We start from the raw sequence: 144,179 nt of genomic DNA, 5'->3' as shown, positions 1-144,179 counted from the left end.
CGACGTCTGAGGCAGAGCGGGAGCTGGATGACGACGAGGCTGCCTTCTCCTATATGCAGTTTTCTGACGGGTTCTAGCGAGCCTCGGTCAGTTGTGCGGGACCTATGGGATTACTATTTTGGGATCTAAAATGATGTAACTTGTACTTATAATTTTGATAAATAATACTTTTACACGATCTGGTTGTATATGTAATTCGAAGGACTTACACTTGTACACATATTTTACTATAAGTCTTCCGCTTGCTTTATTCACTTATCCTGAATCATATCTGCGTTTTGGCTTAATCTATCCCATGTTTATGTGCTAATACGTCAACATACATCATTCATTAATTATGTTGCATAAGTGATGTTTTGGAACTCGGGAGTCGAGTTATGCTCGACCCCGAATTTCGGGCGTTACAAGTTGGTATCGAGCATGATCTGGATTAAACCGGACATAGGTTATGGTCACACACCGCACGTTGTCACCACTATAGTGTAATTGGGTGCGGGTCTATCATCGCTTTGTGTTTGTGCTCCGTAGTTTCTATCGGCGAAAGTTTCCTGAAAACCTTTGCCGAGATTACCTGATCACACACAGCGACCCGAAACCTGTTCTAGACCCTCTATTAATGAGTGTAGATGGTCTACCCTCCCATTATTCATTTTTAAACCTTCCAGAAATCGCTGTTTGTCTGTCAGAATGACCCGATAAACTTCAAATTACACAAGGGGCCAATCGGGGCATTTTCCGTGGGACCCGTGGGGAACCACATCATTTGGACCAAGGAGGACCAGAGGACCTCGCCAAATCGGCGAGGCATCGCCGATATGTCCAGAGACCGCGATGCCATCGCCGGTTCGGCGAGAGATCGCCGATCGGCGGGCCAGGCGGCCGACGCGGGCCGATCGTCCATGAGGCTTGTGTGGCCCACCCTCCACGGGTTTCACTTTAAATCCACTCATTTTACCTCTTTCCTTTACAAAACCCTCTTCCAAGCTCTCCTTTTCTGCAACAACGTCTCCAAACTCTCGCAAGTCTCTCCCAAATCTTCATCTTCCTTCCATTTTCGTGCAAACCCATCACCCCATTCTCAAATCTTCTATTCCATTGCTGATTTCTCCATTTTTCCCTCTCATTTGAGCCCTTTCATTCCCTTTTTGGCTCATAGTTGTGTGGAAGCTTCACCATCTTCCTATTTCTCTCTTTCTCTCATTTCTCATGGCCCTCTTTGAGATTGTGACGGCCATCTTTTCCATTTCTTCCCTTCTTTCCTTGATGGGGAAGAAGAGAGCGCCCGTGGATGAAGCCGGGCCGAGCCGCCCAACCCGTGCACGGAGGCCGAGAGGTGCCGCCGCTAGCACGTCCGCCACGCGCGAGTTCCAGACGAAGCGGGACCTCGATCCTCGAGCTCCTGTCAGTAGGACCTTGTTGGCGGAATTGTCGCATGGAGTCTATGAGGGGCATAGAGTCCTTTTTGAGGCTCATGTTGATCCGCGGCTCTTTGGTGAGTTCTTTTTGTTGGAGCGCCTAGAAGGGGCTGGTTGGGGTCCCTTGTTCGAAGGCGAGTATCGCGCGAATGCTAGCACTGTTCGGGCCTTCTATGCCAACATTCGGGAGCCTTCGCTGGATTCTGCAGTTCAAGATTTCCTGTGGTAGCGGTCGAGTTGGAATTGTCAATGTTGCTTTGATATCCCGACTCTTGAAGGTGCCACTTGGGGAAGTGCATGCCCGCGAGAAGAATGTGGACAGTGTGCGCGAGAGGGATCGTCGCCGTGGTCGTCTGGTCGAATGGCAGCCGAATAGGAGTCTTTTGGCTTCTCACATGACGGACGACTTCCGTTTGCTTCACCACATCTTTACGTTCAATGTGTATCCCAGGTGGAGCAACCGCAGCGAGTGTACGCGCCTGATGGTAGATTTTCTATATCAGGTGGCAGGATGCGAAGTTGTGTGCGCCGACGTACATCCTGCGTCAGATTATTCTCATCGCTCGTTCGAGTAGACGGACCGAGTCTCTTCCCTTTGGCCGCCTCATTTGCAAGATCGCACATGAGTTTGGCTATAGGCTTGGAGCTGAGAAGCCGGTCCCTGTTCGCTATATCAACTTGAGGACCCTTAAGCTGATGAAGGTTGGTTCTGGTCGGCTTGCCTCTGAGGGTGAGGCCGGGTCTGAGAGTGATGATGAGAGTTATGCTGAAGGTGGTGCGGAGTCTGAGGAAGAAGCAGAGCAAGACGAGGAAGAGATTGGGGCACAGGATTCGAGTGATCGCTCTCCTCCTGTGGTGCCAGAGGCGCAGAGCAGATTGCGAGAGATGCCCGTCTTACACGGCTTGAAGAAGGGCAAGCGGCTTTCGCCAAGAGATGGTGGATCTTCGAGGCTTGGTTAAGCACAAGTTCAAGAAGATGTCCGGACTTTGAAGTCTATCCTGTGTTGCTTGGAGGATAAGGGTGCTCCGCCTCCGTCTCCGTCTGACGAGTAGCATCGTCGTGGCCGTCTTTGCTTTGTTTGGTGTTTCTTTCTCGTGTGTAGCCGTTGTTGGCTTGTAGTTGGAGTTGTTGTAGTGTGGTAGTGTTAGTGGTTGTAGTAGTTGTGGTTGTTTGTAGTGTTAGATGTTGTTGTTTTCATGCTTTCCTAGTCGTGATTCATGTATTGTTGCACTACTTGTATTGCGACGATTTTGGTTAATGGAATGCATGTGGTTTGTTTTGGTGTTGTGCTGTTGTGTTGTTGTTGTGTGGATGGATTATGTGACTTAGAATCGGACAGGTTGCATCCTTTGATTTAATGTAGGGATGCCTCCTAAGGGTTCGAAGACTTGGCCCGTCTTTCTCTGATTGAGTCGCTTGAGGGGGTTCCTCCCTTGAGCGATAGCCATTCAGATCCGCAGGCGGTCCATCTCGTGTTGGTGTTGGGTCGACACCTATGGCTCCTCCGGTCACACCCTCGGTTTCTGAGCCGAGCCATGCACCTTCTTCTACTTCACTGTTGATAGGTTTGAGGCAGATGATGTTGTTGATCGGCGGATTAGCCAGCAGCGGCGGCCGCAGCGCAGCGGGAGTTCCCTCTCCTCCATGGTGGCATCTTTGCTCAGTCGATAGGGCGACTCCAACTGTTTCACCTATGCCTCCATCCGGGAGTGCCAGTGCGTGTTAGCGGCACATTCGAGCGATTCAGCGCTTGAGACCTCCTACTTTGCGGGTTCTCACGACCCGAGGAGGCCGAGTATTGGATTGACCGCATCTCTAAGATCTTGAGGCCGCTACACTGCTCTGAGGTCGAGCAGTTGAGCTTGCCACCTTCATGTTTGAGAAGGAGGCCGGTTTGTGGTGGGACAGTGTCTTCGCACTGTCGAAGAGGACTTCGTGTGGTCGTGGCGGCGTTTGAGGCGCGCTTCCACGAGAAGTATTTCCGGTTAGTAACGACATGAGAAGGAGAGTGAGTTCCTTCGCCTCCGCCGGGAGGGTTGTCGGTTACGGAGTATGAGAACCGGTTTCCTGAGTTGGGGCGGTATGTTCCTTTGATCCTGGGTGATCAGCCGATGAGGATGCGGCGTTTTTCCGAGGGGCTGCGACCTGAGATCCGATCGAAGATTTGCTGTGCTGGCATTTCTTCATATGCGGAGCTAGTGAGCATGTCCTTGCGAGCAGAGTAGGACGGAGATAGAGCGTCCCGCATGCGAGCACCGATGCCTCCTAGGCCGAGACCGGATTTCCAGGGTGCACCTTTCCTTGGCAAGAGGCCGCGTGTTGATTCTCCTCCTAGGCGTTCAGCGCCGCCCGCTCAGCAGATGAGAGCTGATCTGAGATGTTCTTATTGTGGAAAGGTTGGGCACTTGGACCGTTTCTGCTTTTCCCGTATGCGAGCAGGTGGTTTTACTCCACCGCAGAGGGTTAGCCGTCCGATGCCTCCGGTTATTTCTCCTCCTCCTCTTCGATCAGCGCCAGCTCATCCATCCTTCAGACCTGCAGTTCCTGGTTTCAGGCCACCTCAGCGGCCCATGGTTCCTCCGCCGAATCGTCAGCAGCAGGCTCGTGTTCATGCGCTTTCAGCAGAAGCGCCTATGTCTGACTTGGTGCCGAGGTCCTTTGAGGTGACAGCGCATATAGAAGGTATTCCCGTTTCTGTGCTAGTGGCTACAGGGTCCACTACTGCTCTTATTTCTTATGCGGTTAGGCGTTTGGGTTTGAGATCTGTTCCTATACCGGAGTGACGCTTACTACCGCTACGGGGATGTCCTCCGCCTTGGGCAAGCGTTGTATGGATTGTTTGGTCGATCCGGGAAGTGGATCGATCCGTGTTGATTTGCTAGTCGCACCGCTTATCACTACGATGTTATTATGGGTATGGATTGGCTCACGAGGATGCGGTGAGATTGATTGTGAAGCGAGATCGGTGACGATCCATGGACTGAGGGCGAGATTGTTACTTTCCCGGTTCAGCAATTACCCTATTCGTATTGATTTTTATTCTTCTCTGTTGGAGAGTTCGGCCGAGTCTGCGTTGGTTAGTACACCGGTGGTTCAGGAGTTTGAAGATGTGTTTGAGTCGATTCCTGGATTACCTCCTCAGCGTGAGATTGATTTTGCTATCGATCTTATGCCTGGTGCGGCACCCATTTCTTTACCCACCTATCGGATGCCTCCGAGTGAAATGGAGGAGTTGAGGAAGCGAGATAGATGGTTTGCTAGAATTGGGTTTTATTCGGCCCAGTGTGTCTCCTTGGGGAGCACTTTTTTTGTGAAGAAGAAGGATGGTTCCTTGCGATTGTGTATTGATTATCGCAGGTTGAATTTGGTAAGTGTGAAGAATAAGTACCCCTTGCCCGAGGATTGATGATCTGTTTGATCGATTGAAGGGGGCACGGTACTTTTCGAAGGTTGATCTGCGATCGAGGTATCATCAGTTGAGAGTCAGAGAAGAAGACGGAAGACCGCTTTCAGGACTAGCTCCGGTCATTATGAGTTCCTTGTGATGTCGTTGGACTACGAACGCACCGGCCGTGTTCTTGGATCGATGAACAGGGTATTTCGGCCTTTCTGTTTCGATTCGTCATTGTATTTATTGATGACATCTTGATTTATTCGGCGAGCCGGCGAGCACGAGGAGCACTTAAGAGCGGTTTTGGGTACTCTTAGGAGCATCAGCTTTTCGCACAGTCAAGAAGTGTGATTTCCGGAAAGAGGAAGTCAAGTTCTGGGACATGTGGTGTCCAAGGAAGGTATAGCGTCGACCTTGCCAAGGTAGGTGCAGTGCAGGAAGCCTGGTTCGATTTTCGAGGTGAGGAGTTTTCTTGGCCTTGAGGATATTATCGACGCTTTATTCGGGACTTCTCGAAGATTGCCGGACCGTTGTCGTAGGTGACACGGAAGGATTTGAAGTTTGCTTGGAGTGAGCGGGCGGAGTTATTCAGGAGCGGAAGGACAAGTTGACGTCCGCCCTGTGCTAATATTGCGAGCAAGGGGTTAAGTATATTATATATACCGACGCCTCTCGCGTTGGTCTAGGTTGTGTCCTTATGCAGAAGGACGGGGTGATTGCTTATGCTTCGCGTCGATTAAGAAAACACGAAGAGAATTACCCTACGCACGACCGAGAGAGCCGTCATCTTCGCATTAAAGCTTTGGAGACATTACCTTTATGGTGAGGAGTTCGAGCTCTTTTGCGACCACAAGAGCCTTAAGTATATTTTCACGCAGCGTGATTTGAATATGAGGCCGCGCAGATGGATGGAAACATTGAAGGACTTCAAGTTCGATGTTTCTTACCATCCTGGTAAGGCAAACCTTGTGGCGAATGCGTTGAGTCGCAAGAAGGCTTTGAGTTTGCGGCTCCGATGATGAGCCGAGTGGGAGATGTTGGAGTTCGTGCGCGATTTTGAGCGAAGCTTACGGTGGTTGAGCCGTATGAGGTTATCGCACACATTCGTGTAGAGCCTTATCGACGAGAGGATCGTTGCGGCTCAGGCGGATGATGAGCTTTTGGTGAAGATGAGGCCGCGGGTGGTACAGATGGGAACTCCGATTGGAGTGTTAGTTCTGATGGGGGCCTACGATTTCGTGGCGGTTATGTGTTCCCGACATCCCGACTTGAGACGTGAGGTTCTCGAGTTAGCCCATAGTTCTAAGCTTGCGATGCATCCAGGTAGCACGACGATGTATCAGGATATGAAGAGGTCTTATTGGTGGGACAATAGGAAGGTCCAGTTTGCTGAATTTGTTTCTCGGTGTCTCTCGTGCCAGCAGGTCAAGGCAGAGCATCACCGACCTCCTAGGTGGTTGCAGCCCATGCCCATAGTTGAATGGAAATAGGATTTCATCTCTATGGATTTTATTTCTGGGTTGGCGAGGACGAGAAAGGGATTTGACTCTATTTGGGTGATCGTCGATCGATTAACGAAGTCGGCGCATTTCTTACCGATCGAGTCACTTACTCTGCAGACGAGTTGGCTAGGTTGTATATCAAGGAGATAGTGCGTCGACATGGAGTTCCCCTGGAGATTGTTCTGATAGAGACACGCGTTTTACATCTATCTTCCGGACTCGTATCCAGGAAGCGATGGATTTGCTAGTCGCACCGCGTTTCATCCGCAACAGATGGGCGGACGGAGCGCGTGAATCAAGTCTGGAGGATATGTTGCGAGCTTGTGTTTTGGATTTCAAAGACGGTTGGGATGATTCTTCAGTATGCCGAGTTCGCGTATAATAATAGTTTCAGGCGAGTATCGGCATGGCTCCCTTCGAGGCGTTGTATGGTCGCCGTGCGAGCACCACATTGTTGGGCGAAATTGGTGAGCGTAGTTTGCTTGGCCCGAAGTTGGTGCGGTGACTTTAGAGAAGGTTGACATCATTCGACGTCGACTTTAGCGCAGAGCAGGAGAAGAGTTATGCCTTCGAGGCGTCGACCGCTTGAGTTCGTAGTGGGAGATCATGTTTTTTCGAAGGTCTCTCCTATGAAGGGAGTTCTGCGGTTCGGTAAGAAGGGGAAGCTGACGCCGAGATTTATTGGTCCATTTCAAGTTTTGGATCGAGTGGGAGCGGTAGCTTACCGCCTTGCTTTGCCCACACCTCTTGCGGGCGTGCATAACGTATTTCATGTTTCTATGCTGAAGAAGTACGTTCCTGATCCTTCGCATATTATTAGTTGGGAGCAAGTGCAGTTAAGTGAGGATGCCACTTATGTACTGCAACCAACGCGTATTCTGGATAGAAAGGAGCAGGTGCTGCGTAGCAAGGTTATCCCTCTCGTGAAGGTGTTATGGTCGCATCATGGCGTAGGAGAGGCTACTTGGGAATCTGACGAGGTCAGGAAGACCTACCCTCCGATCCTCGAGGATTATATGAAGGTATGAATTTCGAGGACGAAATTTTCTTTAGGGGGTAGATTGTAACGACCTTGGAATTTTTGTGCTAATCTTTCCTTAAGTAGTTGTTTTTGGGGTAATTAGCGCTTTACTTGATTGCTTGTGAAATTCGCATCAATCACTTTAAATCGTATCTGCATGGATCTAAACGTGCAGATTAGTGAGCTCTACGTTATGAAATCTGGGATCCATCGCTAAATCCGGTTGTTTTGGGGAATTTTTGGAAGTCTGGATCAGACTGGACCGCGTCGAAAGTCCGATGGCGATGATCTTAGGTTATTGGTCACTAAGTTGGGCTTGGTCTTCACCTCAAAAATCAAGTCGATCCGATGTTGGTCGATTTGGTTGAGTTCGGAGTGAAGAGTGTGAGAACGGTTGGAATTTAATAAGCTTTTTATGAAATTGAGTCGTTTTCGCGACGATTTTAAGCATTCGACCGTTGGATTCGACCCAATTTCACCCTCCGATCAGGATGGTTGGCCCGGGCATATCCTAGTGCTTGTGGACTTGATAGATTTTGTGACCGTTGAATTGAGTGTGGTCCGCCACCGCTGATCTGTAGATCCGAAACTCGCGACCTAGATCCATGGTCGGTGAGCTTAAGTCCGACCTTTCGTGGTTATAGGCCCACCAAGTGCTTCGTTGGATCGAGAAAGGCGTACTTTGGTTATAACCTAAGTATACCTTGACCCGGGTTATTTCCATCATTTTAAGGCCTATATATAGTCCTTAAACCCTAGTTCTCATTTCCATACGAATTTTCTCTAACCCTAGCTTGGAAAGAGAGTGGAAAAGAGAGAGTTAGTGAGAGAGATTGGTTGGTGAATCATCTTGATTCTTCCTTGTTCTGCTTCACCTTTGAGCCTTTACTTGGAATCGTTCCTCTGACGGTTCTGAGTTCTTTTGGGGTAAGTTAAACTAACCCTAATTTGTGTTAGAGCTTAGATTAGACTTGGTGTTGTTGTATCTCATTTCTATCCTTATTTTAGGGTATTCTTGCGCCGTTGACGAAGACAACTCGTCTAAATCAGTTCGGCTATTCTTTCCTCGCTTAAGGTGCGGACTTTAAGTGTATAGGTTATGGTTTTCAAGGCTTTCAATCCCGATAGTGATTTATTCTTGTTATGGATGAGATTTCACATGTCAAATGTTATGTTTACATTGCTTTCTTGATATGCATGTGCTTATGTTGAGATTTGTGTATTCTAAGTGTATTTATAAAGTACCGTATACGTATAAAATACGCACCTATGTTTGCCATGATTTTTGGTCATGTATGTATGCTAGATGCATGTATGACAACTCCTTGGAAGAAGGAATTGTCTAAGTGCATGTATTTCAACATGCGTCATGTATGTTGTTCCATGGATGCTAAGTGTTTGTAGAGATGCATGAATGACCTACGTGTAACTGATTACACTAAATGCAGGCGTTGAGAAGTGATTCTCAATACTTCTATGGATGCGCATGATTTCCTTATGCATTTACATTCCAAGTTATTTAAATTCAAGCATTCCTATGCTTACATTTATGTTAAATTGATATTCTTCAGATGTGTATGCACCATGATTTGAGTGGTTGTTCCATTACTGTTTTACATTCCATATGAATATTTGTCGTAGTGTAGGATGTTTGGGACTATGCCTTAGTCCAGGAAATCGGTAATTGACCCTTTGGTCGTGGTTGAGATTGCTTTCGCCACGTGAGACGCATTAGACGAACCCGAGTCGTATTGAGTTGGCGGCAGTGGTTTGGCCACGCGGAGTGTTTGCGCACTCTATGTCGTTCAATTCAACGTGCGCTCGTGCTAGTCGAGTTCGTCAACTAACCCGATTGTCCGATGTATGTTAACCATGTATGGACGCTACTCTGCTTGAATCTAGGGTACCGAACTTACCAGTGAAATCCTAATAACCATGGTACCGATCCGCTAAGACTCATGAGCCGGACATGGTGGTATGGGACACCGTGGTCGAGCCGTCGGCCTACGCTGGGGTGACGAGCCTCCCCGTAGTGACCAGTGAGCAACTAAACTCGTGAGCCGATTATGGTGGTATGGGACACTATATTCGTGCTGTCGGCCTACATTGATTGGTGACGAGCCCTTTGTAGTGACCTCGAGCATACCTGGATACCGCAAGGAGGTGACGAGCCGATCTGTGGTAGTAAGGGCATGAAAGGCGTGCATTGATTGGTGACGAGCCCTTTGCTACGACCTCAACTATATGATCGTATGAGATGTCTAGGATTGACGACCCTAGTATGGATCACTGTTTGGATGGTGATATGAGGAAGGTATCTTAGCTTCCCAATCTGCCTGTATGAATTGGACTAATAACAACTTGGTAATCATATCCATGCACCGCATTTGCATGTGCTTTGTAGATGTGGCGCACTTTGAGGCGATGTCATGCGTAACGTAAGATGAAGACGCGAGGGTGTACGCGTGAGGGCACGCATCATATTGCATTCATACCTGCATTAACAAGAGTACTTAGGATTTATTTAATTGTCCTGCTTTATCATTATTGTTTGATTGAACTGATAGCATGTTAACCAGTGCCTTATTGTTCCACTGAGTTGATCACTCACTCCCACGTTTCTGGGGCGGTGTTTCACACCCACCAGACTCTGTCTTAGGCCCTGATGTTGCAGATGTGGATGCGACGTCTGAGGCAGAGCGGGAGCTGGATGACGACGAGGCTGCCTTCTCCTATATGCAGTTTTCTGACGGGTTCTAGCGAGCCTCGGTCAGTTGCGCGGGACCTATGGGATTACTATTTTGGGATCTAAAATGATGTAACTTGTACTTATAATTTTGATAAATAACACTTTTACACGATCTGGTTGTATATGTAATTCAGGGACTTACACTTGTACACATATTTTACTATAAGTCTTCCGCTTGCTTTATTCACTTATCCCTGAATCATATCTGCGTTTTGGCTTAATCTATCCCATGTTTATGTGCTAATACAGTCAACATACATCATTCATTAATTATGTTGCATAAGTGATGTTTTGGAACTCGGGAGCTGAGTTATGCTCGACCCCCGAATTTCAGGGCGTTACAACTAGAGTCACTACTGGTTGGAGAATGTGCATTGACTAAAGGAAGTTAAATACCGTCACGAGGAAAGACCACTTTCCTTTACCATTCATTGATCAGATCCTGGAAAGGTTAGCTGGTCATTCCTATTACAGTTTCCTTGACGAGTATTCGGGCTATAACTAGATAGAGATAGCCCCTGAAGACCAGGAAAAGACCACATTTACATGTCCCTACGGCACCTTTGCCTACCGAAAGATGCCATTCGGACTATGTAATGCCCCTGCTACCTTTCAGCGATGTATGCATAGTATCTTTTCTGATATGATGGGGTAATATGTAGAGGTCTTCATGGACGATTTCTCTGTTTACGGTCCATCTTTCAGCAAGTGCTTGGAAAGTCTTAAATGTGTGCTGAAAAGATGTGAAGAAAAGAACTTGGTACTTAATTGAGAGAAGTGTCATTTCATGGTTCAGAAGGAAATTGTCCTTGAGCATATCATCTCGTCCAAGGGAATCGAGGTAGATAAGGCAAAAAATCGATCTTATCTCTAACCTACATCCACCTAAGAACATCAGAGACGTGCAATCCTTCTTAGGACACGCAGGATTTTACAGGCGATTCATAAAGGACTTTAGTCTCCTCTCTCATTCTTTATGTAATCTTCTTCAAAAGGATGCTCCGTACGAGTGGACTGAGCAATGCCAGGAAGCTTTCACCAAGCTTAAGGGCACGTTAACCACTGCACCTATCATGCAGCCACCTAACTGGAGCCTTCCTTTTGAGCTTATATGCGACGCTTCTGATTATGCTCTTAGGGCGGTCCTAGGCCAGAGAAAAGATAAGAGGCCCTATGTCATTCATTACGCAAGTAGAACTTTAAATTCTGCCCAGGTGAACTACTCGACTACGGAAAAGGAACTCTTAGCTGTAGTGTTCGCCTTGAACAAATTTAGGTCCTACTTGATCGGATCCAAGATTATTATCTACACAAATCATGCGGCACTTAAGTATCTTCTTTCTAAGAATGATTCTAAGCCCCGTTTGATACGATGGATCTTTCTACTCCAAGAATTTGATTTGAAAATTAAAGATAAAAAGGGAGTAGAGAACGTAGTAGCCGATCACCTTCCTCGCCTTAATACCTCTAATTCTCTTGAGGTGACCCATATCAATGATATGTTCCCTGATGAACAACTGTTCAGAGTCTCCCATTCTCCTTGGTTCGCTGATATTGCTAATTATATCTTAACACAGGTTCCATACCGACACAGTGGACTACGCAAGATAAGAAGAAATTCTTCACCGAGGAGCGTAACTTTTTCTGAGATGATCCTTATTTATTTAAATATTGCCCAGACTAAATCCTAAGGAGATGTGTACCAGACAATGAGCATCAAAGCGTCATCTCCTTCTGTCATTCACAGGCCTGTGATGGTCACTTTTCTGCTAAAAAGACCACGGCCAAGATTCTGCAGTGTGGCTTTTACTAGCCCACTATGTTTAGGAACACTCATGAGTTTTGCAAAGCTTGTGAGCGTTATCAGAAATTGGGAGCATTGTCCCGTCGAAATATGATGCCTTTCAATCCCATCCTTATCATTGAAGCATTTGATTGCTGGGGCATCGATTTCATGGGACCATTCCCCCAATCGTTTGAAAATCTGTATATTTTGCTCGCTGTGGATTATGTCACTAAATGGGTCGAAGCGATTCCGTGTCGAACTAATGACCATCGCACGGTTATTAAATTCCTAAAAGAAAACATCCTTTCTCGATTCGGAACGCCTCGAGTCATCATTAGTGATGGGGGCTCACACTTTTGTAATAAACCATTTGAGAGCTTAATGAAGAAATACGGTATCTCTCATAAGGTGAGGACCCCGTATCACCCACAGACAAGTGGGTAAGCTGAGATTTCTAATAGAAAAATTAAACACATTTTGGAGAAAATGGTTAATCCTAATCGTAAGGATTGGTCAATCCGATTGACCGATGCCTTATGGGCATACCGTACTGCCTTTAAAACCCCTATTGGAATGTCTCCCTTTAGACTTGTCTATGGGAAAGCTTGTCACTTGCCTGTGGAGCTGGAACATAAAGCGTACTGGGCGATCAAAAATCTTAATTTCAATCTGGACAACGCTGGCTCGCTATGCAAACTTCAATTGAATGAACTTGAGGAAATCCAGAATGATGTGTACGATAATTCGAGAATTTACAAGGACAAGATGAAAGCATTTCATGACCAACACATTTTGTGAAAATCATTCACGCCTGGTCAGAAGGTCCTTTTGTACAATTATCGATTACATCTCTTTCCGGGTAAGCTTCAATCTCGTTGGACCGGCCCTTACATTATTGTTACTGTTTTTCCTCATGGGGCCGCTGAGATAAGAGATCCCGATAATGGCAAGGAGTTTAAAGTCAATGGACATCGATTGAAACTATTTGTCGAGAAATTTGATTCAGAGGACATGTCCATGCCCCTGACTGCTCCTGTTTACCAGGATTGATCTCCTAGTCTGATTGAGGTATAGGTAGGTTTATCGCTTTCATAGGACTAGGGTAGTTGCTTTATTTGTCTGGCTGAAGATGGTAAACTTAGCGCTCCTAGGAGGCAACCCAGCTCTTCATTTCATTTTGTTTTTATCATTAGTTAGTTCAATGTTTGTGGGTAACATTACTGCAAACCCTCACGAGACTACAACTCGTCCACTAGGGGCAACCTAAGGGTTTAAAGGCTTGTTGCATACGCTAAATGCAATCGAGAGCACCTACGAAAGTGGTATAGGTAGGATTTTATTTTTATTTTTGTGTTGCCTTCTCTCTCGTGCTGACCGACGCCCATGCTGCGATCTCTTAGAAAATGTCTCTCGATTCATCATCCAGGTACTATCTCCCCATCACTTCATATTTACTTTTTGTTGTCTCAAGTGCACTGCATGCTCATATCATTTACATTGAGGACAATGTAGATTTTAGGTTCGGGGTAGGAGATTAGGTTTCCTAATCAGTGTTTTCTTGGTCTTGAGCGAAAATTGTGAAAATTTTCAATTTTTCTGGAATTTTGTATGAATTCAAAGTGATTTTGATGGCCATCTGGGACACTGGGAATTGCAAAAATACATGATGTTAGTAATCTACGACTCTTAGATTCGGTCATCTGTTAAATTTCACAGCTAAGTTTAAATTGTTAATCCATTATTAGAATTTGTAAACATTGATTGAGTCATGAATTCGCAGGACACATCTCGCTTGCATATTAAGGTTTCAGTTCGATATTGAAGGATTAACTTGGTAATCACTAAACATGAAAGGAACCAACTTGGGAAATTGAATCGATTGGGCGAACAGTCTTTACCATAGGTTTGCTCCCTATAGGTGAGGATTCGATTCCCCATGGATGATATGTGAAAAAGAGTTGGGTGAACAGTCTTTACCTTAGGTTTACTCCCTATAGGTGAGGATTTGATCCCTCTTCTTGGCGTTACTTTTAATGAAAAAAAAACAAAAATTAAAAAGAAAAGAAAAAGATAATGGGAGAGGCAAGTTTGGGTTATCGTGAATTCTTTTATTGATTAATAATGACATCCTTAAATAGATAGGTGAATCTTAATGTTGATAAGTCGAGATTAGACTATACATCCATGGAATTCAATGTTTAGAATTGTTCTAATTGACAGGTTAATATTTTGAACTTAATTATGAAGTTACCATGTGCTTGAGTCTAGGAGAGAATTATATCCAACATTCATGAATCTTAGAATTTTCACATCTCGACTATGTGTTCACAAGTCACTCGGGTTTACAGGAATTGTCTTTTAGTTCTGAAAGTAATTTTTCGCATATTTTGCTCAGGACTAGCAAAATGCTGGTTGGGGATTGTGTTGAGGGTCAAATATTGCATATTAGACCCTAGTTATTACCTGGATCTACAGGCATAATACTGTTTAATGGCTGATTTAATCGTGTTTGTGATGCAGAGTGTACTTACGAGCATGGACTGAAAAGGAAGGTTAAAGCATGGATTTAACGCTCTGATGACACTAAAGGCAAGGGACGGACTCCAGAGGACCAAGATCGATGGAATTACACACCAGGGATCCACGAAAATCGAGAAACTAAAGCTCAAGCGGGCTGAAAATCAGCCAGAATGCAAGATCCCGAGGTTCCCACCATCTGTTCAGCTCAAAACTTCATACATGGCCAAGGGCCCACAAATTAACAGTACATGTCGAATTTTAACCCTCAGATCCCTCCGGAAGTGGCCCAACGGACAGATCAGCCCCTAAAATCTTGATTTGGGGCCCGCCTGATATCTAGATATACTTAAATTTCATTATCAACGCCTTAAAGTGGATGAGGAAAAGATGGACGGAACGGATTTCTCACAAAAATCTCAGTGGACCCCACTCAAGAGAGTGCATGTGCACAATGTGCACGCACTCACCGTGCAACGCAATTGTCCAAATCGGTCAGCGTTATGCTGACCGATAACTTCTCAAATTTTCAAAAAAAAAGCTCTAGCGTCTTCACTACGCAACTGCGGTTTTGGCCAGTGGGCCCCACTAGACGCCCGGAGTGATGATCAGAGCCGTCCATTTGATTTGTAGGATGGCCAAGACCAGCTCCTAGGTGTCCGTCTGGTCCCATGCATAAACATATGCGTAGATCTCTGTTTAAACGCAGGATGGACGGCTGGGCTACAATCTCATGAGACACCACAGTTTGGATCGAAAACTAAGCAATTCCAGACGATTTTTCATCCTGAAAACAATGGACGGAGTGGATTTTCCACTTGACTTCAAGAAAGATGCTAACGCGATTCACAGAGTCGAATGGCGGTGACTCTGTTTCGCAGCAGGGAGTTGCCGTTGATCTTTGTGGGCCACCATCAGGGCCCATCAAGCTAATCAGGACAGTCCTTCAGGAACCCACGGGCCCTACCTCCCTCGCCTAGGTGGTGGAATTGCAGAAGATAACTTAAATTGGATTTCGACCGTCCAATCGGAAGACTGACGGTGAATTGAACTAATTCGTGGTTCACCACGAATCTAATCCAAAACCAATCAGGTTTCACTAGTTTTTCGAGGGGAAACTAATGGACGGGTCGGATTTCTCGTCTGACATCAATCCTAGGCCCACAAATCATCACAGATGCATAAGGCTTTGTTTTTTTTTCTGCGTAAACAGGGAGTCCGGCTCCGTTGCAAACGGACTGCGAAAGAGAAGTCAGTGCTCGACTTAGCCACCACTTCCGAAATTCTATAAAGGAGAGAAAGGGAGAGAGAGCCAGGGCGAGGGTTTTGGTTGGAGGTGAGCACGGCTTGAGGAGGCAGACGCGGATGCATTACAAGGGAGAGAAAGAGAATAAGTCAGTTGTTTTCATTAACGTTTTATGATGTTTTTGAGATTTAGCCTAATCAGATTTATGTGTGGCTAAACCTCTTAGCTAGGGCTAAGTGGTGAAGCTTGTAGTGAGATGGGAGACTCTATTTTTATGCCTATGATTTAATTTGTTGAACTACTTTGAGTACGGTTCAGTCAGGGGAATGCTTTTAGTTTTTAATGGTTTGTTGTGACTGAAATTACAATAGATCTGCGATGGCTTTGAGTTTTTCTTTCTCCTTTTCATGTTTATGAAGTCAGGAAGCCCTGTTGTTCATCATTGTTCCATGGGCATGGTCGGATGATAACACCCTCCCTAATCTTCATACATTGATTGATTGGTTGGTAATTAGTTTAATTCTGTTGATTGCTTTATCTCCTGGGCATGGTTTGGTGATGGAATCCATTCTAATCCATATACCTTTCATCTCGTGAAAACTAATTCAAGTAAGTTCAGTTTGATTTCCATGATTCTTGATGCAAGCATAAGATCTCCCTGATCTCTACAAGTGGATACTCTGAATCCCTAGTTTCCTTCCTCTGAATTCCTTAAAGTTCTACATTAATCTCTCACCATTATTCATCAATTTATCTTTGATTTAGATTTCATCTTAGGCTAGTTCTATTTCTACCTACTTTCAGATTACGTACAGGTTTCAGTCCCTTGGGATTCGACCTCGGTCTCACCGAGTTTATTACTACATCACAACCCTATACTTGGGGAGTGAACAGAAATCATCTCATTTGGATACTATTTAATTTGTCAAATGTAAGCCTAAACTCCATTATGGTGTTCACAAACCGTTCGGTCTCATTTCCAGCATTGCTTGATTTCACAAAAACAGTCATAACTCATATGTTGCAGGTTAAATCTAGGCAATCTTGAACTTGTCAAAATATTTCAATGAGCTTTCAAGTGGGTTGGAATCATCTCATTTGGACACCATTTGACTTTTCAAACCTTGTCCCAAAGTCCATACTGGCATTTACGTTTGTTTGTAGCATCGCGTGATTCCACAAAAAATTGTCATAACTTCCTCGTTATAGGTTGGATCGAAGTGATTTTGGGATCATTAGAAAGATAATTTAACAAGTTTTTAAATTAGACTAGGATTATCTACTGTTTGACTTTTCAAACGTTGTCCCAAAGTCCATATTGGCATTTGCATTTGTTTCTAGCATCACGTGATTCCACAAAAATGGTCATAACTTCCTTGTTGTAGGTCGGATTGAAGTGATTTTGGGCTCATTAGAAAGATAATTTAATGAGTTTTTAAATTATACTAGGATCATCTCATTTAGACACCAGATAAATTTTTAAAACTGAACATAAATTCCAAGTCATGAACAAATTTTTAAATAAGAAAATAATCCATTTTCTAAAAGTAAAATTTTTACAATATTTTTTTCATCTTCTTTCCTTTTTTTTTTCCAAACAAGCTTAAAACCCATATTTTAAGATGGTAGTCTTTGCTAGAGAGAATAGTTGAGAAGTACAAAACTGCTCAACTATTTCGTGTAGTCACAAATATCATCTTGATACAAAACTTCTATATCCCCCACGAAGTTTCCAATGGTGGTTGTTCATTGTTTTGTGTCATACGGCAGTTTTGGATGCCTAATTTTTAGATTGTTGTCTTATCGTAGTCTTGCGAAATTGATATACGCAGTGGATTTGTGATGGGCATCTCTGTGGGCCCTATAACTTTCGATAACAGTGGTCAGATGTAATCTTCGTATGTTTTCATCTCAGCACTCATTTTGACCATGCCGTAATCCAACATGGATGGAAATATAGTGACTACTCTACATTCAACATTCTCATGGTGCACCTAATGATGAGCGATCCTGATTGATTTAATGGAGTGTGGATTGAGTACTACTCCTAACCTAGCTAGAAACAGACCATCATGCTAGGTCCTCTATAAGGCCCCATCATTTATTCTATTTATTTTGACTTATCATTTTAGGGCATAAGCCTAAAAAGGAAAAAGGAGACAGATTGAAGGTAGGCTACACCACATGAAGCTAGGGGATCTAAAGCTTACTATTGACAGCTTCTTAGGGCCCATGGAAGTTTTGGATTAAGCTAATATTTATGTTTGGGATTTTGACCATACTAGCATTAAGGTATGGTAAAAATCTCTAAATGGATGGAAAGTTTCAAATACTCCGAGGGTAATCATCTACAGGGGTGCACATGGTTTGGTTCAGTCCAGTTCTGGGGTGAAACCGAAACTGAACCGTTCCTTACGGTTCCAGTATTTTCGGAGCCGGAACCAGACCGTTAGCACCCTAGAACCGAATCGGAACCAGACCGTGAAAACCGGTTCGGTTCCACGGTTCTGGGCTTTTTATAATCTGGCCCAATTGCATGTTCTATTTTATAATTTAGCCCATGTCCATTTGTGTTGTGATCCACTTGATGAATGGTTTAAATATTGTATATGATGTCAAAAATACATTTATGAAAACAAGCAAAGGTTGCATTGTAAACCATAAATCATAAGTCAAATATACAACTAAAATATATTGTAAGCTCACGGTTCCAAGTTCGGTTCCACGGTTCGGTTCCAAGTTTAGTTCCATGGATCGGATCCACGGTTCGGATTCAGGGTTTAGATCATGGTTCGGTTCGGTTCTACATACCCCCAAACCGGAACCGAACCGAACTAAACAGTTCTTTAATTTTTGGAATCGGAACCGGTGCACTCTAGAACCGGACCAAACCAGACCATTTGGTCGGTTCCGGTCTGGATCCATGGTTCTACCGGTTCGATGTGCACCCCGAATCATCTGACATGTTTTTGAAAAAAAAAGGACTAAATTACCCATGTCCTTGTAACTTGGTCTGTATGGAGCTTCTTTTTTTTCTTTCTTTCTAGCTTTTTTAAGGCTTCTTCTTCCTTTTCAAAAATATTTTCCAACCCACCACAACTCCTTTCAACTACGTTTTCTGGCGTATGTTCACCGCCATTAACTTCTCCAACATATGGGCAAACCATTGATAGGTGGAAGATATTTTAAATGATTTTTTTTAGAATACCATTTTCTTACCAAGTGAAGCCACTTTTGATTGTGGATAGAGAGGGATGGCGGTGGTTGTTGTTGTCATAGGGAGAAGTGATTGTCAGAAGGGATTTGAGGTAAATAAGGATGGTTGTGGTTATCATGTGGAAGGCAATGAAGGAGATAAAATTTGAATTTTGTAATATATTATCTTAAAAGACAATGAACATATATCATTTTTAAGGGGTTGAAGTTTTGTGTTAAAGGTTTGAGTCGTTGTCACGCCCCAAACCCGAGGACGGACAGCTTCCGTAATGCCCCAAATCTGACACTCGACTTCCATACACCAAGTTCCGAGTTCGGTGCATCACAAGGAAGATTTTTTTACTGTATTTTATTATTATTATTATTATTATTATACATATATAATAATACCTGAGCATAAAGGTCCATGATCAAATTACTAAGCAACACTCTCCAATAAAAATCTTGATATTTACAAGTACAATGCTTTCCAAAAGGCACACAACGTCAACATTGCCAAACCGAAAAACAGTTGCAATGCATCGAGAAAGTAAAGTCTTCCAAGCTACTCCAGCCCTGAAAAATATGGGAGATAGGAAGCTTAGGCAAAAAGCCTAGTGAGTACACATGTGTGTGCAGTGTGTCTTACATGCAAGTAAGATAAATATATTATAAGGAAATCATATATGTGAAAGGCATGTAGCATATAAAGTATGATGTCAATGTCAATGCCAATGCAATGCATATGCATCATAGTAATACTCTAAGTCAATGTTACCAGCATCACCAAGTCATATTTTTATTTCTCCTATACCACAGCCATAACTGTATTACACGCATCCGTAATCACATCATCATCATTATATTGTCATGCCATAATTATACAATATCAGAAATACCGATAAGTCCATGAGTTAAACAATATCAGAATACACAATACAGATCAAGTATATAAATGAGGAATCAGAATACGTAATACAGATCAACTATACAAATGAGTCATAAAGAGTCAAATATCAGATGCCGTATCTAAACCATATAAATGCAGAAACACAGGTAACCCAAAATGTCATATGCTGCGGATGTAATACAATATGCGGTGCGAATGGAATCACTATGCTGGAGTGTGAAGTCGGGATGATAGTACGTAGTATCGCAGGCTATGGGGTCCATCACAAGTGACTTTTATCCAAACCAGTCTCATACCTAAATTTGGATAGTCAGACTCAATGTGGTAAACTCCTGATCTCAGGTTAGTCACGCGCCCCAACCGAAATCCTGGCCATTGCGAAGGTACACATAACAAATAGTTGTGCACCACCAGCCCAAGTGGATAGTGAATGAATGAATGAATGAGTATGCAACTCCTGCTCAAGAAGTCCACATATCAGTATTGTTCATCTCTGAGATCATCACCAGTGTTTAGTACACTCCAAATGGCATTGCCCCTCTCTCAGCAGCACAGTCCAAGTGAGCGTAAGAAACCTCAATATCCGCCTGGCCAATAGTCTGCCAATGTCTATCCAGCACATCGATAGTGGACCCATTTACGTGCCGGTCAAACTCAGCTTAATAATGCCCCTACCCTCGGGCGAGTAAGGCCACACCCCTTTCCAACCGACCACGACATAGTGGGAGACGCAGCCTCCTGGTATTCGACCCTCGTGCGCTCATATATCCACTCGGTCTCAACATTGGAGTCATCCTCTGGTACTAAGAGGGTTTAGGGATTTTCACCTAGGACCATCTATGGCAACCCGATGCTAGAACAAATTTTCAGTGTCCTGTCTGGCCATCTACAATATGTCTGTGGAGGCTACGGCCCTAATGTCGCTAGGGTGCACAGTAATCATAATGCAAGACGCATGAATTATACAATTCAATCATGAAGCAATCCAACGCATACCGTGTACTCATGTGAGACAATCTCTGCCTATTAGGAAGTCTCATAATCGTCATGCCCAATGGCATATGCAATGGTCAACCACCTCTCATAATAAACATGTAGATGATGCGTATGGGCATGTATCATGATGCTAAGCTGTCACACTCATAATCGGCATCAATAATAGGCCTCGACAATCGGAATCGGCCTCAATGATCGGAATCGGTGAGAATGGGCCTAACAAGGCCTAAGGGAAGGTCACAATGTGGACATTCAACCATCATTGCCTGTTAATGTGGACATTTAACAAACATTACTCCCAAGGAGTGACCACATAAACATCAATACATACATCATGGCGAAATCACACACATCACATCGGTCCTCATGTACATCGCTTTGGGTCTCACACAAGGGCCACACATTCATCGCATTGGGCCTCACCCATGAGCCACATATACATCACATTGGGCTGTATCATATGGGCCTTACACATCGCAATGGGCCTCGGCACATGGGCCATGAATACACCACATCAGGCTTCACAACCCATGCACTTCAAATACACATTAGGTGGGCCCTACACATGGGCCTCAAATACATCACAATGAGCCACAACCCATGGGCCTAAAATACATCTCAATGAGCGACACCTATGGGTTTCAAATACATCACATTGGGCCTTGCCCATGGGCCTCGAATACATTACAAGTGGCTTCAAATCTATTTCACAGGTAGGTCACATACCTGTGCCTAATACACATCACTAAGGGCCACATCACATGGGCTGAAAATACATCACAATGAGCCCCATCATATGGGCCAGAAATATATCTCAATGGGCCTTGCCCAGAGGCCACGAATACATGGCTACACCAATTATGATAAATCTTATACTACAACCACTTCACACATCACATAGTTAATGGCTCATATTCGATGTCGCATGGTTAAGGGCCAAGAGCCACATTTCATCGTACCATTTATGGTTTAGAGGTCACAGTGTATAGAATTTTGGACCTTGATAGCATTAGCTTGGGTAACATAACCCTACATCACATTCGGTTTAGTGTACAACTTGGTTTTATGTAATTCAAGTGGTGGTATCTATATCGATAAGCACAGACTTATGTTGTTGAATTACCATCAATGTCACTTGATTTTATACAATTAAGTGGCCTTGTACGTATTTCACATTCATACAAATAGATGACTACATATACTACATATACTCCACCATTACCTATGATTAGGTGGCTATATATACATTAAATACCTACATGATTAATGGACCAAACAGTCACACCCTCACACCACTAGAGTCTACATATTTGTTATAATTAAACATGTTTTAGAGTTTAAACATAAGTCACATGATCCTATTACTTAGGGTCGCACTCTAACCAAAGTGCCAAGTGATCAAGGGTTGTCCACAATCAGCCTATTTAAGGGATTAATCATCATTACTTCAAAAATTACAATACCAGTTCGTCATATGTTCAACACATGGAGATTACAAACTCTTGTCAAAGAGGCCTAATGGTTGGCATAAATAAGGCTACCACTGATAGGCCCATATGGAGTTCACTCAAAATGAGCCTTAACATTCTTGGGCCCACACATCAATGGAATTTACAATGAGTTTTATGTGATGGAGCTCATAGGGCTTTCCCATGAGGTTAAGTTGTGTGTGACTCACTTAAGACTCAGGTATGCTTTGATTTTAGTCCAAATCCTAAAATGATATGAGGAAGTGGATGGTCCGCATGGATTAAATAGATACACTATGGTGGCCTTAGGTTGGATTCAATAGTTAAGTCTTTATTCTCACAGCCTTATATTGTATGGTCCAATTCAGGTTAGATTGACTGATCTTTGGGACAATGCCTTAAAGGGGACCCGGTACATGGGCTAGATGGGTTGAATATCTAATACATCATCAGGATGACCCATAATAAATTTTTAGTGATGAGAGTTCAATTTACATTATTTCATAATGTACGGCTATCTAATCATTAGATGGGCCTGGTTCATGGTAACATAATGTCAAAAGGGTTGATAAAATAGATAAACGGTGAGGATCTTATATATATATATATATATATATCATGTCATAGTCATGGTGAATTAAGTGGCCTAACACTTACATCAAAGTGGGTCATACCACACACAAGTTGAGAGGGTTACCCTCCAATAAATATTCATAATCATTTGTTGGGCCCATAGAGATGTGGTTCATAAATCTGGCCCATCCATATGTGTATCCCACTTGGTTGAGGGGTCAGACCAAGTTATAGATACATCCAAATTTCAGGTGGACCTAACAAGTGATTTTACATGCTTGAGCTTCGAGTTGTACGAACGGTTCAAGGAGATCAAAGTTACATGGATCCTAAAGTGATGTATTTATTATACCTACACCGTTCATCTATTTTTTTAGAGATCATTTTAGAAAATTATCCAAAAAAGATGATTCATAACCAAAGATTATCTGGACCTCACCTCAATTAGCAGTGAGGATAATGATTTCACCGTTAAACCATTCACAGGACCCACCATAATGTTTATTTTCCATTCAATCTATTCATAAGGTCACAAAGATCTGAATAAAGGGGAAAAACAAATTTCATATTGGTCCAAAACTACTGACCCAAAAAGGGTTCTAATGTTAGATGTTCAATCCTTGTTCCTTTTGTAGTGTGGCACACTTGATAGTTAGACCTATCTTATTTTTCTTCTCAAGCCTTAAGACAAGCTCACCAAATGGATGGATGGTTTAGATATAACATATACCACATGATTAGACCCATGAAAACTACTGATTTATTCAGCTTCCTAAATTTATTATTTTTTTATGGTGTGGGCCACCTGAATTTCGTGTACGGCTGAAATTTAGGGGTGACTCATTTTTAAACGAGACCCATCAAATGCACGGTGCTGATGTTCGACATACATCAAGGTGGGGCCTATGATGAGGCCCACTTTCCTCCAGCGTCAGCAGCAAAAGCTGCTTGCTACAGCGTCAGACGCTGACAGCAACAGCGTCAATGCTGTTTAATTTTTTTTTGTGTTTTTCAATGGTTTTTCATAGTTGGGGCCCATATCATGGCGATCTACTCCATCTGTTGGATTTTACCGCCCGAGATAGATCTAAGAAGCCCAATATTTAGTATTTTTTGATATATGGAAACATCACAGTGGGCCCTAATAGATTATTACTATTAAAACCATATTTTTGATGGTGTGGCCTACTAGAGATTTAGATTGGCTTCATTTTTTGGCTCAATGCCTAAAATGAGTTGGGAAATTGAATGGAAGGTGTGGATCAAATACATACACTATGGGTGAGGCCTAGTGTGGGACCACAGCCCCTACCCCTTAAATCAAATAGCTGGGATGCTACTGCCAGCAAGCAGCATCTCTTTCTTCTTTCTTTTTTTTTTCTTTTTTTTTTATATACGTGCACATGTGTGCATGGGTGTGTATGAGTTTGGCCATCCCAATGGGCCAATGGTTGGATGATTTGGATGTCATACAAACATTTTAGTGGGGCCCACTATCAATAGGTCCCACATGGACTCTATAATAAATTGATTTTATATGTTTTCTTCTATGCATCCACACCGTTAATAGCATCATCATCATTATTGCAATTATCTTCACCATCAATCATACTATCTTCATCATCCACACCATTGATCACATCAATCGTCACCACTAATAATCATACAAATAATAAAAAAGAAAACAAACCAAGAGTGGAGTGGGTATACTCAGCTTGATGAATTAGATGGACGGTTTAGATGAAATTGATGGTTGAGATGGATGGAAGGGATGGGATTGATGGAGTTGATGGCCCACTAAGATCACTCATCTCTCTCTCTCTCTCGCTCTCTCTCTCTCTCTCTCTCTCTCATGGAAAATGGTGAAATGCTAATGGATGGAGGGGTATTTATAAAGAAATGGATAAATTTTTGGTTAAGTTAGGCTAATGAGATTAATATTAGCTTAGATTAGGATTATCGTAATTAATTCATGCTTTGTAATTAATATTGAATTAAAAGAGCATGGGATGGCATGGTGTGATGATGTCATGTATAGTGTATGGAATGCAGAGGTGTTGACTTGAGGTGTTCATGAGAGTGGGAGGGGTTTGGGTGTGTGACATCACACATGGGTAGAGATTCTCTCACCCATGTGTGGCATGTACATGTGTGCATGGTATGTGATATGCACATGTGTGGAATGGAATATATGACACTATGCACACATGATACACTTATTATTCTTCACGGCATATCTCACTAACGAAGTATCGTATAGACGCACGAGTGGTACCTCCACGATCGCGGCGACGGGGCGGTCGATATGAGATAGGTTTTAAGGTCTTAGGGTTCCAGTTAGTCGGGTATGTACTATGAACGGCCAGTGTAGGTTTAGTTAAGGGCGTAGATCATCATGTACATAAGCATAGAAAGTCGTACGGAATAGACAGGGTCTTACAGTCGTAGTTCTCATGTGTTAAGAGTTGAGATTGTCATGTGTTAAGGTTTTGAATCATGGTTGTCATGTGTTAAGGGTCGAGGTTGTCATGTGTTAAGTGTTTGGGTCATGGTTATAATGTGGTAAGGGTCGAGGTCGTCATGTTAAAAAATTCAAGGTCATAGTTGTCATGTTATAAGGGTCGGCGTCGTGGTTGTAATGTGGTAAGGGTCGAGGTTGCAACGTGGTAAGGTTTGAGGTTGTCATGTGAAGAGTAGATATTGTTATGTGTTGGGTCGGGGTCATGGTTATAACATGGCAAGGGACGAGGTGGTAATGTGGTAAGGGTTGAGGTCGTCATGTGAAGGGTAGATATTGTTATGTGCTAAGAGTCGAGGTTGTTATGTTATAAGGGTCAAGGTCGTTGTTGTAATGTGTTAAGGGTCGAGGTTGTTATGTTATAACGGTTAGAGTCGTGGTTGTAATGTGGTAAGGGTCGAGGTTGTAACGTAATGAGGGTCGAGGTTATCATGTGAAAGGTAAGATATTCTTATGCGCTAAGGGTTGAGGTTGTCATGTTATAAGGGTCGAGGTCGTGGTTGTAATTTGATAAGGGTAAAGGTCGAGGTCGTGGTTGTAATGTGTTAAAGGTCGAGGTCTTAGTTTTAATGTGCTAAGAGTCGAGGTCTTGGTTGTAATGTGTTAAAGGTCGAGGTTGTCATGTTATAAATGTCGGGGTCGTAGTTGTAATGTCATAAGGGTCGAGATTATCATGTGTTAAGGGTTAAGGTTTGTCATGTTATAAGAGTCGACGTTGTGGTTGCAATGTGGTTAAGGTCGAGGTTGTAATGTTATAAGGGTCGAGGTCGTAGTTGTAATATGTTAAGGTTCGAACTTGTTGTGTTATAAGGGTCAGGGTCGTGGTTGTAATGTGATATGGGTCAATGTTGTAACGTGGTAAGGGTCAATGTTATAATGTGTTAAGAGTTGTGGGTGCTGCCATGGGTTATATATCGAATCCACTCCATCCATTGGATTTAGAATTTAATTTAACGTCATAGGCCGAAAAATGAGTTACATCCAAAAATTATATGGCCCCTATAAGGTTTTCAATCTCACTGATTTCAATGGCATGGTCCACATGAGCCTTTGATATCCCTTAATTTTAGGCTCATGCCCTAAAATAATTTTCAAAATGGATGGACGAAGTGGATAAAATATATACATCATAGTGGGCCTCATAAAACCATCCATCTCTAAATAGGTCCCCTTACCCGATCCGTGTTATGTCACACGGATTTCCATAAAAAAAGCTTTTTGGAGGCAATTTCTATTGCTGTAAGCTATGTTGGGCCCACCATGATGTTTGTGTGAAATCCACTCCATTCATTCATTTTGGAATATCATGTCAAGACTTGAGACAAAAAAATTGGACAGATTTGAAACTCAAGTGGACCACATGACTAGAAAATAGTGAAAAGGAATTGTTTACCATTCAAACTTTTCTGGGCTCCCCTATAATGTTTATATGCAATCTAAATTGTTCATAAAGTGGCACAAATGCTCATAAACTCCTTACCATTGGGATGGACTGAAAGAATAAAAATATTAGTTTAATCCAAAGCTTCTACAGCTTCATGAATGTTTCAACAATAGGCATATGATCTCCAATATTTTCTATTGTGTGGCCCACTTGAGATTTAGATTTACTTATTTTTGAGCTCATGTCATAAAATGATTTGACAAAGCATGTGAACAGTGTGGATTTCTCACAAACAATATAGTAGGTCTTACAGTGTTTACCCCGTCCGAACCCCTCCTGCAACTCTCGCTAGCTCAACACAACCAGGGGTAATTTTCATCCCAACTCTTTTTTAAAAGGTGTCAGGTGACTAAGTAGGACATTTGTTTAATCCTTCTAATATTCGGGGGCATTTCGGTATACCACAATGATTTTTTGGTCAAAATCCCTTCATGTTTTTCCTTCATACAAGGTTTACAGGACCTTATAAAAAGATTGGATGGCAAATAAACATCACGGTTGGCCCCAGGAAGTTTTCGAGGATTAGAGTTCTAACTCTCACTCCTTCATGTGGTGTGGTCCACTTGAGCTTTCGATCGACCTCCTTTTTGAGCTCATGTCCTAAAATGACTTGTAAAAATAAATGGACGGCATGGATGGAAAAAAAAAAAGAAAAAGATCACGGTGGGCCTCATGGAGCCCATGAAATGGCCATCCCACTCTAGTTAAGTCCTTGGGAGGCAGTACACAATCCATGCCCTCGAGGATCCAACAAAAGTGTCACGTGAAGATCTTGAAAATCTTGGGTCATTTGGATGTTTATAAAGTTTTTAGTTGTAAATAATTTACGCTAGAAAAGAGTTTCAATTGTAAACATATTACATGCTATATTATTTGGCTCTGCTATTTTATTTTGCTTTTAAGTAGTAATCTGTTTTCAAGTAAGTATATTATGCATTGGATAACTTATAAAGTGTTTATAATATATAAATAGATATTCATACCATAGAGCTTGGGAAGTAACACATTCCAAAACCTGAAAATTACATTAGGACTTGATTTTATTTATTTATTTAAGCTCTAAGAGAACATTAAAACATGAACACATTAAATGAATTGGATGTTCACCACCCATCACAGCAGCCCAAATACAATTTGAAAGTTTTTAATGATGGACATCCCATGCTTCCCCCATGTGATCCATTTGATAATCAATAAGTTATATATATATATATATATATATAGAGAGAGAGAGAGAGAGCCATGCTCCCCTGCGCACCTACGCACATGCGCACCTTTGCACACGTGTCATGGGTGTCTAATCTGAACGGTCCATGTGATGCGGAATCCCATGAAACCTCACATGAGAAATTTTCACCCTAATCTAAAATTCTAGTGGGCCATAGCAAAGAAAAATGCAAATCAAGGGAGAAAACTGTTTTAATTTTTCATGGCCCATCAAAGTTCTAGATCAAAGTAAAACTTAGTCCTGGGGGGTTTCACGAGGTGCTTCTTCACATGAACGGTTCAAATTTTGGATCTACATCAACATATGATGGGTTCTCAAAAAAGTTCGTAAGTAACAGGTACGAACTGGTTCGCAGGTGAGCGTTTCCGTGTATATATATATATATATATATATATATATATATATATATATATATATATATATATATGTGTGTGTGTGTGTGCGCGCGCGGGCAGGCGCACCATAATAAAGCATCAAGGGAAGCACATGACAGACATATTGAGTATACCATGCACACTACAGCAGGCCCTACATATCTTCACCTATAACCCAAAACATGGCCTTTTACTAGTTTCATGGTACAGCTAAAATCTATAATGTGTATAACCTGTAGAGTTTTTACAGACAAATACAGGTATTTAAACAGCCTTGTAATTGGATGACATCTAATCCCCTTACAGCTTGAGGATTTTCAGGCATCCAAACGACCCCAGCGAGCGAGTACCCCTGGCCTTCACAGAGTAATCCTCTTCAGTCTTCCCACTGCAGATTTCTTCCGCCCGTCGTCCCCGCTGCTCAAAAGTTATTTACTACTCCCGCGGGACACCAGATCATAAGTGGACCGTGGTCAACCGTCAACTCCACTCGCACCTGGAAACTTGACACACGTGTTCCACATCTGATCCGCTGCAAATTCCTGATTTTCAAACGGGAAGGGGTTGGTGAGGTAGCGAGAGCCCGCTGAAAGATACAGAGGAGTAGGTGGGGGAAGACCTGTCTTTATATACCCATTTCCACCAAATCTCTCATTTCCATTTCCCATCTCCTCCATTTCAGACGTTCCGAAAGCAGAGATCAACTCTCCATGGCGACGTCTTTGTCGTCAAAACCCTTTCTCACAGCCACGAGAACCGACGGAATCTATGGCCTGGGATTCCAAGCTTCAGATCTCAGGAGATTATCCGCTCCGTCCGTACAGATCTCGATCCGACGCACTCCTGCTGCACGAAAGCTCGGTAAATTCATTCCCGTCTTCTATCGATTCCGATCTTCTTTTAGACATCCTCAACTGAATTCCTGATCTGGATTGTGGAATCTGTCTTTAGTTTGCCGTTTTGGACTTATTTTGGTCCTGATCTCTGCAAATTTCTAGGTTTTTGCTTGGAATTAGGATGTTGAATTCAATAGGCTTTGTAGAATTGCTTTAAATTCTGATTCGGTTGAACTCGGATCCATCTGAGATTTAAATCTAGGCCGCTGAATTCTCTGTTTTGATGTTAGAACTTGTTTTGTCCTGAAGTAGTTACATGACGAACTGATTTCTGAGGGATCTGATCCATTAGGAATTGCCTATGTGGAAGTTTTTGATCTGTTCTCAGTGTTGCTGCCAATTCAATCAAATAAGGCCACACGTGTGAACGAGGGCCTGTATTCCATTTTCATGTGTGGGTATGATGCGCGGGCCTGCCAAAGTCTACTTGACTTAATTTTTTATTGAACTACTGGTGTTCCCCCGCATTGAAACGGACAGATTGGAGACTGGACATTGGATCTAGTTACCCTCTCGACCGCCGGTTGCACTCAACATTTAGGCATTTTGTGAAAGGGTAGGGGTTAGCCCTTCCAAATGAATTATTTTTGCCTTGCGACAATAGACGTGCTTCTGCCGATTTAAGGACTTGTTCTTTCACCAGTACTTTAGCTCAATATTTCTTAAAGGAATAAAAAAATACATATAAATAAAAGAAGGCTAAGCAATGCCAATTTTATTAATATTTGAATGTATGGCCCATTACAATTGACAAAGTACTAAATATCTAAAGAAATAAATGAAAAGATAAATATCTAATACATCTATCAGAACAGACGATCGAGGCGGGTGGTCAGCAGGATGTGACTGGATTAGTATGAACAGTTAAATCAGAACTCAGTTGATCATGATCCTACGACTTAAGGTTGCGGATATTTAATCCACTCCTAAGGTACTGTAGTGGAAGCCACTAGGCAATAACAATCTATGCTAGAACTAGGCTATGTTATGTTAAGATAAATTGGACAAGTAAATTGTAAAGTAGATAGATGTGTTTGGCGTAGGGTTACGAGCTCTTCTTCGTATGTTCCTTTTTTAACTTGTTGAGGCGGCAAAACCCTTGCTGGGCTCTTCATTCAGGAGTTTCACGATCGGGGGAGATTGTTGAAGGGGCTTAGAGTGTCGTTTATCTCCCTCATCCCTAAGGTGGCGGGTGCTAGCTCCTTCTCCGATTTCAGACCCATTAGCCTGATAGGGAGTCCCTACAAAATTCTAACTAAAGTCCTTGCCTCTCGGCTTGCTAAGGTTATCAGCAACCTCATTTCGCCTTCTGAAAATGCCTTCATAAAGGGTAGACAAATCACGGATGCTGCGCTGATAGCAAATGAAGTCCTTCACTCCTACCATAGGTCCAATCTAAAAGGCATTTTCTGCAAATTGGATATAGCCAAGGCCTACGATCACGTTGCCTGGGACTTCCTTCTAGGTCGGATGGGCTTTGGGGCTAAGTGGAGAATGTGGATCGCTGCTTGCATTGGCTCAGCCCACTTCTCCATTATTCTTAATGGATCCCCCAAAGGTTTTTTCAAAAGCTCGAGAGGCCTGAGCCAGGGTGACACCCTCTCTCCTCTCCTTTTTCTGATTGTGGCAGAGGCGTTGTCTGTTATGCTAACCAGAGGCCAGCAACAGGGGCTTCTTTGCGGAATTGCGATGCGTGGTCTTCCCAACCCGATCACTCACATCCAATTTGCGGACAACACTTTGATCTTTTCGGAAGAGTCGGCGAAATGTATCGACAATCTCCTTATTTCCCTTCGTTGCTTTGAAGCGGTCTCCGGCCTCAGGATCAACATGTCCAAATCTAAGATAATGGGTATCAACGTTACCTCTCCCTCCCTTCAGACCTATGCAGACACTCTTGGTTGTCAGTTCGCCACCTTCCCAACGTACTTCGTTGGCCTTCATCTCTCTGTGGGCCGGCCGCTGAAAACCATGTGGGAAAAAATCATCAGCAAGTTTCAAAAGCTTCTCGCTACCTGGAAATGCCGTTATTTATCTATGGGTGGTCATCTCACTCTTATCAAAGCTGCTCTGTCTAGCCTTCCCCTCTATTTCATGCCCCTTTTCAGGTGTCCAGGTCAGGTGCTTAAGGTCATTGATAAAATCAGAAGAGATTTTCTGTGGTTTGGTAAAGAAAATCAGAGGAAGTTTCACTTGCTGGACTGGAATGACGTCTGCAAGGTCTTTAAGGAAGGTAGGGCAAATGTGAAAAATCTGAAATTGATGAATTCTGCGTTACTTGGGAAATGGGTCTGGAGATTCGCTACTGAGAAGGACGCTTTGTGGGCGCTAATAGTCAAAGGTAAGTATGGCTCATCTCAAGGGGACTGGTGGCCTAAAGACGCCCCGATTTACAACGTTTCCCATATCTGAAAATGTGTCATCAAAGAGAAATCCTCTGTCATCCAGCATACCATGTTCGAGTTGGGCGATGGATCTTCTATTCGTCTTTGGGAAGATCGTTGGCTCAGGGATCAGCCCCTCAAATTTCAATTTTTGCAAACATATCGGTCGTACCCTTCAAAAGACTCCCTTATCATTAACTGCTACTCTATCTCGTTTGGTCACATTGTGTGGGACATCAAAACCTTCAGAAATCTAAACGATACCGAGGCTTCGAAGTTTGCAGCTCTCATGGAGTGCCTAATTCGTTCGGCTCCCCTCAGTAATCAGCACGATAGCCTTCTCTGGCAGTTGGAGAAGTCGGGCCATTTTTCAGTCAAATCATTGTACGCTGCCTCCAGCCCTGCGAATCATCACGTTCAAGAAGCGTCCCCTTTCATCTGGAAGTATCCGACCCCTCTTAAGTTTATCTGTTTTGCTTGGCTAGCTGGTCGTAACAAAATTCTCACTGTTGATAATCTCCTCAAGAGAGGAATGCAGATAGTTAACATCTGTCTTTGCTGCATGCGTCCCCTTCATGTCTACAATTCTGATCGACTTCTGTCAGCATTTTTCTGTTTCCTAGTGTACTCCTGACTCGGCGGGAGGCTTGCTTTCTACTTGGAATGGGCAGAAAGTTGGGAAGATCAAATCCATCATTTGGTGTTTGTCAATTATCGCTATTTGGTGGGCTGTTTGGGAGGAAAGAAACAATCGCTGTTTCAACAATGTTTCCTCGTCCGCCTTGGTGGTTGGAACGAGGGCTAAAAAGTTGGTGATCGAATGAGCTTGTAATGTTAAGGACTTAAGGGCTTTTGAATTGTCTTTCCTAGGTTGTTAGGGTTGGTTTGCCATCTCGGTAGCGTTGCCCTTTTCCCTATTTTTGTTTTTTCTCTTTTTCTTTCTTTTCTCCTCCCGCTGTTTTCTCCTTCCCTCTTTTAATGATAGTTGATGTTGCTTTTTTAAAAAAAAAAAACCCTCGCTGGGTTTCCCTTAATGATCTTGGATCCTTTGCATTTATGGCGTGTGTTCTAGATAGGGAAATCTCCTGGACGGATTCGAAACTACAAGCTTCTCGGATCTTCTTCTCATAGTTGATCTTGCTATGGATATCTTCATCGCCCACTAAATGGATTCAAGATCAGGCCTGGGAACGTTAAAATCCCTCTAATGAGGACAACCAGGCCGAGGCCAGGGAACCTCAAGGGCTGATCCCGAACCTCAAACAAATCATGGCCAATCAACATCTCTTTAGACTCCCTGTCTCTTCCGCTTCGAGGTGTTGGACGGTCCAAATTGAACCACCTTTTGCATTTAATCTTAGGCATTTGTTCCTTGATGGTTTGGAATGCTGGAGAGATTAGATGGACAAGATCTATCACATCTTGATCTCCCAAGCTCTTGATCCCAATTGAACCACGCCCACAGGATTGGGTCCTCGAGCTCTCCCATTCTCTTTTTTTTTTTTTTCTAATCAATGTACGGCTTGGGACTTGATCTGGCTAATGCGTCTATCTCTCCTAATTTGGTTCTAAACCATAGCCGGGTTCACTTGGATATCAGTTTGATCTCCTAATATTCAAAACCTTCTGGAACGCTTCAGACTCTCCAAACGTCTCTGGGAAGATCTCCCATTTTGGAAGGATTGTAAGAGATGGCATCACTGAGTGTATCATAACCAGATATATGATAAGAACCGTTCTCTCGATGGAACTCTTATAAACGTGTTGGGCACGCTGCCTCATTAATTGCCATGATAAACATAGCCACGTGGTATCCGTCGATACGTCCTCTTAAAGGCAAGCATAAGGGTCTATGCCTCTGCATTAATAATAGAATGCGTAACGCCAAAGGAAGATCAAATGAAGATCTCGGGCGAGAGTAGGATTTCTACCAATTCTAGCCTCGTAGTGTCAACACGTGGCAACCTTTGATCGGTCGACGTTAGGGCACCAAAAATGGGTGTAAACACTCAGTCTCTATTGTTTTGAACTGTTTTGCATTGTGATTTTCTTACTTAACTATGCTATTTGCAAAGTTCCAATCTACTCTTTCTGAGCTACAAGATAAAGAAAGACTGGCTTCAACTGCCAAATGCATGTGCGTGCGCGTTTTACCTTACGGTCTGTTTGGTTAACCATTTACCACAGTAAATGCTGGTAAATGGGTAATAATTATTTACCATTTTAAGTTCATTTAAGCCACTTAGATGATGTGGACAAATACACTAAAATCAAATAGGAGAAAACGATACAACATTTTTGGGGCCCACTTTAATGTATGTCTGATCCACACAGTCCATTTGTTTTATCGGCTCAAGTTAGGGAATGAGGCAAATTCAAAGCACATGTGGACCACACCACAAACTACAATGGGAATGGAACACCTACTGTTGGAAACTTTTTGTGGGCTGACCTTATGAACAGGTTGGATGACAGATACACACCATTGTGGGTCCTGCACAAATTTCAGTTTTTAATTGTGGATGTCATTATCCCCCTTGTTTCCTATGTTGTGGTCCACTTGGGCATACAATATGCCTCATTTTTGGGCTCATTTCCTAGAATGAGCTACTAAAACGGATGGATGGTATGGATTGGAAACATACATCACGGTGGGGCCCACAGATTTTACAAAGGCAATCATATCTAATGAAATTTCGGTTTTCAAGACAGAATTACCTTCCTAATTTCCCTCCAATCCAAATGGATGTTAAAAGTAATCATTATGATATTCCTAGCATTTACTATGGTAAATGGTTAACCAAACAGGCCCTTAGTAATAAGCTTTGAAGCCATGCTGAAAAAGAAACGTATGAGCGAGCTAGCATATTTTACCTTAGTAATAAGCTTTGAAGCAGCCATCAATCTTAGGCTTGAAAGTTGTTTTTCATTGCAATTTTGTTACTTAACCATGCTATTTGCAAACTTCAGGTCATTGTTTCAGTCTTTTCATCTGAAATTTTCGGTATTGGCTGTTGAATCATTCTTGGTTTCGGTACTTAATACTGTTTGAGATCGTAACTTGGTTTGGTGGCACTTTCTGCTTCAAGATCTATGTCTTTGTTGCATTTCTCATCTAAATTCTTCTATTGCAGTTCTTGAATGTTCATTGTTTTGTTACAAACTTACACCAGTTTCAGTTCTGGTTTACTTGGGTGATTAATGCGGCTAGATCAAGAAGAAACTAATTGCAATGAAATTCAAGTAGAGAAATGCAACTTATTGATGTTCAAAACCCACACAAGTGTGGGAAGGTCCGCATATAGCAAGTCGAGAAAATAAGCAATTACAGTGAGCAAGTGTAACAGCCCTCTCGTCTTGTACTAGAGATCACAACTCTCTCCCAACACTATTGTAGAGAAACAAAGAAATTTTTCCCAAAGAGAAGTATAATTTATCTCTGTTATTTCATTGGGCCTGCCCCTTATTTATAAGGAGAGGTTTACAAGGTCTCATTCTTGAGATAAATTCCTAGCACAACCTAAAGGATCTAAAAATAGAATTCTTTTCTAGCAAAGATCTCTAAAATAAGAAATCTAAAAACATATTTCCTAACACAAGAATATATATATATATATATATATATATATATATATATAGAGAGAGAGAGAGAGAGAGAGAGAGAGAGAGAGAGAGAGAGAGAGAGACTCACGTGCCATGGTCCCAAAATCCGAACAGTCCATGTGATGCGGCACCCCATGAAACCTCTAGGGATCAATTTTCACCCTGATCCAAAACTCTGGTGGTCCATAGAAAAGAGAGATGAAAATCAAGGAAGGATACTATTTTCTTTTGCCATGGCCCACCAAAGTTTTGGATTAGGGTAAAAGCTAGGCCTTGAGGGTTTCATGGGGTGCTGCATCACGTGGACCGTTTAGATTTTGGGCTCACATCACGTGTGATGAGTTCTCACGAGAACTGGTGTGCAGCTGAGCATTGGGGGCTGTGTGTGTGCGCGCGCGCGCCCATGTGCGTGTGCGTGTGGAAATTGAGTGTTTTCTTTCTTCTGTTTTTCTTTATCTAGAATGCTGATTTTAATTCATTTCATAATTTTAATTTTCATCCATAGTTCTTGAACTAGCTGATACAATTGCTTTTGGTTGCAACTGTTTATGGATATGGGTGTTTTGGAGGGCTTCCTAATATCATGCATCCTCTCCATTGCATTCATGCAGGGTCTGTTTGGTTGTTGTGGAATTCATTACCTGGTTTCTATGCTTTCTAGGGAATTGTTTGGTTTGCACACTGGGTTTTTTGGGGGAAGCCTGGGAAAAGTATTCTGTTGTAATTCCCAGGTTTTCCATTCCCTATCTAAATGATTGGGCAAGATTTTTTTAGAAACCTGAGGAATGGAATTCCTGGGGAATGTAAAAACCAACAAAAAAGTGCAAACCAAACTTGTTTTTCCATTTAAAAAAGAAAAAAAGAAACTAGGGAATTGTTAGGTGAGAAAAAAACAACAACCAAACACCCCTGTGGTGTGTTATTTTTTTCTTCAGACTTTCTTGTTGTAAAATTTCATACTTTTACTAACCATGGGGAGGGTATTGGATATCATTTACATCATGCATCAAATTTTATTTTTTTTCCTTAGACTTTCTTGTCTTAAAATTTCATTCTTTTACTAACCATGGGGAGTGGGGATTGGATATCATTTATGTCATGCTGTTATTTGCTGGTCTCTTTCTCCACTTATTTAGCCATGTACCATGCTTGATATCTAATTGGGACTAGACATAGGTGCTTTATTTGTTTTCCACCTTTATCTGTTCATGATTTGAAATGTGTAAAATCTTACATGCTGTACTTAAAATGCCAGAGGTGCAGGCTAGCACTGGAAATTCATTTGGGACCTTGTTCCGCATTACAACATATGGAGAATCTCATGGAGGAGGTGTCGGGTGTGTTATTGATGGATGCCCTCCTCGGGTTCCCCTTTCAGAAGCTGATATGCAAGTAGAACTTGATAGAAGGTATTCCTTTTAACATGTCAGATTCTTCGTCACAAGTACACTGTTATATTGGTGCAACTAGATCTAGTATCAAGTTATTAGCAGTTCATTTGCTTCCTTGGTGGCGAACACGTGCATCGAGAATGGACACTACTTGCAGGGCTGTTAAATGTCAATGGACGGGGTTTGCCCGTCAAGCTTCCTGGCCAAGCCCACCACTGGTCAGGCATGGGTTTATTTGTTAGGCCTATGGGCTGACTCAAGCAATATTTTTGGTCCTGAAAATAGATCTACTTGGCCTGGGATTATATTTAACAACCTTCCCGTTTTCAAGGCTCGGTCTGAGCCCAAATCTAGGCTTATTTTCATAACCAATCTTGAAAAGTTTCGGGCCAACGAGCCAGGTTACGGACTAAATGTAAATGGGCTGGACCCTGGCTGACTTCTCCCTGGCCCAGCCCAGCCTGTGGACAGTCCTGGCTGCTTGCAGCTATACCTTTGTGTGGTAGATTCACTGTATCTATATTGGTGTCCATTTTACTTATGGAAACTTTTGGTTTTAGCAATATCTATTGATATTTTCTCTCATTTGTTCTTTTGTCAAACCAGTACTCTCTTTCCTCTTCTTTAACCAGGACCCTCTGTCCTCTCTAACAAATTACATCCATTTCTCTTTTGTTATTATTCTTCTTTCATCTCATGCAAATAGCAATAAAAATGGGGCAAAACTAATTCGAAAGGGGTTTCTTCTAACTCAACAGCAACACATTTTTATCATCCCTGGACTACTGACTTCTTTTTCACTCTCCTACTCATTTGCTATTTGACTAGATCTTCAATTTAAATTTTATGATAAATTATTAATGCACTTCATTTCCAATTTTGTACCTTAATTCTGTATCCATTTTTATCGTCCCTGGACTACTGATTTCCTTTTCCCTGTAAAACTCAATGCTCTATGCTATCATTCTATCAATGGTCTCATATAGAGATATGGGCCACCATTTTTTTCTCATCTTACCTTTCTGCAGAAACTTGGGGTCGTCTTTTAAATGGTAAAACTTCTACTATGAGCTGCCCCACCAGACATCAACCTTCCCATTTTCCCAGGCTCTTGAAAATAGGCCATGGCAGAGGCCCAAATTGACACTATCCCACCCAGTATAAACCTCCAATCGAATTGTTACATACACCCACGCCTCGAAGGATGAGCAAGCAGAATCATGGAGGGGCAGTGGCAAGACAAACCATAAGTACAGAGCACCCACACGCATGAGGGGTCATGCCTGAGTAGTTGGCTGAAAAATATCAAGAAGCCCATTACTAATGTTTACCAACACTGTTCACATGCCAACATGGTCATGACTCACATTATGCCTTAGCACAAGTATTACATGTTACCTGCAAAGGGGAATTTTCAACAACGGATGTTTATTGCATGCAATGAGAGACAAGCCTCCGAGGATGAACTTAAAGCTTCATCAGCAGGAAAGAAGGAAAGAAAGAAAAACAATATCATTCCAAAATCTGATCAAAACCTGTAGTTGTCCTGGACAGGGACTTCTACTGGCTGGATCTGGCCAGACTGGAAAGTACAAGGACTGGTCAATGTACATGTATGACATGTACAGTGGATATGGACGCACTGCTGATTTTACTAACCAGTTTAGCAAATTCATACTGTAGTTTAGCCCATGCAACTCGAGAGATGCCAAGGTGATTTGTGCAAACCAAATCGAAGAGGTGACTTGCTGTCCATGTGCCAACTTGGCAGCCGTCTGTGAGATTCAGGCCATCATTTTTATTTTGTAATGTATCTAAATATGCTGCTGGTGTCTCCTTATTTCATCGAGATATCTTCATTTTTTCTCAGTTATTGTGGTTTTTTATAAATGAGAAAAATGGGAGTTCTGCATCACATATTGCTGATAAATCCCTATTTAACATAGCGTCTGTCTGGTTAATGATAAATTTTATTTGGCCAATGTTTTTATCTATGGATAGGGCTTCCAAGTGCCCAAAATACTATTCATTTTCTAATAACTGGGATGAAATTAAAAATACGAATATTGGGCTTTTCAATAAGCGAAAAAGAAGAAGAAGATGATGATGATGAATATGTTCAAGTTTTAACTCCAAAATTAATGTCTCCAGGAGGCCAGGGCAGAGCCGAATAACTACTCCAAGAAAAGAGACTGATACATGTCAGATTCTTTCAGGCGTTTCTGAAGGTCGTTGTTGCTGCTTCTTTTTTTTGTTTTTTCAGTCACTGCTTTCTTGCATGCTATGTGGTGTATTTGCCATTCCTCTCAGAGTAATCTGTTGACTGATGCAGAATATGTACTGCAGGAATGACTACAGGAACCCCAATCCATGTCTATGTACCAAATACCGATCAAAGAAGTCATGTGAGTGTCTCTTGGAACTGGGGGCTTCCTTAATATGAGGTCTCAAGTTTCATAAGTTCCAAAGCAAAACCCCTCATGATCACCATCTATTGTCTTGCATCTTCATGCTTTCTGAATTTTCAAATCATTCCCATCCGCCAACTTTTGCAGGATTACAGTGAAATGTCAATAGCATATAGGCCTTCTCATGCTGATGCCACGTATGATTTTAAATATGGTGTGAGATCAGTACAGGTAACCTCATGTTCCCACCTGTTATGATGGCTCATTGGAACCAAATTCTTTAGATGATTGGGTGTATAAACATCATTGTAAAACTTGTTCCAAATGGAATTGTAGGGGGGTGGCAGATCTTCAGCTAGAGAAACCATTGGGAGAGTTATACCTGGAGCTGTTGCAAAGAAGATTCTCAAGATGGTGTCAGGAACTGAGGTGCATTTATTAAGTTGCTAAGTGCAACTATCTTTTATTGATATGATTTCAGCTGGGTCCCTTTTCCATAAGTTGTTGTACCCTATCTTCGCCCCAAATCCCGAATTAATATGCAATTCAACGCATAGTGAATGTCTTATGCATGCATGTAGGTGTAGTGCATATCATCTTTAGCAGCTTGTCCATATGTTTTAATACTATTGATTTATTGTTTTTGTTTGAACTTGTCTACTTGCGCATGAGGCAATTTTATATTTTCTCGTTTAGGGTACTAATGTTCTGGTCTGATCTTTTTGTTTATTTTGTGTAATTAAACATGTTTTTGTATTATATCTTGCTACTAATTGATGAGGACATCACTACATGTACACCTTTGTGTACATATCAGAGGAGGCGGGTCGCACCAATTTCCCTGTGGCTAGGCGAGTACCCGTGACCGTGTTGATGACCCTTTGTGCATGTGCAAGCACCTGGAAGACCCCATACTGGGAAAATGCACATGGGCTGTTTTATAGAGTGATCCAGACCATTGGATTGGATGGACGTGATGATCGGGCCGTTGGATCACATGATCGGGCTGTTGATCGTGGATTGTCCACACTAATTTTTCTTAGATTTTATCAACTTATAGGATTTAGTTTTGCTGATATTATATTTGGACACCATTATGAGTGTTTTTAGTTGATTTAGTTAGACTGGATATTTTTGTGAAAATTTACAAAATAGGGTGTTTATTGTAATTTTTGAACTTTCTTGAAGCTATAAAAGAGGGTGGGCATGTGAACCTCTCCCTCATTGGATTTTGTGCTTAAAAAAAAAAAAAAAAGCTCTTGCTTTCTTCTTCTTCCATCTTCATGCGATTTGAAGATACTTTCATGCAATTTGGAAGGAAGATTGGTGCGAGGCTAATCTTCATCAACGGAGGTGCGAGGTCTCCATCTATCCCGACACCATCTCTTTTTCCCTCCATTAGGTATTTTCTTCAAGTTCTTCGATTTTCTCATCATAAGCCCTCATCTTTTCCTAAACCCATCTTTCATTTACATATCTACAATCCCAAACCCTAACCGACCTAAACCCGTCCATCTCATGCCACACTTGTGACCATATGGCCACACGTGTGAATCCTTCGACCTAAAACCATTTTCTTCCATTCCTGAAACCCTTACCCTAAAAATCATAACTTTTCTCCTTTTCCAAATTACCCAAACCCTAATTTTTACCCTACGTTGTATTAGGTTTTTTACTTTGAAATAGATTATATCCTATGTTAATTGGACATCCCTATATCTATTAGATCCTAGTTGCTTTTTTTTTAATGATCTTGTGTGACGATGTTGGTAACTTAGGCTATGATTATGCATGATGTTCTTTTGGTTTTTATGGGATTCGTGATTATTATGGCAATGCTTGTGTTTTATTGTTAATTGTCATAATTCTACTACTTGATCTCACATGTTATTTGGTTCATGCATCAGTCCTACATCACTAATGCATCCACAAGATTACATGCATGGATAGGTACTGATTGACTACTTGTCATGCATTGCATCCATCCCTGCTTAAATATTCTTGATGATTTTCAGGTTTTGGCATATGTATCTCAAGTGCATAAAGTTGTACTTCCAGAGGGTGTGGTTGACAATGAGGTTGTAACACTCGAACAGGTTAGAAACAGTTTTTTCTTTTTCTTTCTCTCTCTCTCTTTTTTTTTTTTTTCTCTCTTCTCTCTTGATGAGGTTTAGCTAATACTGCTATTGTTGCAATTTCCTAAGAATCTTCCTATATGAATTTCTCCCAGGTAGAAAGTAATATTGTTAGATGTCCAGATCCTGAATATGCTGAGAAGATGATTAATGCCATCGATGCCATCCGAGTGAGAGGGGACTCTGTTGGTGGTGTTGTGACATGCATTGTGAGGAATGTCCCACGTGTAAGTATTCAGTTCAATTCCTTCTCTCCTGAGTAGACTCACAAAGCCTCCTTTCAAGCATATATACATTTCTCATCATGTTTGGAAATAATCCAAGTCAGCAGTTGTCTAATAAAGATGACCCCTTTGGTTATAGGGGCTTGGTTCACCTGCCTTCGATAAACTTGAAGCTGAGCTTGCTAAAGCTGTCATGTCATTGCCAGCAACCAAGGCATTTGAAATTGGTAGTGGATTTGTAGGTACAGAAACATGTCTTTGAGCATTGATTGGTTGTGAATAGAAAAGCAGAAACAGACTGTTTATAATTTAGTCGTTATCTTCCAACAACCATTTCAACTTCTATCTTCAAGAGATCATTGGCTATTATGGGTTCATGATTTTATTCATGGTGTAACTAATTTGTCTGTGGCAATCTATGCAGGTACTTTTATGACAGGAAGTGAGCATAACGATGAGTTCTATACTGATGAGGATGGAAAAATCCGAACAAGAACAAATCGTTCGGGTGGGATACAGGTATTTTCTGTTCCCATTCTTTCTTTTTTCCTTTTCTTTCTCACTATTCCATTAAGATTCAAACTTCTAAAGTGCTACCTGGGTTTCCATGCATTTTTTTCTAATTCTTGCAGGGTGGAATATCAAATGGTGAAACAATAACCATGAGGATAGCTTTCAAGCCTACTTCTACAATTGCAGTGAGTTGGACTCCCTGATAGAACACTTGTATATTCCGCATGGATTGAAAAAAGGAACTCTATTTCAGTCTGACAGCTAAATCTTTGAGTTTGCTTATGGGACTCATTATGCGACACTTGCAGAGAAAACAACACACAGTGACCAGAGACCGACATGAGACTGAACTTATTGCACGAGGACGCCACGATCCTTGTGTGGTCCCTCGAGGTCTGTTCAGGAAACTTCCTTCATAGGGAAACTCCCCTCTGTCATTTGCTTTCTTGGTCTGCATTTAAACTAATTAAATATCATGGAAGAAGATTCATGCTAATGATTGCTTTCTGGTGTTGCAGCTGTGCCAATGGTGGAAGCCATGGTCGCTTTGGTTATTTTGGATCAACTGATGGTGCAGTATGCACAATGCCAGCTACTACCCATCAACCCTTGCCTCCAAGAACCTGTGGAGTCAACAAAGCCTGACGCGTCTGGCCTTCCGCTTTGAAGGGTGAGTTGTGAGCTTTCTCTGATTTTAGTTAAAGTTTTTCCAAGAAATCCCTGTAATCCGTACACAAGTAGCAGAGGACTATGATTTCAAGGACTGAGTTGTCTGCCTTTGCTTAGCAGCCACAAACAAAGGTGTGGGATTGCAATGATATGTTGTAGGTAAGGTGTCCCAGATCGGTTACCTATCAGCCGATACGTAACAGTAACGGCAGTTACCGTTACACAATACCAGGCTAAAACGGGGAGGTCCAGAAAAAACAAACCAAAACGACTGCTACGGTGTTGTAACGGCCGTTACGGTCCCACAACAGTCATTATGTACAATAACCCTAAAAAAAAAAAATAAAAAATAAAAAAAAAAAAAAAAAAAAGAAGAAAAAGAAAAGGAAAAAACCCGATTCTTCTTCTTCCGCACCGCTACTGCGGCAGCCCACCCCTCTCTCTCTTGTTTTCTCCTTCTCTCCTTTTCACTTTCTTTCCCTCTCATTCTCGTTGAACTTTGTATTGCTTTATGTGATGTTGTCTAAGTTCTTGAGTTCGGTTTCATTATCATAAGCACCATGTTGAATAAAGCTGCTCACACGGGACAATCAATTGTCGATTTGAGTTGTCCATTCATTCATCCAACTAGGGGCAAGCATGGGGCAAAAATCACACCAATCGGAGGTTCCCAAACATCTGATTAATAGCATGGAAAATGGAAGGTCCAGATTGAGTGGAAAAACAAAATAGGTCTAATCATGATCTCGAAACATCTATCCGATAGATCACCCTTTGTATTGCTTATGCTTCCAAAGTAGCACTTTAATTTGATGATCCTAACCATGCGATCGATGGCTCATAAAAAACGAACAATTCTAACAAATGGGCCTCATTCAGAGGGTTATGATCATCTGGCCAACGCGGTTCTTGCATTGTGGCTTGGTCTAATGGTACTATTGAATGGATAGTCTAGTGATGTAGGACCGATGTATGACGCTAAACCAAAAGTAGAGATCAATCAGCAAATTAAGTTAATTATTTAAAAGTCATAAGCATGCTAAAGCCATCACACATCTCATGATCCTAAGAAGAAAATATGAAGACTTCAAGCCTAAATTAGCAAGCAACGTCCCGCATGAACAATAAATACAAGAAACAAGGATCTAATAGATGCAAGGACATCCAAATTGCATGGGGATATAAGTCTATTTTAAGAGGGAAAACCTAATACTACCTAGGGCTTGCTAGATTTAGATACAGGTAAGGCTAGGGTTAGGGAAATTTTGGGAAAAGATGAAATTGGGGCTAAATTGGTTAAGGGAATTGATGGATTTAGGTATTGGTAAAGGGGGAATTAGGGTTTGGATGAGAGGAAATTAGGGATTTGGGTCAATTAGGTAAATTAGAGATCTATGGTTTGGGAATTTGGGGAAATTGGAGGATTTGAGAATCTAGGGTTTAGGGTGAAGGCTGATAGGGTTTTGATGGGGAATCCAAGGGATGTAAGGGTGAAGAGAAGATGGGTCGTACGGCTAGCCCTACGAGTTCACACGTGCGGCCGTACAGTCACAAGTTTGGGCTAAATGGGGCTGGCCATACAGCCCATCTTCTCTTCCCCCTTACCACCCCCCCCCCCCCCAAAAAAAAGCCAATTTGGGGATTTTAGGGCATTGCAGAATGGGGAATTTTAGGGCTTTTGAATCTTCCACATTCAAATGAGGTCTTCCCATATGCGAAATTGGAATTTTAGAGCTTTGGGATTTCCCCTCGTCTGTGGCGTTTCTTACTTTGATTAGGCTATTGAATCTTCCAGATTCGAATGTGGAATTTCCAAATTCGAAATGGGGATTTTAGGCCGGAATGGAGGATTATCTAATTAGGGTATTGGAATTTTCTAGATTTGAATGTTGACCTTTAAATGGGGATTTTAGGGTGTTAGAATTTTTCAGATTCAAATGTGGCCTTTCGAGATTTGAAATGGGGATTTTAGGGCTGTTTTGGTGGTGAATGATTTATTTGTATACGCACCATCCTCTAATGGCGGGCAGTACCCATGGCCCGATTTTGGGATTTTTTTTTTTGGGTGTGCACTGGCCTTTTTTTGTTTCAAATTTTTCTCACGGTTTGATGTAGTTTTTCCGTTCAGTCTTGGTGGAACACAACTTTATTGTCTTTCGCGGCTGTCAGCTTGATTATGGTGGAACCCGATTTTGGGGCTTTCAATAGAAATTGAGCATCATTCGGGAATGCTCCATGCTTTAATTGGAAATCCTGTAATTTTTTTGTGTGGGAAACTCCAAACTAGTGAATCTAATAAAATTCTTCTTTTTACTGATGAACGAATAATATACACTATGGATTACAAATTGGCTAATCAAGTTAAGCCAATAGATTATATAGGCAATCAAGCAAGTTGTTTGGTCCTAAAATCCAAGACATCACGAAATATAGTCTCTTCTACAAATGTCCCATGAATGTGATATTGTTGAAGCCTTTAAGAGTTTCACTAATTTGAAATTAATTATATTGCTTTTACACTAACTGTTGAAACTTGTGTTTAATATGATCACAGAATTGCAATTTCTTTTGTTGGTGCAACAAGTGTGAGCCAGGCCAAGTAGCACCTAAGTTGAGTCACGAAGATGTGAAGGAGCTTGAACTCTTGAAAAGAGAGCTTGAGGCTAAGGAGCATGATCTGTTGAAAAAAGAGCTAGAGATCGTGAAAAAAGACTTAAAAAGTGATTAAAAATAAATAAATAAATAAAGAACTGAATCTAATTTGGATGTCTGAAGACTTGGAGCATCGACTAAATAGCTTGTCAATTGCAACCGATTATGATGTTAACATTAACGTCAATGTCAACAAAAGATGCTTGTAATTCTCTATGCTAAAGCTCTTTTTCATTGTTTGGGCTAGTTTTGAAGAAATGTTTAGGATTAGAATGTTATTTATCTTGTTAAACAGTCCATTAGTTGGGCACTTATATCAATTTTGAGGCATCTATCTGGAGGATTTGATTTGATCCATTCTGTCTTCTATTGGTCCATTCTTCTTATTGATAACTGTAATTGGAGGATTTGATTTGATATATTGCGTCTGTCGTCCTGATTTTCGATTTCACCATGAACATATGGCCATAAACCTGATGGATGGGGTGGATTTCATGCCTTGTTTTCCATGTGACGCTCAGTCAGTAGCAGGGTGTGCAAATGACTTGAAACCAAAACTTGAATTTAGTGGTATATGCGGTTTGAAGCAGAGGAAGTGAAGATTGTGGCCCTTGGTACTGGGTTGGATAGTTGCCGTGTAACGTCTTAATTTTCTCTTCATCTTCACTGAGGGCAGTTTGTATGTTTGTTACAGAAATTGCATTAAGTTTCTGTTCCATGGCTGCGGACATCAATTGATTAGCAATTCAGTGAACAAATTCATGATTTTCACCCTTATTAGTACTTGTATTCTCATGTGAACTAATTTTCAATCAAAAGACTTTTAAATTAAATGATAAAATACAAATGGTAGATGCTTAGACTAAAGCTGCTTCTACCAAAATTCTATCTTAAGAAAACCCATTTCCCACATAGGTAATTTTTATTGTCTTGGTGATTGTCAGGATAATAGAACATACACTTTTTTTTTTCTTTTCTTTTCATGCAAAGGGTGTGGAACATGGGTATGAAATCTCTGAACTATTGTGCAACACAAATTCATCCATTCATTGCCTTAAATGGGCCATTTGGACTAAGAATGATTCTGGGAAGTTGATGTATAATAACAGTAAATTCATGAATATAACAACTGGATGTGAATTTGAAATTCATCGCAGACAACATGCCTGTTGCATATCTATGTCAATAGACTTGCACGTCTTGTAAGAAGATAAAAAGAGAACTCAGGACGGCTGTGATCATGAAATGAGCAGACCGGTAAGAAAGAAAGATTCAAATCCATATAATGAAAGAAAAATCAACAAAACAAGCTCAAGAACTCTTCTAATTTCTCCCCGCCACCACACACACACACACACACACACACACAAAAAGAAGAAGAAGAAATTAAAGAATCATTGATATAGAATTTGTTTAGCCAATCAAATGGCAATTCAAATGACAACTGTATATGACAATTCAATCTCGAAGTCTGGTTCAAATTACGTCAACTAAAGCTCTGCAAGCTTCTTTTTCTTCAATTCCTTCCTTTCTTACCTCTCGCTCAGTTGGTGCAGGAACCTCAGACCCTGGTTCATGCTCATCATTGACCACTGGCTCAGTAGGTGCAGAAACATCATTTAAATATGATTTCAGCCCAACATACAGTGCTTGTGGGATCCAACATACCAAAATAATGTCCTCTGCTATTTGTTTAAGATACAATGACCAAGCAACCACAACTGATTGGAACCCAAAATTAGCAGGCTACTCTGCAAGCTGAAGTTATGCAGGCTACTCTGCAAACTCCTTTTATCTAACTAAAGAAATGGTGCAGTGCTCTTGGAGTATTGTAGGTTACGGTGCTCCCAGTTGCATCAAGACACTTTGGACAGTCCAATCAACTAATCTGCTGATCAATAGCCTGTAAAATTGATAAAATGGATGGTGAAGATCATTAATTAATGGTAACAAATTGAGCCATTATCTGTCTGTCCCATCCTAGATTATTCATTACTCTAAAATATCACCACCACAGAGAATCCTAAACAACTCATCTGCACCTTTGAAAACTGCTGCTTGCATAAAAGAGGCTGATGAATGGACCACACCAACCCTACCCATCGATATTGGATTGGATCACTACGATCATGATGGACCATTGGACAGGACAGGTCTATCTTATATTGCTCATGGCCATTGATTATGAAGGGTCCATCTTGGTGGCTGGCTGTATTGTATTGTACTGTGGTTGCTGTTTGGGGAATGGGCTTGTGGTTGTTGATGGAAGTTGTAGTTTGTGTTTTTATAGGTGGTTGGTGACTCTTCAGCTGTACACGTGGCATTGTTGTATGGCACTCGGAGCCAACAGTGGATGTAGCAGAACTGAAAATTTTCACTTGGAAAAAGATGTTAACCATCTGATTTTCACCATTGAATTTGGACCACCCAGTATTTTACTTTTAACCGTTCACTGATGGATATTAATTAGATGGTTAGGATTTCTTGGTGAGGATGATTTTAGAGATACCATCAATCCACGAAGGGCCCACAGTTTTTATGGTACGGATTTCTCTGCATCAGTGCAAAACTTGAGAGGATTTAGTCGCCAACATTTTCAAATCGTCAATCCACCGAGAAGATTGCCGATGGAAAGAGGGGGACACGTGTCATAACCATAAAGCAATTGGATGTCCCCCTGTTCAAACGCGTGACGCGTGGGGAGCGAATTAGGTGCGGCTGCGGCCGTACCCAACATGGTACGATCCTTACCGTATGGCCCACGTTGATGAAGTTAATGTATATCCACTCCTTCCATATATTTTTCCAACTCAACATAGGATGTGAAACCCAAAAGTAAGAAGATCCAATTGTCAGATGAACCATATCAACGGAAACAGTGGTGTTGACCATTAAAAACTTCTTATGGACCACAAATGTTTTAGATCAAGATGATATTTGTTTTATTCCCTTCATCCAGTCTGTTTTTACATTATCAACAGGCTGGATGGAAAATAAACATTATTCAAACATTAAGGTAGGCCATAAGAAGATTTTAATGGTGGACGTTCAATCAACACTTTTTCTTATGTTATAGTCGGCTTGATACTTAGATCTGCTATATTTTTGGGTTCATGATGTAAAATAATATGAAAAAACGGATGAACAGAGTGGATATGAATTACATACATCAACGTGGACCAAACGCTTAAGGTCGAACCGTGTTAGATAAGGCCGTGTCGCACTTAATCCGCTCCCAAACGCGTGACGGAGTGTGGGAGTCGATTAGATGTTACCCGGGCAACACATTAGTAGGTATTACCCTGAGCGTAGGGCCCACGTTGATGAATGGTTTATATATCGACGCCGTCCATCCGTTATTTTATATCATTTTAGGACGTGGTCCTAAAAACTAAGAGGATCTAAACTCAGGTGGACCACTACACATAAACAAGTGATGATTGAATATCCTCCATTAAAAACTTATTAGGGCCCATCCATGGACCACCGTAATGTTTGTTTTCCATCCAACCTGTTGGTAAGATCAAACAGGTCCGGATGAAAGGAAAATAAAAATATCAGCTTGATCCAAAACTTTTATTGGCCATAGTAATTTTTTAATGGTCAATCATTACAGTTTTCAGTGGTGTGGTCCACATGAATTGTGGATCTTCTTAATGTTTGGAATAAAGTACTAAAATGAGATAGAAAATCGGATGGACAGCGTGGATATACAACACATTCATCAATGTAGGCTCCGTACAGTCAGACTAAGACCAACTAATGTGTTACCCGGGTAACTCCTAATCCGCTCCTAATAGTGGGCAAGTCTGCATGTACTTTAAACTTTGCAAGTGCCCGTTCTCATACAAGCGCACCTAAGGAGCCTATGTTTGCACGTGTTGAACATTGAATCCGACCATGAGGTGGGACAGACAGAGATGGAATTGTTTGGTATTCTGACTTCCTGACCAGATACGAGAGGTATATTGTATATAAAGATAGTCAAATCTCTTAATCTTCTCAATAACCTTAACAAACTTCTCCTCTGTATTTTAAATTTCAAATCAAATGTTTGTTAGGGTTGTTATTATGTTGTTATTTCCCTCTTTGTTTGTAAATTCAAACATCTTATAACCTACAATATCCTTAGTGTATATATATATATATATATATATATATATATATATATATATATATATATATATATATATATATATATATATATATACGCAATATACCTCTCGGATCTGGTCAGGAAGCCAGAATTCCAAACAATTCAATCTTTAATATGGTATCAGAGTAGAAGATCCTATGTTCGAATCTCGAGAGCAGCAAAAATATGCTTCTCTAAAATATTATTCTCCCACGGGGGACCAGGAAAATCAGGTCCAGCTCCGGGACCGGGTAACCAAGCCCGGCGTATTTATGGTGTGAGTGTCCCTCCACCCTCGTCAGTATGTTCTCGTGTTGAGTTCCATCCCGCACGTGCGGGGGGTGTTGAAGTGATAAAGTCCATTGATATACATTGATACACCATACTCTGACAACTTAAGCTTTTGGAGTAAATAGTTGTTTGACAAGGACAGTTGGTGTAGGTAAAATTGGGCTTATTAGTAAAAAATCGAACTAACCTATTGCATTGGACATATATGCATTATGAGTGGACCGGGGGCAATGATGTCAAAGAATTGTCGAACGAAACCACCAACGTATTGACCATATAGCCAAGCTGAACTCCGACAAGAAACCCCATAAATGAACTCCGAGGAGAGACTCATTTGTCGAGCTAAACTGTTTGAATTTAGAACTTGGTGATAAAACTAGCTGATCAAGCTGATCAGACCGATCTTGACATCGGACGAGGGATATTATAAAAAAAAAAAAAAAAACCTCTCATCGTACCGAGTAAGGATAGACTCAACGAGATCATAGCCGAAGAGCATGCTGATCAAGATTAGATTGGAAATATTCTCGAAAGCAAATCGCTACTCAAATTCAAACCCTTCGGTGTATCTGACAGATCCCGCTACGATATGCAAACTGCCTAAGCATCCTATAAATATACCTTATGTTTTGGGAGGAAGGTACACACAAAAATTTCTGAGTCAGGTCATATTCCTGTGATAAACTTACTCACCTAACTTAGGCATCGGAGGGTCCCTGGCCAAAACTGACTCCTTCGTAGTCCTTTATTACTGATACAGATATTCGAATGCATACAGGTGCAGTGGTAAGCTCATCCAGGTTTAGATGATAACAATTTGGCATCGTCCGTAGAACGACAACAAAGCATTCAACATCAGGTCGGCGCAGCCTACTATCCTCCCCCTCTCCTAGCTCAATGACAAAGAAGAAAGGGAGAGCATTGGTCGATGTTGAGCCTATGCAGGAAGAACAGCCTAAGAAACCTTAGGCCTCCCAATCAGGCTCCCGATCTTAGCCACCCTCGCCAGTAATCGCCAAAAGGTCTTGAAATAGAGGAAGTTGGCTCGTCTCCTTAGAGAACCAAGTAAGAGCTTTAACCAGCAACATCGACCTTATCATGAGGTTGCTGGAAATGCAGCATACCCTCCACGACGATCAAAACATAGAGATGGGGGCAGCAACTGCACAATCTCGTCCAGTACCCACGCCTCCTACACCATATGCCGTGAAGAACCTACCAGAAGGCAGTATGCATCTCCCAGCATAAACCCTAGGGACCATTGAGCTTGCTGAGTCAAACCTGTGGCATACGTTAGAAAAGAGGAGGAAGGCTTGAAGAAAGGCTCCAGAGGTTACCGCTGAGAATGAGGTTCCCTTGGGAGCAGAAATGAAAAAAAAATCTGAAATTAGCTTGGGAATATCCAATAGGCCTGCTGAGCTAAAGCCAGCATCCGTAGACGCCCTACTCGAGTAGATAGAACCTCCATTTACGGATGACATTATGCAAGCCTAGTTACTATCTAGATTCTGAATGCCCCGATAACTCCCTATTCAGGTTCGGGAGACCCGGCGGATCATATAGAGTCTTTTTTAGCATGGATGGAACTCTATGGTGCTTCATCCATTTTTACATATCATTTTAGATTATAATACTAAAATAGTGAAGATCCAAGGCTCAAATGGACCACAAAGTGAAGATTAAATTCCTACCGTTGAAAAAATCTTAAGGGTGTCAGAAGTTTTGGATGAAGTTGATATTTTTTTTGTTTTTGTTTTTGTTTTTTATTTTTTTTCACTTCGTCCATGTGTATACAACCGTATCAATAGGTTGGATGGCAAATAAACAACACATTGTACCCTAAAAAGGTTTCAATTGTGGGCATCCTTAGTGCCGCTGCTTCATGTGGTGTGGTCCACTTGAGCCTTAGATCCCTTATTTTTTGTCTAGTACCCTAAAATGATATGGAAAAATGGATATACATGGTGATAAAATTCATACATCACAGTGGCCCTTTGGTAGCCCTCGGAGCCTCTCCTTGTCCGGAGCTTAAAAGGGGTTCTACCATGCACGTAGTCTCAATGAGATTGGCTGGTGTACCACACTACCCACTGGCTGGTGTGCTGGTGTCATCAAGTCTCATCAAGAGGTATGTGTCATATCGACCCAATAGTCTCTTGTTTGGCGAGCTTGCCCTAATATTTGAGCCCAAAAATAAGACCAATCCAAAAATAAGTAACCTGCTTGACTGAGAAATAATACCTATTCAAAGATAAGTAGACCACCAACATTTTGTCTTTATTTTTTTTATTTAATTTTTTTCCACAGGCACACAAACACCCCACATACTCACGTTGTAGTGGGATTTCACCACCTATGAATACTTAAACCCTTGACCAGGTGTTGAAACTCTTAAGAGTCTACCAAGGGAGCAAGAGTAAGGATCCAAGTAGACCACCAACATAGTTGGCGTGGGTACGTGCCGTGCAAAGACAGACTGACGTTCCTCGAGCTCCTAGTTGTCTTCAAGGTTGAAAGGAGATCAAAGTTACATAAGCCCTATCATTTTAGACCTTATTCTCAAAAATAAATCATATTCAAAGTTCAAGTGAGCCACACCACAAATAGCCTATGTCAGTGCCACCATAACATATTGTACAGACACCGATGAAGAGTAAAAACAAATATCATATTGATCCAAAACGCCTATAACCCTCAGAAAGATTTCAATGGTAGATGTTCAATCCCCCGTTGCTTTTTGCAGTATGGTTCATTTGATCATTAGATGTCTTATGTTTTTGGCTCAAACCTTATGACGAGCTCGTTTTAAATGGACGGTCAGTTGGGATATAACAAATGGGACCCACATAACTTAGTGGCGTCAATACAAGAGTCAGGTCGGTGGTATATGGCACACCAGCCAATCAGCTTCCCTTGAAATGTGGTCTAAAGACCTATGAACAGTCCAGTTCAATAATAGATTGGACAACTAGGAGCACTATCACTCACTGTGCTGGATCATTTCTCTATAAAGAAAATCACCAACCATCTATTTTTAACCTACCACAATACAATGAGAGTAAACCAAAACCCAGGTGGGCCACACCACACGAAACAACGGTGATCTTATGTACAGAGTGGATTTGTTATAGGCATCTTGTGGCCCCACACAGCTTCCAAACACAAGAACTGTACGAACTTTTCAAATCCACTCCCATTCTTTCCCGCCAACGTGTAAGTGTCACGTGTGTAAGAAATCGGATCCATGCAAAATGCATGAATATAATTTCTATCGACTGTCCATTGATTATGGGCCATGTATCCCGCATGATTAGTGGATTTTACTATTTTTTCAACCATCTGATCATCATGGCATGGACCACCTTTTTCATGGCTTGGATATCCTAGCATGTGCTATTTTAGTAGCGGAAAAGAAAGTGCTGTATGTGATATATTCCACTCCACATGAAGGGGTTGTATCGTATGTGCTCATCTCTATTCAAAATTAGTTACTTAGTGGGAACCACTGCAGACAAGATCTAACCCTAAAATCAGGTTTGTGGGACGATTTTGATGAATGGATTTTCTTTCTTCGACTTTACTCCGTTGACTACTTCTCATCCTACCAGGATCGCTAGATGTCTACCAATCTACATGTTAGGAAAAATAATTTAAGTATAAATGTCTATTAATGTCCATCTAAAATGAATCCCAAAATTTGGACGGTTTAGATTGAGTTACACATTAACCAATTATGTTAGTAGTGACTGCTCACGTATGAAACACTACACACTGCCAGAGTAGTAAAGTTTTCTCTTTTCCTAGTATAACAGCTATCGAAGATGCTGTTATAGGACAGATGGAAATGCTACTTTTACTCTAGACTAATGTACAGTCACAAAGTTCAAACGTAAACAGCATCGGAGCCACACATATTCTCCAAAAACTCATCAAATCTCCAGAGAATCTCATCCAATCATTCCTCAATTTACTTTTTCTTCTTCAAATTCATAGAACCCACCTCTTGTTTTTTGCATTCTTCCAATAACCAAACTCTCTCTTTCCTTGATTCTGCTTGAATTTTACCAAAAAAAAAAAAAAAAAAGAAGCTCAAAATCCAGACACCCCATTTCATATTCTTGCACATCCCAAACACCCCACCATTTAAATTTTAGAAACAAGGCCTCAAATTAAGAAAACGCATTTGATTTTTTGCATTTCCATTTAAGAAAAAAAAAGTTTCTGTTTTTTTTTTATTATTTTTTTTTGCTTGAATTTTGGAGGAAGAAAATCCATGGCTTTGGTTGTTAGTAGTGCAACTTTCTTATCTCTTTCTCAACAGAAGAGAATTCAAAGAATAAGAGCTATTGCTTCTGAGGATTTTGCTACAGTGAAAAGTGAAGAAGAGAAATTGAAGTTGGGTGGATCTGATTTGAAGGTGACCAAGCTTGGGATTGGTGCTTGGTCTTGGGGAGACACCAGCTACTGGAATAATTTCCAATGGGATGGTATGTCTCAATCTCTCTTTCAATCTACTCTACATCCATACATACATACATACATGCTATCCATACATAGAGAGAAACGATATCTACACCCACAATATTTGATGGGTGCACCCTTTCTTTTCTACTTTTGGTGATACATAGCACAACTTTGTGCAGTTTTATAGTACTTATACTATTTTATTACAAAAAGTAAAAGAAAAGGGTGTATCTATCAAAAAGGGTGGGTGTCAATAGTAGCTGGTGAGTGGAGATGGTTGTAGTGTTTTTCTTTTTATTTATTTTTATTGGTTGTGTTTTCACATCTATAAGGATCTTTAAAAGAAGAAATATTAATAATTTTTCATTCTATTTCAGACAGTTGAATTTTTTATGTTTGGGTTGGTTTGGAGAAGAGAGTAGTTTTTATTTTAAATTTCAGACTAATCTAGAAAGTTTTCTAGCAAGTTGGTGATTTTGTTTGGTATTGATCCTATACTAATACAACTAGTTTGCAATGTATTATGATGCAATTACTTTTATTTTACATGTGCTTAATCTAGACCTCCCATTTGATCCAAACAACTCTCTGTGGGCTACTGAGCCGAAATCACCCTTATTGGTTAATCCTAATCATTGCATCAACGGCTTACAGAATGGATGGTCCTGAAATTGTACAAAGATGTACCAGACATCAAACATATACTGTCCATTCAGTGGATCTTCTGTGGATTGCTGTCTCCAGTGAATCAATTTGATCCGACAATCAAAACCATCTGAACAGTTTCTTGGAAATTGAACAAAAAGGGAGCCATTATCAGATGGTTAAGATCATCTAGTTGTTGTACTGGAATGGTGGCCCATGAAGGATAGGGAGGCTATATAAATGGTTCCGCCTCACACGGGCCGCCCACTCAAGCCCGGTGTGAAAATGCCCCTGCATTAAACACGAGACCTACCGCTCTGATACCAATTTTGATGTAGAACAATTAACCACTTGCTCTAAAATCTCCAACTGATAGAGCATGGCAAATTAGTCCCTTTATCTCATAGCCCAGGCCCCACATCTCATGGGTTAGGACCTCGGCCGAACCCCCCTCATGGGCCCCACATCACAAGGGTACCGCCTCACGCGAGCCACCTGCCTCACATGGGTGCGGCCCACCTCACATGGGCTGCCCACCTTGAGTGTGCCCCTGCATCCCACAGGCCACCCCACTCGAGCCCGGTGTGAAAATGCCCTTGCATTATCCATGTATTGGACTCTCCATTTGTCCAATACAATTTGTTTGTACCATATTATGGTGCAAACTAGTCATATTGGTTCATTCCCTTTCTTGTTTTTTACCTTCCATTTGATTGGGTTAGTGGTCGAATTGATTACTCTTTCATTATTAGTTCATAGTGTTTGGTTGGGGAATTGGAAGTATTTATTGAATTTTTATGACACCCATTTGTTTTCTACTTAGTTTTTCTTATATTGATTGGACTTAATTGAAATTTCAGATTCTACCACCAAAAAAAAAAAAAAAGAAACAAATTTATTTACTACCTGGGAACAGATTTTGTATTTGTTAATATGATAATGAGTTCGGAATTATTTTTTGAATGGTAATGTATTTTTCATGTTCCTTTTCTTTCCCTTCATGGTGGTGCTGTGTTTGTTGATTTTTTTATTTTGCGAAGGGTGTGTTTGGATGCACAGCTGAATGGAGTTGTGAAGATTCATGTTCAATCAAGAGAGAGGACCAAATTGTAGTAACACTTCCTAAAACTGCAGTCACATTCATTTCAAGTCCTACTAAAAGGGAATGTAATTTCATGTTGGAGCTTGCCCCTTCAAAAAAAAATGCCAAGGCATTGAAATTTATTCATTTGCACTCTGCTGAACTAATTATAAACATTCAGTTCAATGGTGTGCTTGCGAGTGTCTCATATAAAGATTAGACCAACTTCGATTCTTTTTGTTTTCATGCATTCTAATATTAATCTTCTAATCTTTTTGTGTCCTGATTCTTAATAGACTCTCAGTTATTATTTATTTGGTTATTGAATTATAATTAGCTTCAAATCATATTTGTGTAATTGGATTTTAACTTTGTGATGTCAGATAGGAAGCTGAAGTCAGCAAAAGCTGCTTTTAACACCAGTATTGATTGCGGCATAACCTTCTTCGATACCGCTGAGGTCTATGGCTCGAGGGTGAGAATGAATCTCCATTGTAAAGTACTTTGACTGTGTTTTGATATGCTGTTGAATTGAATTGCAATTGTTAGTTCTGGTGGAATGAAAAAAATATGGACTAGGCACCAAATTGCAATTTTGTTTCTTTCAAGTAGGACTTCAAAGAAACATGACTCAAATTTTAGGAGTACTTCCTCTCTATAAATCCTAAGGTGGTGTTTGGATGCATCATCTAATAGAACTGCAATTATTAATATAATAAAGTGGAATGGCCAATTTTTTGATTACCCTCTAGCATTAATGAAGAAGGATTGAGCTTCAAATTACAATTATGTTACTTTCAAGTTTGAGTCTGATCGGATGTAAATGCACTTTAGTGGGCTACTATGTCACTAGTAATATGAGAAAGAAAGTTATAACTTGGTCAATTCCTCTAGTTTAACAAACTGTTCTAAATTCAATTCGCTTGTCCATCCAAACCGAGCCTAAAGACGCTAATCCTTTGGTCATTTCCTGTCTAGTAAACAAGTTATTGAAATCCATTTCAATAGTGTTTCCGAGGCAGCCTTAGATTGGTGACTGAATACACTACTCTTTGTTTAGCAGGCGTCTTTTGGTGCGGTGAATTCCGAAACTCTAATTGGAAGGTATCTGACCTCTGGATCGATAATTCTATAGTTGCAGTTTTGTATATGGGAGTTTTCGATTGATTTTTTTTTTTGACGGACATAGATTTTCAGATTTTGCATTGACAGCTTATCTATTTCAATTGTAGGTTCATCAAAGAAAGGCAACAAAAGAATACAGCTGAACTAGCTATTGCGACCAAGTTTGCAGCTTTGCCATGGAGGCTGGGTCGGGGGAGCGTTATAGCTGCCCTTAAGGATTCGTTGTCTCGTCTTGATCTTTCTTCGGTCGAGCTGTACCAGCTTCACTGGTCTGCTCATGATCCTAGTTATACTTCAATATTGAAATCTGTCTAAATATTAAGCATGATAACTGATGAGGTGCTGTAACTCAGATCTGAGTTATTATGCACTCTTACTTCCACTATGTGGAATGACGTATCTGATCCAAACCGTTCATCTGTTGTTTCCTACTGTGGATGAGGCGTGTCCTCAAAACTCATACTGGCAAGGTGACTCTAGCCACTCATTGGAAGACTCTAGATGAATATATTTGGATAGTTTGAAAGAAGAGGTATTACACAATGCTCGATTTATATGTGCCGTTTTTTAAATATTGGTTTCTATACTATCAGCCTAGCATTGTATAATGCCTCTAGAAGAATGTCCAATAAATGGGCAATATTCAATGGATGCAATTCCTCCAGCTTATGGCTAGGATCATCTGATCAGTGTGATGTTTTTCATATGGCTCATCCACAATAGAGCCCCACTAATGAAAAGCTACGATTATGTATATGAATTCCATCTGCTCATCCACATCTAACTTAGATATTATCATTTAGCACCTGGACAATTTCCCAAATTTAATTAGTTACTAACAAAGATGGTTTGGCTAATTTTCAGGCCAGGTATATGGGGAAACAAAGGTTAATCTTTCTAACCTGCCATGTAATCATTCAGCTGAATTCAATCTATTTGAAGATTATTCAACCTATTAAAATCATTTTTCAGGGTACATTGATGGGCTTGGAGATGCTGTTGATATGGGCCTCGTAAAGGCTGTCGGTGTTTCGAATTACAGCGGTATTTTTCTCACCTTGTAAAAATTGATTTTGTGTACATTAGTGTAATTTATGTATCTAATCTAAATTATGCACCAGCAAAGCGTCTTAGAGATGCTTATGATCAGCTCAAGAAGCGGGGTATTCCATTGGCCTCAAATCAGGTGAATTACAGCCTCATATACCGGGTCCCAGAGGAGAATGGTGTGAAGGCTGCTTGTGATGAACTTGGAGTCACTCTCATTGCATACTCACCCATTGCTCAAGGTATGGTTGTATTCGAAATGTTTTGGTTGGGTTATCTACCTGATTGCTCATATTATTCACTTGCATATGTGTTTAGCATTGCGTAGAGATTTCCATATACAAATTCCTCTACAGATTTCAGCTTCAGTTCAATCTGTAAAATGCAAGCATGGTACGTGTTCAGGACGAGAGCGATTTGTCAGATGGGTCCCACCATGAACGTGTTCTGTACTAACAATTAGGATGGTCCATTTATCATGTCGGCCACACTTACATGATACTTGAACTGATTTTTTAATCCAGGTCACGTTCATGGTTGGACTGTACCTGATGGACGGCCCAGATCTCACACATCTGTGCCTCACTCGTCCTCTTCAACCTGCCATTGCTCAAATTTTGTGAAATGTTTTGTAAGTTACAAAACAAAATCGAAAATATAAGAATTTTCAGACTGGGTCTGGTCAAGGCCATCTGACATCTGCTAATTAAGTCCACTCTCTCGGAATAGGTACTGACATTTGTTCAATCGATTTTATCATTGTTCATGAACATAAAAGATCAACCATTTTGGTTATTTTAACATGCTCTTTTTTGGTGTTTTAAATACTTATTCACAAGATAATGCAGTCTTTGTTTAGATGCCTGAGTGAAATGAATTGCAAAGAGTCTGAGAATTTGATGAGAGTCAACTCAAAACTCACCTGAATCAACTCGATTCGGAAAGAAATTGCGCTCTCTCACTGAAACTCACTGCTGACCTTGACTGGATTCAGACTCAGCATTGACTCCTCGAGTCAGCTCGCGTACTCGAACGACTCGACATGACTCGAGCCAAGTCACTTGCCGAGCCAAATTCCTTTTTTTTTTTTTTTTGAAGAAAAAGAAAAAGAAAAATAAAAGATGATGGCAGGATTCAAACCCACACCCTCAACCACATGAAGCAACAACATCTACCACCTCTCCTCAGGCACACTTCTAAGTATCTATTGCTAGTGAAATACTATTCTGAATTTAGTCTGTAGATTGAGTCAAGTCGAGTTTTCAAGCTTTTAACTATGGTTTTCCCTGCATTCACAATGCCAGCATAGCCCTCAAATTGTAGTGACATTTATTTGTCCAACTTCAAAGGAACTTCGTGTCTTATTTGGAGCCAAGACCCTCAATATGAATAAATCATGATTTGATTATTAATTGCAACAATTTGATATTGCATCCAAACATGCTCTCAGGAACGCATTTCATAATATATCACGGATCATTTTACGTCATGTTCGATCACTAAAATGATTTTAGAATTCAGTTATCTTTGGCAAGAATTTGTAGTTCTTCAACAGTTGTCTGTTTTGGTGCCATGTTCAGGTGTTCTTACGGGAAAATACATGCCAGAAAATCCACCTAGTGGCCCTCGTGGTCGGATTTACACTCCCGAATTCCTCACAAAGGTAAATATAAAAATAAAATAAAACATCTGCACATTCTGTTTCTTCTTGATGATCGCATACATCGTTATCATGCAATGCTTGGCCTGAGATCTACAGTTTGCTCAGATTTTCAGTGTGTAAAACTGACGCCTGTGGGCCAACCCCAAATGAGGCTCTGATGATGTGGAAAGTGTGGCCCAGGGCTTAGAGTTCAAAACAGTTTTATGGCCCCACCCTAGATGCCCCAAATGGAAACAACACCAACCCTTCAATGTTAGAGACCAGTTAATACAGTTAAGAAGAAAAATTAACAATGGTCCACATTCAACCAAAAGGACCAAAGATTCACTTCCAACCTGGGAAATTTTTTGTTCATGGGTCATCCATTGTGGGTCCCATCATATGAATGATTTGGATCACCAAACCATGGCCCACGTTTTTGCAAATTGAAATTATAGCTCACTGTAGATATTCTCGAGTCAGTCAACATTGCATAATACCACCATCTGTAGACTTGATTATTAAAGATTTTTACACCATGCAGATGCAACCTCTGCTGAGCAGAATCAAAGAAATTGGACAGAATTATAGCAAAACCGCCACACAGGTTCTTTCTTTTCCCATTTTTCCTGGTTAAATGTCTGTTTGGATTTGTCAATTGCTATTGATATCAGTTGTGAAGGGTTATGATGTTTTTCGGTCTGTTTTTGCACACTAATCTCAGTAGTAAACCAAAGAGATCAATGCCTTCCTCCAAGACAGCAAAAATTTATAGGAGAGATTAGATTCTAAATGCTAGTATCTAACTTATTTATCAAGCATTCAATTTCGTCGCATGTATTTCATTTGTTTGAGCTCTCTACTTGGTAGGTGCACCAATCCCAGCTACTGGTTGGACTTTTGAGATAATCTGCAAAGAATTCCAACCAACGTTCCCATTTCATGGGAAAGTATTCCAGATTGCAGCTAGGATCATCTGACCATGTGATTTAAGTGTATGGCCCATCCAGGGTAGGGCCCAAGTCAGCACTTGTGCTGCATGTACTGTAACAGAACACTTGATGGCATAGATATCAGCATTTAACATCAGATCCCCTCTCTATTTGTAAACCATTAAGGCGGCGGGGAGGGGGATCAAAGGGCATTTGTCAAGAGAGGATCTTAGTTTGCTAGTTGTTATTTCTTAGATATCGAGGCTTAGCACATTCACAAGATCTGGACTGTTCATCTGATGACCCCAATAAACAGTTCAGTTCAATTATCCTAATTACAAATAGGACATTTAACAATTGAATGTACCTGTCCATACATGATCCTAATGACCGTGGAGCTTTGGAGTATAGACCGGATCTTAAACGTGTGCCATTTAGGTGGATCTGGGGTATCTGACATCGGACAAAAGTGCAACAAAGATGGAGTTCTTTCCCTTTATCGAATGCATTAGGAAGCCCTAAAGAGGGAACTTGAATAGCCTATATTTTAGCAAGAGAAAGCAAACTGCTGACAAAAGCAAGGTCTCCTGCAGGTGGTTCTCAACTGGCTTATAGCTCAGGAGAATGTGGTGCCCATCCCAGGTGCCAAAGATGCCGAACAGGCCCAAGAATTTGTAGGCGCGCTTGGATGGAGATTGACGGACCAAGAGATAGCCGAGCTCCGCTCATTGGCAACCGAAGTAAAACCAGTCATTGGATTCCCAGTCGAAAAGCTCTAATTCAACAGTCAATTTCCACACACACACACACAAAAAAAAGGGTGGGGGGGATTAAAAAATAGATGGAAAAAAAAAAAAGAAGCATTTTACAGAATCATAGAATACCCTGTATTATCAAACAAGCAGTATATAACATGATCTCTTCTTCTTTTTTCTTTTTTCTTTTTTACATGTCAAAAGCTTCTTGTGAATGAAATACAAGCCCGGAGTAATAGTGTTGGTTGTAAACTATAATGCTCTTCCATAAAATATCTTGCGTTTCATGGGTGGAGGAGATTCTGTTCTTGGCAGTGCTAATTGAGGGAGAGAAGCTAGGTGAGGTCGTTTTCATCAAGAGGCTCTTCTTCCTCAGCTCTTTCTATCTCAAGCGAACTCATATCACCTGTTGGTAGTTTCCTTGCAAGCCGAATGATCTGCAGCCATTTGCATGAAATGGAATTCAGCCATTTCATTAAGTGAAAAAACTTAAACAAGACTGTTTGGAGAAGATGTGCAAAGACCATGAATTTGGTAATAAAGATCTGGCAGGCCTGCTCCGATCAGGCAGTCAAATTAGGCCTTGCCTGTCTTCTGAGGTGAGCAACAGCACACAATCGAGAAGTCTGGAATCCCCAAAAAAGAGGGAAATTCAAACTTCTTGATTTTGTACTGTCCCCCTGTGCAACAACTGGGGCATGTGGTGTATAGATGAGTAGGATTTTATCTAAACAAGATTATGAACAAGATTGTATGTTGAAATTTGAGAACATAAATACAGCATAAGCATGGCTGGACTGAAAGACTGAACTACAAAAGGATGAATTTCAGCAAGAAAAATGGAGAAACCATGGCGCAGAGAAGCAGATAATCCATGGTCCTTTAAAGCATTATCAGGAAAATGGGGCTGCTTGGTAGGGTTCCAATTGGCTGGGTGGTCAGCCCAGGCTGGGATCTGCCAAGCTCGAAAATAAGATCTAGCCATCTCATAACAACTGTAAACATGGCTAGATTTTTTCCAAGGCTGAATCTCAATAGACAAGTCGCCAGAACTTCAGCTGGACCCAGGCTCTGTTTATTTGTTGAGCCTGAAAATCAGGCCCATCCACTGGGCTAACTGAACCAGAAGGCAGAAGGCACATGCCCACAGTGAACTGAAGTACAACCGCAGATATGCAATTTAGACTACAGCCCTAATATAGCAAATCATCTGTGAAAGCATGCTAAAAAAGCTTGAGCAGCATAGTACAAATATGAAAGTCAGACAATACAGTTGCTGCAAATATACAATAATCAATGACAACTTGATTAAGAACTGGGAAAAAAGGGAAGTTATTTGATACTCCGGCAGTGGAAGAGCTTGATATGCAAGCACTTAGAAATTGTACACCTCACATAAATTAACTGAAATTAAACTGATTAAATTCTGAAATCCACTGTAGCTAAGTTACATTCTAAAAATTAGATTGGTTGGACAATCCTAACCTCAGATTCATGGTAATTTTAGTTCACAATAAATCTAAACTTGTGCCCATATTTTTGGATGGTTTAGCCTGAATACCAGTATGCCACATTCAGTTTCTCAGAAACTGCTAACTGCCTGCGTATCATCCATCACATTCTGCCAGAGTATCAAAGTATCTCTCAAGAAAAATAATAATAATAAAATAAAAATAAAATCAGAGAAAACAACCATGATGCTATCTAAACTGAGGAACCAACATCTCAGGTGGAGACATCCTTGATTTAGCCTCCAGGATCCAAAACCATCCAACACGAAGCAAATCTCTTGCTCCATAAGAAGGTTGATACACAGTTTCTTGCAAAGCAAGAACCACAAAAAATAGATATATGCCAGAGTAAGATCTCATCATAGAATGAGGAAAAAGGTTGTAGTTACAAATTGTAGTCCTGTGAAGACTACAGTCCCTCATCAGCGAGAAGCCAATAGCCCAATAGGAGATTATAGTCCTCAAGGACAGCAATTTGTTAGAGCTGCAAAAATAAGAAATTCCATCCAGAAACTGGGAGCTGAAGTTCTTGAAGGAATTCCTCTCATAGATGCATTTGTCACAACTCACAATAGACGTGTCAATTAATAAACTGATTAACAAATCCTTTATTGACGGCCAGCCATTTTATGGCTAAGATAGATTGAGCCTAGAGCTGAAGTTCAGGTCAGAGTAATAAACGGGCAAGGACTCAGCCTCACATAAAGGCCCAATAGAAAGTGACCACCCATAGGGCCCAAATGCAACCTTACTATCCTGAAGAATATATCAGATTGTCAAAGCACCCAAACAACCATCCAGAGAATCCCAACTGTCCCACATTTTGTAGACAATGTAACTCCTAATGACATGATTAATGATAATAAGAACTTACCATGTGATCGAGATTTGAAATGGTGCTCGACTGAGCAACACGTTTAATATCTTCAATGTCTGCTTCTGCATAAGCAGATAGCAATTTGCTAGCAACGCGACCTTGGTCGCTGCTCGGAAAAGCATCTATCCTGCAAGGACATTCCAAAAACGATAAACTAAACTAATGTAGAGCTTTTGATTTGGTGTGAAATTAGGGGCTCATGAGACAACTAAATGTAGAAAAATGAGATCACAATAGAACACAAGAACTTTTTTCCTAGAACATATATGGAGTATGAGTATGAGTAATATATATATAACTACAAATGACAAGGTTTCCACTTCATCACACTTGAGGGTCCATCGCTTAAGCCAACCAAACTGTATGCCCATGTAGCAGCATGGTTGGATGATCTGGACTGTCCAATGTGACAATCCAAGTGACCTGATTTTCCCCCATTGACATCTTACCCTTCTTGTTTTTAACAGCATGTTTAAAGGCCTCTAATTGGGATGGATAGGATAGTCAAACTGATGTAACATTTATATAGTTTCCATCCACTGCTGGAGCAATCACATGGATGGTCCAGTCCATCCACTGATGCAGCAAAGCAGGAGCATACACAGATATGCCAAGTGACTAAACTACAAGCACAATAGACCAGAGTCGGTGGCATCATGAATATAATCAGATAAATTAAAATGGAAGCTGGTCCTAAACTTTTATATTACAGAAAAGTTGGAAACTCACTGAGAACAGTCATTGTAGCACTTTTGTGCTTGCTTGAAATCATGTGCATAAAGGTACACTATAATTGCACTCAGGTACGCCTGCATCCAACCCACCATAGTTAGAAGAGAAAATAAATGAGATTATGAGAAAGCATCAATAGGTTTCAATACTCAGGGTAGTAAGGTAGGAAAAAAAAAAAAAAAAAAACAGAACTGTTTCTGTACAACTTTAGATTAGCTAAGTAGCACTTAAATCTTCAAAATTTATTGAATATGCATAATGGTGTTTGCTAATCCCAATTGCACCTTTGCACACATGTGCACGTGCCAACTTGTGCAACCTCCAAGTCACTCATTAGGCTGGCCCACCTGACTTGGTTGTTTGACAACAATTGTCGGGACTCAAACCTAGTGACTTGGTGGGTCAACTGTTCTGTTGAAAAGTTATAAACACTGCTGAGACTCAAACCTACGACCTCCATGAAAACCAAAAATCACCACCACCACCACACTAGCCGCTGTTTTTTGCTTGTTCTATGTATTTTAAATGTTTTAATAGTCAGGAATATTTTGAATATTTTCATTTAATTATTACCAAGTCGAGTCAAGTGAAGAATTGGTAGCAACTTATAGTTGACTCAACCCATAATGCAGGGGCATTTTCACACCGGGCTCGAGTGGGGTGACCTGTGGGATGTGGGGGCACACTCGGGGTGGGTGGCCTGTGTGAAGCAGGCGACTCGTGGGAGGCGAGACCCATGTGATGTTGGGCCCAATAGGGAGGTTCGGCCAAGGACCTAACCCATGGTAAGTGGAGCCTAGGCTACGAGATAAAGGGATTGATTCACCGTGCTCTATCAGTTCAAGCTTTTAGAGCAAGTGGTTAGTTGTCTTGTGTCAACCCAGCTAGACATTGAGTCGAGCCAAGTTTTCGGGTTTTTTAACTGTGCTTTGAATATGGACTGTTGACTATTTTCTTTTAATGCCCATTTTTCATGCATAACCACTTTTCCCACTGCTGCATGACACTGCTAGAGTATTACTAGCGAATTTTGTAGGCGTACCGGCCGTTGCTGCCCAGCAACGGTTAGGGCATAACGGTCGCATAACAGCTAGTTTTTTTTCTTCTTTTTAAGGTCCGATTTTTCACTTTTTTTTATACTTCTTCCAAACTCTTCCTAAATCATTCTAATGCAATTTTCAACCACTCTTAGCTTGAAATTACAGATAAAAACAACTTATATTAAGGATTTTCTTGATTCGAAACTCTGTGGGCCATTTTCTAGAAATTCCTCAAAAATAGGTATTTATACTTTTTATTCAATGTGTTGTTGTTTTAATGGTAGAATATGATGCGTTAATCATAATAGAACATATTAATGTCCATTTAACAGATTGTTGTTGTGATTTTATATTTTTTTATAATTTTTTTCTATTTACACACTATTTTCGGCCTTTAAAAAAAAAAAAATCAAAAAATCAATTTTTATTCAATATGTTGCTATTTTAATGGTAGAATATGATGTGTTAATCATAATAGAACAAATTAATGCCCATTTTACAGATTCTTATTGTGATTTTATATATTTTTTAAATTTTTTTCTATTTACGCACTATTTTCGGCCTTTTTTAAAAAATTCGAAAAATCATTTTTTATTTAATGTGTTGTTGTTTTAATGGTAGAATATGATGTGTTAATCATAGTAGAACATATTAATGTCCATTTTACAGATTCTTATTGTGATTTTATAAATTTTTTCTATTTACGCACTATTTTCAGCCCTTTTTTTTTAAATTCGAAAAATCATTTTTTATTTAATGTGCTGTTGTTTTAATGGTAGAATATGATGTGTTAGTCATAGTAGAACATATTAATGTCTATTTTACAGATTATTATTGTGATTTTATATTTTTTTATAATTTTCTTATTTACGCACTATTTTCAGCCTTCTTTTAAAAAATTCGAAAAATCATTTTTTATTTAATGTATTGTTGTTTTAATGGTAGAATATGATGTGGTAATCATAGTAAAACATATTAATGTCCATTTTACAGATTCTTAATGTGATTTTATATTTTTTTATAAATTTTTTTATTTACGCACTATTTTCGACCCTTTTTTTTTAATTTAAAAAATCATTTTTTATTTAATGTGTTGTTGTTTTAATGGTAGAATATGATGTGTTAATCATAGTAGAATATATTAATGTCCATTTACAAATTATTATTTTGATTTTATATTTTTTTATAATTTTTTTCTATTTACACACTATTTTCGGCCCTTATTTTTAAAATTCGAAAAATCATTTTTTATTTAATGTGTTGCTGTTTTAATGGTAGAATATGATGTGGTAATCATAGTAGAACATATTAATGTCCATTTTACAGATTCTTATTATGATTTTATATTTTTTTTTATAATTTTTTCTATTTACGCAATATTTTCGGCCTCTTTTTTAAAAAATTCAAAAAATCATTTTTTATTTAATGTATAGCTATTTTAATGGTAGAATATGATGTGTTAATCATAGTAGAACATATTAATGTCCATTTACAGATTCTTGTTGTGATTTTATATTTTTTTATATTTTTGAATTAGTGACTTTATGTTTATATTTTCTTATATTGGACAGGTTTTGGATGCTTCTTAGGGGGTGTTTGGCACATGGCATTGGGAAGGATTAGGTGGGATGGGATTCGAAAAACGTAATTATTATACATGGCAGGGATTGTTCCCTGTTACCATGGGATAAGCTTAATTCCATGCTATGTTTGTAATACAGTGGTACATTGAATGGATATACCAACCATCATTTGAAACTATTGAAAATAACACATTTGTGTTATATCCAAACTGTTCATTTGTTTTGTAACCTCATTTTATGGCATGGGCCTAAAAATAAGGCAGATCCAAAACTTATGTGGCCCCAAATAAGTTTTCAACGGTAGGTATTCAATCCCCGCTGCTTTTATGGTGGGGTCCACTTGAGCTTTAGATCTACTTGATTTTTTGGCCCATGCTCTAAAATGATCTCCAAAAATGGGTGGACGGTGTGGATATAGCCCACACATCATGGGGACCTACACAACTTGCTAACATTGAGTGGAATTGGCACAGGACCCGATGCAATTCCATGTAATCTAATTCCAAGCTTTTCCATTCTTCCCAAACATTGAGTGGAATTGGCACGGGACCAAATGCAATTCCATCCCACCTAATCCCATCTAATACCCATGCGCCAAACGCTCCCTTAGGGTTTAGAACATAAAATCATCTTTATTGATTAGATTCTGAAAACTGTATATAAATTTAGAATAGCAAGTAGACTCACAATCCCACATAGACATAGGTCATATCTAATCTATATCTAGTATCGACCTAAGGAAATGTCTGGGTCTGGCCAACAGGTGAGGATATTGGATGGCAACATTGTCAGAGGGTGGTACTAGGCACCAAATGAAGTGCAACTATTGTGATAGACTAGTAACTGGTCGAATTACAAGTCTCAAACAACATTTGGCACATTAAAAGGGTTAAGTTGCGGGATGTACTAGAGTACCGAAAGAGATAATGATTTTAATGCAAGCCAGTCTAGATGAGTAGAAGGGTAAATGTGCTGCAGGACAAAAGAAGAAAGATGAGATTTTGGATGCGGTTCGACAAGAGGTGTTTGATCCTAAATATATGAGCGTTCGTAATGAAGATATTATTGATTCTGACGAAGATTCAGATCGGGAATTAACTATAGCTAGGAGAGAGCTTGCGTCTACCTCGTGAAGAGGAAGAACGTCGCCGCATGTTTGGCGCGAGTGGGTCAATACATGATACAGGGGGGGAGTGGGAGTGGGAGTGGGAGTGCGACTGCTTCTGCAGGTGGGGGTGGGGGTTAGGTTTGGTGGGTTACGACATATGTTTGGGAGCCGACGAGAGACATCTTCACGTGATGCCCCTATACATTTGGTTGAAGAAGTAAATAAGCCCAGGAGACCCTCTATTGATCCAATCCTATTTAGGGAAGAATCAACTAACCAAAAGAAGATAAAACAAATGTGGAGTAGAACTTCTGTTGAGAAGCTAGGTAGGGCAACAGCAAAGTTATTTATACATGCCAACATATCTCCTAACGCGGCCAACTCTCCATATTGGCAGGTGGTAATTGATGCAACAGCAAAAGCAGGTGAAGAAATTAAAGCTCCCACGGCTAGGGATATTAAGGGGAAATGGACAGATGCAGAGTATGCAGATGTGAAAGTATATGTGGCTACCTTTAAAACTGTATGGCAAGCCAGAGGATGCACGATCATGTGTGATCGTTGAACTGACCCAACCAAACGCAGTATGATCAACTTTATAGTGTACTGCCACTTAGGAACTATATACCACAAGTCAATTGATGCCTCAGACGTAATAAAATATTCTAATTATATTATTGGACTAATGGATAAAGTTGTGGATGAGATTGGAAAGAAGAATGTAGTGCAGATTGTGACAGATAATGAAGCATCATATAAGCTTGCAGGACATAAGTTGATGAAAAAGAGACCACATCTTTTTCTGTCACCATGTGCTGCCCATTGTATTGATCTTATATTGAAAGATATTGGGAAGAAGAAGAATGTTAAGAAAATGGTTGAAAGGGCAAGAGAAGTGATGACGTTTATTTACAACCATAATCAAGTAGTCGCAACAATGAGGAAGTTCACGAAAGGACAAAGTTGTTAAGACCTGCGGCGATTAGATTCGCAACAAACTTTATAGCATTAAAGAGTTTATACCAGCAAAGGAGAGAGTTGAGTGAGATGTTCGCTTCCCGAGATTGGCTCAACATAAAACATGGGCAGAAGACATTAGGGACACCGGTTGAAGTTGTGAACACCATACAGGACAATAAATATTGGAAGAGGGTCAAATCGATCCTAAAGGTGATGGAGCCACTAATGAGGGTACTCCGTCTTGTTGAAATTGACGAAGCACGTACCATGGGCTTCCTATACGATGTCATGGATAAGGCAAAGTTGGTAATTCAACGTGATTGTAGAAACTGTGAATCTTATTGGAGGATGATCGACAAGAGATGGACAAGACAACTCCATCACAATCTTCATGCAGCAGGTTACTGCCTAAATCCTAAGTACAGATATGCCCAATCATTTGTTACGGATAATGAAGTTCGTCTTAGGCTAAAGAATATGATAAAGAAATTAAAGCCTGACTTAGATATACAAATAAAGGCGTTGAATGAATTAGATACATTTGGAAATCGTCTGGGTAGCTTTAGAGATGCTCTTGCACAACATGCAGTATCTAGGTTGCAACCGGCCGAATGGTGGATGAATTTCGAAAAGAGTATAAAGGCTCTCCAAAAAATTATAGTAAAATTTTTGAGTCAGACAACATCTTATTCTACCTGCGAAAGGAATTGGAGTTGTTTTGCGCTTATTTATTCAAAGAATAGGAATAAATTGCAGACTAGGAGATTGGATAGAGTTGTCTTCATACACTACAATATGAAGCTAAGAATGCGACGACATCATACGACCATTACAGCCGCCGATGACACAGACTACTGTCCAATAAACTTAGACAATATTTATGATGAGGATGACCTGCTTCTACCTTAATTGGAAACAATGGAAAAACAAATTGAAGAGGATAGTGAAGAATTGAAAATTGATGGCCCACTAATACGCTTAGCGCAACAAGAGAGTCGTGCAGCTGTGTTGGACTCAATAAGAAGGGCAGCTTTTATACCAAGTATGGCTCAAGATTAACAAAAGAGTACGAGCAGTGATAGCGTGACCGTGTCAGATGATGGTGATGATGATGCCCCTGCCCCTGATGCTGACACTTCTAGTGTTGCTCAGCACACCATACAGTCGTCTACAGATCGCGATGCCGATGAACATCGACAAGGTAGTACACGAGGTCGGACTTATGAGTGTACTGAATCATGATACAGCCAGCAAGAGGAGGGTAGGTCTAGTGGTGCACTGGGTCCAGGAGGTCCGGAACATCAGCAGGCTCATGGTCCTGGTTATTATGATGGATATTCTTATGGCCAATTGCATTATGATTATAGTTATACTTAGCCTGTTCCATCACATTCATGTTGGAGTAGTCCTCCCGATCCATATCCATATGATATAGATATCCAGATCCAAATCTAAGTTACTCATCATAGACACACTTTCAATCTTAAGATTCTCAACATCCCGAGTACGGGCACCGATATGGTTATTCGACAAGCACTGGTGGATATCCTTACTCAGAGTCGGAGTCGTTGCCTAGTCAGGATCAGTCATCCTCTGGTTTCGTTGATCTAGTATTTCCTTCTGGCACTGGATATTATGGATATGCAGCACCTCTACCTATTGGACAACCTCAACCTAATGATGACGATGATAATGATGTGGAGATCGAGCAACCACAAAAAGGCAGATTTTCATTTTGGTGGTGACTTGTGATTGTAAGTATATATGTGTATTAAGGTAAGTATTTACAGCATACAACAGTATTATTGCAAGCAGCCAAGCACACACTTGACACTGCCGAACTTGTATTTAAAATAGCTCCCCTAACAACCAATCAAGTAATCCTTAATCAAGTTGCAAGGGAGTATATCGGACACTACTAATTTTATTTTTTTTAATATTCTTGACTTAAGAATGACAGGTCACAGGACAAGAATCACAGTCACAGCCACAAGTATGTTAAATTGTTAATAACTTAATATAGAATAAATTATGAAAAATAATTGCAAACACCTACACATGTAAGATACTTTCATATTACATTCATTCTAATATATCTATCATTGATAGTAAATAGTTAGAAAATTAAATATATGAGTTTTGCAGTCAAATCTAGGTTGTCTGGTTCATAAATTCATCAGACAGTCCAATACAACTTCTCACCAAAGAGTGGACCATTACACCACCATAAACATGTTCCAATTTATAAATGAATGCATATTTGGAATGCTGAGAATATTCCAGATTTAATCCATATTTTTTGGCAAAAAAATAAAAATGCACCGTTGCGGGCCGTTACGCCCCCGTATCGTCGTTACACCCCCATATCCATATAGGTAACGGTGGGCACCATTATGCCCACCGATACTGATATGGAATACCTTGGTCAAGACCCAACATTAGTTTGTTTTATTGCATTCATTTGTATAAGTTTGTTATGTATCATTGTTATTTATTTCTTTTATCAAGACATTCAACTTCAAGTGTTCAACAATCAACGCTAGATTTTAATACTTCAAAATTTCAAGATTCAAGATTTCAAGACTCTTCTCACATTCAAATCTCAAGTCTCACACCACAATACCCTCTCTCTCTCTCTCTCTCTCTCTCTCTCTCACCACACGCACACATACACAATTGTTGCAATTGTAACTCCACTGTAGTGAGACACTCTCCTAGAGTAGTAGTCTATAGAGTATAACCTATAGACTCTTCATATAGTAATAGTCTAATAGAATAATAGTAGACTACATCATTACATCTACATTAGAAATTTAGTATTTAGTAGTTAGTACTTAACTACTAGCTAGCCTATAGAGTATAACCTATAGTTATTTCTCAAATTCTTATTTGTTTGTCTAATACTCTTATAATCATACTCTAATTGTCTTACACTCTTACTCATAGACTATTTACTAGTTAGTAGTTAGTTACTCACACACTACTTGGTACTTAAGTTGACTCAACTCATCAAGTGTCATCATCACGTCTTCTTCCCAATCTTCTTCTTTGAAACTGAAGTCAAATGACCCAGGTTAAAAGTTCAAGCACTATCATAGTGCGGGTGAAAAGTTATTAATAGTATGTGATTTGTGCAGATTTGTAAGTTCTGGTGGTATTGGCCAGCATAAACAACACCTTGCATATACGCTGGAATCAAATGTAAGAGCATGTCTCAATGTTACTCCAAAGATCTGTAAGGAAATCATGGAGTACATGGACAAACATGTTTGAAAAAGACATGACACCGCGGTTATTCAAGAAGAATTTATGGAAAGAGAAGCTTATGAGGACATTGATGTTGTTGATTTGCATGCTTGTGCACCACCTACATCTATGGGGCGATATAGATCGGCACCCAAAAGAGCCTGTGGGCATGGGCCTATAGATAGGTGGTGTATACTAATGTTTGAAATATTGGTATCACATTACATATCGCATCCTTGGGATACAGATATGCATCTGTTATTGCACGGGATATATTGTTTGTATCGGATAATTTATGGCACTTTTTGGGAAACACGGGGAAACTTTGGTAAAATGGTTGAATTTGTCAATGAAACTGCAAGGATTGTTAAAAAAAGACCTTAATACACACTTTTAAATATAACATCTCAAAAAAGAAGTGCACGTAATAAGTTTCCTTTTTATAGAGTCCTAAGCTATGCGCTATCTGACTAAACTAATGCAACTATATTCAAATTGAATGCATAACATTTTGAGTGTGTGAGATGATCATTTTATCAAACACTACTAAATACTTCGAAATTAGTCTCAATTGACAATTGGTTGAAGGAAAATTTCGAAAAAAAAAGAAAATTTTGAAAATTGACAAGGACTTAACAAATCAGCCATCATACATGCTTAATTTCATGTTTGAAGAGCAGCATTGCAAGCAATTTGGGAGAAGTTTGGGAAATTTTGAATTTTCCCCAAATCAAACAACATGCATTCAAATTTCGAAATTGGAGTGTATGTGATGATCATTTCATCAAATATTCCAAAATACTTCAAAATTAGTCTCAATTGACAGCTGGTTGAAGGAAATTTTCGGGAAAAAAAAAAAAAAAACATGGAGAATATGAAGAACCAATAGATATCAAAATCAAATCTCCAACTTCATGATTTTTATGCAAACATAAAGAACCAATAGATTTGTAACCATTTGAAACTAATTTAACATAATTTCAAAAAAAAAAAAAATCAGAAATTGAAAATGCTCACCGGATCGAACATGTGGGATATATCGGCACTACCTGTTTTCATATGAATCATATCGCATAGGTGGGATACAAGATATATCATGGGATATATCGGTTAATACCGTCAATATTTAAAATATTGGTGTAAACCACATCCTGAAGACGTAGCTGACCAAAAGGGTAGGGGAAAAGCACCCACCCAAACCACTTTGAAAAATCGTTATAAGCAAAAAAAATAAAAAAACCATAATTCAGTATATTGTAAAGTAGTTGTATAAAGCCCAGTATAGCTTTCAACACAGTAAAGTTGAAGAGCTTCATAGTAATGGTTGACGTTATAGGTCAATTTGGACATGGCTTGAAAACCCTTTCTATCATGAAGTGAGGGAAAGTTGCCTTAAAAAGGAAGTTAAGTTCACTAAAAACTTTATCTCAGAATACAAAAGGAGTTAGAAAACATATGGTTGTATGCGAATGGCCGATAGATGGACTGATAGATGTGGTCAGACATTGATAAACTTTCTTGTTAATTGTACAATTGAGACAATGGTTTTAAAGTTCGTGAATGCATCGGCCCATTCCCACACAGCTTATTATTTATTTAAATTGTTAGATAGTGTAGTTGAAGAGGTAGGAGAGGAATATGTTTTCCAAGTTATCACCAACAAACGCAACCTCTTATATAGCCACAGGTCGCCTTCTTATAGAGAAGATGTGACGTTTATTTTAGACCCCATGCGATGCACATTGAATTGATCTAATGTTTGAATATATAGGTAGGTTGCACATTAAGATAATTGTTAGGGCTGTGAGAATCATGTTCTTTATGTATAAATATGCCCTTATTCTCCATCACATGAGAAGGCACCTTGGGTGCAATTTGCTCCGTCCAGTCGTGACCCTATTCACAACATCTTTCTTAACACTAGTTACACTACAAAGGTCACATTCAAGGAAAGCTAAACCATTTTTTTCGCAATCATTCTGGAATCAAGTGACAAAGGCATTAAAATCATTAGAACCCTTTGTAAGTGTGTTCAATTGGTGGACAGTGATGAAAAGCCACCCATAGGCAATATCTATGATGTATGGAGAGGACTGAAAACAAAATTATGGACTACTTCAACTATAAAGAGCGTGATTACCAGCCTATCCTATGTATTATAGATAATAGATGAGATAGCCAAATGTCATCCCCATTGTATTCGGTTGCTTATATCCTTAATCCGATCATATTCCTTGTGTCCACTGATCGGACTATGGCATCGGCAATGCATATGGTCGGATTTCTTGATGTTTTGGAAAGAATGATTCCAGATAAACAAGAACGGGATAGAATTTCTCAAGAGTTGGACTTCTATATGAAGAGCGCAAGGATCTTCTCAAGAGACAGTTATCAGGCATAGAAGTATGAAATTACCTAGTAAGTATGCACTTCTACGAAGTACGAATACGGTTGTTCACTTGTTCTTACTTCTTAGTTCTTATAAGTTATAAGCAGTGTTTTAAATAGCGGTAGCGTGATGCGTAGTGCTCAGCCCTCTATAGCCTGTAGCGTAAATACATATCGTGTAACGTAAGCTACATGATACTTCTATTTTTTAATTTAAAAATAGGACAAATATATTAAATAGTGAAAAAAAAAAGGAAAAAAAATATAAAAATGCCTAAAAGATGATTCATTTTATCAATTATAAGCATGTTCAAAAAAGTTAGTAGTTATCATTTATCAAAAGCCAATCCACGTATATAAGCCAAATCAAATAATTACCACATCAACAACTTTCTAAGCAAACCACTTTAATTAATAATGTCTAATTGAAACCACAAGTCACAATTATGAAAAGAAATAAAAATCCCATAGGTTAAAAGTATCAAGTATAATACAAGTGTCACATTGCTCAACATCAGAAACAAAGAAAATGTGAAAATAATAATAAAATAATAAAATAGTAAAAAAATACATTATAGCTTACGCTACGCGCTATGTAGTTGTAGCGTACGCTACAGGGGATTTACGCTATTTGGGACGTTACGAAGTGCTATGGCCACACTACGCTAGGGGCGCTATTTGAAACACTAGTTACAAGTTACAACTTATAATGAAGAAGTCTAAGTGAGAAAGTGTGTTACTTAAACTTATTTGCATAGCTGACTGGTGGTCAATGTATGAAGTTAACCCAAACAGGAGGGATCCGTTACTATAGAAGTTGGCCATGAAAATTCTTGGCCCTAAATGTTCTGCGAGCAGTTGCGAGCGCAATTAGAGTACATTCGAGTCGGTAAGTTGAAGACTTGAAGTTCTATAATTCATTTTCAGCTCTCGGCTCAATGCTAATTCACTTTTAATTGAAATTTCAAATGTTATACAAATTCACATGGAAAAAAAAAAAATCGTCTCGAACAAAAGAAACTCAATGACCTGGTCTTCGTCCAGTATAACCAAAAGCTGTAGGAAATATTCCAAGCTACATGAGAAAAGCCTAGATTTTATGATCATATCTGCCAAGATGATTTGGAGGTAAATAGTGAGTGGCTTATGGAGACAGAGGATCCAATCTTTGCTAGCAAAACCTTAACATGGGCCCAAGTCGAATACACCACTTATGGATTGACACCTGACAAAACTTCTCAAAAGTGGAGAAGAGGGGCGAGCAGTAGCAAGAGGCCTAGTATTAGTCAAGGACAAGAAGATGAGATTGAGATCGAATAAGTACAAGAAGAAGATGCTCGACCATTAGGCGTAGATGAACAACTTGTGCAGACAGATGATTAAGAAACAGAAAAAAAAAAAGATGAAGTGTACGTTGAAGAAGGAGATGACTTTGACAATTATGATAATGGTGATATGCCACAATGGGAGAGGGATCAATCTATATAGTAGTTTGTAGATTTTGTATAATTATATTGAAATTTTGTAATTTCTAAGTTATAACTTATAACTTGTAATTGTAATTTATAAGTATTATATATATAGTAGTCTTTAGCTCAATCTAATTCACCAACATTTCATCTATCAATAAAATTATTACATTTTTATTAATAAGTCGTTGACTTATTAATTTTTTTGTTTTTGACATGTTGGTTAATGGTTATTAACTTATTATAGCTTAGGTCGTACACAAATTAGATTGAAATAGATAAGAAAACCAGTTTGGAGTGGTTATAGTCTTTTCTACAAAATTTTCAGATTTTTCCCTTTTTTTTCAATTTTTTATTTTTTTAATTTTAAAAAAAAAAAACATGTGCGATCGCTTTTGCGATTATGCAATCACACATGGTGGACTGCACATAATCACTTCTGCGATTTGACAACGTTGAATGTATTAGCTTGGCTTTCTAGTTCATGGTAGGGGCTGCACCAACATTTACTCGGCCCATTGCTCATAATTTCATGTTCAGCTTCATCAGTAAGTTACAATGTTAAGAAATAAAATTTTGAAAAATATGATTAAATTTTTTTTATTAAGTGGATATATGATACAAATGACTGATGTTAAAGATGAATATGGGGCCTTAATGCATCATGACATGAACATTGTTTCCTGATGTACAAGTCCGTACAAATGGGCCCCATTGTTTGATGACCCTTAGTGCTAATCTGATTGGTACAATCTGGGACAGAATTGTGCAAAAATCTCCCAGATCGGAAGATCCAAACCCTCCAACCACTGGCCTAGAGATATACGGTAAAAAGAGAACAATCCAGAAAGAGGCCAAAGATTTGATGGTCAGGATCTACCGACTGGAAAATGTTTTGGGCATCCAACGCCCACATTGGGGCTCATCAGGTCAACAATCTGGATCACCACGTATCCTCAATCCCCAATCAATACAATCATATAGCTATCATTTCATGATACAAATCACCGCAGTCAGTGGACAGAATCCAGAACAGAACTAGGAAGCACCTTGCATTGACTGTGGACAGCCTTGCACTGGTCTGCAGATAAGCCCCATCTCAATAGAAAAGTAGCAGCGTCAGTATACCTGCAAGTGACCAGAGAAGCCAATTAAACCATTAAGTAAACGTTTTAAACAAAAAGAAGATTCCAGATTAATAGCAATTTGCCATAGCGATCCACTTATACTGCTTTGCGGAGCCTATCCAGCAATTGTGGAAGTTCTAATGATGATGACAGAAATATAATTTTCTAATGCATCACGACGTTTATTGTATCCTATTTTCTGTTGTGCAGATTCCATTGTTTTAATTTCCTGTTTTATTGATGTGTGTGTGTGTGTGTCAAGAGACAATTTCGGCCGATATGGATCCTATAGTCTGATACACCCAGTATTGTATCATTTTAGGGCCTGGCTGATACAGTCACAGCATTATTTAAAACCTTGCTCAGAAGTCAGAAATCCTTCTTTATCATTTGAAGCAGCAATCTCGTGATGTGCTAGCCTAGCACTCATGGAAACTTCATTGTCAACATTACCCAATTGGACCTCCATACTCCATAGAGTACTGATCAAGTGATCAAAAGGATGCTATTTCCTTCGGTCATAGGGTTGGCTGGTGGAATGTGGTTGGTTTTGGTTTAATGGAACTAACAGAGTTGAGTCAACTCAAGTGTCTCTCCATTGCCTGATCTCTAATAAACCCAACCAATCTCCATGGCTCTTACCTGCATTTATGCTTTAGCCACAATCCTTCCCTCCCATTCATCCATCATCACTTTCAAATTCCATGGCTATTAATGGGAGATTTTAACACTATCCTCAACCACTTCAAGAAATGCATTGGGAATCTACCCAGTAACAGATGAATGCTTCAGTGTCAAGAATTGGTAAACAACTGGTCTAATTGACAGTGCTTCATCACCTTGACCAATAAGCATCAGGGGCCTGCCAATTAAGGGTGTCAACAGGTCAGGTTCTGGTCAGGTCCTGGTGTACCAAGACCTACACTTGCCTAAGGAGTTCAGATTTGGGTATGGATACCACGGCATAGACACCAGACCTGACTCTGATCAGATGCAGGTACCACCAGCTGCTCATTGGGTCTTAGCATTCCTTTGATCACCCGCTTCACACATTGCAACATGGCACGCTTGTGCAAGATCCAAGCAACTCATCAAAAGGCCTACTGTATAAATGTTGTCTTATTGGGTTGATTTTGACCGTAAGTGTGGGCCACGCATTTACAAAAGTACCTCAGGGTTAACAGAAATTGTTCTAATAGTCATACTTCTATCATAAAGGTGACACCTACTAATGATCATGCCAACTTGATTCTTAACGAAGGGGACTAAAAGCAGGGTATGCCTAATGAGCGTCTTGGATCACCTCACATGTGTGTAACAACTCCATTTGGGAATCACCAATGACAAGAATGTACATTCACAAGAATGCAAGTAGCACTCTTCATTGCGAAACAGTGTTTGCAGGTTTCAAATTTGGAGTCCACTTTGTACTCTGGAAGAGTGTGCTGATCCATCAGCATGCACACAGTACATATACTTAAAGATGAACCCTCCACATCCTGGGCCACAAATAAATGGGTCAGAGTATAAACATCGCCCTAAATGGAAGATTGGAACTGGCTGATTGTTCAAAATCTGATGGATTGTTCAAATAGAATGATTTTATAATCAATCTAATGTTGGAGATATGCCTGATCTATTGTGGGCCCCACTATTTGGAAACTTCAGATTTATTTACATGTATGACATGTGTACCATGCCTAAGTGCATGTGTATGGTTTCATGGTCTACTGTATAAGTGTCTTTTCCTATTGGGTTGATTTTGACCATAGATGTGGGCCAGGCATTTACAAAGGTACCTCGGGATTAACAGAAATTGATCTAATAGTTGTACTTTTATAATCAAAGGTGGCGCCTACTAATGATCATACCAACTTGATTCTTGACGAAGGGGTCTAAAAGTGGGGTATGCCTAATGAGCATCTTGGATCACCTCAAATGTGTAACGACTCCACGTGGGAATCATGAATGCCAAGAATGTGAACGCACGAGAGTGCAAGTAGCACTCTTCATTTCAAAACAGTGTTTACAGGTTTCAAAATTGGAGTCAACTTTGTACTCTGGAAGAGTGTGCTGATCCATTAGCATGCACACAGTACATATACTTGAAGATAAGCCCTCCACATCCTGGGCCACATAAACGGGTCAGGGTATAAACATCCCACCAAATGGAAGATTGGAACTGGCTGATTGGTGGAAATCTGATGGATTGTTCAAATAGAATAATTGTATAATCAATCTAATGTTGGAGATATGCCCGATCTATTGTGGGCCTCACTAATTGGAAACTTCAGATTTATTTACATGTATTACGTGTTTACTATGCCTAAGTGCATTTGTATGGTTTCATGGTCTACTGTAAAAAATGTCTTGTCTTATTGGGTTGATTTTGACCATATGTGTAGGCCAAGCATATACAAAGGTACCTCAGGGTTAACAGAAATTGATCTAATAGTTGTACTTCTATCATAAAGGTGGCACCTACTAATGATCATACCAACTTGATTCCTGACGAAGGGGTCTAAAAGTGGTGTATGCCTAATGAGCAGCTTGGATCACCTCACATGTGTAACGAGTCTAATGACTCCACGTGGGAATCATGAATACACCCACGAGAGTGCAAGTAGCAGTCTTCATTGCAAAACAGTGTTTACAGGTTTCAAATTTTGAGTCAACTTTGTACTCTAGAAGAGTGTGCTGATCCATTAGCATGCAAACAGTACATATACTTGAAGATGAGCCCTCCACATCCTGCGCCACATATAAATGGGTCAGAGTATAACCATCCTACCAAATAGATGATTGGAATTGGCTGATTAGTGGAAATCTGATGGATTGTTCAAATAGCATGATTGTATAATCAATCTAATATTGGAGATATGTGATGGGGACATCGGAGGACCTACTCGGATGTACCGGAGACAAAGAAGACCACCCACATTAGCGCAACTTTCTTTATGGATGGGAAACGAGTTCCAGATGGGGCCCGTTGGGCCATTTTGAAGACCCTACATGCATTGGACATGCATCAGGAAGACCCTACCTTGGGATGATGCATGTGGGCTGCTTAGGAGATCATCATAGTCAGAGGATTGTTATTTCGTGTCGATCCGACCATTGGATCTTGTCGATCAGGCCATCGGGCCACCAGATCTTTTAGATTTGGGCTCCTTGGACTCTGATCTTGCTTTCTTTATGTTTTTTGTTATTTTTAGGATTTATTTGATGGTTAAGATTGATAATAAATGTTTTAGTTTTCTTATTTTGGACGATAGGCCACTTCACTTAAGTGAGTGGTATAGTTGTAATTATGCTGAATTTTTAATTCCGAATTTTTAATAATAAAAGCACATGGGGTGGGGATCCATTCCTCATTGAATTTTGTGAAGAAAAAAAAAAAGTACTTTCTTTCTTTCATCTTCATGCAATTTGAAGATACTTCCATGTAATTTGGAAGGTAGATTGGTGCGAGGCTAATCTTCATCAACGAAGGTACGACGTCTCCATCTATCCCCACACCATCTTCTTTTTTCTTTCCCATTCAGGTATTTTCTTCAGATTCTTAATTCTCCCATCCCAAATCTTCGTCTTCTCCCAAACTCAACTTTCTCATACCCATCCACAATCCAAACCCTAACCGACCTAAACCCATCCTCTCATGCCATAAACCCATCCTCTCATGCCACACGTGTGACCATACGACCACACGTGTGAATCCCACCTGCCCCTTTTGGTTTCCCATCATCATTATATCAAAACCCCTTTCTTCCATCCCCGAAACCCTAACCCTAAACCTAAAATTCCTAATTTTCCTACTTTCTCAAAATTACCCAAACCCTAATTTTCATCCTAGGTTGTATTAGGTTTCCTATTTTGAAATAGACTATACCTTATGCTAATTAGATGTCCCTACATCCATTAGATCCTAGTTTTTTTTATTTAATGATCTTGTTTTACGATGTTGGTAGCTTAGGTCAGGATTATGCATGATTTTCTTTTGATTTTCATGATATTTGTGATGAATATAGTGACGTTTGTGTTTTTTTGTTAAATATCTTAATTCGATTATTTGATCTCACATGTTACTTAGTTCATGCATCGGTCCTGCATCAATATGCCCAATCTATTTTGGGCCCCACTATTTGGAAACTTCATATTAATTTACATGTATTATGTATGTACTATGCCTAAGTGCATGTGCATGGTTTCATGGTCTACAAGTTTGCAACTCTTCGCTAGGGCTGGCAATGGATATCCATTTACCCGATTACCCAACATTTCCAACTTGAAAAAAAATCGGATATGTATATGAGCTTTTTACCCATTTCTAAATAAAAAAAACAAAAAACAAACAACAAAACTCAATTATCCAATTACCCGACTTCTAAGCAGGTCAATACCATATCAGTACCCGCTTACTCGAGGACATTTTCATAATTTACTCAACTCATAATATTTCTAACTAAAATAAAAGATATTAATATACGATATATTAAATTTTGTGGTGTTAACCTACAATAAACTTTCGTCGAATTTGGTAAGTTTTTGTTTACATGATTTAGGATTTGTAACTTGATTTTATTCTTTTTTTAACATTGACAATTTTATTTATGGAGTAATGCTCCCCTACGAACCGTAGCATAGGGCAGCTACGAGCGCTATGTTCTAGAGTCAGGGATAGAACCTATTGAATGCCTAATCTTGATTTTTGATGGGTCCAACTGTGATATGTATGTGAAATCCACTCCGACCATTATATGCCACCCTAAAATTTAGGCATGGGGCCCAAAAATCAGGTCCATCCCTTATTCACGTGGGCCGCACCAAGGGAAACATTTAGAGCGTGGGTGTCTTCCTGTACACTATTCTCAAATCATGTGGCCCACCTGAATCCTGGATTCAGTTAATTTTTTAATCCTACATCTAATATTTGGTTACACACATGATGGTCTGAGTGGAATTAGAAAATACATGATGGTGGGGCCACCCTATGCCCTTTACATACATAAGCTATTTACACATGGGACGTAAGATGTTTACACAAGGGACGAGGATTGTGTACTGAGCGTACTAAGAAAATCATGGGACCCATTGTCATGTATATTTTTATCCACGTCGTCCTTCCATTTTTCCAGCTCATTTTAGGGCATGAGCTAAAAATTGAAGCACATCCAAAGCTCAAGTGGAACATACCACAGGAAACAGTGGGAATTGAACGCCTACCATTGAAAACATTTTAGGGGCTACAAAAGTTTTGGATCTAGTGATATTTGTGATTTCCGCTCATCCATGTTTGTGTGACCTTATGAACGGATTGCATAACAAATAACCAATACTATGGGCCCTAGAGAGGTTTCAATGGTGGACATCATTATCCCCACATTTTTTTGTGGTGAGGTCCACTTGAACTTTAGATATGCTTCAATTTTGGGCTCATGCCCTAAAATGAGCTGAAAATAATGGATGGACGGCGTAGATAATGACACATACATCAAGGTGGGCCCAAAAGAGTTTACTCAACACGTTATACTAGTAGTTACTACACAAGCGGACGTTCATCCTTACACAACGTAAGGAATGCATTTACGTGTAGAAGAGAGAGAGAGGCATTGACGAGAAGAGGGGTATGCTGGTAGTGAGCCCCAACGTGAGGTTTTTCTGAGACCCACTTCAACCATCCAGTGCGTGACCCAATATCATATGTTAGGCTAAAAAATCAGCCCCATCCGTGATTCAGGTAGACCACACGATTTGAAAACAGTGTACAGCATGACGCCCTCGCACCAAACGGTTTCCCTTGGTGTGGCCCACCTAAATCAGGGATGGACCTAATTCGTAGGGGAGCATTTCTCTTTATTTATGCAAGGTCGCAACCAAAAGAATATAAGAGACCAAAAAAAAGAATAAGAAGAAGAAGAATGATGCAAGATAATTAACCACTTGCTCTAAAAGCTCAAACTATTTAGAGTATGGCAAATTAATCCATTTATCTCATAGCCCAGGCCCCACATCACATGGGTTAGGACCTCGGCCGAACCCCCTTCGTGGGCCCCAAATCACATGGGCTGCCCACCCCGAGTGTGTCCCCGCATCCAACGAGCTACCCCACTCGAGCCTGTTGTGAAATGTGCATTAATCACCCCCGGTGAGGAGTCTCGAACACAAGACCTCCTCCCTGGGCCACACCCACCCCAAGTGTGCCCCTGCATCCCACAAGCGACCCCACTCGAGCCCGATGTGAAAATGCCCTTGCATTAATCACCCCCAGTAAGGAGTCTTGAACACGAGACCTCTTGCTCTGATACCAATTTGATGCGGGACAATTAACCACTTGCTCTAAAAGCTCGAACTGTTTAGAGTATGGCGAATTAATCCATTTATCTTATAACCCAGGCCCCACATCGCATGGGTTAGGACCTCGGCCGAACCCCCTTCGTGGGCCCCAAATCACATAGGCCGCCCACCCCAAGTGTATCCCCGCATCCCACGGGCTACCCCACTCGAGCCTGGTGTGAAATGCGCATTAATCACCCCCGGTGAGGAGCCTCGAACACGAGACCTCCTCCGTGTGCCGCACCCACCCCGAGTGTGCCCCTGCATCCCACAAGTGACCCCACTCGAGCCTGGTGTGAAAATGCCCCTGTATTAAAGAAGAAGAAAGAAAGAAAAAGAAATATTACAACTCGAACCAACACCCCATGAACTAATAAAAAAAACCTTTGATACAATTGCCCATTCCATCACATATGATTTTTCCCTTTTATACACCTTCAATACTAATCCTTTTTGAGTCCTAAAGCAACGATCATTCCTTTCTAACAATAAGAACCAAATGTCTGCCAATAAACTTAAACGCCGGACTTTCTTCCCAACCTTTCCTATACCCCCACCGTGCCACACCAAGATGAAATTTTCTATCGAACTTGGTGACACCCATGCTATTCCAAACAAATTGAAGAAACTCTCCCATAGCCTACTTGCAAACAAGCAATGAATAATAAATGATCCACTGACTCCTCATCCTGACAGCACATCAAACATACATTTGGGAGAATCGACTGCCTTTTGCGGAGATTGTCAACTGTTAAGACCTTGATTCTTCCCACTAGCCACGCAAGCACCACAACCTTCGGTGGAGCACCATATCGTCATATAAACGTTATTGAGCTAACCTCTTCATTGTTGCTTTCTCTACTTAACAACATATAAAACGATTTCATTGAGAATTTTCTAGACTTATCTTTAACCATCTAATCGAATCCGATTATGATAGCACTGGCTTCACTTTAGACAGCATCTTGAGCAAACCTACAAGTTCTTCAGGCTCATTCTCTTCTAAGTTCCTTCTGCATGGCAACATCCACACCACCTCCTCTCCTTGAATGGAAAAGCATCTATCCACCCTCAAATATGGCTCTACTGCAATACCCGCCAGTCATAGGAAAGTTTCGCTTAATTTTTGATCCCCTAACCAAATATCCTCCCAAAACCTAATAGTCTTCCCAACTCCTAAATCGAAACCTATCCCATCCCAAACTTTACTATTTATCGACGCCACCACTTTCCAAAGATATGGCGCCCTATATAACGATGACAACCTAATCTACTTACCCTTCTCATCTATCCCAAACTTCCTACCTACCACTTTTTGCCATATAGAACCCTCTTCTTCCACGAACCTCCAAACCCATTTTACCTAAAAACGCTAGATTCATTATCTCCAAGCTTCTAAACCTAGCTCCCCATTGGTCTCATGGCCTATAAACTTCCTCCCACTTCATTAGATGAAACTTGTGCTTATCCTCTGCCCCCCTCCACAAGAAGTCCCATCTAATTTTTTCCAAACTATTCAATATTGATTTCGAACATTTAAATAGCAACCTATAATAAACCAGAAGATTAGACATCACCACCTTAATCAAAGTTATTCTACCACCCAAAGAAAGATGCCTATTTTTCCATTGCAACAACCTCCTTTCACAATCTCTATTACCATATCCCATAATTGTTTTGTCGGTTTTCCAATGCATAAAGAAAGACCCAAGAATGTGGTAGGAAATAAACCTCCCTTCATCAAATAAAATTAAAAAAAAAATTAAAATTAAAATATATTTGCAAAATTCCCCAACTCATCCTTCTCAATGCCCAAACCCAGTATCTATCTTTCACTAATATTTACCTTTAGCCCCAATGTCACTTCGAAACTTAATATTATCAATTGGAGATTGTCCACTTTTAGTTTGCCTGCTTCACATAGTAATAAATTGCCATTTGCATACTACAAATGAGTAGCCTGAAAATCCGAATTAACCACTCCAAATCCTTTCACCAAACCCACCCCAGCCCCTCTATTTATCATTATGCTTAAAGCCTCCGTACCACTATAAACAAATATGGAGAAAGAGGGTCCCTTGTCACAATCCTCTAGAAGCTAAGAAGACACCATTCAGAGATTCGTTAACCAAAACTGAGAATTTTGCCAAACTCACACACTCCCGAATCCATGACTGCTACTTTATCCCACAACCCATCCTTCTCAACATATAGTCTAGGAACTCCCAATCTGCATAATCATAAGCTTTTCCAATGTCCAATTCACATATCACCCTTTTCAATCAAGGTATTCAATTACGGTAACGGTGCTCGTAACAGGCACTACTGGGTAATGGCCCTTACGCCCCCCATAACGGTCAAATTTTTGTGTGCTCAAAAAATTCTGAAAAAAAAAAAAAAGAGAGAAAATCCCATTTAATTAGAGGAATGCAAATATGTATCCTTTTCTGATTTTTAACATGTTTGTGATAGCATAAAGGTCCACTCTTTGGTAAGAATGTTGTCTCAAGCCCGACAGTCTTTAATTAGCTGTAAAATTAATATATTTGGTTTTCTAAATATATTTTATCGATGATATTATATAAATAAGATAATAATAGTATTAATTAGGCAATTGATGGATTATATTCAATTCATGGATTTCTAACCTTAACATTCCATGCATTTCTAATCTTAACCCTTTGAAATCAGCAACAAAAAAAAAAACAATTTTTTCATATTTTTTCATAAATCACCAATAAATGTGCGAAAATACAAAAACAAAAATTTGAAAAAAGCATACAAATATCAGATCTATTATTGCATTTCTAACCATAACCCTTTTTAAAAAACGACTTTTTCTAATTTTTTTCATATTTTTCATAAATTACCAATAAATGGTGCGAAAAAAAAAAATCAAGAAATAAAATTGAAAAATGCATAAATTTCTGCAACACCATGTTGATTAGGTGTTTCATCAATTTTAGCAAGAAATCAGAAGAAAGAACAACTACAAACCTCTATTTCGAAAGTCCCCAAAATGGCCCACCACTCATTCAAGCTTTGATTCGTCAAAACTTATTTGATTTGAAGTTTTAATCTTCAAAAGTATGTTAAAGGCACCCAAAATCAATATTAAATCAACCTAGGAACCAAAAAAAAACAAAAATCAGAGAGAAGTGGGAAAAATCAGCAAATGTTGCCCCCTTTTTTTCAAGTCATTTTTTACCGTTACGGGTCCCATTTTCAGCCTTGCCCGTTTTTGACCCTGTAACGCGTAACGGCCCGTGTTGTTATCATTACGTAACAGCCGTTACACCCATAATGTAACCATTTTTTAATACCTTGCTTTCAATCCTCACCTATAACAAGAGTCAAGACACTCATGACCTACCAAAGCAGTATCTACTGTCTTCCTTCTACGAAGGCCCCTTGTGATGCTGAAATAACTTTACCAATGATTGCTTGAAATCTAGATGCTAACGCTTTTGCCAAGATCTTGTATGGACCTCCTAAAAGACTAACATGTCTAAAATCCCTAACACCGATATTACCCTACCTTTCTCATAGAATTCCTTAACAAAGCTAAACACATCCCTCTTAAGTAGTGCCCAAACTTCTAATAAAACACTATCAGAAAATCATCTGGCCCAAGAGCTTTGTCACTACCCAAATCTAAAACTGCTTTTTTGAACCCTTCTTCTAAAAACTTTGTTTCTAACGAATCTGTCACTTCTCTTGAAAAGGATTGAAATGAGAGATTGTTAAGAGTAGAGATCTATTCCAATCGTCCTTTGACAATAGACCCCTATAAAAATTAACTATTGAAGAACATATTTTTACTTTACTTTCCACTAATATCCCCTCCTCTTGTAGCGACTTGATCTTATTAACCCTCGCTCAAGCATTCTCCATAGCATGAAATTTTTTTTATATTTTTGTCATCTTCTTTCAACCAAAGACCCCTTTACAGTTGTCTCCATTTAATTTCATCCTTCCTTAATCGCATTATACTTTGAACTATAAACCTCCCGCCATGCTCTCTCCTCTTCCAATAACTCTCCTGTCTCTTCTTTAATATCTAAAGCCTGTACTTCTTGTAGAATTTTTCAAGTATCCTCTTCTCTTACCCCAAAAACCTCTTATTTCCTTTCAACATCATTAATTTCTAAAAAAAAAAAAACCTGATCCCCCCTGAATCATAAAAGAAGACCACCACTCGACCACCTTTTCTACAAAACCTTCAATCTGTAACCAAGCTTGCTCAAATCTAGAAGGACAATGACCCCAATCCTCTTCATCCGACTCTAGCATAATCGGACAATGATCAAATATAGGTCTTGGTAAACGGCTCTAATGCACTAGTGGATACTTCTCTACCCATTCTGGTGAAAGAAGGAACCAATCCAACTTGGACTTTATCACTTTAGCTTGCCTGTTTGACCATGTAAATTTTACTCATCCCATTGGTAAATCTACCATCTCATTTTTAAAAATCCAATCAGAAAAGTTCCCCATACTTCGGGTTATTCTTCCCCCATTGGACTTCTCGTACGAAAATCTTAGGACATTAAAGTACCTTCCCACACACCACAATCCTCCTCACCTATTCCGGCACACGTCTAGTTCAGCCCAAAATTTTGATCTTAAACTTGGCCGATTTGGCCCATAAACTGTCGAAAAATCCCACCTAAAGCCTGTCGAGATTTCTGAAAATAACAAAGACAGAAAATCACCCCTTCCAACTGTCCTCCTTCCATATATTTGAATTCCACACCACCAGAATGCCTCCTATTGCCCCTATAGCGTCTAAAGCTTTCCATTCTTTCAATTTCCCCCTCCACAATGAGTTAACTATTCTCTGATCTACACCTTGAATTTCAGTTTCTTGGAACGTTGTCATTTGTATTCTATGTATCTTGCACATGTCCTTAACCTACCCTCGCTTTTGCGGACATCCCAATCCCCTCACATTCCAACTAACTATCTTCATTGATCACCTTCTAATCCCTTTTCCCCTTTTCAGTATTTCCCTGTCTCCCACATCTCACTGACCCTAGTGTCCTCCAACCGTTGTAACTCTCTAGAGCTCATGGGGTTCTGAATGTGTATCTCTTGATGGATCAGCTGCCTGCCCCTTGACAAATGCAAACAAAGCCACATAATACTCTAGGCTATCGCCAAATGTTACCCTAACAAGGCGTGCAATCTCCACTATAAGCCCCCTAGCGCATCTCCCCTCCGCCATCGAAACTTTTCGATTATGAATATGTCGAACACAAATTCCATTTTTTACCTCATTTTCATGTACTGAAACTATTTCCTCAGCTTCAACATGAGCCAACTGACGATCAACTGCCAGCAAAGTAGGATCCAACACTTCATTTGAGCCTCTATGAACAATTTCCAAATGGTTTTCTTTTCAACTCACCACTATAGGAGCCTCCTCAAAGCTTTTGCACAACTCCCCCTCTTCAACATAAAGACTTAGACCACCGGCGATCATATTAGAAGCTTCTGTTACCTCTTTCGATCCTTCACAAATCCCTTCCATCTGATTTTATAAGCTATTGATCAGTGCCGAAGCCTTTTCCGAGCTTTCTTGATTCTGACTCACTTGAGTTCCACCCTTCGCAGAATAATCTCCTCTAAATGACTCTTTGTATGGTACTATTTGAAGTTCTACATCTTCTACTTGAGGATCCAGCCTCTCCGATTGAAGATTTTGATCCTCCCGTGTAATTGCAACTAACTTCTCTCAATCTTCAAAGTCAACGATAGAGGAATATATCGTGGAATCGGTCCCTGTTATATAAAGACGTTCCCACATGCGTTCTATTAAGTTTTTATTTATTTATTTTAGAAATAACCTATGCCTTCCATCTCTATAGTACAAAAGACAGGGTGAAGCATCAACAAAAGGCGTCAATATAATGATATCTCTGACAGATGGCCTATATTCAAGAAAAATCACACCTATTAGTTAGCCATCACTTTTGTTCACTTACTTTCAATGAATTTTGACAGTTTTTTTCTTTACTAGTGTTCCTTTAAAGTTTGAAGGACACCGAATAGATGACTAGGATCATCTGATGTGTGTATATTTTGAAGCATTTGGTATCCACAATGCAGTAAACTACATGGATGGTCTCAACTAACACGTCAACCTGCCACGTTTGCTAAGAGATGATTCTACCATACCCGGGTTATTCCAGCTTGCCACTATATCATTTTCACATGATCAATGTCATTTACAGCATCTATACAAATTCTTTCTCCATTTATGTCAACTAATAATTTGAAATTTCTTAACAGGTTCCTAATACCTTCTCCTCATGCAAAATGTTGCCTAGTGTAAGTTAATCAAGACCTTTGGATTTAATCACACAGCTAACATTAGAGATTCATACATATACACACACACGCACGCACTATTCCTATTAAAAATTAACCAGATACCCAATGAGTATGTAATCAATACCAGCCCACTCAATTTTCAAACCAGTTAAAGGAAATGGACTGGGCCTGTCCCGATTTTTAAATAGGTTCAAAAAAGGACCCATACCCTTTAAATCAAATCAGGTCAGGTACCAGTTGACAGCCCTGCTGCCAATATTAGAGGACAATTAGATTGGGGACCTGTTAACTTGGATTGGCAAACCATGTCCTTTGCATCTATATTCCGCCTTCCGCAGGATAGCCTCCAATCATAGCTCCATCATGCTAGATACTTCACCAACCAACCACTTCCAGAGAAGACCTTTCCTGTTTAACTTTTGAGGCTATGTGACTCAAACATCAAGGCTGATTCAGGAAATATGGCACTCCAATAAGTGGTTCCATCACTTACCAATTTTTTCACAAGCTGAAATCCTCCAAAGTTAGGCTGAAATTTTGTAACAAAACACATTTTGGAAATATTCACTCCCATCTCAAGACCTAAAACACCTCATCAACCTTTTCCAGACCCAACAATCCTTGAAGAGTGCCCATCGAGATCTTGCTTAAGAACAATACCAAATGCAACTTATCTCACAATCTCGCCAACACCTCAAATGCCAAGAGTCCATTACTTTTATAAATCCAGGACCATTTAGGTGAAATTTCTCTACCAGAATGGCAGATATTTCCATCTGTCAACCATTGAAAGAAGGGCAAAGAATTACATCCATCCTCTAAAAATTCCTAATTCAACAGAATATACTCAAGATCCAGCCCTCATTCACCAAATTATTACCGAATTTTTTACCAACATTAATCTACCCCTTAGTGACAATACCTCTAGGAAAACACATCACCACCCAATTTATTCCCCAGAATGTTATTTCAGAAGATAGTGGCAGCCTCCTTATAAGCCAAACTAATGAAGAAATTGTCAAGTCCACCAATGTTATCAAACCGCATATGTAGTTCTGTGCGATCGCACAATCGCATATGCGGTTGCTTTTTCTTTTTCTTTTTCCTTTTAAAAAAAAAAAAAAAATTTTAAATAATAATAAGGAGAAAATTGAAAAAACAAACGTAGAAAATTATAAGAACTTGGGGGAAACTTCCCTAAGTTAATAGATAACCAATATAGTAATTTTACATATATAAAATTAGTTCGTGAGAAATAAAATCAATTAAAAAATGAATGAACTACATCAAATTCAATATTCAACAATAGAGTTAAGTAACAAAACCATCAATAAGCTATTTATTGTACAAATACAATTTTGAAGTTACATCTTAATGTTTGTTATTTATATAGTATAACACTAACACTACTTACAAGTTACAACTTACAACTTAGGAGTTTCAAAATAAATAAATAATACTAATAGTCTAAAATCTAAATAAATAAATGTTGCTTAAAGCTTGAATCTTGATCTTCCAAGAGAGGGAAACTTCTCTTCTTGAATGATCTCCTTGCTTTAATCTTGTCGAGAAGTAGGAATTAGGAACTTGAATGTTGGAACTTGGTTGGAAGTAGGAAGTATGTAAGGAGGGATTATAATTGCACTTGAAGTAAGAATGTAAGAGTAAAAGAGAGTTTTGGAGTGATAATGTTGCAAATGGAGGAGGTTTAGATGCCTTTTTATAGGCAAAAGTTTGATTTTTTTGCAGAATAAATAAAATTAATGTGCCTACTGGTAGATATGCAGTCGCAAATGCTGTTTGCGAGATTGTATACAGCATACGTGATCACATATCCTCGCACATTTAGCATATGGGATCACATATGCACTGCGATTGCATATGCCATATGCATATGGGAATTCGCATATGCGAATATGCAGCCGCATTTAACAACACTGAAGTCCACCAACTTGTTACCTAGAAGGCCCCATAGACTAGACAGATTTCAAGCTGTGTTCTTCCAGTGCTAGGCCCGCTCAAAACTCGCATGGTAAAAATCTCCTTTACAGCGTGTTTAAAGCTCAAAACCAGTGTGTTTAAAGCACAAAACCACTAACTTCGTACTCATTCCTAAATGCCAAAACCAATAACATCTCCAATTTTGTCCTCTTAGCATTTGTAATGTTGGTTACAAATTTATCTCTAAAGCCTTAGACCAATTATTGATAAATTAATCCTGCCTGTCCAAGTGGCCTTTGCTCCTAGCATGTATTACAATGAAGCAGATGAAAGACTAACTTTTCCACATCCTCCATATTTTCAAAAGATAACATCCAAAATCAATGCGCCATCGGTCATATCTTCGGCATTTCTAACTCCATCAACAATTTAAACACTTGGGTATTCCTGTGTAGTTAGAGGCAATGTTTTAAATATCGTTATCACATAATGTATCGCACCCTTGGGATACGGATACATATCGGTTATCACATGGGATATATCAGTTGCATCGCATAATGCATCATTGTTGTTGGGACACATGGGAACATTGGGAAATTGGTCGAATTTTTCAATGAAACTTAAGGGATTGTTGAAAAATACATCAACACATACTTAGAAATCAAAACATTACCAAAAAAAAAAAAGTGCACATAATAAGGGTTTCCTTTATATGGGGTCCTAATATATGCGCTTTCCAATTGAATTGATGCAAGTATATTCAAAGTCCATTCATATAATTAATAAACGTAAGAAGACATGTATGAAAATACAAGCAATACATTCATAAGCAAAAATAATAATCACTAGATCAGGTTACATACATATTTAATTTTGTATTTGGATACAAATATTGCAACTGATTTGCAGGAAATTGAAAATTTTTTATTTTTCTCAATTTTCCGTAACCCAACCCATCTCCCCCAAATCTCGAAATCAAAGTTCTAAATCCATGATTTTTCATAAAAAACATAAAGATCATAGATTTGTAACCATTTGACACCGGTTTAACATGATTTACAACAAAAACATGTATCAAAAATCGAATATGCTCACTGGATCGAATAGGTGGGATATATCGGCACTACTTGTGCATTTCGTATAGCACAGGTGGGATACAAGATATATCATGGGATATATCGGCTGATATCGTCGATATTTAAAACACTGGTTAGAGGCAAGTTGGGCCAACTATGCATCACAACTATCCTAGGCCTGAGGTGACACTCTATCCTTAGGGATGCCAACGACAAATAGGCCCACTTGCATGCCAGCCACACAATTATGTACGCAACAAAAGGGTATATTGGGCATTGTGACACCATTAATAGAGCTATCAACAGGCCAGGTGGAAGATCTTTATTTTGAGTGAGGCCACTCAAAAGCCCCTTTTGAGCACGCACTCTTTATCCATTTCTTTTAGATCAAAGCTTTGATTTATGAAAAGATACCTTCCTCTAAAATTTCTTAGATTTTTCATACACACATGAGATCTTGATTTGTTTGTTCTATTAGTGTTTGAAGATCACCATATTGGACTTCTTGGGATGGAGTTGGGACTCAGATGGTTTTGATTAATGTTCACCGACACACGGGGAATGACACAAGCTGGCTAATCTGGAAAAAAATTTCCACTTTTGTACAACGAGGGTTTCTCCTAGGGTTTGCAAATGGTGATCAACTCGGGATTGGTTCGTGGAGTATTGTCCTCTCGGCCTCTGGCCATTTCCATTGCTTTGATTGTGCAAAATAATGCAAGCATTGCTGCGACCCCATTGGAACACAAGAAATCTAACCGAGCAGAATTTCTGGCCATCAAAGTTGGTGTGAAGATTTTTGCTAACCGCGTGATGCGAATGGTATTGGTGCAAGGGGATTCACATTGAGCAATTGCCTGAGCTTCAGGGTCATATTCCCCACCTTGGAAGAGCTCATGTTCTCAATGAGATAAATTGCTTGCTCATTTGATGGAAGTTATATTTAAGTTGAGAAACCATAAATCTCATTGCATAGCTAATTCTCTAGCTAAAGAAGGGGCCTTTAGAGCTTTATGCATGGGAGACTCCTCTCCATTGCCGTGATGAGTTTTTTTCCCTCTCCTTCAGGAATTCTTTTAAATTTTTTGTTGCCAATAGAAAATAAAAAAATAAAAATTCAAGATGCATTAGTATTCAAAGCAAGAGTTTGAATGACAGAATTTGGTGTTTAAAGGAAAGTTTTCTGAGGGTGTGTAATGCCTCATTTATTTTTTTTTTCATCTGTTGGCTGTTCCTAGGCCTGTGCTATATATATATATATATATATATATATATATATATATAGTACCTTGGTTTTATCCAGTCTTAAGGAATTCCTTTATTAAGAATGTGAAAAGAAATTCAACTCCATGGCCCTTATCAGAAATATATATATATATATATATATATATATATATATGAAAAGAGAATGTCAAAACTAGTACTGATGAAAAACGAATATATGGTCCTATGTAAATGGCAAATATCCCGACATGTTGGCAACCATAATTCAGTTAGCCAGACCATCTCCCAGATTGAAAGATCGGAACACTTAAATTTTTGGACTATTTTCCAGGCTATGTGGACCTTTGCTGTATTTTCTCCTGCACCATCCAAATGGACCACATCTAGGCCATTGACAGAAGGTTTAGGATCTTCCAATCTGGGAGCCCATCAGGTCAATGCTCTAGATCATGAAAACATGGACCCCATGTTTATGGAATCTGATGCCTCAGAAAACAGTACGTTTGCTGGTGCAGGACACCATATTATCTCCAGTGAAAATGCATCATAATGCTTCTGCAGAAAGATCTCGAATGGTTTCATTAAGGGAACAGGTAATCCAGTCTGCAGTGAGGAACTCTCAAAATTCAAAACAGAATGTAAACTAAATCTGAAGTGACAACTGATTTGATTTATCAGAAGTGGGTGCAATTGTGCCAAGGGCTAGTATGTCAGAGTGATGCATGCTGCCAAAACATTGCACAAAATTGCAAGGAATTCATGTTTATCTCAATCACATATGACCAAAGTAAATCTGAGTATCATAGGAGTTAGCGAGACGTAAACCAGATTTCCTTACCTCTCAAGTTTAAGGTAAACACTTGTGGCATCACGATATAAATCAAATGCCATTTGCTCCTTTCCATCCTCTTCTAGAGTGGCACAAGCATCGGTATACATCCGAATAGCTTCATCGGGGTTAGCTTCTTCCAGGGCACTAGAATATAAAACAAAATGTCCATAAACAAGTTTAATTCAATATTCTGACCTAGGTTTTAAGACTCACAGTAACCGAGTCAACTCATAAGGTCAGAGTCGTAATTGTTGCTTCCCTTGAACAAGTAGCCATCCAAAATCAAGTTTTGAACCTTGATTTTGACTAAATCTCAAAGATAGAAGTAGAGAACTGTAGGAACCCGTGTACATACCGAGCACCCTTTGCCAGAGCATCAGATGCAGGCTGTGATCTACCACACTCGTTGTACAACTCAGAGGCTTTTCTGTAAAGGTCAGCAACTTCACCCCAACTGCTAAGTTCTTTTGCTAGAGCAGCAGCAGACTCCATATGCTTTGCAGCATCCCAAGGTCTATTAAGCTTGTAAGGATACATCTAAATAAGTTATTTATAATACACAAACACCAATCCAATTATAAAACCACATAATTTGAGCAAAATAGGATACGATGAGAGCATCTCCTGCCCTTTTGAGGCCTTTTCAAATGCTATTTTCGCTTTCTCATAGTTCTTTGCAAACCTGAATGCAACAGCTTCAACAAGAAAAGAAGTATTTACAAGTAATGACACAGTCAAGCAGAATGCTATCCCAATTCAGGAAAATGTCTCTTGGTGAATCATAGCAATATCAAAGTATATAAATCACCAACCAGCTTGCTCATACAGTTCAGTGGCACTCCTCCAATCAGCACTCCACCTTGTGAGACTGAGTTTTGTTCTGAAAAGAAAAAGGAAAAAAAAAAAAAAATCTTCATAAGAAGGCCATTTGCTATATTCATATCCGCCAAATTTTCCTTTTACACATTACAAAGGATCTTAAGAAGCCCACTCATCCTTTTCTTTTTCATCTTACTTCAATGTCCAGAAAATTTAACTAGATCATTAAGCCATTGTACGTATGCTACTAACATTGACTGCTGCTACATAAGGATGTTTTATAGATCCAATGAGAAAATGCAAAGGTTTAGTCACCTACTACATAATGCTGCATACATGTAGAAATCAGAATGACTATGTTTTAGAGCTTTAAGTTGTTGTCAATATAATTACAAGTCATGGAAATGATGTGTGTAAAGCTTTGAAGCATAGTACAGAGGGATATTTGATACTGATAAACCTTGTTTGTTGCTTTAGGTTCAATCAAAGAAGTTACAGTTTAAAGGTATCTCCAGTTTTACGACAAGAAGGGTTTATTCCCAGGCAGTCCATGGCAAATCTTTAACAATTTTCTAAGAAGATCGCAACACGTTCCTCGCTAGAAAAAAAAAAATTAATTAATTTCAAATAGGCTATTAGTCTTCTTGGCTCTTTGTATGGGAATTCACTCTCTATCCTTTGATTACCTGCTCATTTAATAGAATTTTGTTCTGATTCAAAAATAAAAACATCCACTACAATGAAATTCCTGAGATTGAACAGGCACTGCAAGCAAATCAGGTGAGGCCAAATGCTATAATGCTACATGTGGATGTCCTCAGAAACTTTGGAATTGCTCACAAGAAAGGGAATGTCTAAAACATGATAGAATAGGGAGAGAACTCATGCTGATTCTTGAGAGCCAAGTTGCCCGTGTCTTTTATCCCCAGCTATGACACATTCACACTCAGTTCCCCCACCTGTAAGCAATCTCTGGCAAGCTTTTACCCATATCCAAGCTCCTAAAGACTCCATCGTTTGCCTCAGGCAAGGAATAAGGTATTATCATGATTGTTTTGCCTGTTATTTATCTGTCAAGTGACTTCTGCTTTTGCTATCACTCAAAATTTGAGGCCAGTTATATGCACTTGAATCTCTATGTACTCCTAAACTTTATAGAACTCAACCAAGCATTCTAAAAAATGGTTTTCAAAAAGCATACCTAAAACGAGGAACATCCTCTTATCAACATGTTCTGGTCCACGAATCTATTCTAGTAGTTCACTGGTTAAACCAACATCAACCTTATTCAATTCTTCTTTTTTTTTTCTTTCTTTGATCTGCAGACCCTGCTCAGTTCATTCCCCTCACAAACCCTAGAAATCCACAATGGCTAACAGCGGAAAGAGATAAATACAGTCAAACTTTTTTTTTTGAAAAATGAAAATTTAATATAGTTAAACTTCAATTTGAAAAAAAAATAAAAAATCAAAGGCACTCAAGAACCTAAAAGGCATCAAAGATTTCAAGTACCTAAAAGGCATCAAAGATTTCAAGTCGCATTTATATGGAGACGAGCTTAAAGTTAAGGCATACCTCATTGAGGACCTAATTGGAGATTTCCATCCCGAGATGTGTTCCACTTTTTAAGTGGGTGTCGACATGTCATTTCTTAGTTGAGCAAGAACAATGGTCAAGTTGCTGAGTACACTCAAAGGCAAAGTACATCACTTGTAGTATAATAGCCACATTTATCATTCAGATAAAATGCTTCATAGATGACTTGAAACTTGATATGGCTCAAGTACTACTTTACATATATATTCTTATAATACATGTGGAAACTTTCAAGTGGAGCTACTAGCTCCAGTTAACCATGAGTTATGGTTAGAAACTATGAACTACGATGGAAGATCACTTATTATAGGATGTCAATGCAGAACTATGCTTTCAGCACCTATACACTTGCTGAGACTCGGGACACCTAAGTCAATGAATTTGAGTGGCATATCTGCAAAAGGCAAGAAAACCCCCATAGTGGGTATATGAACATTAACGACAGATCCACAAATTAGTGGGAACAAACCTTATGATATATTAGTGAACTCGGCCATAAGTTCCAAATGGGAGATTTGGCACCTTTGATATGACACATGTATAGGGGCCAATATGGCCTCTCTTGGGTAGATCTCCATCATGTAATAATAATATCCTCTTCAAGATAATTTTCATAGCAGATATGTTTCCATTTTAAACCGGATTGTAAATTTCAAAGGACCCACTACAACCATTGTGATAATCGACGAATCCAAATTTCAGTGCGTCTATGAAGTTTAAAAACTGAAGAGCCAAAGTAGCTTCTGAGAAGTAGATCAACCTATTCATTTCGTGGAAATCCAATATTGGGGCATACGGCATACTTCATCAACATTGGCGATTCCACACCATATTGTCATTTTAATAGAATCATGAAATTAAGAAAATTCTGACAAAAGGAAGAGAAACTTCCATATTAGGGAATGCATTTGGATGCTCTATTGAACTGAATTGCAACTCATTAATCGATTACAGTGGAGAGAAAGTTGACAAACGCTTTTAATCCACGATGACAACCCAACTCCCAATCGCATTTCAAGTTGGAGTTGAAGCGATAGGGACTGCAATTGTGCGTGTCGTCCTTCACTGCGATGGTATTTAGGCTAGCATCATTTTAGTAATTTTCTCTTTTTTGAGCTAAACGATTGCAATTCGTTCCGATTGAACATCCAAACGCACCTTAAAAGACTATCAGAACATCTGAAATTTCAACATCATATTCTGGAATGAAAGGCAAAAAAAAAAAAAAGATTAGATCGTATATCAGAGAATCTGTACATACAAAATCAAAGATCCCAATCCTTACTGAATTCTTCTGAGACAGAGAAAGACTTACAATTTATCAGCTTTCGTCATCAATTTATCGGGATTGGAATTCGCCATGGCTGAGCTATGTTTTTTCGTCTTTCCTCCTACAGACCTTCGTCTACCCTTTTTTAAAAAGAAAAAAAGATTTATAGGATCCACGGCCCGAGGAAATGCATACTATCCTCGGGTTTGTATCTTCCGCTAGGCCCATGATCCAGCGATCCAAATGGTTGGTATACTTGGATCCACCGTGGATATAAAACGATCAGGAAATATTCCCAAATGGACGGTGGAAGTGTTATGATCCTTGTAATGAAGACATTCAAATGGACGGTTAAGGAAGAAATGTATGGATGGTCCACGTACATACAGCACAGCAGTATATGGACAAAGGTTGGAATGCTGTCATTTTAGAAAGACGAGGATTGAATGGGAGAATAACCAACTTCATGTTGTCATGTTTTTGGAAGGACGAGGGTTTGAGAGGGAGAATAACCAATTTCACCATCTTAGACACCTTCAGCCCACCTGACCTCAGTTTATATATAGATTTGGGCTTCTTCATTTTTTCTTAATTGAGTAATCTTTATCATAACGGATAATTTTTTAGTTTTCCAATCATATTCTTCAGTCTCAAAGGAAAATGATTTCATGCCTTGCCTAGTCAGGGGTGAGGCTATTCAGTATGGACAATCTCATGTGGTGGAGATCCACCCTGTCTATCAGGTGCACCACCTTGTGTTTTAAAAGGGCTTAAAAAGCAGGCTAATTCGAAACTCAAATGGGCCACACTATGGGAAATAATTAAGATAGGAAGTTGACCATTCAAATCGGGTGTGGGTCTACTGTGCTGTGGATATCTAATCAATCTCCGAAAATTAGGAATTTTTGTTTACACGTGGCCTCACACAATTTATATTGCTCAATGAGGTGCCCACATGTGTTGGCACTATTGTACGAACCATTGGGAGATAATCGTATTTGTGCCTTAAGAAATATTCAATTCACATATAGTGTGCCAAAAGCAGCATGGCTCGTAGGTGTACACATGTCTATAGTCGAGAAAAGTGGATCATTGCCAAAAGGACAAATGGTTGCGTATGTGAGAAGTTATTTAAAGTCCTAGCAAAGCTGGATATTTCACAAATTAGGATATGCCTGCAAAACCGTCTTACATAATCGTGCCAAAACGGATAATCGATGCCTTTTTGAAGACTATGAAAGATCAAAAGAAAAATCCAATCGAAATTAGAAGAAAATCAAATTGCAATGGCGTGAAGAATTTGAATCCTACTACGACACAGTTGAGTCATATTTGAGAATCGATGCGGAAACCTTAGCTCGGCCACTGTTGATGCAGAAATCTGGTTAACCTTCCCTGGACTTGCAAACCTGCACAAGAGACAGACACAGAAGACCCTAGCTCATGCAGGGGACCCTCCGATGCCTAAGTCAGAAACCTAGGTTTAGTTGAAGTGAGGGTTTAGGGCTAAAGATTGTGCGTACCTTTCACCACTGGAGGTACCTTATTTATAAGTGCGGGGAGGTGGTGTCATGGAGAGCTCTCATCCCCGTTTGGCAGTAATTTGATTATAGTAGGACTCGAATTCCTTGTGCAGCGGATCTTTCTAGATCATTGGCTAGAATTTCGGGATGATTCGTGTGGAAGTTGGTTTCAGTGATATTCGGTCCAGAATGCGGAAAGAGCTGATTGAGGTCAGATCGGACCTCACAGAGGGCGGGTTCAGCCATCTCGAAGTAGTCCGAGCTAGGTCACAGCCGAAGTCGGTGTTGTGTTCGTATAAAGATGTGTAAGACTCGACCCGAGTTCCTGTGTGTGCATGTGTGTGTAGGTATGCATTTCGTCTCTCTTGGTCCCGTGGTCCTACCGGTCGAATCCCGGCGACCCGCAACCTTTGGATAGTATTTGCGGTCATCCTTAAGTCCGGTCACATTGACCTGACTCGAATCGAGCTGAAACCTATGCCATCTTGTTCGCATCGTCGCCGCGGTTCTGATGCTGCGTCCCGTGCGTCCATCCGTTGTGTAGATCATAAGTTGTAGGCATTTCATCATTTTAGCCCTTTGATCATGATTGTGTAGCCCACCTAGAGTGGTGTACATGTTTCCCAAGGTGTCTCACTCCATTTACACATTTTCCAACCAACACCACCTAAACCTACATCTGTTATACCACCCACACTACCAACACTACTCACACCTACCCTATAGCCACCATCTAGCCTCTCTTTTGCTAGCTCATCATAAGACTCTCTAACCAAGCACCTCTTTCCTAGAAAAGTCAAACTTTTTCTTCCCAAGAGAGAGAATGCATGATGGTTGCTCTTTTCAAGCCTCTTATAATGATGGACTTGCTACAACACCCCTCTCTCTCCTCTCTCCCTCTCATTTCTCCCTTCCCATTTCCTTCTTCCCACTTGAGAGAGAGGTGGGATGTCCACACACTCCAGCCCCCTTCTCCTCCATTTCCCCTCAATCCATCCATCCCAATCTCATCTCAACCATTAATCTTGCTTGCTTGGAGCCTTAGAAGCCTAGAGTTAGAGTTTTGGTGGAGATCTTTGAGGTGGGTGCTCCTCTAGATGTAAAAATCTGATTTCTATAGCTTAGATATTTTCTTTCTTTCATGAGGAAAGTGTAGGACCCATCAATCAATGGTAGAGATCCCACACAATCCCATGGTTGTGGCCTAATGGCCCACCTTACGCATTCATGATCCATGCATGGGGCCTTTCTCTATGGGCCCCATCATGGTAGTTTCCTTTCATATCATATCATGTTTGGATCATCTAGACCTTAGAACCATGGTGGGGATGACATCCCCACCATACATTTTGATTATAGACCAAACATGTGCAAGATCCATATTGTAAATGTAAATCTATGCATGATGTGTGGGTGTGATTGATCTTGGGAGAGCTCAATAGTGGCAGAGCCCTTTCCCTATGGCTAGATTGTCCTTCTATCGCTCTTTTCCCTCATTTTATTCCCTGATGTGTGTGGCCCATTAGGTAGGCCTGGGACGTCCAAAAATTTCAGCAAGGTGGGACGCACAAACTGCCCATTATTTGATTTTGGGTGTCCTACTTGCGGCCTTAATGTTGCATGCAAGGTGTGTTGGCTTCAGATTATGATCTGGACATTAGTGGGGCCCACTAAGGAAGGTCACACCATCCTCTATTGATGTATTTCTCTTTTTATTTAACTTATATAATTAATTTTATCTAAGTACATGTTGCTGTCCAGAATTTTCTGGACAATTTCTGGTTGATTTTGAACCAGAATTTGGGACTATTTGGGGGACTTTTATTACCCATCAAATATATTTTTCTGAAAGGTGAGGATCCCATCTTGATGTCCCTCAAGTTTCAGCCCCACCTGACCCTGATTGAGGTCCCAAAGGTGTGGCCCAAGTGAGGTGAATAGTCTGTAATTTCTGCACTATTCTAGCAACATATCAGTTTGAAATTCTTTAAATATAAAATAATTTTTCCACTGATGGACCACATCTGTAAACCCTACTTAGTAGTATACATATGAGGGGACACAAAAACTATTTTTCTCCAATTTTTATAGTTCTTTAATCCACCCCATTGGAAGCTCAAATCAAGGCTTGTCAAAAATCTGCACTAAACAGATTTTCTAAACAACTAGTGTTATTAAAATTTAATAAAATACTTCTGCTATTTCAAAAATCATGAAATTTTACAAAAAGGTGGCCCACCCATGGTAGGACCCACCTACCAATTTTTGGGGCCAACGGACCCCTATGCACACCACGACAAGGGCTGAACCGACCCACCAGGCTGGGACGCCCAAGTCAAACAGATTTTCTGGACAGTCTGTTTTCTTTAAATTAATTAAAATACTTCTGTTATTCCAAAAATTCTGAAAATTTACAGAAAGGTGGCCCACCCATGATAGTACCCATCTACCAAGTTTCGGTGTCAATGGACCCCTGTGTAATTCGTGGCGCTGGCTGGACCGACCCACCAGGCTGGGACGTCCAGCCATGGTTGGCCATCCATCCTCCTTGTAAGCCCACCTTGATGTGTTGTGTATCCTCATCTTGTGATTTTTGTGTAATTTATTTTTAGGTAAGACCCTTTGTGTCATGTATGAGCCACCCTAGGATATTTATTTCATCCAGTAAGCCCATTTGATGGATCCCAGAAGGCCCAGGAAGTTGGGTGGGCTGAAATTCTAGCAAGGCCCAGTTTTCACTATACATTCTTGGGTGGTCTTGAATTGTAATTTTCCACCAGATTGGGGGTGCTATGTGTACACCCTATGCATAAATTTTCCTGAGATATTGGGCCCCCATTTATGCCTTTAGTCCCTTAAAAATTTGGGCTTAATGAATATACTTTTGAGGCCCGCCACAGTTAGAATTTTATTGGGTTCATGAACATGACTAATTGTTGGATTCTCTAGGCTCAGTTAGGCTGGAACTTTTAGATAGGCCCATTGGACCTTTGAGTCTATATTTATCATGCTATTGTGATGAGTTTTATAGGCAAAATACTCAAGCAGTTGAGCCTTTGGCTGCCCACTAAATTAACCCCATACTTGGGCCAAGAGGTGAAGCCCAACTCACTTGGATAAAGTTATGATATTGCCCATATGGTTGGATTACCGGGCAGCCCATTAGGCCCACCACAATATGTGGGTTTATAATCTTCATAGTTGGGCCCAAACCTTGTCTATGGGCACACCATATTGCTTATGAGTTGGGCTTTGTATGTTTGTCCACTCGGCCCATGATTGGTTTAGGCCTTGGGCCTTGATTTTTATTTGGTTAGAGGCGGACTACCTCTTGGGAACTAGTTGTGGTTGGATGTCCTCGTGGGTGGTCCTAAGGTAGGCCCATGAGTTCTTCTATGGATGGTTAAATGCCTACTATAGGCCCTAGACCATTTGTTTAAGGCTCAATGTAAATGTATGTGGAACCTACCTTAACGCATGTTTGGTCTAGGCCGTCCAAGCCTTGAATCACCCGATCATGGAGGCACTCTCTGCCTTAGGTTGCTGCTGGATTCACAATCTAGTAGTAGGCCCACTTGATCTTTTCTTGATGTATACACACCCTCCATCTGGTGGGGCCCCTTGTGAGTATTGTTGGCCTTCATGAGATCATTCCCACATAGTTGACTAATTTCTGGGCTTTAGTAGGTCCAGGAAGTTGATTGGGCCGAAAGTTTATCAAGGGGCCTTAAATGTACATTGTTATGATTGGAACTTTGTTGGATGTGGGGCCCACCATATTGAGAACTTGTGTACGTGTTACAGACATATATTTTATAATCCTTGGGCTTAATTAGTGCATTCTTTTAGGTCACCTTTAGTGATCATATGAGGACTCCATCTTAGATCAGATTCTTGGGACATCTAGTGGGCCTAGAGTGGGCAGGGACATCCCGGCTTGGCCCAGCCATACATTGGGCCAACTTTTACCATTTTGATGGACTTATGGGCTGAGATAAGGATGGTATTTGGCCCTTAGTTGCTCGCTTAAATTCCTAATTATTTGGCTGATATAGTAGGGCCCATTTCATCCAAACTTAAACTTATTTTTGGACCATACATTGTGTACGCAGGCTGCCCACCAAGTCCAACTTAATGTATGGAATTCTATGGCCATTGAAAATTGGGCCTTGGGCCTTAATTCCCCTCTTGGGGCCCATATTGTTGAATGTAGCATTAGACTATTTTTCTTATGGCCCATTATGAGGGATATATCTATGTGGCCACTTATTTTTATCTTGATTGTGGGCCTTGAGCCTTCTATCCATATAGTTCATGGTTGATATGCTTTTTGGGGAATGGTGGTTAAACGTCCCCATTATGGACCCCCTAGGCTCGGTAGTATCTAAGTGTGATTGGATGCCCATCTTAGACTCTTGTTAGGGCCATTCTGCATTATTTAGTCTTGTAACTTATAGGCTTAGTCTCATGGACTACCCCAGGTAAATGGGCCTCCATTGGAGGTTGGTTCCTTATGGATATTATCTAAATACCTAGTCTTGGTCCCTTCTTAGATAGGAGGAATGTACCGCATTGTATATCGCCGCATAATGCATCTAGATTCATCTTCATGGCCCATGTGCATCATTGTATGCTTGAATGGCACTGTGTGTGTGGTTATGATTGTGTCATTGGGCATTGCATGATACCTTCCCCGAGAGATGTAGTATCCCCTCTTAAGCACATTAGATACTTGAAATTGATACATGGTTGATTGTGTGATTCATACATCCGGTATTGCATAGCATATAAACATTATCGCCATTGCTTCATCAGGGTTGTAGCCTCCACAAATACATTGTGGATGGCCATGTTTAGACACCGAAAATGTTACTTGAGCATATAAGGTGCACAGGATGCCCATAGGTGAAATTCTCAAAACTTTCATCGTACAAGGATCTGCTCTAACGCCATGACCAGGTGGAAACATGAGCACACAAGGACTTTTCACCTTTAGGCCACAACTCCAACTGTCGTGTAGTCGGTTAGATTGGGGTGTGGCCTTACCTTTCTGAGGGAAGAGGGCAATAGCTAAGCTGAGTCTGACTAGCTCGTGAATGAGTCCGCTACCGTCAGGCCTTGCTAGTGATTGGCTGTCCACAGACAGGTAGTGAGGTCTCCTACGCTCGTTTGACTGTGCGGGTCTGTAGAGCGGCAATCATTCTGCAGTGTACTAAACCCCAGTGATTTCCTTATAATGGAAATGTATTTGATATGTGGGTTAGATATGAGCACTGACATTACTTCACATTGCATTTGCATCGGCTGTATAAGCCTTATACTGCATCATTTTGACATGGCGCCCAGTACTCATTGCATTATAGTACTCATTGCATTATATAGCCTTGGTATGGCTTCCTGCATTATTGTACTGCCTTAGTATAGTTTCTTGCGTTTATGACAGCCGTGGTAAGGCTAGTGGTATTGGTATTGATCATGACTCCCTTCTACATTCTCTATCTTCTTCTGAGCACCATTGTTACACACTTCTACCACCCTCTAAGCTTCTATAAGCTTATGCACGATTGATGCGTACAAGAGATCCTAGGTCAGCGTCGTAGCAGCTGAACTTGGATTAGAGTTACACCGAGGACCTCCAGTGTTGCTAATCTTCTTCCTTCTCCTTTTATTATCTAATGTATTTCCTTTCAGCTATGTATTTGTAAAGTTCAAATTTATAGTGGATTTTTGTATGTGTTTCTTTGTTATTTTTGAGATTTACTTGCTGTGATCTTGGGTATGCTCGTATTGAAAATGGTTATACGTTTATGGAAAATCCTTCTTGTGGGATCTCAGGATCGGAACCTGCCTCAGGAGCCGAGAATGGGGTACTATGGAGGCTGTTACAGCTAGAACCGGCTATCGGGTTCCTTGTGAGTCCGGTTACTGAGTCTGGGGCGTGACAGGATGGGTCCCACCGACCTAAGGTGAGATAAGTTGTTTCACATTGCAATTGACTAGCGAAGGCTTCGTCCTTGTGTTTAAAGGTCAAGATCGACCTTTCCCTGTACTTAGTCGAGGAGGTCGAGCTCGACCTTTCTCCATTCTTGGTCGAGGAGACTGAGGTTTAGCCACTGAATCACATCGGTTGCTTGTTTGAATTGTTGATCTGGCCCATCAATAGTTGGTTGGTCTATTTCCCCCATACCTATCACCATCCTTCTAAGCCTATAAAAGTAACATTCGAGAAAGAGCTCAGGCCTTTATCACACACAATCAATCCATCTTTATATCGCAATGCTACATATCGTAGTTCTAACATCTTAAATTAGATATTCCACTTCTGTCTAACCACACGATAGTAAGTATAAAATCTTTAATTTAGCTTAAATATGTTATTATTTTCACTTTTGTCTATCCACGCTGCAATAAGTTTAAAATCCTTAGTTTAGCTTAGATTTGCTATTGTCTTGTGTCATTGTTGTAGTACATCTTAGAAATAGATTAAAGACATGTTTGGATACCATTAAATAAGTTACTTTTTAACTTATGTTAAGTCATTAAGTAACTTTTTCATATATAAATTAGTTTAGTAAATATGATTGTAAAAGTAACTTATGTGCTTAAAGCTACTTTTCCTCAAAGTTATTTTTTAAGCTTTTTTAACTTTTCACCCTCTCTCTCTCTCCATTTATATCAAAGGAGGCCCCACATGATGGACCGTCTATATTAAAGGTGAGGCCCACAAGATGGATAGTCCACATCAAAGGTTGGCTTTACATAATGGATCACCCATATTAATGTGGGCCCACATAATAGATGGTCCGCATCAAATGTGGGCCCCTCATGATAAATAACACACATCCCTTTGATGGACAACCTGCTTCAAAGGTGGGGTCCACACTTTGGACAGTCCACATCAAAGGTGAGCTCCACGTGATGAGCAATGGACATTGAAGATGGGTCCCACATGATGAGTAATGGACATTGAAGATGGGCCCCATGTGATGGATGGCCAACATCAAGGTAGCCCCATATAATGGACAGTCCACATCAAAGGTTGGCCCAAATGACCAATGACCCACATCCAAGGCGAGCTCCGCATGATGGGCAACCCATATTGAAGATGGGGTCCACATGATGGATAGTCCACATCAAAGGTGGGCTCGACATGATGGGCAATTAATAGTGGTGGGCCCTGCATGATGGATGATCTACATCAAAGTAGACCCCGCATGATGGATGGTCCACATCAAAGGTCGGCCCTAATGATGAGTAGTCCATATCCAAGGCAGACCTGCATGATGGATGACCCACATCGGAGGTGGGGTCTTCATGATGGACGGTCCACGTCAAAAGTGGGCTCCACCTAGTGGGAGGTTGATATTAAAGGTGGGCCCCATATGATGGATGAACAACATCAAAGGAAGGCCCTACATAATGGATGATGCACATTAAAAAGTTGGCCTTAATGATGAATTATTCACATCCAAGGTGGGCCTCGCATGATGGATGGCCCCCATCAAAGGTGGGGGCTATAGAATGAATATCCACATCAAAGGTTAGACCCAAATGATGGACGATGGATGTGAGGGGACCAAACAGAGTTGAGGGATAGATACTTATAATGCTAAAAGCCAAACATGTTTGTATTACTTTTTGGCTCATAAGTATCTTGTTTTCCAAACATACTCATCTGTTGAGTAAGTAGAAACCATAAGTCGCTTATCTAAAGTAACTTATGATGTAAATGCCCCATAAATATGCATGATCTCTATTGTTGGATCCCATCAATCACTGAGTTCTTACTAGGTAAATCATGCTAGTCATGTTAGACTGTACACCTTGGTTGTTCTGTCCACACAAGCAGTCATTGGTGATTATTTTTCTCTTTGCTTAGTTTTTTTACTTGCTAATTATACTTTCCTTTCTTAATCCATAAAATCAATGATCAACCTTACTTTAATATTGCACATTCATTATCACATTACTAAGAAACTTGAAAACACTATCACAGTTGAAAAAAAAGTCTTCAGCGTAAGGCAAAAGGATCCAATTTTAAAAGACTAACCCTCTCCTTCTTAAATTGTCTCATCATTATATCATCGGTGATTGAACAATCAAATTAACCTTCACAAGTTTGATCTTAATCTGGCTAGTTCGGTGCCTGGGGTCATAAGCATTCAATTGATTCGAGTTGAGTACAACTTTGACACACCTATCATTATTCTTAATTGCACACGTTTAACCAAATTTGAACTATTAGTAACACATGTGGCCATGCTTCAAATTAAACAACAATCATTGGAAATAAGATTTATGCCTCTCATCAAATGGACCATACTATCATTTAAACATTTAGGGCCTGTTTGGATACCACCAAATAAGTTACCTTTTATCTTATGTTAAGTTATTTAAGTTATTTTTTTTTTCACTTAAGATAATTTGGTAAGCATCATTATAAAAGTAACTTATGTGTGAAAGCTACTTATTTCCGTGACTTTTTTTTTTAGCTTTTTAACTTGTTACTTTTCTACTGCTCTCTCCCTCTCTCTCTCTCTCTCTCTCTCTCCTCATTGTCCATATCAAAGGAGGTCCCACATGATGGACAGTCCACATCAAATGTTGGCCCCATATGATGGATGACTTATATTAATGTGGGCCCACATAATGAATGGTCAACATCAAATGTCAGCCCTTAATGATAAATAGCCCACATATCCTATAAGATAGACGACCCACTTCAAAGGTGGGGCCCATATAATAGATGGTCAGAATCAAAGGTGGGTTCCACATGATGGGCAAAGGCCCCACATGATGGATGACCCACATTGAGGTAGGCCCCATATTATAGATGGTCCACATCAAAGGTTAACCCTTAATGATGAATGGCCCACATCCAAGGCACACCTGCATGATGGGCAAACCACATTGAAGGTGGGGCCCATGTGATGGATAGTTAATGTAGAACAGGTTGCGAATTCGTTCATGGCGATGATGGACCGAAGAAAAGAAGCCAAGAAAGATCGACAACATTCAGCATAGTTCGACCGGTCGAACGAGTGGGTTGACAGGTTGAAATTCCGTTGGAATTTTTTAAAATTCGAGAATTGTTGCTGGACAGTTTCTGTTTATTTCAACAAGTCTATAGATCTAATCGACCAGTCAAAATAATGTTTGATAGGTCAACAAATCAGGTCGACGGGTCACAATTCATCAAATTTTTTATTTTACTCCCTAGACATTTTTGAGCTATTTCAATCGGTCAGGTTGACCGGTCGACGACAGGTCATATGGGCGTGGAAATTCATGCATTTTTAGAGTTATTTCCTTATTTGAATAGGACTCTTTTATTTACGATTTTTAGGGTTATTTAAAGCATGCTAAACTCATTTTTATGATTATGCTATCAATAAAATTCTTTAGAAGTTCTTTTATTTCTCTCATGGATTCAAGAAATCTCGTGTGGATTCAACAGAGCCTTGTGGATTTAAAGCGTATATTAATCGAGGAAGATGTTGATCGACCGCATCACGTCCTTCCCTACGTAAGTTAGAATCAGAGCCAGGTTTTCTCCTTAGCTTAATGGCTTCTAATGACGGGTCGAGCAACATTCTCATGGAAGGTGCTCCAAGAAATTTTTCTTTAACAACGGCGGCTTTTCAAGCAACACGGTGAGAGAATCGCCAAGTCATGCAAGGGTTGTAGGATGCTATCAATCACATAACGGAGGCCCTAGGTCAGCTCCATATTCGTGGCAATGATCCACCCCCAATAGGTGTTGAAATTCGTAATCGCTCTAATCACAGGGCGATACTGGCAGTGAGTTGCAAGATCACGCCTGAGGAGGTGAGATCGAACAATGAGGAGATCGACGACATGATCCTCCAACATCCTGAATGGGGCGGTGATCGGGTTAATCAGACAGATCAAGAATTCATGATGAAAGTTGACCTTCCTAGTTTTAACGGCCAATCCACATCAAGGACTTCCTCAATTAACTATTAAAAGTCGAATGCTTCTTCGAATACATGGAAATTCCTGAAGAGAAGAAGGTTCAACTTGTGAATTACAAGTTAAAGGGAGGAGCTTTAGCTTGGTGAGAGAAATTTCAGCTCACAAGGACAAGACGGATGAAAGCACTAATCTGCACATGGCAAACGTGTGATTCCTCCCTAACAACTACGATCAAGTATTTTCCAATAATACCAAAAATGTTAGTAGGGTAGATGGTTAGTGAGAGATTATGCAAAAGAATTCTACTGTTTGACAATGTGGAACGATTTGGTTGAAACTAAATCGCAGCAAGTTGCCCAATTCAATGGCGGATTGCATGTTGCAATCCAAGTATAGGTTCATATGCAACCTGTTTGGACAATGAACGAAGCAATCAAGTTGGCCACCCGAGCGAAAACACAAATTGAGCGTGTCAACACACGGACCTATCCTACTACTAAGGTAGCTGCGGTGGGTCCTTCACAAGGAGCTCCAAAGGCCAAGGGAAAAGAACCTGCAGGAGGACGTCATCAACCTTCTAAACCCGTGAACTGAGAGTCAGGAAGTGGACAAGTAAGACCCCAAAGAGCAACAACCATTTTTGCCAGTTCGAGTAAGATCCCAAACCCTTATGGTCGGCCAAGGCCTAACCATTACTATCGTTATGGCCAATCGGGCCATCAATCAAACACTTGCCCTTAGTGACAAGTGGCTAAGCTCGTCATCAATGACGGTAATGCTAAAAATGTAGAGGACCCTGGATGTTGATGAGTTGGAGTATACCATGGAGAATGATGGGAAGAAGCGGATTGGGTCACGCAAGATCACGGTAAGTCCCTAATAGTGAGGCGACTGTTATATGTGCCAAAGAATGAAGTATACCTGCAATGATAATATCTTCATAACAAAGTGTACGGTGAACTGAGAAGTTTGTAACGTGATCATAGACAGCGAAAGCAGTAAGAATATCAGCTTCAAGGCCATGGTGTAGAAGCTGCAGATAAAAATAGAATAACATCCTTCCCCATATACGATCAGATGGATTAAGAAGGTCAGCAAGACAAAGGTAACTGAACAATGCACTATATCTCTTTCAATTGGCGAGTACTATAAGAACCAAGTTATATACAACGTTGTTAATATGGAGACATGTCATATCCTGCTTAGTCGACCATGGTAATCAAATCATGATGCCACTCATAGAGGATGAGATAACATGTATATCTTCATCAAGAATAGTCGAAAAACCATATTCGCCCTTATGGGCCCAAAGGAGCAACTCGAAGCTTTTTAAGTGGAGGGGTGTTCTCTCATAGTCATACTGGACTTTATGGAGGAATCCAAAGAGATGAGTCAATTCCATGCATTGATTATAAAGGGGAAAGAATAATGGTTGACCACCATCCTTGAGAAATTAAAACCATTACTGCTAAATTTTAAGAAAATTTGGCCCGTTGATCTTCTCAATGGTTTACCCCCTATGTGGGATATTCAACACCACATTGACATTGTCCCAGGAGCTAGTTTGCCCAATCACCCTCATTATTGGATGAGCCTGAAGGAGTGCGAAATTCTACAAGGACAAGTAGAGGAATTGAACCGGAAGGGTCTAGTTCGGGAAAATATAAGTCCATGCGTCATTCCAGCCCTATTAACTCCTAAGAAAGATGGGAGTTGACACATGTGTATCGAAAGCCAGGCGATCAACAAGATTACTATAAAGTGCAAATTTCACATACTATGGTTGGACATGCCTGAGGGTGCAAAATTATTTTCTAAGTTGGATTTAAGGAGCAGTTACCATCATATCCGAATAGGGTCTGGTGATTAGTGGAAGAAAGCTTTTAAGACCAAGAAGGGTTGTATGAATGATTGGTCATGCTCTTCGGTCCTTCGAACGCACCTAATATATTCATGAGGTTGATGAACCAAGTCATAAAACCATTCATTAGGTGGTTCATGGTGGTATACTTTGATGATATCCTTATATACAGCTAGAATGAAGCAGACCATATGGAGCACCTTAAATAGGTCCTTCAAGGGCTCACGGAGAACAAAATGTATTTCAATATGAAAAAATGTAATTTTTTTTTACCAATAGCCTGCTGTTTTTGGACTTTGTCGTGACGTTCACAGGCATCCGAGTAGATGACAATAAGGTGAGGGCCATCAAAGAATGGTTAGTTCCGACAAACATCCACGAAGTATGATGTTTTCATGGGTTAGAGATGTTCTATCATCGATTCGTGAAAATTTTCAGCACCATCGTGGCTACGATTACAGAGTGCATAAAGAAGGGACCATTTTAGTGGACTGACGAGCCTTATAGGAGCTTTGCTAAAATCAAACATAAATTGTCCATGACCATGGTTCTTGTACTTCCTAGCTTCGATTTGAGGTATGATGCTTCCTATGTTGGAATTTGGGGAGTTTGTCACAAGAAGGCACGTCGGTAGCCTTCTATAGTGAAAATCTCAATGATGCACGCAAAAAGTAATCTACGTATGAGCTCGAATTATATGCAATGGTCCAGGCATTGCGACATTACTTGATTTAGAGGGAGTTCATTCTTTACATAGCCATGAAGCTCTCAAATTTATAAATAGCCAAACGAACATGAATCGTATACATGCTAAGTGGATTTCATTCTTGTATGAATTCACGTTTATGCTGAAGCATAAGTTCGGACAATATAATAAGGTGGATGATGCTCTTAACCAATGTACAACCTTATTAGTCACCATGAGCAATGAGGTTGTCAGGTTTGAATGTCTCAAAGACCTATATCTAGATGACGAGGACTTAAAAAACATATGGATTAGATGTTAAGAAGGTCAACCTAGTGACCTCCATATTTAGGATAGATTTCTCTTTTAAAAAAATCAGTTGTGCATTTTCTGGAGTTCATTGCAAGACCGTATCATCCAAGAGCTACATGGAGGTGGCTTCGTTAGTCATCTAGGGCGAGGCAAGATAATAGTTCTCCTAAAAGAATACTATTATTAGCCATAATTGAAACAAAATGTAGGAAAAGTACAATGATGCCACACATGTCAGGCATCCAAGGGATGGTCACAGAACATTGGCTTATATACTCCATTACCTGTCCCTGACAGCCCTTGGGAGGATTTATTTATGAACTTTGTGCTAGGTTTCCCACGGACCCAGTGTAGTGTGGATTCAGTTTTCATTGTAGTTGACAGGTTCTCCAATATGGCTCATTTCATATCGTCAAGAAGACTCTCAACGCTACACATGTTGCAAATCTCTTTTTACGAAAGGTCGTTCAGCTACATGGGTCCTAAAATCCATCACCTTAGATCATGACACTAAGTTCCTCAGTCACTTTTGGATGACTTTGTGGCGATGATTTGACACCAAGTTATAGTTCAGCGGTGCATATGATTCGTAGATTGATGGGCAGATCAAGGTAGTGAATCGTATACTTGGAAACTTTATATAATGCATTTTGAGTGATAAGCTCAAACAATGTGATTTGGCCTTGGCTCAGGTGGAATTCATGTTTAATAACATGTTGAACCGTTCCACCCGCAAATTCCCGTTTAAAGTGGTGTATGAATGTGTGCCTAGACATACACTTGATTCAGCATAGATTGACTAGTCAACCGAGTGGGTCGACATGTCGAAATTCTGCTAGAATTTTCAGAAATTTCAGAATTGTTGCTAGACAATTTTTGTCTATTTTGACAAATGATAGGTCAAGATATCTAATCGACCGATCGAAATAATGTTCAATAGGTCGAAAGATCAGGTTGACAGGTTAAGATTCACTAAATTTTTTATTTTACTCCTTGGACGTTTTTGAGCTGTTTCAACCGGTTGGGTCGACTAATCGACGACAGGTCAACGAGAGTGGGAATTTGCGCATTTTAAGAGTTAGTTTCCTCGTTTGAATATAACTCTCTTATTTACAATATTAAGGTTTGCTTATGATTATATAAGGTATGCTAAACTTGTTTTTATGATTATGCTATCAATAAAATTCTTTAGAAGTTCTTCTATTTCTCTCATAGATTCGAGAAATTTATTATGGATTCAAGAGAGCCTTGTGGATTTTAGGTGTAGAGCTTTGTGGATTTAAGGCGTATATCGATTGAGGAAGACAGTAATCGACCTCATCACGTCCTTCCTTCTGTTAACAGTCCACATCAAAGGTGGGCTCCACGAGATGGGCGATTGACAATGAAGGCGAGCCCCACATGATGGATAATCCACATCAAGGTGGGGCCCATATGATGGACAGTCCACATCAAATCTTGGCCCTAATGATGAGTGGTCCATATCCAAGGTGGACCTACATGATGGATGGCCCACATCAGAAGTGGGGCCCACATGGTGGACGGTCCACATCAAAAGTGGGCTCCACTTGGTCGACGATTGATATTAAATGTGGTACCCACATGATGGGCAATGACATCAAAGGTAGACCCAACATAATGGATGAACAATATCAAAGGTAGACCCAACATAATGGATAGTGCACATTAAAGGTCAGCCCCATATTAAATGACCCATATTAAAGGTGGGGTTCACACAATGAACTATCTATATCAAAGGTTGGCCCCACATAATGGATGGTGGATGTGAATGGGACCAAATAGGCTTGAGAGATAACCACTTATTATGTTAGAAACCAAAAATGCTTGTCTACTCTTTGGCTTATCACGTTTCTTCTGAGTAAGTAGAAACCAAGATAAGCTACCCGTGGCATAAGCAGCCTATCTAAAGTAACTTATGATCCCAACACCCTTAAACTTTATCTTTGATCCCAACACCCCTAAACTTTATATCTTTGAACATGGAGTCACTTTTCACCTTTGATTTGCATGTTATTGATGAGATCTTCAAGCCTAAAATTTTTCTTAGGTATACCCATCCATGATGAAGCCTATAAAAATAATATCCTTTGGGTCACTAAAACAACCAACTTAAAAGGGTGGATTGTCCATCCTCATCAGTAAATCATCGTGTCTGTAAAATTTTTTAGAAGGCGGTATGATCGAACACATTCAATCATCTTATAAATTGGGACTCTAGCTGTTAAATTTGAGACATTTTCAATGACATAGACCCTTTATTTGATGGGGCTCCCCTTGGGAGAAATAGGAAGAGATGGAAATTCTCTACATCACTTGCTTTAATTAGTATAGAAAAACATCCTAGTTTGTGAGGCCTATCATATTGTATTTGTGAAATCCACTCCATCCATCAGGCTCTATCCTTATTACCTGACTCTGGAGTGAAAACTCAATGAGATCTACAACTCAAGTGGGCCATAACACAGGGAACAATGTGGTGGAATGAGAACCACGGGTTTCTCATCTAATGCATGGAGTGGGTAAAATATTCCAATTTGTTAGGATATGTGAAACTAAATAAATTATCATGGCGTTTCTTTACCAGCAAGGGATAATAAGGACAACTCAGAAAAGATAGATTTTGCAGAATCAGACTATTGGACCGAAAAGCGCTAAAGAGTTTCCCATGATAAAACTGTCCTTAATATGAGAAAAAGATAATAATGCCTTTTAATAAATGTTCATCCACTTTTATTTGAAATTTTAAATAACTAATAAAGTCCATATCATGTGAGGGGGTGGAACATATGTCAAACTTCACATTGTAGGATACTATTTTGATGAAATTAGTCTTATGTGAGCCAATCGGTAGCCTGCATCTACTTACTCTTTGATGTCCATTAATAGACAATCCATTTGATATCTTACTGAGTTTAAATAGATTGCTCAAAGTACATCCTTTTTATAAATTTAAACTAATTAATTAGTTGACCCATTATTTTTAGTATTATTATTTATTTTTATTTTTTTAAATTTCATATCCTTTGCATGCAAAAATTTAAATTTGAATGCATTAGTTTAGGCCTTAGAATGCATCAAGGGAAGTCTTCAAGACAAAATTAAGACTATTACAATGTTAAGTAGCCCGTTTTGGGCCATTGCATGTGCATGCTTTAACTGTAGTCCTTTAGCCCCGTCAAACTGGCCATCAAAAAGCTTGTCGGAAAATAGAGTTTTATTTATATAATAATAAATAAATAAAAACCTCCAGATCTATTCAGCTTTTGCGGCACCGACCAATTGGAGTAAGAGCCACTACTCATGATTTAGGAAATTATATTTCAAGAGATGCCCTATTACGTAATATCACGTAAAGTGTGGTAAATAAGAAATGCTGGCTTACTTAGTATTTGCTGCAAGTAAAGATGTTAACAACTACACTATTGAGTAAGTGTAATATAAACTTTGTGTGCCCACCATGATGTATACCTTTCATCCACACCGTTCATTTATTTTGTTAGATCATTTTAAGGCGTGAGCCAAAAAATGAGACAAATCCAAAACTTATATAACCTGAAGAAGTTTTCAATGATAGGCATTCAATCCTCACTATATTTCTCTCGTGTGGTCCCCTTGAGATTTGGATCTGCCTCATCTTTGAACTCATACCCTAAAATAATATGAAAAAAAAAAAAAAAAGTGAATGGACGAGACGGATATAACATGTACATCATGTTGGAGTACACCTATTATAACATTGAGTTTTGCTCCATTTTAAAATTCCAGGTTAAAACAAACAAGAAGCACTTGTCATACTTGCTTGTTTGTATCTTTTACATGCACTTACAGCTCACCAAACATCCCCTAGAGTCATTGACATTGCAAAATATGGAGTTTGTGTTAGTGGCATCGATGCCTCTTTGAAAATCAAGCAATGTATGGCAGTTGGGTCATGTCAATTAAACTAACATCAATTTATGAAACCATTTTATTTGTTGATCTGTTTCTTAAGTTACATGTTCATGTGAACTTCTTACAAATTTCCAGCTACTAATGTTTTACATGTCTTAGTTGTTGTGTGGATTGCAGGCATGGATATTTCAATTAATAGGTATTGCAATGCACTACAAGAAAACTCACTTTTACTGACGAAAATTTTTGTCGCTAAATCCACTTTTTTTATAGGTAAAAAAGTTTTACCGATGAAAATTTTCGTCAGTAAATTCATCGGTAAAAGACCAAGGGTAAAGGCTTTTACCGACGAAAAAAATTTTGTCAGCAAAGGTAAGACTTTTACCGACGAATTTTTTTGTCGGCAAAAAAGAAGTACAAAGCGTTTACCGGTGATTTTTTTCAATTCGTCGGTAAAAGTTAATTTTTTTGTCGGCAAAAAAGAAGTACAAAGCGTTTACCGGTGATTTTTTTCAATTCTTCGGTAAAAAATACGTTAAAAACTTTTACCGAAATTTTTTTCGTAGGAATGAACATTTACAAAACTTTTACCGACGAATTTTGTTGTCGGTAAAAAATAAGCATAAAACTTTTACCGACGATTTGTTTCGTAGGTAAAAATATTTCACAATACTTTCACCTATGAAAATTGTCGTAGCTAAAAATATTTACAAAACTTTTACCAACGATTTTTTTCGTAGGTAAAAATAGGTAAAAATATTTATAAAGCTTTTGCTGACAAATTGTTTCGTCGGTAAAATATAAGTAAAAAACTTTTACCGACGATTTTTTACCTAGGTAAAAATATTTACAAAACTTTTCCCTGTGACAAGTTTCGTAGGTAAAAATGTGGATGAGACTTTTACCTACGAAAAGTTTCGTTGATAAAAAACGTGGATGAGACTTTTACCTACGAAATATTTTGTAGGTAAAAGTCTCTTTAAAAAAAAAAAATTCTAGTACGAAATTCTTGATATACACCTGTCACACTATATTTCAACATATTCTTCCTGGTATACACCTGTTATATAATATATTTCATCATATTCACATTCACATCCATCTAAACCCAAACTATGTAAATCCATCTAAACATAAACTACATTCATCCAAATATAAACTACATCCATCCAAACACAAATACTCTTATTCACATCACATTCATCCATGCATAAATACATATAAGTTTAATATCATAAATAAAATACAAAAAATTATTCATAGCTTATTTCCTGGTGGGGCTCACAAAATTCAGTATGGTGAATACATCATCGACTGTGCACACACACCTAGGTCCTTATTCATGCCTTCATGGTAGATTCAAAATAGTTTTAATACAAGGTCACGAGTTCAGGTACCCATTGTGGCCGTAAGTGACTCTGGTGTGTGAGTGTGTGTTAAAAGAAAAAGAAAGAAAGAAAATGTTGATTTATCTTTTTGGGTTGAGCCTAATGGTACTCGGTGATTTCTCATCAAGTATAAATTATTATTAGTTGTTTTTAGAAAGGTGAGATTAGGCCACTTATAATTATATTAACATGATAAAATATTGCACATGAGTAGACACCACAAAATAAACAATCCTATGGAAAAAAAAACAAATAAAAAGAGACAGAATATATGAGAGGTGATCCTTATATCCTTTAATAGATTCAAGCTGCATGTGCCCTACTCAACTTCCTATAGTGAGAAGTTATATGGGTCTTGGAATAATGTTGGTGATAAATCTACCTTGTCTATTAATATTATCATATTGTGTTAGGACATGAATCTAAAAATGAGATAAATCCAAATCTCAAATAATCTATGCTATAAGAGATAGTGGAGATGGAAATAGATGCATTATGATTCTTGAGTTCAAGTATGTTTGCCAACAAAGAAAGATTTTCTTGTTTGTTGCCATGTGATTGGGCTACATTATTACATCAATCGGGTTCGGGTTTAGGTTTGGGTTTTCAATTTTAGTTTTAGGTTTAGGTTAGGGAGTTGAGATTAAGATTAGGTGTAGGTTTAGGTTTAGTGATTTAATAATACATTTAGGTTTTAAGTTTAGGTTTAGGTTTTAGGCTTAGGTTAAGGTTAGGTTGTAGGTTATAGGTTAAGGTTATAGGTTTAGGTTTAGGTTTAGGTTTAGGTTATAGGTTATAGGTTATAGCTTTAGGGAATTGAGAATAGGTTAAGGTTTAGGTTTAAGAAATCGGGTCCGGGTTCGGGATCGGGTTTAGGTTTGGGTTTCAAGTTTAGGTTTAAGTTTAGGTTTGGGAGTTGAGATTAGGATTAGGTTTAGGTTTAGGTTTAGGGATTTGAGAATACATTTAGGTTTTAGGTTTAGGTTTAGGTTATAAGTTTATGTTAGGTTATAGGTTAAGGTTTAGGGAATTGAGTTTAGGTTATAGGTTATACGTTATAGGTTAAGGTTTAGGTTTTAGGTTAAGGTTTAGGTTTAGGTTATAGCATGCTTGGATATTATAACTGCTTTAATTATAATTTCTTTGCTTGGAAACTTCCCATGTAGGCATTGTAATTCCCATAAATTATAATATTTGCATTTGGTTTGCTAAAAAGTTGGGAATGGTGTACTGTTTATTTATTTAAAAGGACTACTTCAAGTTAAATGAACAAGTGTGGCCGCTTTATCACCTGATCAACTACAACCCTCAATGTCAATTGTATATCATGCGGTCAAATTGATCAGTGGATTGGATTTGGCTCATATGAGGAAAAAATTCACATGTAATCCACTATGGCTAGAGAAACGAATGACCCATATTGATCGTATCATGGTCAGGTCAATGATCTAGATTGTCCATCATGTGGTTCTCAACTTTGATTGCACGTCTTGTAAAAATCACTTATTGAAAAATCCTAAATTGCCACTGAATGGTTAGTAAAATGGACACCTATATTTATCATACTACAAAAGGTCCCATCATTGATCTAAGCCATCCATCATATGGTCCCACCCTTTCTTACCAATCATAATAAAAAAATCTCTTTAATGTTTATGGAAATTAAGGGACCGTCCATATTGATTATATTGTGAATGGTTCAATTGTTGACGTAGACCATCCATGCATCTTGTTTGTCCCACCCTTGGCTGTCCATCTCTCTCAAAAAATCACTTCCATTGAATAACCCTACTGGTCTACTCAATGCCTTAAGAAATAAATGGTCTATGTTGATAATACTATAAATGACCTAATCATTTATATACCAACCACCATTTGGGTCCCTATAGATGTCGTTCATGTGCGAGGCGGGGCAAGCTAGAGCGTCTCGTGTATTTGACAATGAATCTTATTTTTATTTTTAAATTAATGAATATGGTGTGGACTCAAAATGCTATCTTTGAATGGCTTGGAGTCGCCACTAGCTGAGAAGAGCCATATTTTAAGGTTGGATAGACCCATAAAATTATTGTGTTGGGAATTAAAGATTCCTTAACTAAGAGACTGAGGTCTATAACTAGGGATTCTAGGTAAAAACCTTAGTGATGAGAAGGGAAGGGGTTAGGCACCCTTTATTTCATGTGTTTACATGTGGTCTCTATTTTACAAGATTTAGGAATTTTTGGATTTTTATTTATTTATTTTGCATTTTAGGAAACCTTGTGCTAATGGACCAGTTGGTTACTGATGAAGCCAGGAACCGACTTGTAAGCCACAACTCCCTCAATACATCCCTACGGAGATAGCTATACCTCAACTTAGGGTGCATTTGGAGGAGATAATAGTTGCTGATAAAAGGAAAGAGAGAAGTGCAATATACTAATGATACAATAATATGTGAAACATTAACAACTAATAAGCTATTACTTGTTCAAATCATCACTAAGGAGATCACGGTGTCTCAACCTAGGGTGAGTTTTTAAAGAAAATAGTAGCTGTTGAAAAGGAAAAAAATAATATATAATATGCATATAATTAAAGAAAAGTTCAATTGAAACTTGACTTATGATACACCAAAATCCAAAACTTCGGCAAGGCATAAAGCATACAATCAAGAATCACCTAGACCATAAGTAGGGGATGTAGGAGAGGAGAGATGCAAAATGTAATAGAAAAATAATAAAATAGACGATTAAATTGCCACCCATGCACGAGGAGATGTGGGAGAAGAAAATGAGAGATAGGACACTCCTCTTAAAAGGAGATGGTCATAGATCTCGAATCTTAATCCTACTCTGTCGATCCCACACAATTGAGATGGCTTAGGGTAGACTAGATTGGACGGCTAGGATGGATGGGACACTCTCTCTCTCTCTCTCTCTCTCTCTCTCTCTCTCTCACACACACACACACACACACACACACACACACACACACACAACTTTTACTCTCACTCTCATAGAGCTAATCTAATCTTTCAAGTGTAGCAAGTGTTAGTATATCACCCATAGTGTCTCAAGTGTATGCATTGTTCCTGGTATCTAAAAATGAGAGGGGTAGGCCTCTATTTATAGAGGATGGCCTAGTAATCTTGTAATTTGTAGCAACTTGAATAGCAAAAAAAATGCCATATGGCATGATCTGAATGGTTGGAAGACATGTGGCAGCATGGATTCGGTTTGATCCTATAATCCTTAAAGTACTACTCACTGATTTCTCACGTCCTTCCATACACTCTTAAGTTCTAGAAATTTCCTAAGAAAATTTCAAAAACAAAATTCAAGCCCCTGAGAATAATGACGAAGAAATTTGAGTTTAAGACATTGTGAGGAGAAAGATCTACTGTGAGATCATTCTAGTTTTAGTTATATATATTTGTTATTTTTTAGATGTTTATTTCCTTCTTCTTTTTATCTTATTTACCATTTTTTTTTTAATTATTTTATTTAGCTTTAGTTTATTACGAGACTTTAACATATATCAACCTCCTTTTTTGCTATAAATCAAATGTACCCCTTTTTTATACATATTTTCAAACAGCTCCCAATCTTTTTCGCCAAAAGTTGAAAACAAGATGTTGCTGCTTTTTGTAACAAACAAGGTAACTATGGCTTAATTACCGATGGAACAAATCATTTGAAATTAGTGAAGCCTGCATTGAAATCAATTAGGATCTCACATGACATATGTTGAATGGATTTGAAGCTTGTGAGTTCCGCATTATGAATGATTCAAAATTCATTTCAAATATGTAATTGTCCAAAATTCACCTCAAATATGTAATTGTCCAAAACACAAGCATTGATGGAGTCCACATTAAAAGCTATCTCTAGCTCTAAATATTGGTTGGTGCACATTAACAACAGTTAAAATCTTCCAAAAATCAAAGGTCACCTTCTCTATCTTGACAGTATCCATAGTAAGGGAAAAAAAATATCATTTAATCATTTTTATTAAATAAATGGGTCAAGCACTCTTTTCAAATGGTTAATAGTTGATAATAACGACTTTCTCATGTTCTATTTTGGTTTGCCAACGGATGTTGACCACAAGGTGGTTTTTTATCGTTTATGGAAAATGAAAGAGGATAATATGAAAGTACAAAAACAGAGGTGGGTTATTTATAATTATAGGGAACGGGTTATATGCATTTTTTAGGAGTTCATGATATACCAAGAACACCTTCGACTCTTCATATTTACCAAAACATCCTTAGAGTGTATGGACAATTGGTGAAAAGGACTTATGTATGATGGAAAACCTTGCCAGTTATGGAAGGGAATTAGGACTATGAAAACCTGATGCTATATAGATCTCAACTTGATGTGTTTTCGAAATCCAATCCGATCACTCGTTACGAAACCTAATTTTGTGCATGAGTCTCAAAAACTAGTCTCATCCATGATTTAGGTGGACCATACAATTGGAAATAGTGTACAGGGTGATGCCCATCCTCTAAACTAGTTCCATTGATGTGGTCCACCTAAATCACAGATTATCCTAACTTTTGGGCCCCAAGTCTACATGATTTTTTGGCATCTAATGGTTTGAATAGATTTCATGTAATCATCACGGAGGGCTCTGTAAAAAAATCAATGGTGAATGTCTCTCTTACAACTGTTTCCTTTGGTGTGGCTCATCTAAATCATAAGTCAACCTGATTTTTTTATGTGGACCTAAAGGAGGATTACACATCTAATGATCAGAGTGGATTTCACATATGCATCATAGTGGGCCCCACAAAAAATTGACAATTGTCCCTTTGGACAAGATTTTCGAAAGGGGATTGCAACACCTGCCATGCTATATCCCGTGGCATGATATGGCCAATCCTAGGGCCCATTGTGATATGTGTTTTATCTACACAATCCCTCCATTTTTGATCTCATTTTAGGGAATCGGCCTAAAAGTGATGTAAATCTAAATCTCAAGTGGACCACACCATAGAAAATAGTGGGGATTGAATGCCCACCATTGAAACCTTAGGGTCCATCATAATGTTTTATTTTCTAACCTGTTCATAATATTACTCAGACCTATATGAAGGGATAATACAAATAAGCTCGATCGGTGGTTGTTTAATCCCCATTGTTTTTTTGCAGTGTAGTTCACTAGAGCTTTTGATCTACATCACTTTGGGAGCGCTAATAATTCTACTATTAACCACGACTTTTTCCATGGACATCGTCCATTCTTATTCGACAATTTCCCAAGCCATAGGGTCAAGAAATTTTAGAAAGACCCTCATCCTAACATTGTAATTGGTGTAATTAGACCCATCAAAATATGGCGGTCGTGTGACAGCACATCCCACTTTCATAAATATCATTCTTAAGCCCCTTGGATCAAATAAAGGTGGTTAAGCTCCTTAAGAGCTACCCACACTAATACCAATTGAAATTGCATAGAATAGGATACTATGACTAAGTGCGCAAAAGCTTGGCAGAGTTAGGAAATAATGGTTGTCCTAAAGGGGGGTGATTGGGATCAAATAAAAATTATGTCTTTTAAAAATATAATTGCTTACTTGAGCTAATATGCAAATTAAACTAAGGCAATTAATTGAAAGGTTTCTAAGCCAATAGAGGGTCCAATTACATAGATTATAAAGGATGTGGCTATTAAGCAAGTAGTTTATAAACATCATAGCGTACATGAGTGTATGGGATGTACCACCCATCAACTCATAGAATTTATCTAATAATGCATATATATAATTAAATATTCAATTATATAAGTATAATTAAACAAGTGCTCAAATAATAATCATAAACACAAGCATATATAATGGTTCGGTTTCTCTACTTCACTCCCAGTAGACGGACTTAACTCATGAGTATACCAGATTTCATTGTAAGGGGTTTTAAATCAGATTTACCTCTAATCTTTACAATCTCACACAAGGACCGACTCCTGCAAGAGACTCTACGTGATTCTCTATAAGTTTGCCACAAACCTCAATCATACATAAGAACCAACTGATGTACACTCTCACCGTAGGTTTCTGCAAGAGACTTGAGTTGGTTTTCTATACGCTAACCAAAAACCTCAGTCCTAATCTAATGACCTATGTTTACTCATGTTGGAGGCTCCCACGGAGATTAACACGTATGCACTCATGTCCGGTGAATTTAGCCCTGCATAAGAGCCTAGGTATTATATAAAAACTAATCGAATTTGGGTCACAAACTCTTACCCTCAATCGTACACAAAGAAATAGAGTAGGGAGTCACTCAATAACACTTACTTGTTAAATTAAGCCATATTGATGCATTGTACTTGAATCGCTTCTTTAAATATCTCTCGTGCTTGAATCTGCTCCTCAATTTCTCCTTGATCATGATGTCGATGTGTTGACAATGCTTCAGCTTTAAGATCAAACACCTTGCATGCAATGCTCTAATGCGATGACTAAAGTAATGAGAGGTTGGGTAGAATCTCCTATAACTAATGGGAAGTTGTAATGCTTAGAAGATTCATCTAGATGAGTGTTTTAAAGGGTCTATACAATAATTTAATTATTGGTTCAAGTCTAATCTCTAAAACAAGGTAGAGAACAAGTTCATCTTCATCATTGAGGATAAAATTATATTTCAAGTGATAAATCACGAGGAAGGTAACTTAAATCTCATGGACTAAGAGGTTTGGGATGAAAGATATGATCATGGAATCAAATAAGCTTTCTATTGATCCAAAAACACATCCTAATGCCCAAGAACCGAATGCCCTTTATAAGGAGTTCGAGCTGTAATAGTTTTTTTTAAAAAAGAGTAGATAACGGCTCTATCGATGACATCGAGAAAATTGAATTTTCAGTTGAATTGTTTCAGAACAGTTTTCACACTGTTTTCTGATGTCATCGAGTGAACCCTCAATGCCATCGAGTAGCTCGGACAAAAAATCATCTTGTTGGATAGATCTGAGTTACCCACTCGATTTTATCCAGAGGATCTTTAATGACATTAAAGACTCTTTAAGGGATGCTCGATGAGATCAAGCACTACTTGAAAGTTTGTTATTTTAGACATTTATTTTCACAGTGACTTTGCACATCTTATAACTTTACTTATCATATTTCAATTAAGCTCATTAGGATAAGGAATGATCAACGAGGTTTACTTATAAGGCTAAAGATCATCTAGAGGTTGAAGGGGTTGTTTTGGTTCAAGGATTAGGATAATGAAGGCACCACATTTACTCATTCTTTACTCATTGATGCTCATGTCATCTTATGTCTTCAGTCTTAAGCTTCTAAAGACTTAACCAACTACATAACACATAAACTCATGTGATTGACAAACAAAATATACAATAATTGCACTAATAAGATATAGGGTCTTGGAGTACCCAGTTTCTCTTACCTGTACAAGTACAGTGCATGGGACCCATCAGATTGTGCATATGACATCTAACCTGTCCATTAGGGTTTCCATAGTATGAAAGGTGGATCCCAAGATCAGATTGATCCAATGATCATATATAGGTCACCACGTAAATTTTGAGATTTATGGATGGCCGTCCAATATTTTCTATGGTGGATCATCGAATGACACATAACTCATCAATTATTTGAGCCTAGCTCAGGATGACCGAATGTCCTAAAAATCAGGTTGAAGAGAATGAAACCTTACAAAAACTTTCAAATTCCGACGGTGGCTCACATGATGGTCCCATCACTTGTGGGGGTGTCTAACTTTCATGATAGCTAATCCTACAGAACAGGTTGGACGCCAAATACAGGACCTGTGGGCCCAACGAGCAGGTCGTATAAAAATAAACTACTATGGGCTTTCTGCCTCTCTATATTTTGGAGGCTGATTGGGTACGGATTAACTCAGCTCCCTATCTTTATCAGGCCCACTATGATGAATGTATCTTATCCATGTTGTCTATCTGTTTTCCAGCTCATTTTAGGCATGACTCCAAAAATGAAGCATATCTAAAGTCTAAAACTGAACCACACCATATTAAATAGTGACAATTTAACGCCTACCATTGAAAGCTTCTCGAGAGCTATACAAGTTTTGGGTAAAGCTGGTATTTGTGTTTTTCCTTCATCCACGTCTGTGTGACCTCATAAAAATGCTGGATGACAAATAAAAGTCACTGTAGGTCCTAGGAAGGATTCAACGATGGATGGTTTTATCCCCACTGTTTTCTATGGTGTGGTCCACTTGACCTTTGGATATGCTTTAATTTTAAGCTCAGTCCCTAAAATGAGATGAAAAAATGAATGGACAGTGTAGATAAAACAAATATATCACAGTGAGCCCCACATAGCTTACTAGCATGATGAGTTACTCAGCTACCTAATACACGTCCACAGCTATATATCAGTGTACGTTACTCAAGGAGGAAAACAGTGGTAGAGTATGATCGATGATACACTGACGCGTAGAACTTTCAACCATAGAATTAAATAAAACCATTCAAACTAATGGTACCAGTTTAGATGTACCATGAATTTAAAATTATATTTATTTAATAATCTGCCATCATCAGATAGGTGGACATTTATTGGATGGTTAATAATGGAAATATTAAACTATCCTATCTCAACAAGTGTCAACCAGTCTGTGGTTAGGATTGTTCAACGGATTTGATTTTCAGAGGGTAACTAATGATGAGTGGTGGCTTAATTTGATTTAATACATGCCACTAATTATGACATGGGCCACCACGTTGTTGGGCCTTGATTTCGAACCTGGTCCCTGTCCTTGGCCCAAATTTAAGAGCCTGGTCCCTGGGCCTACAGGCTTGAGCCACTCGGATTGAGACGCAGATTCAATATTACCCCCACTAGGACCTAGCTAGAGATGGATGGTCATGGAAGGGTTTTTTGGGGCCACCTTGATGTATGTGTTTTATCCACATCATTCATCTATTTTGACAGATCATTTTAGGGCATACCATTGAAATCCTTTAAGGGGCTATTGAAGTTTTGCATGAAGTTGATATTTATGTTTTTCCTTTATTCACCTCTGTGTGACCTTATGAACTGGTTGGACGGATAAGAAAAAATTCATGGTGGGCACTAAGAAGGTTTCAACTATGGGCGTCAGTGTCACTACTGCTCCTTATGGTGTAGTCCACTCAAGGCTTTGATCTACCTCCTTTTTGGGCTTATGCTCTAAAATAATCTGTCAAAATGAAAATGAATGGACAGCATGGATAAAAAAATATACATCATGATGGCCCCACATAGCCACTGTCAGTCTCTGGCTAGGTCCTGATGTTAGTATTAGTCAGCACAGATGTTAGTATTAGTCAGCACTGGCCTGGCTTTGGTCGCCTTGGCTTAGGCCCTACAATCCTAGGTGGCTCTGGTTTAGTGGAAATCTCGGTGAGCCAGTGGCTTTAATTTTGTGCCAAGTGATTTTCATGGTGGGGCCTACCATTTCAACAAAAGTGGATTGTTTGATGATTAAATTGCTAAGGATGAGGCTCAACATGGTAGAATTTGATTGGGTAGCATGGTGCTGTTAAATATATTATTTACGCAAAGCATGTTTGAAAGTTGTTTTGTTGAATACACACTCAACTAGACTCATCTCTCACAGCGTCACATGACCCAATCAAATTCTATCACATTACATCAATAAAGAAATATGCTTGTGAACTACTTCCTATTTAAACCATATAAAAATCCTACACAAGGGCAAGTTAGCGGGAAAGATATGGATGTAGATGACGTAGAGTCTAATTACTACTGAACATTCTATCTAAAGCAAAATAGTGCTTTAAGGCGAAGGGGCGGGGATGAGTCATTCATTGTCAGCTGGGCCCAGCTCAACTAGGGGTCCTGAATTACAAACTTGGGCCTGGCCCATTGCCATGACCACATGGGAAATGGCAGACCCAACTATGAAGATCACCTTCCATGAAATTAGGTTTTTGTCTACTTAGTTGGGTATAGTGTTAAGATCTAGACTACCGTGGCTCACTCGGGTTTTATGATATTTACCTCATTTTTTAGTTAGCATCATTGTTTAAAATGGTATAATAAATATATTAAACAGATGTCACACCGTCATTGTAGTGGGCTCCACGCAACTATTAGTGTAGTCTACACACAAAGAGGAGTTTACGGTGTGAGCTGACTACTTGAATGAAAGAATTTAATAATAAAAATACTCGCAGTTAAAGGGTCATGTGCATCTAGTTTTAGACAAGTCTATCCTCTTCCTTGTGACTAATTGTATGGGTAAAATGGGCAAAACACTGCCCTCTGAAAAATGACTACAAATGGGCTAGATCGGCTAATGGGCTTTCAGACCTGGTCCACTTATCTCTAGGCTTATGAATTATGATGCTGTTGTTGGCCACTATCCTTGGGCTGATCTAGGTGCACTAGATTCTGTGGGTATGAATGGGTTGGCCATGAACTTCCTTCTTTCCGTGTGTGTGTGAGATCTTAAGGACCTCTTTAGGAGAAAATAACTCATTCAGCCCTACTAATATTCAACCATATCATGACTTTGAGAATGGGAAATACTACTACTTACTGCATGATCTGTTTTCTGTCATTCGTTGAGCACAAAGCAAAATTCAGTAGGCTTGGAAGCCCAGTCAGCCAAGATTGGAGGTGCAACCATGTGCTGCTGTAATCAGCCTGTGATGAGTAAGGCATGAATCGTCAGGACCTAGCTGGACTAAGCCTAGCCATGTGCAACCTAACCAGGCGTAAACGGCCCAGATCATTATGAAGAATTCAGGCCCAAACCAGGCCCATCAACTATGTTATATGCATGCTCAGTTGTGCTAAGCAGTTTAAGCAGCAGGTAGGAGTGCAACTTGGGTCAGGTTGGATCCACTTAAACCTTGCCCAAACAACTCAATAAGCCTGACTTGACCTGACTCAATTTTGGACCTAACCTCATCACGCCAAGATGGACCAATTTTCATATGGGCGAATCTGGCCATGATCTAACTAACCCGTATTTAGAGCTGTATACGAGCTGATCTGAGTCAAGCTTGGCCCAACTTGGCTCGCTCGCCCGGCACACTACCCAGCTTGAATTCGACTCAGCTAGTCTTCAAGCTTGACTGGTCAACGTGGCTAGGCTTGGATAGCAAATCAAGCCAGCTCGAGTTGAGTTCAAGTCAAGCTTGAGCTCTATCTTTCAGATTGAGTTCAAGTTTAGATTTTAGGATTTTTAATAATAATAATATATAATTTATTTAAATATAAATATTTACAAATAATTTATATTAAGTAAACCCGATCGGAGTCAAATCATCGAATCGAGTCAAGTTTGAGTTAAGTTCCAAACTGAGTTGAGTTGAACTTGGACTCGGCTTGAAATTTTTTCGAGCTCAAAAATTCAGTTCAACTTGGCTTGAACCTAGTTTCGAGCCTAGTCAAGTCAAGTGAGTTAATCGAACTAACTTGGTTTGTGTACATCTCTACCCGAATTACTAGATTAGGTTACTAGGTTGGGTTGAGTATGCATATTAGCATTAGGTCCAACGGTCGATTCCCTAACGGATCATGAAAATCTAACCCAAACCCTACCTAAACCCAATGTTGAGAAATTATACAGAAATGATATTTTCTGTAAAATATGGAAACTGAAAAACCAAAAATGATCTAGATATTAGGACAGGCTGAAGCACGTTTGGAAAGCTGTCCTTAAAGCATTATTTGCCCATACTCAAGTAAATTGAGTATGCTAAAAGGTTACATGCAAATTGCTTCTAGGATACGCCGAGCCTGGTGTGGATGTGCGTTTAGCAAACACGAAGACCCACAAATGGAACTCTGTTACACAATTTCTGGCAGAAAATAAAAGGAAAAATCCCAGAAAAAAAGAAGAAGAAGAAATGTGAATTAGACTACTGCACTAGTCTATTCTTCAGCTAATGGTTCAGATGAACCATTCGATACCACACTGCCAGTCTGATCTTCAGAAAATGGTTCAGATGAACCTTACTGTCTTGCTGGAATTTCTAGTCTATAGGAGTGGCTATGATTGGTATGAGTTTGCTAAAGTGTGTTGTGATGGATTGGAAACCCATCCAGGCCCAGTTTATATAGGCAATGGTGGCTATGAGTTATGGTCTGGGAAAATAAATCCAATTGACCATTTTCTAGCTATTGGAGAAACTAGCCGTCATTGGTAGTTTCTAGTTGTTGTGCATGTAGTGTAATGGCTACTACATGCAGCTGTTTCTAACTATTGTCATATACTGGTTAGTTGTTTTTAGCTGTCGGGCTAGCCACATAAGTAGTTTCTGCATGGTCAGCAATCAAGTGCATGAACAGTTACACTTCCCTGCAACAATTCTTTTTCCAGCCTCTATGTATTTTAAGGGACCTCATTCAGTCCTCTAGTCTTCTAGCTAGCCATCCGCCTTAGCTCTTAGTCGCATCGCGACTCGCACTCGTCTTGCATGCAAAGTGCGCCACTAGCGCCTCTACAACCACACTGCCTCACATGCCCATGCCCATGCCCTCGCATCGATCCCGTGCATGTGACCATGGCCGAGACCGAGACCCAGCCCGAGCCCGAGCACGAGCGCGCACAAGCCTAATTCTCCTCGGATTACATGGGTAAACATTACTATATTCCATCATTCTCATATATATACAAAATTCTTCTTCTCTTTTTCTAATGTGGGACTATTCCCAAAACACTAAAAAATGAGTTTGTACAAACTATTTTATAAAATATATATATAATATATTTTTTATTTAAAATATATTAAAATCAATATATTACAACAATCCCCCACTTGATTTTAAAATATAATTTTTAAAAAAATATTTCTACTCGAATAAAAAACAACTTATATGCATAAAGAAGGATATCTTTTGATTTAAATATTCCCTTAGTATAAGTATCTCAAAACTCTCGTACAAAGACTCGAGTACCACCTCGAATTCCTTAGAAGTTATGTATGGGTTAATTAGCGTTAAACTCAATTGCTTGTGAAATTAGTATCAATCACTTTAAATGTGATCTGCAGGACTTAAAACATGTAGAATCGTTAATGCTATATTACCCCGAAATCTAGGATTCAACGCTAAATCCAGTTGCTCTCGGGAGTACTTGGAAACTTTGTATTGGACCTGGACCGCGCGTCGAAAGTCCGATGGCGACGATCTTAGACAATTTGGTCATCTTGTTGGGCTTGACCATCACCTCAAAAATCAAGTCCAAATGATGTCCTAGGTCGATTTGCTTGAGTCCAAAGTAAAGAATGTGAGAAAGCTGAGAAATTAAATATATATTTATGAAATCTGAGTCGTGTCGCTTACGCGCCGATTCTAAGCTTTCTGACCGTTGGATTCTGACCCAATTTCACCCTCGGATCAGGGAAGAAGGCCCAAGCATGTCATAGTGCCGGTGGACCTGATCGAGTTTCGGTGACCGTTGAATTGAGAGTGGTCCGCCACGGCTGATTTGTAAATCCGATCAGTATGAAAACTCACTGACCTAGATCCATGGTCAATGAGCTTAAGTCGACCACACGTGGAGAAAGGACCACCGAAAGTGTTCCGTTGGACCGATATAGACTCGATTTGGTTATAACCTAAGTATACCTTAGCCAGGGGCTATTTTCATCTATTTTAGGCCTATATAAAGACCTTAAAACCCTCACTCTCTATTCCATACGAATTTTCTAACCCTAGCTAAGAGAGAGAGAGAGGAAAAGAGAGAGAAAGTGAGAGAGAAGTTGGTGAATCATCTTGAGATTCTTTCTTGTTATTCTGCATACCTAAACCATCACTTTTGAATCGTTATTTCGGCGATTCTAAGTTCATTCTTGGGTAAGTCAATCAAACCCTAGCCTGTTTTAGAGCTTAGACTTGTCTAAGTGTTGATGTAGCTCATTTCTATTCATGCCTTAAGTTTTCTAGTCGCCGTTGACGAAGACCTATCGTCTGAATCAGATCTATTGTGTTTTTTTGGTTTAAGGTGCGGACTACATTCGTATAAGTTATGGTTTTCAAGGCTTTCAATGTTGGGTAATGGTTTATTATTGTTGTGGATGCAATTTCACATGCCAACTGTGATGTTTATTTTGCGTTCCTGATATATATGAGTTATATTGAGATTTGTGTATTCTATGTATATGTAAGAAGTATCGTATATATATAAAATATGAACATGTGTTTGCCATGATTAATTGTCGTGTACTTGTACTAGTTGTATGTGTTTCAACTCCTTGGCAAAAGGAATTATCCAAATGTGTGTTATCACCAACATACGTCATGTATGTTGGACTATGTAGTCTAAGTGTTTGTAGAAATGTCTGAATGGTTAAGTGTGTAATATATTAACCTATTATGGGCGTTGAGAAGAGATTCTCAACACCCTATGGATGTATATGATTTCCTACATGCCATTTACATTCTTTGTTGTTTAACTTCAAGTACTACTTATGTGTAAATCCATGTTAAATTGCTATTCATCAAATGCTCACATACTGTATGATTAGCATGGTTGTTCCATTACTATTCTAAATTGTTAGTATGAATATCTATTATAATTGAAGATGTTTGGGACTATGGAATAGTCCAGGAAATCGGTAACGAGTTTGAATTTGTGGCTGAGGTTGTTTTCACCACGTAGGACGTGTTTGACGAACCCGAGTCGTATTAGGGTTGTCGGCAGTGGTTTGGCCACACGGAGTGTTTGCGCACTCTATATCGTTCAACTCAACGTGCGCTCGTGCTAGTCGAGTTCGTCAAGTAACCCGATTGTCCCGGTGGATGTACACCATGTATGGACGCTATTGCTTGAATCTAGGGTACCAAACTTACCAATGCAATTCCGTTAACCATTGTACCTTGATCCGCTAAGACTCATGAGCCGGACATGGTGGTATGGGACACCGTGGTCGAGCTGTCGGCCTACGCTGGGGTGACGAGCCTCCCCGTAGTGACCAGTGAGCACACCAGACTCGTGAGCCGATTATGGTGGTATGGGACACTATATTCGTGCTGTCGGCCTACATTGATTGGTGACGAGCCCTTTGTAGTGACCTCGAGCATACCTTGCTACTACATTGAGGCGACGAGCCTTAGGGTAGTAACTAAGGTATGATAGGCATGCATTGATTGGTGATGAGCCCTTTGCAGTGACCTAAAACCATATGATCGTATGAGATTGTCTAGGACTGACGACCCTAGAATGGATCACTGTTTGGAAAGTGATATGAGGAAGGTACCTTAGCTTCCCAATCCTGCTGTATGAAAAGGACTAATAACAACTTGGTAATCATGTTCATGCACCGCATTGCATGTGCGTTGGAGTTGTTGGCACTGCGGGAGGTTGTCATGCGTACCGTAAGATGAAGATGCTGAGGGAGTGCAGGCGAGAGCATGCATCATTCCTATATACATCATTTCATTAACAAGAGTAATTAGGACGTGTTTGATTGTATTGCCTTATCATTACTACTTGATTGATTTGATAACATGTTAACTTTCACTGTATAGTTCCATTGAGTTGATCACTCACTCCCACATTCAGGACGGTGTTTCAACACCAACCGACTCTATCTTAGATGCAGATGATGATGCGACCCCGAGGCAAAGCAGGAGTATGAGGATCATGAGGACGCATTTTCTTTTATGCGTTCTCAGGCGGGTTCATGTGAGCCATGTCCTGATATGCGGGGATTCTGGGTTTTTTTTGTATTTGTAAAAGATGATGTCATTTTGATACATATATTTTGAAAACAACACTTGTAATTATGACCTGACAGAGTATACGTATTTCGGGGACTTGCACTTGTACACATATGTTTCTTTAAGTCTTCCGCTTGTATCTTTCACTTATCCCTGAATTATGTTTGCAGTTTGGCTTAATCTATTCCATGTTTATGCACTCATACAGATAACATACATCCCTTATTCAATATGTTGCAGAAGTGATGTTTTGAAACTCGGGAGCTGAGTTATGCTCGACCCCCGAATTTTAGGGCGTTACAAGTTGGTATCAGAGCATGATTTGGATTAAACCGGACCTGGGTTATGGTCACACACCGCACGTTATCGCCACCTTAGTGTAGGAGGGTGCGAGTTTATTGTAGAATTTGTGTATGTTTTCCCGTTGCTCCTATCGGCAAAAGTTTACTGAAAATGATCGTCGAGATCGAGTCTGTGCGCACTCCTGATCACACACAGCCACCCAATATCTCTTCTAGATCATCTATAGATGAGTTTAGATGGTGTATCATCCCATCCCAGCCATTAAAATGTCTGTAAACTCGAATCTGTATCAGATTCTATTCCTAGTGGCCCGATAAGCGTTGAATCGGACTAAGGGCCCAATCGGGGCAATTCCAGGGGGATACAGGGGGGACGCACATCATTTTAAAGCATAAGGGCTAGGAGGACCTCGCCCAAATGGCGAGTCATCGCCGGAATATCCAGAGACCGGCGATGACCTCGCCGGTTCGACGAGCCCTCCCCGCCGGGCGGGCTGGCTCGGGCCGACGCATGTGGGGTCTAGTGTGGCCCACTTATCCAGGGTTGCATGATTTTAAGGCTTCCTAAACCCTCATTCCTTCACAAACCCTTCCTCCAAGCTTCCCTTTTCTTGAAATTTTTCTCAAAACCCCACAAAAAGCCCTCCCCAAACCCTTTCTTCTTCCATTTTCGTGCATACCCATCCTACCCATCTCAAAATCCATCTCCATTGCTGTTTTATCTCTCTTTCCTTTCATTTGAGCACCCAAATCCTTCCTTTGGGTCTCAAATTCGTGGAGGCCTCATTATTTTTTCTATTTCTCTCTTTCATGGGGAAGAAAAGAGCTCCCGTTGATGAAGTCAAGCCTAGCCGCCCAACCCGTGCACGGAGGCCGAGAGGTGCCGCTGGGAGCACGATCGCCACTCGAGAGTATCAGACAAAGCGGGACCTCAATCCTCAATCTCCCATTGGAAGAACTCTATTGGCGGAGCTATCTCATGGAGTTTATGAGGGCCGTAGGGTCCTTTTTGAAGCTCATGTAGATCAGCGGCTATTTGGTGAATTTCTCTTGTTGGAGCGCCTGGAAGGGGCCGGTTGGTGCCCCCTGTTCGAGGGCGAATACCACGCCAATGTGAGCACTGTCCGAGCTTTTTATGCCCACATTCGGGAACCTTTGCTGGAGCCTCTGCAGTTCAAGATCCCTTGTGGAAGAGATCGGGAGGCCACGATTAATGTCGCTTTGATATCCTGACTCCTGAACGTATCGCTTGGCGAGGTTCATGCGAGTGAGAAGAATTTGAGCAGTGCGCACGAGAGGGATCGCCGCACGCGGTCCCTGTGTGGTCGTTTGGTTGAATGGCAGCCGAATAGAGGCCTTTTAGCTACCAACATGGCGGACAACTTCCGCTTGCTTCACCACATGTGCACATTCAATGTTTATTCAAGGTGGAGCAACCGCAGCGAGTGTACGCGCCTGATGGTAGATTTTCTGTATCAGGTGGGGCAAGGAGAGAAGCTATGTGTGCCAACATACATCTTACGTCAGATTGTCCTTATCGCTCGTTCGAATAGGAGGACCGAATCGCTCCCATTTGGCCGAGTTATCTGTAAGCTTGCACATGAATTTGGCTATAGGCTTGGGGCAGAAAAACTGGTACCTGTTCAATACATTAATGAGACAACCCTTAATCTGATGGACATTGGGCTTCGTCGATGACAAGCCTCACCTGAAGAAAGTGAGGATGAGACAGAGAGCGATGAGGAAGAGAGTTATGGTGAAGGTGGAGCAGAGATAGAAGAAGAAGAAGACTAGGACGGGGACAGGTCGTTCCGTATGCGAGCACCTATGGTTCCCAGACCTGCACCTTTTCTCGGCAAGAGGCCGCGTGCAGATTCTCCTCCGAGGCATTCAACTCCGTTCGCTCAGCAGGTACGAGCTGATCTTCGCTGTTCGTACTGTGGGAAGATGGGGCATTTGGATCGTTCTTGCTTTTCGCGTATGCGGGATAGTGGATTTACTCCACCGTAGAGGATCAGCCGTCCGATGTCTTAGGTTAGCCGTTATAGGTGTAGTAGTTTGAAAGTTATTTGTTGTTTGAAGCTTTAGTTGTTTTAGCTCACATGCTTTCTCTGTCGCGATTCATGTAATCTTGCACTTCTTGTCTTGCGACAATTTTGTTAAATGAAATGCATGTTGTTTTTCCTTAAGTTGTGATGTAAATGCTGTTGTGTGGGTGGATTATGTGGATGTTGAATCTCACAAGTTGCATCCTGTTGAATGTAAGATATGCCTCCTAAGGGTTCGAAGACTTCGGCCCATCTCTCTTTGGGCGAGTCGCTTCGAGGTTTCTCCCTAGCGATAGCAGACGGATCCACGATCGTGCCGTCACTTTGGTCTTGGGTGAGACTCTCGGCCCACCCGGCCCATCTGGGCCGACTCCTTTGATACCACCTATGGCTACACCAGTCACGCCTTCGGTTCTTGAGCTAAACCGTGCATCTGCGTCGATGCCTTATGCATCTTCGTCCACTCCGCCTCCCGATAGGTTTGAGCAAATGATGTTGTTGATGCGGCGGCCAGAGATAGCAGCAGCGGCTAGCGATTTTGTCTTCCATGAGCTGACATCTTTGCTCGGTCGATGGGAGCGACTCCACCGCTTCACCTATGCACCCATCGGGAACGCTAGTGCTAGCGGCACATTTGAGCGATTCCGACGCTTACAACTCCCACATTTGCTGGTTCTCATAGACCCAAGGAGGCCGAGTCTTGGATTGATCGCATCTCTAAGATTGAGGCCGCTTCATTGTTCTAAGGCTGAGCAAGTCGAGCTTGCCTCCTTCATGTTTGAGAAGGAAGCCGATTTATGGTGGGACAGTGTTCTCCTCACAGAGTTGCGGAAGGTTTTGAGTGGACGTGGCGGGCGTTTGAGGACGCTTCCACGAGAAGTATTTTCGGTTACGTACCGACACGAGAAGGAGAGTGAGTTCCTTCGCTTCCGTCAGGGAGGGATGTCGGTGACAGAGTATGAGAACCGATTTACTGAGCTGGGTCGTTATGCTCCATTGCTTCTGGGTGATCAGCCAATGCGGATGTGGCATTTTTCTTAGGGGTTGAGGCCTGAGATTCGATCGAAGATGTGCTGTGCTAGCATTTCTTCTTATGCTGAGTTGGTGAGCATGTCCCTGCAAGCTGAGCAGGACGGGGACAGGTCGTCCCGTGTGCGAGCACCTATGGTTCCCAGACCTCGACCTGACTTTTCGAGTACACCATTTCTTGGCAAGAGGCCGCGGGCAGATTCTCCTCCGAGACGTGTTGCATCGCCGGTTCAGCCGATGCGTTCTGACTTGCGTTGTTCGTATTGTGGGAAGATTGGGCATTCGGATCGTAATTGCTTTACGCGAATGCGGGACAGTAGATTTACTCCACTGCAGAAGATCAGCCGTCCGATGCCTTAGGTCATATCACCTCCACCCCTTCGGTCAACGTTAGCTCACCCATCCTTCAGACCTTCTGTGCCTCACTTCAGGCCACCTTAGCGGCCCATGGTTCCTTCGTCGAATCGCCCACAGCAGGCTCAAGTTCATGCGCTTACAGCTGAAGCACCTGGGGCTGACTTGGCACCGAGATCTTTTGAGGTTACAGCTCATATCCAAGGTATTCCCGTTTCTTTGTTGGTGGATACCGGGTCCTCTACCTCTATTATATCGTATGCGGCAGTTAAGCGCCTGAGTTTGAGTATTGTTTCTATAAAGGGAGTGATGCTCACTACCGTTACATCCTCTGATATTACCAAGAGGTGTATGGGTTGTTTGATCGATCTAGGAGCAGATCGATTCTTGTTGACCTTTTTGTAGCAGCTCTATACCATTCCGATGTCATTTTGGGTATGGATTGGCTCACGAAGATGCGAGTAGAGATTGATTGTGAAACTAGGCTGGTGACAGTCCATGGACCTGAGGGCGAGACATTTACTTTCCTTGTTCAGGTCAGTTACCCTTTTCGTTTTGGTTGTTATACTTCTCTGTTAGAGAGTATTGCTAGTTCGGCGCTTGAAAGCACGCCGGTAGTTCGAAATTTTGAAGATGTGTTTGAGTCAATTCCTAGATTACCCCCTCAGCGTGAGATTGACTTTACCATCGATCTCATGCCTGGTGCGACACCCATTTCTTTGCTCACCTATCGTATGCCTCCGAGTGAAATGGAGGAATTGAGGAAGCAGATAGATGACTTGTTGAATCGGGTTTTATTCGGCCTAATGTGTCTCCTTGGGGAGCACTGTCTGTTGTTAAGAAGAAGGATGGTTCCTTGCGATTATGTATAGATTATCGCAGTTAAATCAGTGATTGTGAAGAACAAGTATCCTTTGCCCAGGATTGATGATCTATTTGATCGTTGAAGGGGGCACGATACTTTTCAAAGGTTGATCGTGTAAGACCCGTATCCTAGTCCGTTATTTTGTCGAATCCCGCGATCCTTCCTGTCGAATTTCGACATCTCGTGACGTATAATTGACGTTGCGATCGACCCTAAGTCGTATGTTGTAGATTTGAGTCGGCTTAAATCAAGACTTGTACCATTGCGACCGCACCGTCGTCGCGGTTCCGACGCCGCGTCTCTTGTACCGATCCGATACCCTGGCAGGAAGATGTGAGCCGGCGTTTATTTCGAAGAAAACGCCGCGCGTTTGCAATCCCAAGAGAATCTCTACAATGTGTCAAATCAATCCCATCAATCAATCCCATCCATCACCTCATGTCAAGTACAAGCAACCCATGCTTTCTCTCTCCAAAGTCAACCCTTTCTCACCCTCTCTCTTACACACCCATGCTAGTCAAGTACACATCACCTCACCCATCACTTACATCCCATCTCTCTCTCTCTCTTTCTCATTTCTCAACTCAACTCCAAGCAACCAAGGAGAGAGCTCACGTCCAAGCTTCTCCATGTGAGAGAGTGCATGTGTGTGGTCCACTTTCCCATCCCAAACCCTCCATCCTAGCCTTTCATTCCCCATCTTCCACCGTTAAAGTGAAGCTCAAGGAGGCCGGCATTCCAACGGACCGAGAAGATCGACCGGTGGGTGCCTTATAGGATAGGTTTTCATGTTTTGATGATGGACCAAGTGAGGCCTACCGATCAATGGTATGGATCTCACTTGGGACCTTAATATGTGGTCGATGGCCCACCTTGATCTTCATGATCATTCCGTGATGGGGCCATTCTCTATGAACCCCATCATGATGTTTATTTTCTAGCTTGAAAAGGGTCATCTAGACCTTTCATTTTGGTGGAGAAGGGATCTCCACCGTTGATCCTTGATTTGGTGGGCCCACATGCAATAGGACCCACTCAATGTATGATTGCTTGTAAGGGAGGGCTCATAGTGGCGGAGCCCTCCATCACGCGTGTCCCATTTCTCTCTCTATCTCTCTCTCTCATTCTCTTTTATTTATTTATTTATTTATCTTTGTGTGTGGTGGGGTGGCCATGTGACCCACTTGGATGGGCCCCACCTTAATATATGTTTTACCCTTACCATTCATCCATTTGGTGGCCCACAGGAGCAAGGCCCACCTTGTGCATGCCGTGTGCACAGGCCGTCCCTGTCCAGGGACGTCCCTGACTGAAATAAAAACACAAATATAAGCTTGGTTCACAAGCTTCTTGGTGGCCCACTTGTTTATGCCCCACCTTGATGTTTGGGACTAATCCACACCGTCCATTTCATTTCTCAAATCATTTTAGGCATTGAGTTAAAAGATGAAGCCGATCCAAGCAGCTGGTGGGCCATAGCATGAGAGACAGTGGTGGTTACCGTTAAAAATCCAACTACTGTTTTTATTCACCAAAATATATTGAATATTGGGCTCATCCTTCTTGTCTTGAGCCATGGGGATCGATGGCGAGCTCGGATCTCCCTGATGCGGGCCCCACGTATGTAAAACCTTAGAAATGGAGGTTTCTTTCAAAAAAAAAAAAATAAAAAAATATAGGCAGCAGCTTTCGCTGCTGCCGCTGACAGCGCCAGAGACGCAGACGCCGCGTGTAGCGGACGTCCGTGCAGGGACCCACGGCCCCTCATGTGGGCCCCACCATGATGTATATTTAGTATCCACGCCGTCCATGAGGTGGACCACCCCTTGAGGTGGGTCCCCTCCGAAAATCAGCCAGATCCAAGACTCAGTTGGCCCACACCAAAGGTAACAGTGGGATTGAACTCTCCACCATTGAAACCAATTTTTGGGCCCACAGAAGTTTAGGATCAATATGAAATCTGTTCTTCCACTTAAACCAGGTCTGCGTGACCTCCTCAACGGGTTGGATGGAAAGCAAACGTTATGGTGGGCCCCACATGGGACCCACAGTGATGTATGTGTTGTAGCCACCGTCCAGACAGACGGTGGGGCCTACCTAACTGTATATGTTCGTCCGCACCGTCCTCCCTGGACGGTGGGACCCCCCCCCTGTGCGCGTGTGTGCGTGCGTGTGTGTGGTGTGTGTATATAAATATATATATTATATGTATATATATATATATATATATATATATATGTATATATTATATTATATATGTTATATTGTATACATTATATATTATATTATATTATATATATTTGTTGGTGGGCCTTAGGGATTTTAATGGTGGAAATCTTCATCACCACTTGTGTTTTGGTATGGCCCACCTTGGTATACATGTAAGGCCCATGTGATGGGGCCCATTCAATGTATTTGAGGCCCATGTTACAAGGCCCACTGTGATGCATTCAAAGGCCCGTGGGATATGGCCCATTTGCAATGTACATAAGGCCCCTCCGATGTGGCCCACTTGATTTATAAAAGGCCCATATGATGCGGCCCATTTGATGAATATAAGGCCCATGGGTCGAGGCCCAACAGGATGCCCTTAGGGTCCATTGCAATGAGGGATTCCCCCCATAGTGTGTGTAATAATGTTTGATGACAGGTTATGCCTTGGGAGAAATGTTGGTTTGACGTCCACGTTGTAAGAATAATGTTGGTTAAATGTCCGCATTATAACTCTCCCTAGGGCCCATTAGCAGGCTCACATTTGTCGATAGTTCACCACTTTATAACATGCTTAGTGTAGCCCCATGATTCATACCCATACGCATCATTTGTATGCTTGATATGAGGAATGTTTGATCATAGCATAAGCCGTTGGGCTGAGACATTTACGGGACTCCTTATGAGACGGAGTGCTCCACATGATTGCGTGGTACGCATGAGATTTGCTGCATGATTGTACGGTGTGACTCATGCATCTTGCATATGTGTGACTTGATCACTGCACGCCCTAGCGACATCAGGGCCGTGGCTCCACAGACACATCGTGGATGGCCGTATCAGATACCGGAATGGCTCAAGTTCTGTGGGCACTTAGGATGTCCTTGGGTGAAAGTCCGAAAACGTTTGGTACCCGGAGATGCTCCAACGTCTAGGCCGAGTGGATACACGGCGCCCGAGTGCCGAATACCGGTGGCCGCGTCTCCCACTGTTTCGTGGTCGGTTGGAAGGGGGTGTGGCCTTATCCGCCCGAGTGAGGGGGCTATAAGCTAGGATGATTGACCTCGCAAATGAGTCCGCTATCGGCACGGGTAGATATTGGTAGACTACTAGTCGGGCGGATAGTGTGGTCTCTTCCACTTACTTGACGTGCGGCTAGGGAGGAGGCATCGGTGTGAGGTGTATTAGACCCGTGATATCCAGAGAGGAATGCATCGATATGTGTACTTGATGAGGACTGACATGCTTGCTTCGCATCTCGCATATGACATTTGGCTATATAGGCCTCGCATCGCATGGCCTTGGTATGGCCGATAGCATTCATGTCTTGCACCATATAGCGTTGGCACAGTTGATAGTATCCATGGACTTATCGCATATTTCCGCATAACTCTGATATTGTACACTTGGCGCTGGCCTTGCACACACACTTGCACCACCCTCTAAGCTTTTGTAAGCTTATGCACGACTGTTGCGTGCAGGTAGTGTTGGACAGCAGCAGCGCTGAGGCAGGAGTGCACAGCAGTTTATTTTGAAGCTTTTGATCACCCTGTATTTTCCCTTTCTGCATTGTACTTAAAGTTTTTGATTTAGTGGATATGTGGTGATGTTGTTTTGTGACTTGGTTATGCTTATGGTTATGCTCTATTACAAAAATTTTTTTTACTGAAAATCCTCCTTGTAGGATCCCAGGATCGGAATCTGGCATGAGAGTGTCGGAATCCGAGAATGGGGGCACTACGGAGGCTGTCGGCACTGGATTCGGCGATCGGGAATTTTGTGAGCCCGTTTTCCGAGTTTGGGACGTGACAATCGAGCTCTGTTTTACGGACAAGTGGATTCTTAAGAAGACGTGCAAAAGACCGCATTCAGAACTAGTTTCCGCCATTATGAGTTCCTTGTGATGTCGATTGGACTCACAAATGCACGGTCATGTTCATGGACCTGATGAATAGGGTGTTTCGACCATTTTTGTTCCGATTCGTCATTGTCTTTATCGATGACATTTTGATATACTCGCGAGTCGAGAAGAGCACGAGGAGCACTTGAGACCGGTCTTGGATACTCTCGGGAAGAATCAACTTTTTGCAGTTCAAGAAATGTGATTTCGGAAAGAGGAAGTCAAGTTTCTAAGACATGTGGTGTCCAAGGAAGGGATAGTCGATCTCACTAAGGTAAAGTAGATTCGGAAGCACTGGTCGATTCGAGGTGAGGAGCTTTCGGGTCTAGCGGGCTATTATCGACGCTTCATCCGAGACTTCTCGAAGATAGCCAAACCGTTGTCTCAGCTGACACGGAAAGATTTGAAGTTTGCTTGGAATGAAAAGGCGGAGATAACTTTTCAAAAGCTGAAGGACAAGTTGACATCCGCCCCTGTGCTAGTATTACCAGAGCAAGGGGTTAAGTATACGATATATACTGACGCCTCTCGCATTGGTCTGGGTTGTGTCCTTATGCAGAAGGACAAGGTGATTGTGTATGCTTCGAGACAGTTGAGGAAACACGAAGAGAATTACCCTACACACGACCTGGAGTTGGCAGTTGTCATTTTCGCATTAAAGCTCTGGAGACATTACCTCTACGGAGAGGAGTTCGAGCACTTTTACGACCACAAAAGCCTTAAGTATATCTTCATGCAGCATGACTTGAATATGAGGCAATGCCGATGGATGGAAACATTGAAAGACTTTAAGTTCGATGTTTCTTACCATCCGAGTAAGGCAAACCTTGTGGCAGACGCGTTGAGTCGCAAGAAGGCTATAGAGTTTGCAGCTCCGCTAATGATAGCAGAATGGGACATGATAGAGTTTGTGCGAGACTTTGAGCAGAAACTTACGGTGAAAGAGCCGTATGAGGTTATCGTACACATTCGAGTACAGCCCCTCATTAACGAGAGGATCATTGCAGCTCAAGCAGATGATGAGCTATTGGCGAAGATGAGAGAGCGGATTGGTGCAGATGAGGACTCCAAGTAGAGTGTTGGTTCAGATGGGGGCCTACGATATCGTGGCCGGCTATGTGTCTCAGACATTCCTGACTTGAGACGGGAGGTTCTCGAGTCAGTCCATAATTCTAAGCTTGTGATGCATCCAGGTAGCACGAAGATGTATCAAAATATGAGGAGATCATATTGGTGGGACAACATGAAGGTTCACATTGCTGAGTTTGTATCTCGTTGTCTCACGTGCCAGCAGGTCAAGGCAGAGCATCGCCGACCTCCTGTACTGCTTCAGCCCATGCCCATAGCGGAATGGAAGTGGGACTTCATCTCTATGAATT

The 144,179-nt window shown here is 40.2% G+C and overlaps 3 protein-coding genes across 4 annotated transcripts; 2 read left to right on the top strand and 1 right to left on the bottom strand.

The window, feature by feature from the left end:
- The first annotated feature begins 28,654 nt into the window (after positions 1-28,654).
- LOC131245970 (chorismate synthase, chloroplastic-like) lies at positions 28,655-45,567 on the top strand. Of its 2 annotated transcripts, XM_058245810.1 has the most exons (14): positions 28,659-29,196; positions 36,474-36,627; positions 38,761-38,837; positions 38,956-39,014; positions 39,165-39,248; positions 39,354-39,446; positions 41,033-41,113; positions 41,248-41,379; positions 41,516-41,618; positions 41,801-41,895; positions 42,009-42,074; positions 42,198-42,282; positions 42,408-42,559; positions 45,113-45,567. In XM_058245810.1, the coding sequence occupies exons 1-13, from the start codon at positions 29,046-29,048 to the stop codon at positions 42,554-42,556; spliced, it is 1,329 nt and encodes a 442-aa protein (XP_058101793.1). In that variant the 5' UTR covers positions 28,659-29,045; the 3' UTR covers positions 42,557-42,559; positions 45,113-45,567. The 2 variants fall into 2 exon arrangements, with proteins under 2 accessions (XP_058101802.1, XP_058101793.1); XM_058245819.1 differs by lacking the exon at positions 45,113-45,567 and having other exon boundaries at positions 28,655-29,196; positions 42,408-42,560.
- Positions 45,568-53,481: 7,914 nt separating this feature from the next.
- LOC131245968 (uncharacterized oxidoreductase At1g06690, chloroplastic) lies at positions 53,482-61,375 on the top strand. Its single transcript, XM_058245796.1, has 10 exons — positions 53,482-54,123; positions 56,210-56,301; positions 56,890-56,930; positions 57,059-57,220; positions 57,816-57,838; positions 57,924-57,995; positions 58,073-58,240; positions 59,579-59,661; positions 60,185-60,247; positions 61,166-61,375. The coding sequence occupies exons 1-10, from the start codon at positions 53,910-53,912 to the stop codon at positions 61,349-61,351; spliced, it is 1,104 nt and encodes a 367-aa protein (XP_058101779.1). The 5' UTR covers positions 53,482-53,909; the 3' UTR covers positions 61,352-61,375.
- Positions 61,376-61,493: 118 nt separating this feature from the next.
- Positions 61,494-98,996, bottom strand: LOC131245960 (gamma-soluble NSF attachment protein). Its single transcript, XM_058245782.1, has 9 exons — positions 98,841-98,996; positions 95,923-95,990; positions 95,721-95,805; positions 95,466-95,624; positions 95,117-95,254; positions 77,291-77,369; positions 64,445-64,524; positions 63,713-63,842; positions 61,494-61,764 (listed from the first exon to the last, which is right to left on the bottom strand). Exons 1-9 carry the CDS (start codon positions 98,885-98,887, stop codon positions 61,663-61,665), a joined length of 888 nt encoding a protein of 295 aa, XP_058101765.1. The 5' UTR covers positions 98,888-98,996; the 3' UTR covers positions 61,494-61,662.
- Between the last annotated feature and the right edge of the window lie 45,183 nt (positions 98,997-144,179).

This window comes from Magnolia sinica, chromosome 1 (genome assembly GCF_029962835.1).
Source record: "Magnolia sinica isolate HGM2019 chromosome 1, MsV1, whole genome shotgun sequence".
NCBI classification, from domain to species: domain Eukaryota; kingdom Viridiplantae; phylum Streptophyta; class Magnoliopsida; order Magnoliales; family Magnoliaceae; genus Magnolia; species Magnolia sinica.
This window is presented reverse-complemented; position numbering and strand designations above follow the sequence as displayed.

Excerpts from the sequence above, each read along its gene's own strand:
- LOC131245960 (XM_058245782.1), bottom strand. The coding sequence starts at position 98,887 with ATGGCGAATTCCAATCCCGATAAATTGATGACGAAAGCTGATAAATT. Across the intron at positions 95,991-98,840 it reads ATGACGAAAGCTGATAAATT|AACAAAACTCAGTCTCACAA; the intron begins GTAAGTCTTTCT and ends TTTTCTTTTCAG. Across the intron at positions 61,765-63,712 it reads TTTCAAATCTCGATCACATG|ATCATTCGGCTTGCAAGGAA; the intron begins GTAAGTTCTTAT and ends AAATGGCTGCAG.
- LOC131245968 (XM_058245796.1), top strand. The coding sequence starts at position 53,910 with ATGGCTTTGGTTGTTAGTAGTGCAACTTTCTTATCTCTTTCTCAACAG. Across the intron at positions 57,839-57,923 it reads AGGTATATGGGGAAACAAAG|GGTACATTGATGGGCTTGGA; the intron begins GTTAATCTTTCT and ends ATCATTTTTCAG. Across the intron at positions 59,662-60,184 it reads CTCCCGAATTCCTCACAAAG|ATGCAACCTCTGCTGAGCAG; the intron begins GTAAATATAAAA and ends TACACCATGCAG.
- LOC131245970 (XM_058245810.1), top strand. The coding sequence starts at position 29,046 with ATGGCGACGTCTTTGTCGTCAAAACCCTTTCTCACAGCCACGAGAACC. Across the intron at positions 41,114-41,247 it reads AGGTTGTAACACTCGAACAG|GTAGAAAGTAATATTGTTAG; the intron begins GTTAGAAACAGT and ends AATTTCTCCCAG. Across the intron at positions 41,380-41,515 it reads TTGTGAGGAATGTCCCACGT|GGGCTTGGTTCACCTGCCTT; the intron begins GTAAGTATTCAG and ends CTTTGGTTATAG.